This window comes from Oenanthe melanoleuca, chromosome 3 (assembly GCF_029582105.1).
Source record: "Oenanthe melanoleuca isolate GR-GAL-2019-014 chromosome 3, OMel1.0, whole genome shotgun sequence".
NCBI lineage: Eukaryota > Metazoa > Chordata > Aves > Passeriformes > Muscicapidae > Oenanthe > Oenanthe melanoleuca.
In genome coordinates, this window is record NC_079336.1 from 50,737,490 (window position 1) to 50,857,468 (window position 119,979).

General features: G+C 39.1%; 2 protein-coding genes across 5 annotated transcripts; one reads left to right on the forward strand and one right to left on the reverse strand.

The window, feature by feature from the left end:
- Window positions 1–14,704: 14,704 nt before the first annotated feature.
- C3H6orf58 (chromosome 3 C6orf58 homolog) lies at window positions 14,705–26,970 on the forward strand. The gene is made up of 6 exons (XM_056488801.1): window positions 14,705–15,049; window positions 19,190–19,276; window positions 22,155–22,339; window positions 23,397–23,530; window positions 23,983–24,221; window positions 26,526–26,970. The coding sequence occupies exons 1-6, from the start codon at window positions 14,728–14,730 to the stop codon at window positions 26,651–26,653; spliced, it is 1,095 nt and encodes a 364-aa protein (XP_056344776.1). The 5' UTR covers window positions 14,705–14,727; the 3' UTR covers window positions 26,654–26,970.
- A 6,099-nt stretch (window positions 26,971–33,069) lies between these two features.
- Window positions 33,070–109,169, reverse strand: THEMIS (thymocyte selection associated). 4 transcript variants are annotated; one of them, XM_056488277.1, is made up of 7 exons: window positions 109,017–109,169; window positions 95,316–95,474; window positions 87,056–87,514; window positions 83,362–84,404; window positions 48,159–48,309; window positions 38,354–38,498; window positions 33,070–34,227 (listed from the first exon to the last, which is right to left on the reverse strand). In XM_056488277.1, the coding sequence occupies exons 1-7, from the start codon at window positions 109,102–109,104 to the stop codon at window positions 34,218–34,220; spliced, it is 2,055 nt and encodes a 684-aa protein (XP_056344252.1). In that variant the 5' UTR covers window positions 109,105–109,169; the 3' UTR covers window positions 33,070–34,217. The 4 variants fall into 4 exon arrangements, with proteins under 4 accessions (XP_056344252.1, XP_056344253.1, XP_056344255.1 ...); XM_056488278.1 differs by lacking the exon at window positions 33,070–34,227 and having other exon boundaries at window positions 38,350–38,498; XM_056488280.1 differs by lacking the exons at window positions 33,070–34,227; window positions 48,159–48,309 and having other exon boundaries at window positions 38,418–38,498.
- Window positions 109,170–119,979: the final 10,810 nt, after the last annotated feature.

The window sequence follows — 119,979 nt, forward strand, 5'->3', positions numbered from 1 at the left end:
TCTTCAATATCTAGAATTATTTTGACTCAAATTAGAGTTGTGAACACCTTGTTTTCTAGTCCCCATTATTGCTTGCTTATGTAGAGAGACATTTTTGTGTTCAGCCTACAACTGCATTAAATTCTACACAGTTATGCAAGAAATGAAAGTAGAAGAAGAGAAAGGAGAGGAAGAGTTCCTCCTCCAAGCAGAGTTTTAGTCTAAGTCATGTAAGTTTCTCTTCCTAAGTTAGGAAGAGAATCCCTTTACATAACACCCTAAAAGTGTGACCAAAGCACGACCTCCTGGCTTTCAGTAGAGAATACTTTAATAATAGATTTCAGAAGTGGCTTGGAGAGGATGCTTTTCCAGGAAAATGCCTGGGTGGCTCACAATTGCTGTACTTTCACCACTTGCTTACTCACCTCCTCTGCCCTCTTGGGAATATGCTGGGTTATGCTGGTGCAGAAAAAGAAGCTTCTGGAGCATGCTGTGCTAATTCATGGTACTGGCACTGCCCCAGCTGGCCGAGGCTGAAGTTTATCTCCCTGCCCAGGAGGATATGCTGGACACAACTAATTATACCCCAGGCCAGGGCCCATTTTCTCTGTCCATTAAAAAAAAAAAAAAAAAAAGATAAATTTGAGACTTTAATTCACCAATTTCTAATATGTTGACTAAGCACCCCAAGAGATAATTTGAGAATAAACAATGAATACATTGCAGTTTTTCTCTTTTCTTATTTACTTGGAAATAGAAAAGCTTTCCAGATGTACTGTATAGCAGAATTGTACAGCACCAAATCATCATACTTAAGAAGAAACCTTGATGTTAGAAAAGGATAATATTTGGCTGAAAAACAAAACTAAACCCCAAATACTTTAAGTTCTTACAACTCAGTAGTACAGAAATAACAGCACAAAGTAATTTGTTAAAAGACACATAGTTTGGCACACCTGTTTAGCCAGATCATTATATAAAATCATGGTGGTCTGATTGGCATTTCTCCCTCTTTTTTCCTCCTCCTCCTCCTTAACAGCTGCTTCTCAGCCAGAGACAGCTATAGAGTGGCACACTGAGGCAGCACCTTCTGTTCATCAGCAGACCCTACCTAAAGGGGACAGGATGCCCCACCAAAGGCACAGCAATGCCACCTGCACCCTCCCTGGCAAGTCATTCCAATGGAAGTAGGTCAGGTTGCCTTTTACTGCTATGTAAAAGAAGCAGCTTCAGCATCCATACCTGTGAGGGATTGCCTGTACCCCAGTTTGGGAAGTCTGGATCTCATGCACTGTGTGTCTCTTGGTTTAACCCTTGCATTCAAACACCTCACTGAATTCTCAGACTCACAGGATTGTGAGAAGGCACAAAAAATTTAAATTGCAATGAAAATTAGAAGCATCTTCTGTTCCAACAGTGAATAAAACTAGGTGAAATTAGGTCTGTTGCTTTTAATAATAAAATTCTTTTAAATAAAGGCTTAGTTCTAATCTTGCTATTACACATTTCATTCAGCCTTTCCAAAGGCTTCAGGAAGTTTCATAACCCTGGTTTTTATTTCTACAGCAATCAATTGTACTTATTGTTCAGAGATAATGACAGAACTGAACATGCCCTGAAACAGCCCAGTTCCTTCCGCTCAACCATTTCTAACGATAAAAAAAATTCTGTCAATCTCTCTCTGTCTCTTCTGGAATTGCTATACCTTATGTTATTAGAATGATTTTTTTTTTTGAAGTATCAATTTTTAATTTAAGACACTGAAAAAGGTCTCTGTATTGCTGTGTTTGCTACCATTCTACTTTCTTGTACTGTCCTCTGAGGATAAGTTTACAACAAACTTGCATAAATGCTATCATGCATGCATATATCTGAATAGAGTACATATTGCATTAGTATCAAAACCTCATTGATTCTTTAATGAGGCTAATGGAAGAGAATGGAAGAGAAAATGATATACCTAAGACTGTGGGAATGAAAGCCAAAATACAGAATTCCTTCAGAGTAATCAGTCTTGTACTCTGTTTCATTGTGTTTCATATAGCATGCTCACTGGCTGATGAAGGTAAACAATATTCTTTTGGACACTGACACAGTACTGGTATGTTCAAACAGCTTTTCCTGGAAGAGATTTCAAATATAAAGTATTTTTGTTGCACATGATCAATTGCAGGTGATCTCAGAGTTAAAATGGGTGGTCTTACAAGAAATTAGTCAGCACAGGCTGTATTCTGGGGTCTGGCTGCTTCTTCCTTTCAGGGAGGCTGTGCCACAACAGTGCATGACTCTGAGATGTGGCCCACAACCAATGTGAAGGTCTTATTGTCTATCTAGGTCTTTAAAGTCCTCCTTGTGACTCTCTTGAGCAGACTGCAGTGCTTCTACCCTGTGGCGTTCCACCACAGCTTAAAGCAAGTTAAGACAGTAGTTCTAGCATCCTAGGGGGTTTGCAGACTTCTTCCTGTGCCTAAAGAGAGTTTGGGAGAAGCAGGAACATCCTGGTCTTATGACCAACAAAATGCAGTACCTTTTAGAAGTCTCCACATTGTGTGATTTTTCTGCATTTATTCGTAGGCACGAGAATGCCAAATTCCCTTTGAATGCTAGGGGACTTAGGTCCTTATCTTGGAAAGGCAGGGAAGAAATGAGGAAACAGGTGAATAATTGTCTGCATTTTGTTTGCTGAGACACTTGAGAGTGTTTTATGTTTTATTTATTCTTCATTTAATGTTAATTAGATTTTTATTTCCTCCCCTTAATTTGGTATGCTTGTTTTGATAACTTATTGATGTGTATAATTGTTTAGACTGGGACTGTCTGCCTTCTCTGACTTCCAGGTGGCATCACATCACCATATACATAAACTTCCAGATGAAAATACCACCTAGATTTTCCAAGATCTGATGTTAGATAATTAGCTGCTTTTTCACTTCTGGTTCCTCATGAATTATTCTCTGCCTTTTTGTCCTCTTCTTATGGATAATCTCTCTTTTTATTTTGCCTTTGGTTTCTCCTTTATTTTTTCACTATAACCTGCATTTTAGGATCAGTGGATTTTTGTACATATCATTTGTGAGCTTAATGCAATTCTCAGAGATAACTTTTGTATTAGGAACTTTTGTAAGTGTTGTCAAATTTATCTCTGGTTTTTTTTCTCCTAAACACCTGAGAGATCTCAATATAAGTATTTCTGAAAACAAATTTTTTTTTCATTTCTATGTCTCAATGGATTTTGTGTATGATGACTGGACATTTTATTTGTTAATTCACACTTACAAATCATGTTAAAAAAATCACTGTATTTAGGCCAGCTGCAAATTAATAAATCAACAGTGAATGAGATCCTTTGTTTAACAATTTTGCTGGGTTTTTTATCAGGCCTCTTATGCTGTTATCTACATCCTGGATCAAATCCAAGCTTCTTACATAATCCCTTAGTACTTTTAGAGAAATTAGAGGACTCTGGCACACATCAAAACAATAAAAATCAGGATATCAGGTTTCCCAGCTGGTGCATGTGCACAGGAAAAGCTCTGTAGGTGTATTGAGAACTACACACGACAGATTTGTTGCGAGGCTTTTGACTGAAGGACCAAATTTGATTCTGATTCAAAGAACAGGCGAGAAAATTATTTTCTCCAAATCTGCTGCCTTGTGCATGCTGATACTGCTTTAGATGGTTTTAAATGGCAGGCAGTGTGGATAAGCTGTGGCTGCAGCCAGCACAGGCTCTGTGGAATGAGGCCAGAGTCCCTGTTTCTATGGCGACCTTACCTGCTGTCACCCCATCCAGCAGCCCCTCTTCAATCCCGTGGAGCTGCTGCAGGGAGGGAGAGGCAAGGAGGAGCCTCGAAAATCGGTATTGGTGTGTTGTTGTGTCAGGGAATGGACAGGGGCAATGTCCAGGGAGATGCTGGGCTCCTCCACCCTAACCCCCTCCTGCACTCCTCGCATCTCACAGAAGGCACGGCAGGGACAAAGTGATGATGGCCTGATCTTGTTTGGAGTCCCTGTGGAGGAATGTTTTTCAGCACAACACATCTACTCTAGCGTAATTCTATTATGAGCAAAACAACAATCAAGCTTTGTGGAGTAAGGACAGTCCCAGTGACACTGGAGCCCTGCAGCAAGGCTCTGGGTCACATTGCCACAGCAATATGCAAACCCTGGGCAGCTGATGCTGCTGCCCACAGAGAATCAGGATGTTGCAGGACAGATCTGAGATAATCCTTTATTGATCTGAGGTTAAAGGGACCATAATTGAAGCATGATTGACCCTTAAGATTCAGGTAATGCCTGGTGTTGAAAAGGGTGCTGCAGAGTGAGTATTTCTGTTCCCTCTGTTCTCAGTCTGAATGTGAGGTTAACTTGGTATCTATCCCAGCAAAGTCAGCAATAAATCCAAGTGTTTCTGTTTGGCTGAGTTAATTGGTTATAAATAATATATGTATATAGGAGGGGATGCCCTCCAGGTTTCATTCATTATCAAGAGAGGAAGTCCAAGGAAGGCACATGAAATTACCCTGCCAGAGAGTTATACTTGCTCAAAAGAGCTGTGATCCACTAATTCCTAACCCACCCTCTTTTCCCACAATCCAAGCTGTCTTGTAATTGTAGAAGAGGCATGTATAGGAAGCAACAAATCCTCATTATACAGAAATATTCCTTTTAATCTTTTGGATCTAAATCTTGGCTCCATTAAGGTCAATAACTAATCTCACATTGTTGTCAAAATTACCATCCCCAATGTTATTATTCCTTGGACATTTTGCTCATTGTCTTCTCTAAGCTGGCACGGGATTCTTCGTACTGATTTGAGTACTGACAGATTTAATTTAGAAGCTTCACTAAACCAACTGCTATAAAGTAAACATATATTTTCAAATTGATTGTTTCTGCCATGATTAGAAAAAGACAGTGTTCTGTTCACTTGAAATACTTTATATAAGCTGAGAACTTCTGTGAATCATATAATAAATTGTAGTAATGGATTTTATTGAAACACCATTTGTCTTTGCACTTACAAAATTTTTGTATGACTTAAAAAATAGAAGGAAAATAAAAATCATTTAATGCAGAAAAGCAAATGTTCCCATTTTTGTAATGCAGTTTTTCTTTCCACAGGAAATCTGTAGTTACTGGAAATGAAGGCTCTCTCTTCTGAGCTGGAGCTGCAGATACTCAGGCACAGAGCCAAGCAGTGCATCCCATCTCCTGTTTGATGATGGCCATGCAGCTTACGACTTCCAGTTACAGTCCTCCAAAGTCATGGTAATATTTGCTGCCATGTCTTCCTCTCCTACCCTGCAGATCTAGCTCTGGGATGAGATATGAGTAACAGACTAACTCAGGGAAGTTAAGTTCTTTTTCTTGAAGATGACTGGGTTAATTTCTTTAAGGAAAATATCCTAAAACATTTTTACCCACTTTTCATTCACATGCACTTTCCATTAATCCATGATAATTTTAAAGATGTTTGACTGAGTTGAAGCAAAATATCAGCTTTCATTTTGTTTACTATACTTTTAATAGCTTGAATGCCAGAAATTCTAGTTCTGAAGGTTTCACTACCATTAAAGCCCACAAAAAGACACATGAGAAAACTTTCCTTGGGCCCACTTTATACAATAAATGTCTTCTTCAATGTCTGCTGTGGTGACACTCTCTCTCATGCAGGATGTTTAGTGAGCCACTGGGAGTCTGTGTGCATCTTGTAATTGCTATCAAAGCATTGGCAAAGGGTCAAACTACTTCTTCAAGCAGCTTTAAAGTGTAACTCAAGCCCATGTGCTCTCATCAACTACCCTTTCAAATAGCCTGATTCAACCATTGAGATAATGGTGACCTGCACCACTGATGAGAAATGAGCAGGACACAGAGTTATTTCCATGGCTGGCTGGTGAGCACATCAGTGCATGGGCACTGCCCCCTGACCAAGGAGTCCTGGAAACTATGTAGATCAAAACCTGCCTGGGCCAAGAGCAGCTGCTAGTCCACTTCCCAGACAGCAACATTTGAGATTCTCTCCTTCAATATTTCTGTAAATTATGAGAGACTCACCATGTCTGGACTGGGACTTGTTTGTATTTGTATCTGAGGCATGGATTCAGCACTCAGTGTTTGAACTGTGTCATAAGGACATCATACATGCAAAAGTCATTGAGATCAGAGGAGCTGTTTCTTTCAGGAAAGAGAGAAACTAGAATGGCTTCAAAGTATTTTCTCTGAACCAAAACACTTTTTTGTACACTAGTACATTACCTGGTGACAAAAGTTTCATCTGGACCAAAACCAAGCAAATTTAGTCCAAGTACAGCATGTGATGTTTATGCCAGTTTGAGGAATTATCCTGACTGCAGCAAAAGAGTTGATACCTGGTCCAGTATAAAAACTGCTAGGCAAAGGAGCTTTTTTGCCGATTTTTTTTTTTTTTTTTTTTTTTTTTTTTTTTTTTTTTTTTGGCAAAGCATTTGGAAAGCATTGTTGCCAATAAACATTTGTTTAAAATCATTCTGTAACACATTGCCACAATGTCTGGCACAAGGAGCCCTAAAATCAGATGTACCCTCTATTTGCATCACCTGAGATGGAGACAATTGACTGGGAGAAAAATGTACCCTACCAGTTACTCAGTAAGAATTTGTTCCTAAAGACATTGAAGCAGTGCTGGAAAAGACTGTAGGATATGACAGATGGTAATTTCAGGTCTGATATGTAATTATCAAGTTTCAAGAGAGAATGCTGCACTTTTCAAGCGAGCTACAGATTTTGCTTCAAGATAACTGCAGAAATGCTAATAAGCATCAAATAGATTAGTTGAGGTGACCACAAGAAGAAATGGCAGCCCTAAGCCCCCAGACCATAATGTTCCTTAGTCCTGACTGGATACACTGATTTTTTAATTCAGTGATACAATTGGGTGTATGTGCATACTTGCCAGTATATTGAAAACATGTTCTAGTCCAGTCTTCTGATTTTATATAATTTCTATTTCAGTTACATGTGAAAGTGATAGGGAGATTGAAAAGTTATATAGCATCATCTAGTGTTCATACACAAATCTACATGAGCCTGCAGTTTCACCACCCTCACTCATTTAGATTAACTGGCACCGGTGTTGACTCCAAAGAAAAATGTGAGATAAATTCTTTATTTTCAGCTGTTGGCCTGTGGATTCTAAAGAAAAAAAAAAAAAAAAAAAAAAAAAAAAAAAAAAAAAAAAAAAAAGCAAAGCTGTGCTATACTCATGCTGTTAGCATTCACAAGAGTGGGATAAGAATATTAGGTATTTCCTTGCAATTTTTTTTGCAGATAAGGCTAAGCCAAAGAATTTTGGTGTGTAATTTTAGTATAAGGATAGTAAAAGCCCAGGATCAGAGCCTGCTGTACTCACTGATTTGACAAAATAAATTAAAATGCTTTATTTTTAAGTATTTTTTTCAAGAAAAAGAGAATCAGAACAGGAAACCAAGTCTTCTGTCTCCAAAGCTGAGCACTTTTAATTAAATTACTTAGAAGGAAATGCAATAGAATCCAGGAGGACATCACAGAGTTCAGAAACCTGCCTTCTATAAAGCATGTCTGCTTATGTTCACTTTTCTGGAGGGGGGGTGTCTTCCTCTTAAACACTTAAGGTTTCAAAATTTTAAGATAGGTTTTTCTTAACTTTGTACTGTGTTTTTAAGTGTAGAATAGCCAGTAGAGAGGTCTATGCTAATGCAAAAAGAGAGGGAAGAAAAAAGGAAAAAAAGCACCCCTGGTATTTCATTTAAATCTAGGCTACAGTGTAAGAGTTTCTTGTATCTGTGTCAATGACACTCCTAAGCATCCCCAGCAGGTCTCATCACTCTGGAAAAGACAACCTTTGTTTCTAGGGAGTAAGCAGCTCCCTTCACCACCCAAACAGCAGAAAACATGCAGATCATGTCTCCCCAGGCTCTCTGCTGGATGGTGTCCCATGGCTTGCCATCCCCTATCAGTCAGCACCACACTGTGGCTCCCTGCAATGACCACAGAGAAGATCCAAGTGCTGGTGCAAGCAGGGAGGAGACAAAGACAGGTTAGACTGGAACACAATGCAGGAGCAGCACAGCCAGCTGCATGGGAGGCTGAAGGAGGCATACCTTTTCACCAAAAGAACTATTCCTGTCTTCTTGATGAGAATTAAATGGGACGATTAAGTATGACTCAAGATGAGTAAGGTCATGTGAAACACTCATTTGAGGAAATGGTGCTTCAGAACAGGCCAGGAATATTTGGGAAGCTGGACAATTTTTCTAGTGAAATCAGAGATTCTTGTTTGGTAGGACACCTGGGAGCTAAATGAATTCCTTTCAAACCTATTTCAAACTAAATATGTGTTTCACTTGCATCTTTTTGAGAATTCAAGGCCTAATTTTTTTATGATTTGGGACAATGGACTAGAAATTCCCATCCTTCAACAGCTGCCCAGCTGTGTGCCTCAGGGATTTTTTTTTTGTAGTCTCAAACTTGGTGGCCTTTGTGGAGCTTAGTCATATTTATGTTTTCTGTATAATATCAGCAGGTGGCTGTCAGATACAGAAAAATAATTTCACATGAATCTTTATGCATTGGACACTTGCATCATGGAATTGATATTGATTTGTATGAAATCATGTCATGTGAGAAATATCAGAAGCAGAGTTCTCAGGAGCACCCAGGTACTAAAGTTTGTGTGTGCTCTAAAATGAAATAAAAGTTAAGGGAAAGAAAAGCATGAAAAAATGGGCAATACAAATACTTACCATGTTTTCCAGAAAAAATATTCTGTTTTTCTGTCATCTCTCAACTTGGTGCCATGAATCTCTCCATATACTATTATTAGGTTTCATTTCAATGCTAGCTTTGTTGTCTGTGAATACCCAATCATTTCTGTCTCTTAGTACCTATCCATGCACGTGTTTGCTCCTTACACACCTTGTCTGGGTTTATACTACCGTAATTATATTTCAAAAATTACTGATTTGATTTAGGAATTGTTTCTTGAATATACATTTTAGTTTAATCAAACAGGTTTGGAATTCGTTTTTTGTGAGTCATTCAGATTTCTTGAAACTATACTGAAGTCTGTTTTTCTTGAAAATCTCCCTTATTTGCCCTCTCAATGCAAATGAGCAGCAGAACCCAAATACTGTTGTACACCAACACAGAATATCAATTAGAAACAACAAGAGTGTTATTCTTTCCCTTGACAGAAGCAAAATTGGGTAATAAATGTGCATCTTATTTATACCTCTTGTTTTATTTTACAATATTTCTTTCCAGCTGTCTTGTACTAAAATTTATTTTTCCTGCTTACAAAATGAAGACTAATCTATTTCTTTGAGAACTATTTTTATTAGCTCTCCTTTCCTTTCTTGCAAGAAAGCTTCTTCCCTCCCCCTTTCTTTTATTTTTCAGTCTAAGGAAAATGGCTGCAGCTGGAAGAAAACGGTTGATAGTCTTCTTAAAATTTTCTCTGCAGCATCTGAGTTTCAAGAGCTGATTTTAATTCCTGAATTAATTGTTTACTCCTTCTAAATGGGGAAAAAAAAAGCTGTTTTGGTCCAAGTTTCTAATTGATGCAGTCATTTTGCATACTTCACATCAGTAAATCTGGGCATTAGCATGTAGCCACAGATTTACTGCTTTGGATATTTGTGTCTTTCTTTCAATGAATCTTTTCCATTATGCTGATTTTTTCTAATTAGTTATTCTCATTTTCATCTAACTAAAATGTCAGGGTAAAATTATAAGTGAAGATTCAGTTTATTTGTCTTATAAATGGATGCATAATTAATGATAGATTGAAAAATAAACCAAACTCACATGATTCTAGTAAATTTTGCTGCAGTTTATTCTTTCCTGATGATATACAAACAAACAGTCAAAAGATTTCCTTGGCTTCATAATCAGTCTTAGGGCTGTATTTGACAACAATTTCTAAGAAAAAATAGACGTATTATATTAAAAATTTACTATTATATTCCTCCATCAAACAGGTGTTTACAACTCAGATGCTCTCAGGAATATATCTCTCTATTTTGGTTATATTAACTTTTAAGTACATGTTGCAGTGAGTGGAGGTTTTGTATAGTCTGACTCGAATGAATTCCATCACACTGTGAAAATAAGGCTGAAATACTTTATGGTAGGTCTTGAAGAGGTGATGCTGAGGACCATGTTGTAGGAGCTAAATTCTACAGATATCTGACTCCATGATCAGCTTCACCTTCAAGATGAAGATAAAAAAAGCAGTGAAGGTTATGCTATAATCTGACCTAATCTCTAAGCTAAATACACCTCCATAATACCATTATAGAAATGAAAAGTATAGATTAATTCAAATTCTCCTGCTTTGGGTCTGATAAATGTTCTTTTTTATTGTCTGGTTGCTATCATATCTATATCTATATCTATATCAATATCTCTATATCTATCTATATATCTATCTATATCAATATCTATATCTATATCTATATCTATATCTATATCTATATCTATATCTATAATCTATATCTATATATATCTATATCTAATATATCTATATCTATATCTATCTATATCTAATATATCTATATCTATCTATATCGTCTATCTATGTGTGTGTGTGCATGTATTTATTTATTTATTTATTTATTTATTTATTTATTTATTGGCCCTGCAAGCAAACCTGTTCAGGAAATTTGAATAAGATCTTGTCTCCTCTGGAGCACTGTGATCTGGAGAGTACATGTAGGACACCACCAGGTACCCATTACACATCTTATGTGTGGCTTGCTCCTCAATCCGTATTTTTACCTGGGTGGTAATGAATCTTCTTTTACTATTATGAGCTGGAGCTCTGGAAATGTTGGATTTACACTTTGTAGCCATTTGTCCAGCCAGACTTCCACCCAGCCAGCCTCATGGAAAGAATACTGCTTTGTCTGGGAAAGAAAACCTGCAAATGGTAAAATCCCACTACAGATATGAATCTAGTGTTTCTCTGGGTGCTGATTAATCACAATTTATGTTCTGAATTCTTTTTGGTGAGTCAAGATCAGTAGGGAGCACAGAAGGCTTTTGCAGAGGGGTGAATGGGATGAATAAGCAACACGAGAATGATGTTTTCCAAAAGAGAAGTGTTTGCTGCAAGGATGTAGGAAGGAGCCAGGATATGATGATGCAGCACCTCCTGCTAGATCCAGAGCATGCACAGTGTAATTTCCCCTCAGATGCCTGGTGCTCCTGCCACAAGGTGTCTTGCTGCATTAGTGGTTGGGTCCACTCGTGATCACAGTGTTTGGCTAATGACTTTTACTCACTACAATACCAGCAGCAATTTATAAACCCTTTTATAGCCCTGTTAAGGGGTTTTGCTGGAGGATACTGAAGCCAGAGAGATCCTCCCTGCCAAGTACTACAGGCCTGTGACAAAAAGAAATACACAGTCTGTTCAAGATAATAGCTGTGGACAATAATAACAGAGTAAGAAACCTAACTATATCCACTGCTTTAAACTTATTCAGTGAAATATATGAAAAATACTTTTAGCTACAGTGTAGTCGTTTTTCCCTGAGACAGACCACAGTCAAGGAGCACCCACAATTATTGATGGAAGTTTCAGGGTGTGAAAATAGGTGCCATGTTATATGGAGGCTCAAAGCAATATCCCATCTAAATGAAAACTCATTATTCTTCCTCTTAAGACTGTTACCCTAAAATGAAGTGGGTGTGTCCTTCCTTTCAGTGCTCTTTTGTGTAGCTGAAGGATAATGACACCCCCACCTAGAGGTTTCTCACCTGCAAAGCTCTGTGTCAGCTCTGAATTAATTCCACTGGGAGTACTGATGTCCCTTCCTTACTGGCTGTCCAGCTCCTTCCTCAGTGTATTCAGTCAGGACTAAGGAACCTTATGGTCTGGGGGCTTAGGGCTGCCACTTCTTCTTGTGGTCACCTCAACTATTTGATGCTTATTAGCATTTCTGCAGTTATCTTGAAGCAAAATCTGTAGCTCGCTTGAAAATTGCAGCATTCTCTCTTAAAATTTGATAATTACATATCAGACCTGAAATTACCATCTGTCGTATCCTACAGTCTTTTCCAGCACATGATTCTGCTTCAGTGTCTTTAGGAACACATTCTTGCTGAGTAACTGGTAGGGTACTTGCTAACAGAGTGGTGAATAGTGGCAGTGCCATTAGTAATAGTCTCCCTTAATCTCCTCCTTGCTTAAAATGCTGACATCCTTGGAGACTGCTATGACTCAACAGCAACACCAGTGTTATCATGTCCAACTGACATCACTTGTACCCTCCCCTCTCCCCCCTCAGGACAGCCAAACTAACTGGACTGGATTCCAAACTGGAAACACCAGCTGAGATAATTCTCAAAGGAAAACTGTTGTCCTTAAAGTCTTACAGAAACTTCAGCAACTTGTTTGTACACACAGGTAAGTACAAAAATGGAGTAAGATCTATGAACTGAATTATAATATTTTTCAGGAAGAATTTTTTATTATATTAATAAAAATATTATTGACTCTTTAAAGACTTACTGGGTTATTGAAGTCCTTTTATTACCATAATAAGGCAAGAGGCTGAAACTTCTAAAAGTGAAGGGGCTCAGCAGTCTAAGTAGATGTATTCTTGTTATGTACCATTTGGTATATAACACAATTTTTTTTCTATCAAATAGCTCAAAAATTGATATAAGGCAAGCATTATGTCATTAATTTATTTCAATCCTGCATTATGAGTCTTTTGAGAAAGTGTGTTTTTCCATTTACACTAGTGATTAATATTTTCATGCCTGCTCAGGTCAGTGTTAGTAGGGTTTGCCTTTCTAGATGGCAGAGCAGCAGAACAGCTTTTCATGCACAATAAAGTTTCACACAAACATGGAACTACCAGGTAATCTGCCACGAGGATGTAAATATATGGTATCTCTAAAAAAAAAAAAAAAAGAGTTTATTCACCTCTCTTTACCTTACGTACCTTAAGCAAAACCACTTAAGTAATACAAATGCCTGTTATTTTTTATTAGAAGAATTCAAACTCTCTCTTTTGACTCAAGAAAAACAGGAGTTTAGTTTCCCAGTTTGGATATATATATATATATATATATATATATATATATATATATAAAAAATCAGTACAGTTCTTGACATTTATCCTCAGGATTATTTAATAGAATGCCTTATTTCAAGAAAAAAAAGAGCATCTTTTGAAACATTTCTGAAATTATTATTTCAGAATATAAATCAGAAATTATTTCAGAAAAGAAGTAAAAATGATATTGATTTTATTTAATCTAAAAGTATTTTTTCTATGTCTAAGCTAAACTTGCAATTTCTACTCCCTCTACAGTCAGTCAGGAACAATACATCTCTGAGTGGTGTGCTTTAATGAGTTATATTCTGGATATGCCTGATTCTCTGATTTGGTTATCAAGGGAATCTACATAGCTAGGTTAATGTTAAAATGCCCACATTTGTATTACATAAATCCCATCCACAGAAATTAATGAAAGAACAACTTGATTTTTCAAAACTTCTTCAAGGTAGCATGATCTGTTGTTAATCTCCGTTCAACACTGTATTTCAAAATCTTTTGGATTTTTCTCTCAGTGGCAGACAAAAAAAATAAGTGATCATTGAAAAATTCTGCTGTTTACTAGAAAATCTCCTTAATAAATAGAGTAAATGGAAACATTTTAAATTGAAGTGATGCATTTGAATTTGCTATCAGAAGTTTGCAGACCAGCTTTGACTTGCTCCCACCCACTGGCTTAAGGTCCTTTAGGCACACAAAGCCCAACCAAAACTCACAGAACTACTTCAAAGAGAAACAGCATTTGCAATTTTTCTCATACAAATAAAAGACTACGGTGATAACAAACCATGTGCTTGTTTGCTGAGTATTCTTTCGCAACTGTCGTTTATCTGAGAAAAAGCAGCTGAAGACTATAAAGCCCTAGAATTCCCAGAAGTAGGTGAGATGAAGGCAGCTGGACAGTTTCACTTTTTTTGGAGTATAGCTTGGACACGAATTTTACCACTGGAGGCATGGCCTCTGTGCTCCCTTTGGAGCCTACAGGATCATGGAGGTTTAATAGGAGACCTTAGAACTTTATAATGATGACCAGTACCAAAAGTACAGCCAGGTGCTACTGGCCTGAAGCTCATCTGGCTGCTTCCAACACTCCTATGAACTGAAGGTTGCAGGCACTTGTCCCAAGGCCAGAAGACAAAGCTGACAATGGCTGCACCAGCAGCATGTCACTGCTGCTTTTCTGTCTGTCTTGTCTTTTCTGTGCCTGGAGCCCTCCTCAGAATACCTCAGCCACAGCCTGTGCTGTGTTGAGGTGAGGTCTCTGCCTCTGCTATCCCTTCTTTACCCAAAGAATTGGGCTGGGAAAGGGAAGCTGACAGTAGTAAGAAATGTGGACACAGAAAGTTTGATAGTGCAACTGTACAATCAGTATTGTAACACCTCAACCGTTTGCAAGTGTGCACATATGCCATGGACAGCACAGATTTGAACATTTTCTGACTAGATTAAATGTCTGCTGGTGCTCCCTAGATCCCACAGAGAGGACAGAGCATTGCTCACAGTTGCTAGCCTGGAAAAACCCATGTCAGGGTCATGGCTGGGGAGAGGGAAGGGAGACAAAGGCTTGTGAGTCTGAGTCAGCCTTTGTGCCCAGCCCTCACCTTTCCCGATAAAAGCCCTGCAGCCACAATCACCTGGGTCACAAACCTTCACCATGTGGCCCTGCTTTGGCATCTGTGCTCTTCTTGTAGTCACTGTTACCCTGAGTCCTGCCACTGCTGCGGGACGGAGTGGAAACGATGTCACTGGAGAAGATGTCTATCCCCCTCTGTGGGACCTGGCCCTTGAAAACCTGCTGGATTTCCCAGTAAAGGACAACAAAATTGTCATCAATGCTTGGAACTATCAAGATCGACTGGGAGTGTATAAGAGCTTACTAAAAGCTTCAGCCAAATATTTTGATGCCTTTGGACCCCAAAACAGTGGCAATATTCTCTGGGGATTACCTTTGCAGCATGGGTGGCAATTTCATACAGGTAAGAATTATTTCCTTAAGATGCTGGATTAGCAAAGTGTTTACCAGACCTGCTTAGAGGCTTCCTTTCCAAGGTTTCTGCCTCACAAGCCCAGTATAGCCTCAGAATATAAACTTTTTAAAGTTGTAAACTTTACAGTTTACTGTAAACTTCACTAAGTAAAGTTTACTAAGTAAACTTTAAAGTGGAAACTTTGACAGAGCTGCCAATTTGAAAAAGAAATGCTGGTGAACACCCTTACCTTGGTGAGCACTAGCTATTTAAATTCATTATAGGTCAGAATCCAGATTTGTGGTATAGGTGGGCAATATTTCAGCTAACTAAAAATCTTTGGAAAGGCATTCCCAATTTATGGGAGTTTATGTAGACAGATTTCAGGGCATTCTACAGTGCTGTTCCTAAATTGTTAACTAATAGGCTTATATTTTGTTAATGTTACAAGCTTCTAGAGGTGGTTTGAGGTTATTTTCTAAGACAGATATTTGAAAGTCCACATCGCCCTCTGAGAACTTATTTCCATTTATTCTTCATGATCAGTTTAGAACTAGCCTCCTTATTCTCTAAATATGTTTTTTTCTGTTTGTTGGGGGAGGGGTTTGTTTGCTTGTTTGTGGAGTTTGTTTGATTGTTTTTGTTTTGTATTAAATTCTGTCCAGGGTTTATCCCCTAAAAGCTGGTTGTTGGCTAGGGCAGTCATACTGCTTTGCTTGTTGTCCCTACCAGGAGAGCAGACACAGGAACACATGTGGAAGGTCCCCCAAGGCTAAGGCTGCAGTATCTTATCAGGGGCTTTATCAGAGAACCCATTCTCTCACACACAGACTGCTTCTCACACAGCAGTCTGTGCAGCTTTCCATTCAAAACCAGAGTTGACTTACTTTATTCTAGCAACCCTAAAAGGGGGAAGAAGGAAATAAGAGTCAATGAGGTTTTCTGAAACTTGTGCCTGGTGGTAAGAAGGGGTATCTGTCTGGCTGTTGTTTTCTTTATTGGATGTAACCTGTGTAGTTAATGTGGTGAAGGGTTGTGTGACACTGTAGATGTGTAGGTCTGAGAGAACACAGAGGTCCTGCAGCTGGCAGTGAAGGAAGACTGCCAGCATTTAATCACAACTAATGGAACATTTACTCCTAAGTCAAAATGAGGAAACAAAGATGGTGAGCAAAATCCAAGCAGGAAACTGCACAGCAAGCAAAAAGATTTTGGTCAGAGCTTAGGCAAGCTTTTTCCTCTTTCCCTTCTTCACGTATACAAAAAGAAGAACTGATGAAAAGGATGGCTGGTGCAGCAGGAGACTTGACCCATTGTGTGGCAGAGGCAAAGATGACTGGATACAGCCACTCCAGTTGAGTGGTGACCTGCTGGAAAGGAGGAGTTGTGGAGAATGGCCTCCTCCACAAACTAAGGATGTGCCTTGTTGCAGTGACAATGTCCAAGTAGAGACAAGGGACATAGTTTGTGAGAAGAAGATTTGCCCCTGGTTGCATAGACAGGTAAAGTTGTACTGTCACCTGCTAAAGAGTCATAGGACTGACACTTAGACAAAAGAGATATATTTTTAAATTTACATTACCAGAAGGTTAAAATATACTAAGGGGAGAAATATCACATAGCTGAAAGTAGTTTTACAGTAGAAAAAATGTGAAAAATTAAAGGATAAATGGATAAGGGACAAAGAATGACATAATTCTGGTGTATACAGTAGTGAGGTTAACAAAGGTCTAAACCTAATCCAGATAGGCTGTGGGATAGAGCAGTGAGGAATGGCTGAAGCATTTGTACATCAACATAATAAGCTCGGGCAAACAAAAGCAGGATTAGACTTCATGGTGCAAGACAACAGAACTTTGAAAATACTACAAAATTTGTTGAATAAACAGTTCTGTCTGGTGCTGAAAGTTATATTACTGAGGCAACATTTTTATGGATATGGTTCTTTATGAACCATAAAGAACAAGTGAAGCTGATACTTAATAAGAGTGGTACAAAGATTTGCCAAAATCCACTCAGGGACATAAAATGAAATCAGCAATTTGCCTAAATTTACAGCAGAGATGAAGATCTTGAGACAGCATGGCTGTTAGGAATCAGACTGTGGAAGCAGAAATTGTCACTTGGAAGGTGCAGCTAAGCTGACAGTCCTACCTACAGTGGCTGAGGAAATAGGATAGTCTCTGCCCCCCCTTCACATCCAGAAGTACAAATCCTGGAGTAAGATCTTTAAGAAAGATTCACGTGGTATTGCTTGTCTGAAGACAGGAAAAGTTAAGAAGAAAAAAGGAGATAAGGACACCTATATTTATTTGTCTTATCTCAGCAGTAAACAAGACATTAGAATAAGTACAGAGGAAAGAATATTTAATGACATGGAACTAGATAGAAAAAGGGATAAAGCACACCTTATGTGAATCAGGGGTAGATTGTGTCAGGCTAATCTAATATCTTCTTACATGATATAAATGGTTTTTTTTTTTCAAAGTTCAGAAATGCATTTACTCCCTTTGTAAAAGCAAAGCTTAGAATGAAAATTTTTAAATGATGCTTTATAGGGCAAGGGAACTGTGAATCTGGTAAAGGAACACCTGAAGGAGAATTTAGTGATAACTGTTGCTAAAGTCCACAGCTAAGTGGAGGATGTGCTAGAAGTTCTTCATCAGCAAGATGAGAATAACTACATTTAGCACTTTCAATAAAAGTGTTTCACCTCAAAAAAATAGTAGAGAAATCTTGCTGATGAGGTTGCACATAGTTTCCAACAACACAGCTGGGAGGCACTGTCAATACAGATGAGCTTGGATAGATCGGAAGACTGAAATAACAACCATGTTAAGCACAGGAAATAGGAGGAAGCAGAGACAGCAAAAATCATGTGCAGACCTGGAAGTACAGTTAATATTTCCAGCTCCAATTTCTACATAGCTTATAATTACTTATAATATTGCCTGGGAAATCTTCATTTTCCTGAAACACCAAGGCTAACAATATTTGGTAAACCTCATGTACAATTATTTTGCAATATCTTGTCCTCTTTTTCTTCTTAGCCTTTATCCTTCCCATTCATCCCCTTTGCACAGCAGTGATCCATTGCTGCCTGTTTTGTGAAAGTCTCTGTTGAAGTAAAATCTTGAAAAATTGAGTCTTTCTGTAAATATTAAAAAACATGTAACAACTCTTTAAAAAAATACTTTGAACTGCAATCCTTATCATTGCAAGTTCAGGTTCTCAGTGCTTGGCTACTGAAAGATACAGGTTTGAATATCTGTCATGCCTTAAAGCACAAGCTCTGCCCAGTCAGCTAGGGAAAATAATTAGGATAATTTGTATGCACATTGTTGATGATCGCCTCTTCTTCTTGAGTAAAAGTACCAGAAAATTTGGTTTGGTAATGAGGTTTGGTTCTAATCTGACAGAAATGACACTGCCATTATTCAGCTGACTTGTCAGAGAGCAAGTGCACTGCAGGGCAGAGCTTGGGAGCTCCTGGAATAGCTCAAGTCATTGCCCAAGCCCATGATAATTGCATGTCATGCACTTAAAGCAGACTTTCTGACCCTCTGCATGACAACAGTTAATGTACACATATGGTATTCTTTTAGGGCTTAGGCTATTTCTTCATGCCACGTGCTTGAAGTAAAATATTCTGTCATGAGTAATTGTGAAATGTCTTGCATGTTTTCTGCAGCACAGATGCTTGCAAACTTTGCTAATTAGTTACAGCAATGTTTGCATGCTTAGCTTCACAGTAAGGCCATGTTTGCATGATTAAACTGGAAGTAATTCTGTATCACACAACTCAATTAGGTGAGGCAATTACTAGCACTGTCTGTATGTGAATGTATATTTATATCTCAGTAAAAACACTGCCTTGTCCCATTTCAAACAGTTCAATAAGTTCACAGGATACATTTACAGTGAGAGATAACTCAAACTGTAAAACACAATCAAATTACTATGCACTGAGAAACTCAGCTACTGTAGGAACAGTAGCTTATGAAGCAAAACAATGGCAATTGTTTTGCTTCTCTAATCAAAAGTCTGCATGCTTTATTCCTTTATTTTTTTTTTTTTTCATCTCAGTGGGATTTCTTGTGTGAAAAGTTTGAGAAGTATTTGTTCTATTATTTCATTTGATTCATTCAGGTAGGTTAGCAGATCCTTCTGGTGTGACTTCCTGTGGCTATGAAAATGGAGAGCTCCTGTGCCAATCTGTAAGAAGCTGGTGGTCCTGTAAGTATATGCTGTCACACTGCTCTTCTCCAAAATAAGTTAGTGTCCTAGAAGAGAAGGCTATCTCAAAATATTTCCCCCCCTTGGACTTCTCTAACACATTATAATTCCAGTACTATGTAATTCTCCATCACAAGCTTGCAGCAAGACACCTAAGTGTGAGTGAGTAAATGGAAGTTAATTGATTTTGAATATTTAATGAGGAAGGAGAAAAAAAAACCAAACAAGTTTGCAGCCTCATAAAGTGTAAATATTTATGTGAAAATATGTGGTAAACACTATGACAGGTATGTATATTTGTAGATATTTGCAGTTTACAATCAGTCTAGAGCAGATTTCTTCAGTCTAGATGTTTGCACTTCAAACTAAAACTCTGTGAGAAAATGTCAAGCAGGAATTTTTGTGGTTCTTTTACCACCCTTGGTTCTTCTTTCCACAGCATGTTTTCCCTCCATCACTTCTGTCTCTTTCTCCCTCAGCTTCCCTGATGTCCTGTTGCAAGTTCCCCCTTTCCCCAGACCTGTCAAGTTTGAGCAAGCAGCTCTGTCCCTTTCCTGCCACAGGAATATTTTTCCTTCAGTGGCCATTTAGATTAAACTTCTGGCTATGAATCAGCATTTAAATATATATACCTTGAAGTGAACAAAGACATAAGCATAGATAAAATTTAAAATGTAAATCTAGGATAAAACTTACTGTGATTCTCACTCCAGCTTTGGCTTTCCCTCTGTGTGTTTGGATAGCACTATGTGCTCTGTGGGATGGTGTCCTACACAGTGTCAAATATCAAGAGTCACTTCAGAGCTCTTTGCAAGCAGGGGACTTTCCTGGAATAGAAGCCACCACCTTTACTTTCTAGGTGTTTGAATTGCTGTTCTTCATTTACTTCCAAATATTGCATGTTTGCTTGATACCCATTTTGTTGCTTCCAGAAAATGTATATACTCAGCTTTGATTTACCCTATTGCAGCAAGAACATGCAGAGTTTTTGAGACTGCATGTAAATGTCTCTTAATTTTCTGAGGATATGCATGCTTTCAGCTGGCACTTTTTCAGAGCAGCCCTCTCTGGCAAAAGCAGTCACATGAAACCAGGAATGAGTTTAAACCGGAAACTCACATTTAATACACCTCAAGTGTGTACTAGCTGCTCAAGAACATCAGTCTTTTTTTGCCTAGAATAATGTCCTGCATTGTTTTCTGTCCTCTAAGTCACCCAGGCAGGTGCAAATACATAATACAGGCAAGAGCACTTGCAAGAATGTAAGCACGTGATGTGCGATCAAGGTTTCAATACTTCTCAAGAAAAGAGTGAACAAGAAGCAAGAGCCATTTCAACAATGAGTCTCAGTGAAACACTGTTTTCTCATCACTTGAGGGTTTTCCTTTGCTCTTCTGACTGGCCATACATTTCCTCCTGAATTCCCAACCAGGTCCACATTCAGGAGGTGCGTCACACGACACAAGGGATTTATCTTTATACATAACCCTCTCTATTTGTCCAATCAGCACCCCCAGGGAAGTCAGAACCCTTGTGCCTGACCAGCCTGTCAGTGCCCCGTTATGGGGACCCCATTGAACAGTCCACTCTATCAGAGCATGGTTTGACCAACCTGTTTAGGGTCACACACCGACAATGTTCCCACTTAGAGTTGGTAGATATTTCCAGTTTTGTCAAGTATGTTAACTACTGCTGGCCACTCCTCCTTTAGTGCCCTTGAAGGACTCACAATAAATAGCCTACTGAATAACACACTTTATTAACAAACACACTGATAGTCGAACACTGTGACAAGTTAAGGTTCAGAGACTGCTTTTGATAGTAACCAATTGCAAAAATGAATTTGAAGCAATATATTGATCAATTCTAATCACCAGTTAAAGCTAGCTAGAGATAATAATTTAGCTTGCACAGAATGAGGTTGTTACCCAACATTCATTGCTATAGGGGAGAAGACAGGTTCAGCCCGTTGACTGATCCCAGAAGTTATGATGGAGTCTTCTCTGACCTCCCTTCCCACTTTAACTGTATTTGTATTACTTCCTTTGAGGGAAGAGAAAAGTCAAAGTTACAGTTGGTGACATTTCATATTGATGTGGTGCTTGAGTCATTAGTATATGTAGAGAATGAAAAGCAAGATGTATTTTTGAGCTGATGAAGCCAAGGCCAGCTTCTGGTTACTGTCTGGTTCATTCCTTTGGCTTAGTTCCTGCTAGCTGCTTGTTTTCAGTGGAGCACAGCCACTACACTGCTGTGCTGCCCATCCTTTGTTTCATATCTGCATCAGTTTTGACAGACCATGGCCACAGCACCTCCATGGTACTCCACCCTATTTTTTAACTCATGCTTAGAGCAATGCATCAAGTTACCTCAGTATTCCTGCTCCTAAGGTGTGCAGACCTGGTCCCTGCTGCACTATAGCCAACACACACATTCCTTCTTCGTGAGCTTTGTTTTGTGATCTTCTCCCATAAGGTGGAGCAATGGCTTCCCATTAGGAGGATATAGATACACGGTAGGTGTTCAGGTTCTGATGATTTTGGTCTTCACTGCTGGGATTTTGTTCTGTCCATGACAGCCTACAAAGATCTAACTTTTTTCCATTACTTTTTTTAGTTTCCTTCAAAGTAAAGCACAGTGTAAGCTCATGCAAGGCTCTTGAAGGACAATGCAAAAATGAACACTACAAATCATATCTAAATCAATATGAGTGTCATCATTATTACATTTCAGTACATATATTCCACTGCTGAGCACAGCTGTATTCATGGCAATTTGGAACAGTTGCATTTGCTGTGGGAGGGAGTTCACTTTCTTACTGTGGGAACTTTTCATTTGCTTGTGATTAACCCCTCCTAACTTTTAATTATTGTTGCAGGTATGAATTACTATCTGTCTATTATACCCTTCCTGGGGGCAGTGGAGGCTGGCCTCTTTGGGCAGCTGCCATATGAGATAGAAATATTACCACCAGAGGAGCAAAAAGATGATTTCTGTTACAGCGTTAAAGACTGCTGGTCTCGCATGCCCAAGCTCATGGATGACTGGAAGACCTTTTTTGAAGTAAATAATTTTTAAAAAAATATTTTTAGAAGTTACACCAAAATTTTAGCTTTAAAAACTATTATTACTGTCATCTTTTAAGATTCAGAGAGCTTAGTTTGTTTTCAATAGCAGCTTCAGATAAAAACAAGCAGAAGAAGAAATAGAAAGCATAACCTACAGTGGGTCACAGATAAGTAGGACAGGATTTTAAAAGTTATGGAATTTTTTCTTCCTTTGAGACAGTTCTGTATTTTGACCTCTGTTACAAGACACTGTTTTGTATTCACTTATTTGTATTCCTCCAATACTGCTTATGTTAGCAATGCAAAATAAGCCTGTGAGATGGAACACTGCCCTTAAGAAGTGGCCTTTGTGTGGTTTTATAGGGTTCATTTATTTCTCTAAGCATCTAAAAACTTGAAAATGCTGAAGCATCATTCAGAAGGACACCTATTTATGCAAGTAGATATTCTCTTTCCTCCTCACTCAGCTATTCTCTAATCCCAATGATGACAATATTTCTTACACCATAGACTTAACAGCTATTTTTTATAGCTAGACTATTGCAGTCAACATTTCTTATTGGTAGCCAAATGATTGATAATGAACAGAAATTTTAAACTGTAAGTCTCACTTGTGAGTGAAGGTAGATGATTTAAGAGGAAGACTGGATTTGTCTTCATGCTATCATTTTTCCCATGTATCATGTTTCAGAAGTTATTGTAAAATATCTATTTCTTAAATAACCATAGTGATAACAAGGATAATTTTCTTATTTTTCTGAAAATCTTCAGAAAGCTATGATCAAAAGAGTATAGACAAGTTTTCAAGGAGTCCCCTATTTCAGTACTGAATCTTCCATGACACTCAGATAAAGAAGTCCACTGAATTTTTGTAACCAAATACTGACATTTTGTGGATAAAACCCTTGCAATGTTGAAGTCAAAGAACAGCAAATACCACCACTATTCAAATATAATTTCCTTTAGCTGTCAAACTTTTGATTTTATGAAGCATGTGATTATATAAAAAAATAATAATTGTTCTCTGCCCTTTTTGCCTCCCATTGCTGCAGTATCTGTTATCTACAGAACACAAAGCTGTGAGCTCTACCAGCTTCTCCTCCTTCAAACTGGATGATGCCCTTGGCCTCATGTGGAAGGCACACACCACCTCCATTGCTTATGCACTACCCAAATTCCAGGACAGGTAATGGGAACAGAGCAGTGTCCATGGGGGATCTTTCCACCTCCATGCCTCTTTGGAAGGATGGTATCCTAACAAAGTCTGCATGAGCTTTTGTACCTTAGGCAGACACTTTAGGCTCTGCTCTTCCTTCCACTCTCTCAGATGTGGGATGATGTGAGAGTGAGAGATGGCTGCCCAAACTGTGATGACCCATCAGGCTCTGGGATTAAAAGGAGATGCTGGTTCCCCTCTGGGAGCCAGGGCCTGACTCAGGAGCTGTGTTTGATCTGGGCAGAGGCAAGGTTGCCAGGAGAAATTAGGTATAAAGTACTTAAGGAGGCTGTAAGTCCCTGTGGCACTGGGGCCACTCAGGACTTTATACTGAACAGAAACATTTGGAAAAAACTATCAACTAGTGTGTTCTACAGCAGAGTCTGGTTATCTGCCACATTTTTTGTTTTCTTCTCTTTCAGGTTAAAATATGTCTCTGGTCCAGAAGCAAATTTTAGTGAAGACTGGGCTAATGGTGTAGATTTCATTGCTGCCACACACTTCCTTACAGACTTACCAACCACAAACAACTTCCAGGCTTTCCTGCCCCAGAGGATGCTTGTTAAAGGGGATGTCATCCCATTCATTAGTGACTTCAGTCCAGAGCAAAATAAGATCCTGCTGGCACTGAGAGCTCTTCACAAGGCAAATAAATTAACAGGTATGAGCCTGACCTACAGACATCTGTTATCCATAGAAATTTAATACCTTGTTCTCCCTACACACCTTTCTCCATATGAATACAGTTGATATAAAGTAGTACAAAAACATCCTAGAGACTAACAGTAAAACAGTTAAAAATACAACCATAAGCAAACAACACCAGACAGCAAATGCTGGTGGGATAACTCTGACAATATGAGGGATTTCAGTGAGAAAAAAGCATTTTGGGAGCAGATGATCTTGCTCCTTCATTTCCCAGTTTTCACAGGCACTTTAAAAAAAGAGGCTTTTTTGTGTTTTACCAATTGAATCTGAAACCGTTAAAGTTATAAATTAAATTATTGGATCAGTTGAAAAAAAAAAAAAAAGGAAGCAAGAAAGAAAGAAAGAAAATTATCATGAGCAACAGTTTTGGTGTCCACAAGTGTTCTGGTTTCAGTTTTGGTTTTATCTCAGTCTTTAATTTAACTGAGATCTGTACAGCAAAACTGTATCCTTAGAAAACGCTGGCTTCAATGTATTCACAAAAAATAAGTCTTGCATCACCATCCAGTGGTGCAACACAGAATTACACTCTCCTAAGGATTCAGTTCTTTCATAGATACTGCTGGGTCGGCTATTTTTGTTTGACCTTTATGAAGCAAAGTTATTTTGAATCTTTAAATGAAAATAGAATGTAAAAATACACTGGAAAATTAGAATGCCTAGCTATGGCATTTGTGATGCTCTTCTTCAATCTGTACATTTCACTGAAAATTCTCTCACCATTTGTATTTAAAGCTGAAAAAGATGTGAAATAAAGCTCTTCAGTGCTACAAAAAAGCATCCTCCCATCACAGAATGCTTCCCTCACATTTTCACATAGCATTATTTTTTGGAATCTGAATAAGAGTGTGAACAGTCTATCTTCTGCCTGGTAGTCTATGACACACTTCAGTGTTTCTTGACACACCTTCAGGAAGGGAGAGGAGTGCAGCAAGGAGAAGCATGACCAGAAGGACAGGAAGGAGGGAGGAGAGCACTAGGGCAGCACATCAGGTGAGGACTGCACTCCAGGGAGAGGGCAAAGGATGTATGGATGTTGAACACCGTAAATGGAAGGAAAGAGAGAGATTTAGTTTAGTTATGGCTGCAGGTGCAACCATAACGAATTCCATAGCTGAAATCCCTTGCTTTGCAGGTGAGAGATTTCCCTAACTTTGCTCTAAGGGATGAGCTTTGAATTCAGCTGAGAATTAAATGCCAGATAATTCAGCCTGGTAACACATTTGCAGATCAGGAAAAGGAGCTTTAAAATAAATTTGATTGTGTCTAAATCCACAGCCTCTGCAGGGACCTGAAAAACCCTACCTTAGTGCTACAAAATATAGGTGACAAAACATACTGTTTTTGTAGATGTTTTAAAATATATCCTGTGAGATACAGGGCTCTCTACTGGTACTGCAAACTTCAACAGCAGATAGAGGGTCTTACTACCTCCTGGGATGGGACCCTGTCCAACCCAGAGTGAGACTTGATTTCTTCATTCAGAATTTGATTACTCTTAATTTTTGTTAAGTTGCCCCTGCTAGTCCAGCAGGAACTGTATTGAGAGGGTCTTGTGCTGCTTCTAAAGCTTTTCTATTCATGGACTGTCAGATCAACTTTTTATGCTGTGCCCTTCACTGATACCCAAAGGCAGAACAAGAGGAGAGTAAATTCTTTTCAGTTTTCCACCAGACTTTTTACCCTCAGATTTCCCCTCTATCCACTCTTTAGATGAGCACTGAGTGGAGTGAGGAGTGAGCAGTGACTGTGCTGCAAACTGGTGCTAATGTAGGCTGGATTGGCCAAGACACACTTCATAGAGAGCCAGTGCTTATCACCTGGACAAAAGTATTAGCATCATTTGCTTCTTTAGCTTGAGGTCTTAGCTGGCAGAAAGTGAACACTCTGTTTTGGAGTGAAAAGGAAGACAGACCTGATTATAACTCCCAGGCTACTACTCCATGAAACACAAAGCTGTGTGCTGGAGCAGACCAAGGCTTTCCCATAAATCTTCCATCATTTCAATCCTGGCACTCGTGACGAGGGAACAAGCCCTGTTGTCTGTCAATAGAAAGAATGCTGAGCTGAATGAATGGTCTGGGTCTCCCTGCACATTTGTAGGCAATTTTCAGCCATTGGCCAGCTCCAGCTTTATACATTTCACTGTCCCCAGGAGTGCCCAGTGCTTGCTGCCAGAGGCTTGCTTGGCCCCTGGTACCCTGTGATCCCCGTGTGCTCCGTGCCAATTTGACAACATGTTGTGTTTCTTTCCAAGGAGGATTGCTGCTGAAGCTCTGGCAAAAGGCTATGTCCACTGAAGCAGGAAGAGAAAAGGGCCGAAAACTGATGGAACTCTTGATCTCGAGCCAGAAGCTCCAACTACTTGACCTTGAAGGAATTTAGAATTATTTGGAAGGAGGTGATTTGGAAGTTCCCAGTTCCTTGAGAAAGAGCAGTTCCAATGAGGATTGGTTTAATCTTTTAGCAGACATGTATCTGGTAATCTGGTTTTGGTAATTTCTTACTGTAGGATTTCTTGAGTAGCCATGCGTGTCTCTCTCGCATATAGAATCAATATTTTTAGCCTTAATTTTCCTAATTTGTTTAGCTCAATTCTTTATAAATCAAAAGCCTCACAAAAAAAATCTTACTTTACTACTTTTTGTGACTTTATAAAATGTATCATAATTGGAGACAAAAGTAAAAACAAGCAAAATATATTCTGTTTCAGACTGGTTTTTTTTTTCCACTGTAGGCAGGTATTCCACTAGATATGTAATCACTCAGGTCCTTGATGGTCCAATAGATCATTGGAAACTTTCCTTTGAAGTTCTGATCCAAAAGCAATGCCTTGACTATTTCCCACCAAAGCTGTTATTTCTCAGAGCAGCTGCAATCAAACTGGAATCTGTCAGGCTTTTCAGATTAAACACCTGAGTACAGATAGATTCCTTTGCTATGCTGCTTTGCAACAAGTAAATGCTTCATGTGGTAGAGCAGAGCCAGTCCTGAAACAATTTACTCCATACCAGCATTTACATGATGGCAAAGATTTCTTGTATTTGATTCATTTCTCTTCAAGAAAACTTTGATCTTTTATCAATTTATGTAATTATGTACCCTATATAACCACAGGTTGCTTTTCCATTCCTCCATGTCTCATCCACTTGTTGCAGTGTGTCATATGTTGGATTTGATTACTGAGGAAGAGATATATTTGCAATGTTTGTACTCCCAGTGCCTGGAACACTCAGAGCCAGGTGTTGATCCCAGTCTTTGGGGTGATAACACACATCTGGAATCAGTTATAACTCAAAAACAGGTTGTGGGGAGGTGGGTCAGGGGTTCTGCTTGAAGCTTCTTAGGAAAGAAGGAAATGAATGAAAGACATCTTTGCCCGCAGCAGTGGGCTCAGAACTAGGTGACCTTTAGGGCCCCTTCCAATCCAAACCCTTCTGCAATTCTATGAAAAGAAAATAATTTCTTTCCATTCCATTTTCCTGGTTTGATTTGTCCTTTTTCCCCAAACTTGCATGATATTTGCACTGTAAATTAAGAAATAATTATCGTCACGATGAGCACTTAAACACCATTTTGTCCTTTAATGTCCCAGGACAAAGATGTTAATTATTCATTGTCATTTAATGGATAAACTCTTAATGTACCATCATTAGCTAGCAATTTTCAAAGGAAATACATTAATGAGGTATAAGAAAATGTGGGAGTTTTTACCTTAATTACCTGGTTCATAGATCACAGTAATTAGATTCCAGCAGACTTTAGATATAATCCAAAAGTAATCACTGCAGCTGTCAGCTGCTAAAATATTAAGTTAGTTGTGCTCCAGAAAAGTTTCAGTTTTGGTTTTTTTACTTTTTTCTGTGGTTAACTTAGATTTAACTTAAGGTGGACTTTGAGAAAACAAAAACAGCCATTAATACAAACTTCTAAACTGCAAACTGCTGCACTTGAGGGAGTATTTATAAAACACATTTTTAAAAAGCAAATTACTCCTTACCTGAATATATGAAACATTAGGAAATAGTTCTGAATTTTGAAAAAGAGTCATCTTTCTTAATAGAGAATTTATATATTTCCTACACTTTGTCCTAATCCAACAAGACAACCAGTTAGATCAAGACACTAGAAATTGGCCAGTGATTGCTCTTTGGAAGCTGAGGAATGTATAAAAGTTTAGACAAAATATGGAATAGGGGATTCCTACAAGTAGAGTTGAGCCAGTTATCTTGAGATAGAATAGATACATCCTGAGTACCAGAAACTAAACAGAAAGAAAAGCATCAAGAGAAAGCTGTAGAGGTGTGGTAGGATGTTTTTGGAGAGGAATGGGAGAGCACTGATGGAGCCCAATTGCTAATATGGGCTAGCAAAAGCTGCCAACTACCTAAGCAGGAGTTTGCCCAGCAAGAAGGGCTCAAAAAGCATCAGGGTTTTTTCCTGCTCAGCATTAGTCTGGGACTTGCTGCTCTGTTCTCATGCCTTTTACACATGTGGTCTCTCTGCTGAGGAGTGCCTGGCATTAAGGGGGGTTAGTTCCTGTTTGACAGAGGTGGAGTTCCAAAAAAGCAAAGGCACAGCTGGCTTCAGAAAGCCAGAGGGTTAAGCTAGGCATGAAGCTGCTGTGCCTTTCCAAATTCTGTCCTAAACTTACATCACAGAAATAAATGGGCTGACCTTTCCACCTATTCTGCCATAAGGGGAATGGGAACCTTGCCCTTCTCTAGGAAAAGTACCTGTGTCTTCACAGAACTGCAGACAGATGTCAGCAGCCATTTCTCCAGCTTTCTTAGACATCAAGACATGAAGCTTACAGGACCCAAGAAAGTCATTAGCAAAGATGCCAAAAACCTCTTTTTTTCTTTCAATTAGGAACTGGACTTCTAGGTTTTCCCTTCCCTATGATCCCTAATCTGTGGAGAATTGGGTGTTCCTTTCTAGCCCATGCTCTCTAATGAATAATTAACTGCCTTTTTTTTTTTTCTTTTTTTTTTTCTTTTTTTTTTTTTTTTCTTGGTGGGAAAAACGACACCTGGCAGGTGTGGAGGGAGGAGCAAAACATTCTTGCCCAAGGCAGCCTCTAATCTGGCAGATAGGAGGTTTAGCTGGGAAGCAGGTGTAGATTTGGACTCTGACAGATAGAAAACAAAATATAACTAAATATAAATACTCTAACTGTTGTACACAACATTAAACCCCCCTGCATTTCCCAAACCCAAATTGTTCATTTACTTTCTCTGACCAAGGCATTCTGCCTGCCCCACTCAGCAGGGTGTTGGAGGCTGTGGAGCTTCAGCTCCTGATAACAAAGGCAGTGAGATTCAGGATGATGGAGACCTGTTATAACATTTCCATCACCCTAACCTCAGTGATCCCAGGAGGAGCACGTTGCCTCTCTGGTTTTGATATAATTAAAAAATATGAATATGCTTGTAGCTCTGAGTCTAAGCTCATTTTGGATTTCATTCTCTTTTCACAATGAGACACAATGGCCATGAGGTGTTTTAAAAACAATGTGCATGGCATGAACTGCTGCAGGCAGGGGCTGTCAAGGATCCCTAGGAGGGTGTAGGGGAGCCTGGGGCTGCAGACCTGCCTGACTGCACCATCTGGAAAGGGCTGTTCTGTTGGGAAGCCTTGGCAGTGGCTTAAAATAGGGTTCAGAGAATGAGCAATGGAGGCAGAATCACGTAAAGATTTGTTGGAAGACATTTATACCTACTTAAAGCATGGCTAGAAAAACCATGATAATTTAAAAATGGTTTTTAATTGATTCATGCCTAATCAAACTCTCCAGGACAGAAAGAGCAGTACAATAAAATCCTTAATGTCTCTCACTTCCTTCTGTAAACTGTTTGTAGCTGTGGGAAAAATTGCATGAACTGTTTGTGTGTGTTTGCAGGAAAGGCTGCAGCAGGTTTGGTGGACAGATAGTGGCAGTATAAACCAGCCTTCTGGATTAGTAAAGCAGTTTCAGAAAGAAAGGTTCTTTCTACCTCTCCTTTTGTGTGACATTAGGTCCCAAAATACTAACAGATGTGATCACTGAACCTAAGAGAGCAGGCAAGTGAAATAAGAGAGAAACAGGAAAAGAGTTATTTTGCTGACAAAGTAAGTGCAGTGCCCCATGTTGGGGCAATCCTGAGCCCTGCTCAGACCCTTCCTCTGCACCATGAGGACCAGTGGAATTACAAAAGAGTGGTGTATTTGCAAGAAGGGAAGATCATAATGTCTGAGGCTTCCCTGGGAAGAATTACTGCTTTCTGAGGCTGGCCTGAGACTCTGGCTGCCAGCAGAGCCTCAGGGACAATGTCACAGAGGACATGGGGATAAGGCACATGGATGTACAGGCACTTCTTAGATCCTGATGGAATCAGCCCCTTGATACACCATGTAACTCTTTCCACTTATACCCAAATGTTAACAAAAATGAAGAATTTAAAGTTTCATGGGAAAATTAAAATGGCCAGACTGAGCTATCCATCCTGGTATCCCTGCTCTGGATGGAGCATGAGCATGAGCAGCAAATGCAAGGCAAAGGCAGGGTAATTTCCCTTCCTCCTCAGCCTGCCAGCAGCTGGCAGTCTGCACTTACATCAGGCCCACACAGTTTATCAGTCCCAGAGAAAGAGTGTGAAAGGTTATCTCAAAAATACAAAAACCCAAGAAAAAATACAGAGTAAGTTTATCAAAGAGATCTATTATTGCAAAGCACAAGAGCACTCCCAGCCCACAGATACATTAGGAAAACAAGGGAGGAAAATATAAAAAAAGCGAACAGCAAAACCTGTCACTAATACACTAATAGAAGCAAGAGAGCATTTCTTCAGACTATCAGTTTTAATATGGTGTCAGGAAGTTGAAAGTTTACATGGTAAAGGTCCATCAAAGTTTAAAATTGTAGAGAAAACACTTGGGCAGTCTTAGAAGGGGTAGGAAAGATATCATATGTGTTAAGTAAAGAGATAGCAAGAATAAACAGTGGCTGAATTCTTATTGGGAATGTTGTGGTAGATAAGTGTTCCTGTGACACATGTCATTTAAACAAAAGAGTTTTGGCATTCAAAGAAGAAGGGAGAAGATTGTTTTTATCTTCCCAGACACAAAGGCTGTGTATATTAAAAAATGTGCATGTTGATCATCCAGACAGAAAATGCTGTCTCACTAAGGGCTTATGCACACATGGAGTGCTGTGGAAGCAGCTGCTTCTGATCAGGCCCTCAGTGAGAACACTGGAAGTACTTCTTAGCATTAAAAGAGATAAGCCTTTAAGCTAACAAGTCTGTGCAAAGGCTTATGCCAATCTTTTTGCAAAGCAAATATCTTATTATTTAAATACACTTGTATTCTCTTCAGGCATAGCAATTGTGGCTGGTGTTCAGCTAAAAATGGCTTTCCCTTCCTGAATGCTGTCTCCTTGAGCATTAATGTCTGTGAGTGATAACTGTGTCCCTCAAGGATTGCCATGACATTATAGCTTTGTCAAACATGTATTAGCAAACAGTATGAAATCACTGTGGTCATCTGTATGCCATAAGGGAATCACAATACTTATCAAGTCTTTAATATCAAGCACAAACCTTTTATTAGGATCTTACTTCGTGTCTCCTTCCTTCCTTTCACTTTCCCCAGCAAGACTGGATGTCCTTTCTTCACAGCACAATACAGTGCTATATTCTCTCTTCCTTCCAGAACTGAATGCAAATGGCATTGTTCCACATTGTCATGTAAACTGAGCAGCAGCATAGTTGCCATTTCTGTCATAGGACATGATGCTGGCTCATGTGCCTGAGGAAAAGATGTGGGAGACATCTCTGCTACTAATATATTTACAGAGTTCATAAAACTGCCACTTTAGTCAGAAGAATGAAACTCATTCAACTCAGTGAGGCTGAATATACAAGATGGAATTGCATCACATGACAAGGGTGAGAGTACCAGGCTCCTCACATGAGAGGTTCTATGCAAAGAAGAGAAGATGCTTCTTTGGAAGGATTTTAAAGGAACAAATTTCCAGAAAGGGCTGATAAACCTTTGGGTTTTTTCACTAGGTCCCAAATGCTGATGTAGAATATCTGAAAGAAGCTCAGGTTTGTTGGGATAGTTACTGCATCTTGCTTTGTTCACACTATCCTAACACTTTTAGCAACTAGAGGACAGTTTGTTTTTTCCTAGGCTTTCCCAGCCTCTCCTTGTATGCCAGACTCACCATGGCCTCAACCATCCTCATGGGCTTTTGTAGGACTCACTGCAGTATGTCTGCACCTTTTTTGAACCAGGGAGCCCAGAACTGACACAGTAGTCCAGATGTGGCCTCGCCAGTGCTGAGCAGAGAGAAGAATCATCTCCCTCTACCTGCTAACACATCCTGCCACTGTAGCCCAGAAGGCTGTTGGGTTTCCTCTTCTCCTTTCTTCTATTGAAACCTGGTACTTTACCGAAGGAAATCATGGTAGTAACATCATACCTTTAAAAATCCAGCAGATGACAACATCAGATTCAGTAGTAAAGTAAAAAAAAAAAAAAGAGAAAAAAAAATCAGTAAAATACAAAAGACATTTCTTTTATTCAGATACTGCCAAAACAAATGGGGCTGTTTTGAGCTGCTAAAAGAGAGGTTTTTTAAAAAATGCTCAATATGTATTTAAAGCACCCACAAGAGATGTGGCAGCCACTTTTGTACACAAGCCATATTAACCAGCAGTATGCAAAACATTGTATGCTGCATATGCATGGAATCAAAGTACTCAGAGTGATATTCTCAATACTTAAATTGTAACTAATTTTAATGAGGACGAACATTTATCTTGAATAAATTAATGTGAGACAATATCAAGAAATCCTAAATTAATTTGCATTAGTGAAAATTAATCATTCAGTAGAATTTTAATAGACAAGTCTGAAGACACTGTCTGCTTGAAAAGACTTTTGCTGTAAAGTATACTAAGGCAATTTTTGGAGATTTTGCTTTTTTTAACTCCTCAATAGAACTAAAAATAGGGTATGTGCAGGCTTTCTAAACATATTCCCTTTCTCCACGCTGCTGGTTTCTGGATCTGCCACTCTGACCAAGCTGCTGTTGACTCTGGAAACCCCAGGCATACCAACAGTGTGTTTACACTTCCATTCTTGATAGTTTTCCCTGAAATTCCAGTCACTGCCAGAGGGTTATGCACCTATTCTAGGTGGATAGGGATGGCATAGACACTAATCCTTCAGATCCTGTCTACCGTTTGTGCCTGTATTTTCAGCAAACTGCTGAATAGAATAGCTTTAGTGTGATTCTAGATATTAGCAGGACAAGGGGTTATGGAGATGCCAATGCTACATAACATACATGCCTTGTGAGAGGAATGGCTTTGCCTTCCAGGCCAAATTACATGTTGTGCAATGGTACTACTTGTGCTTTGTTCATCATGTGAAAAGTGGCAGAATCTGTCCATTTCCAGTTTTGAGCCTTAACCTGAAGCACATAAGACTGGCTAAAGAAATTAATGTCAACCTTAGACAATCCTTTATTACCCTTTCCTTCTCAAAAAAAGGCCCCAAAACCAAAACCCAAAGGAAGCAGCCCTGCAGCTGTTTCAGTAAGGGATGTTCCTTTTGCATATGCCCTACAGAGGTTGAGGAAATAACCGGAATTTCAGGTGCAATAGGAATGAAGGATTAGACTTGGCATCGTTCTCTGAATTCACTAATAAATATGTACAGAAGAGCTTTGTCCCTTCAAAGGGTCATAAGACATTAGCTGGTTTGACTTCTTATTTAGGACAAGTAAGCAGTTTAGTTTTGCAGGGGATTATTATAGTTAAATTACAGCCTTGTATGCTCTTCATGAGTCAAGAAGGACATTTTCCTGAGCAGCTTTCTCTAACAGTTGTGGTCAATCTTGATGTGCAAAGGACACAGCTTCCTACTTCCTTCCAGTTAATTTCAGAATTATATTCCTTCAGATGTCTCTGAAAACAAACAAAAGAAAATGACAGGGTGAAATGGGAAATTTCATATTTGGATTTAAAAATTGCACAGGGAGTACAGGTGAATGAGCTCTTGAGTCAAATTAATGGATCTAAGTTAGGGCTTGTCTGTACCATAAAATGGTTTGTCAGTACAATTACACAGCAATTTGAAGACTACAACAAAAATAAAGCTAATATATGACTCCAACACAGCTATGCCAGCAACTTTGCTTAAGCATGTGAAATCCTTACCAGTAAATTTTTCTTTTACTTGTATAGGTTATGCAGTTTAGGGAAATATTTAACCTACACCAGGCAAAATAGCTCATTTTGCCAGTATAAACTGTGACTCCATCAAAAAGTTTTCCTAGTGCATCTCCCATGTGATTACAACCATGGTGCCTCCTGTGTCATATTCTGGTCTGGCAGACATCGTAGAAGAGCTACCATCCTCTTGGGGAGAGGCTTTCCAAAGGATGTACCCTGTGACTGATGCAACAGAGCTGCAGGCCTGGAGGGAAGCTAGATAATAATTTAATTAATATTTAATGGCAATATGCCAGTGTGCCAGACTTCACCAATGAGTTGTGTTCCCAGCACTGCCAACTATAAAAACATGTTTGAATCTGCCCTGTGGGGGAGTGGTAGGGCTTGTTTGGATAGGAAGAACATCTAGAACATCTAGAAAATCATGGTGGTCTTCCCTGCCCTAAGGATCTCTGAACATACAGCTGCTTTGAGACAGGTTCTTTGAAGTTCTGCCTGAGTCAAAGTTAAGATTTGCAGCTCTTAGGGCAGCACACTGCTTATTTGCCACCTCTTGACTCTTGTGACTTCTTTTTCTGTAGTCACCATTGATTGCAACCTCGAAAAAAGCTTCACTTCTCATATCAAAGAAAAGTGAAAACAGCAGGCATCTGAAAAATTATCTAACCATGAAAATTAACAAGGTAGATGATGCTCTCAAACCTGCATTGAATGTTACTTAGGAAGGGGACTTTCAAAACTGCCAACACACAGCTAGAGCCATGGATTTGGGTTCCTCACTCCAATATACCCAAGGCTCAAAATCTGCCTCAACCTTTCACCCAGAGGCTTTTCTATGAAAGAAACAGCTCACTCAGAGAGTCACTGGCATGACATGTCCAGAGAAATGTCCTAAAAAACAGTACAAAAGGATTAATGAAGATGCAGTGGGGTCAGAAAGGGTGATTTTCATTTGTAGCACTGTCTCTGGATTTCAAATATGAAGTAACCTGCATCTCAGCATAACCAAGGTAAAAAATAATAAAAAAAAAATTGCATCTTAATCTGTTTCATACAATTAGTTAAAAAAATTGGTACAAATTGAAAATTAAAAAACTATTTCGTTCAAACAAAACCACCTCAACTGTTGAGTTCATGAGAACAGGAAAACACAGCTGTGTAGATTTTTAATGCCGTATTGCATTTCTCTCTTTTCAACTTTTTTTTTTTTTTTTTTTTTTTTTTTTTTTTTTTTTTTTTTTTTCTGTCCTATTTAATAAGCACAGAAGCTTAGTCAGCTGGGACCATTCCTTTTCTGGCACTTGTGTGCAGTCAAGTCCAGAAAGCAACCTCCTGAAGCAGCCTGAAAACATACTCATTTTCAGCTCTCCAGGTGGCTGGACCGTGTTGTTTCTGCCCTTTTCCAACCATGAGTTAGCTACATGCAGCTATCAGCACTGGAGACAGACTCTGTTCTAGTTTTGCTGCTGAATTTTTTGTAATTGTTGCTGTTCCTGCATGCCTCCATCTCATTTTTGGTGTCAGGGACATAGAAGGAGACATTACAGCAACACCAGAGTTATTCCAGTTCTATCTTCCCATTTTCTCACACTGAGAAAAGCCACTGTTGATATTTATAATACCATCCAAAAGACTGTCAAGCTGAGGGCTTTCCTCATTAAAAAAGGAGAAGCAGCTCATGGCAGTAAAAGGAGAGAAACTTGTCATGCTGCAAAGAAAGACACACATTTTAAATGCTTCCAGGGTGATGTGGGTTTTTTCTTACTTTCTCTTGAATCTTTAATGAAAGGTTAAAGTATGTTAATGATGGTTGTTGCTATAGCAAGCTCAGGCATCTGTAGTGAAGTCCCTTGCTTAATTGCTTATTGTTCTGGAGTGATGAGGTCATGTTAACATCACTGACCCTCTGGGCACATTTATTCTATCAAAATTAACATAGTAATGACCTGAGGCAACTCTCTGTTCTTTCTTTCTCCCTCCTGCTTAGCTTTTTGCTAGTATCACCCTGGCATGCTTCTGCCCTGATCATGGAAAGACTGATGAAACACTGCAAACAACATATACTGGGTTTCTTTTAAGGTAGTCCTGACTACTGAGGCTTACTTCTGTATTTCATTAAAAATATTTTTCCTCCTAACAATTCTATTTACAAGTAATTTAGATCAATAGACTTAATTTTGATCAATTATATATATCAAATAATTAAAAGTAGATATTAATAAATGGCATAAATATCCTAAGGAAAGGAGGCACTGTGGGTGGAAAATGGTTAACTGATTAATTCTTCAAGAACTATCACAATCAGATATTAGATATTTGACATAGGTGAGACAACATATTTTTGTTCATTATTATCCTGTATATGAGCCTAAATCAGCTAATTTGGTTATCTGGCTACATATTTTATAAGATTTTTGCCTGTATCAAAGGCTAATTGCATATGCCCACATCAAACCCATATTTCCCAAAATGCTCACAAGTACAAGTGTGGAATCTCTATAGAAATTTTATGTGCTAGAAGAAAGCCATAGTGTAGATTTCTGATGGCTGGAGGAGCCACATGCTCCTTGGCTAACTAATTATTTCAGAAAGTGGATATATCTGTCAGCCACTAAGGACAAAAATTTATGGGATTGCTTTATAAACCAAAGACTATCCAAAGGGAGTGATCTCCCTCAAGGCAGCAAGGTCCTTTTCTTTCATGTTTTGCTAGTAACCTCAAAGAGGACAACTAATAAAGTGAAACCTTGCTTCCATTAACAGGGAATTTAAAGGGGATGGTGGATAAAGACTTAGATGAACTGATGCCACAACAGTAAGTGGTATAAACAGATGCTGATCCTCTAGGCTGGCATTGCTTCTTGAAAATATGCTTTCCCCTTAATGCCTATGATCAGAAGGGATATTTTAGTCAGAAGAGAGCTTAATTCTCTCTATCTGTTCTCTCTTCTCTATATCTATAGCATGTGGACTGTGTTATGTGAAACTTCCTACTTAGTTTCATTTTTAGTCTTTTCTGTTCCTTTGGAGTCTCTGTGTGTGTGAGCAGAAGACATGGCCACACACTGCCCTGGACATCATGTTTCTGAGAGTTTTGAGCATTGCAGAAAAAAGCCCACCTTATTTCCTATTCATTATGTTGCATAAATACAGTATGAATGTTGCACATAATTTAAAAATAAATACAAAGTACATTTTGAAATTAAATACTTCATAATAAAATATTTTTTAAATCTCTTAAACACAATATTTCCAATTTTTCCTGTGTTTTCAAGGGTTTTTTGTCACAAAAGAAGCAATTCAGCCAAAACAAGTGAAATTCATAGAAGGTTCAGCTATGAGTGAAAGGAACTGGGGCCACAGTTTCACTCACATCTAGAAAAATTCTCATTTGTGTTTAGCTGGAAATGACACCTGGACATTTTTAGAAACAAAGGCACTCTTCACTGGCACTTAAAGTCTCTGCAGACTGCCAGAGCAGAACCTTGCAGATTTAATGAAAACACAGATAATGCCTGAAAGCTTTTAAAGCATCAAAACAGTCAAGCACAACAAGGCATCCACTTCCAGAGAGAGGAAAAGGGCTGCATTCAGAGTGCTATAACTCCAGAGCAGATTGGCACAAACCAGAAAAAGGCCTGTGAGCTGCTATCCCCAGAGCAATGACAGGCACTCCTTTGCAAAGGTGACATGGCTGAGAGGTCACAGGTGGCAGCTGAGAGGAGCCTTTCCTGCCTGACTCACATTTGCAGAGGAAGTTCCCAGGGGAAAACTTCTCTTGTTTTGGAAGGTGAAGGTTACCAGCCAGACTGAAAAATCACTCTGCCTGCACTTGTTTGCATCCACAGCTTACACTCACCTTCTGCCTTTGGAGAGTGTATGCTCATTTCTAATGCTGGTGTCATGAAATACTTTTCTTATATTTTCAATGATGTTTTCATCAATATAGCTGTAGTCATGTTCTTCTTCCTCTGTCTCTTCTGCCTCATAGTTTCTTGCTAGGCCTGAAAAAATACCAAAAAATAACTCTAAGGAAATGGAAGACTCTGCCCTTGGCCTGGAGAAGAAAAATGGTGCAATTCCAAAAGACAACCATAAAAGCAAAGAAAACAATGTTCTCTTCACTTTTATATTTTTCAGAGATCCTAAATGACTTGCTCAAATTCCTGAACAGTATCTGTGACAGAACAAGAATGAAAATGGGCTGAGCACTTTATAAGAGGGTCTTCACTCAAAAATTCCTATTTCAGTATTTGCATAGGCTTGTACCTCTAAGTTTACCAATCCCCCCTATCTATGCATGAATATCTTTAAGTTTTATTGAAATGTTTAGCTGGTGTCATCACTGACAGCTTAAAAGCAGGCAGATAAAACTATCTGACCATACCAAGAGAAGAGCAGTCCACCTGCCGTGAGTTACCTGTTCCATCCTTACCACAGATGTGCTTCCATGTGCTTTTGTGTTTCATTGCCTGACAAGAGGAGCCCTGCAGGTGGGGAACCACAGTGCTAACTTGGGATTTCCTAGAGCCAGAACCCCCCAGCTGCCTCTTATTTAGAAGCTGATACAACAGAGATACAGAGTAGAGAATGGCATGAGGTTAAAATGAAAGGTTTTGAAGTGCATTTCTTTACATCCACCTAGACTGGCCTGAAGCAGCACTAAGGACAAACCTTTCAGAAAGCAGCAGTGCTTTCCCACAAGATCAGAGACCCCCATTGGAGGCTCCTTAGCAGCTCCAGTGCTGTGGTGGGCTTTACTCTGCATCTGGGTGCTGTAACATCTTCACTCTACAGCTCACAGGGGCTCAGGCTGCTGCCAGGAGGCCCCAGGGTCTCCTCCCCTGCTTGGGTGCTCCACCACTTCCCTGAGGCTAGAGGAAGCTCTGCAAGACACGGGGGACCACTTATGGAGCTAAACTCCATAAGGATAGGTCCATGAGTGCCCCCTCTCCCCTCTCAGCCACCCCATCCCTTAGCCCAGGCTGTGGTGGGCAAGAGCCAGGTGCCAATAGGACCAGCTGGAGTTGAGATGACGCTGGTGATATCATCACAGATCCCCTGTCAAGAGCAAATCACCCTTAGGGTTTACCAGGAAGTCTCACAGGTTATGGAACTGAGAGGATACTGAGATTTTAAAGCCAAACCTTTCACCTGAAATTGCAAATCAGTGTGAAACACTGTTGTGGATACAGCTGTTCCTGCTTGATAAATTTTCTAGGACACGACCTGAAACAACCTACCTTAGTGCACTATCTGACCTCCCAGCAAACCATGTTTGTCAAACAGGTTCTTCTTTATGAGACCAAATTTCTCAAATAAGAATCCTCCCAGTCTTACACTTTCAATCACTGTGTGCCCTTTCAACAAGAGAATAAATCTATGATTTCTCAGCAGTCTCCAAATCCCAGCTGTGTGTCTCCTGAGACTCTCCATAACTGAGGTGTCTCTCCCTGAAAACTGGGCAATAGTAATTTCTTTTTGAAGATGTGATCCTTTCCTTTGCAGGTTTTCTAAGGTTGGAAATAAATACAAGGTTTATCACAGACCTATATAGCCATAAGTCCCCCACTACTGAATTGGCAGAGTATTTCCAGATCTAGGCATCAAAAGGAAAAAACAAAACAAAACAACAAACCAAAAGAGAACCCCAAACATATGATTAGAAATACATGGAAGTTCTCACATGTGGCCACTGTCTTGTTAATAAACATTTCCTGGTTTGTAGCTCATTTGCAATTTGGCTGTGCTTCAGATCAGTAAAAGCAAACTAATGAATAAAACAGGCACTGAAAGAATAAGCTAATCCCTGTGATCCAGCAGGGGAAATATTGTTTGTGCACTTAGACTTGCTAATAGGGATATAAGGTGCAGATTGCTCATGGATGGCATAGCCAGGCTTTCTTCTTTCCCAAACACATGTAAACAGATTCATACACTTCTGAGCAAGACAGCTCAAGGAGAAAGATGATGTCATCAGGCCAGACTAAATTACAGTTATCCCCAGTCCCAAACCTGTTCTGAGTTCCTTTTGAAATGTATATATTTACACTTCAATAAAGCATTAAGCACTAAATGAGACAAACTGAACAATCCCAGGGGGGTTCTGAACATTTAAATCAATGACATTTTCTTCCCTGTTTGGGAAAAAATCTATTAGCCTCAACACTGAATTACTGAATCAGATAGGCCATCTCGATCTGCCAAGAAAACAAGGCTTATGTCATCATACTCTCCATCCATCCATCAATTTCTTCAGTACTTTTACAAGTTCATTTCTGCCAAATCCAGTCAGATTTGAAAAGGGGACAGAAGTCTCACCGTGGTTACAAAAGCTAGAGTTGAATTAGTTCCTCTATTGAAAGAGAAGCATGCAGAACACAGCTGTTACCCACTTCATTTGGCAGCAGACAGCAGGATAAATCAGTGTGTGCATATTGGCTGGTCACTCAACACACACATAGCTCCAGACCTGCTCTTTTCTTTTGATAGGAGCACTACAAGGAGAGTTTTGGTTATTATCAGGAAAGACAGAGAGGAACAGTAGGGGACAACAGTCCTGAATACTTATTAAACCAAATTTCATTAATTCTGCTCTTCCTGGAACAATTTGTATAATTATATTTGCCTTTATAGTGGAGGGCTAGTGCTCTGCAGACTAAAAATTTCCATTAATTTCACTTGTATCCTCGAGTGAGTAGGATATACTGGCTTTTTCTCAGAATACACTTGCTATTTTTCACAAATTTCAAGGTCAGAAATTGTTATCATGAGTCTCCATTTTGCCCTTGTTCAAAAGGAAATGGCCCAACTCATCAAGACCCTTGCTTGAATGAAACAAGTGCTAGAGGCCCCAATTCATGTACATGTACAACTCTGCACACCTAACTGCCTCTAGCTGTGTGACCATGACACAGTTTTATAGCTGTAGTAAATACTTCAGATCAGTTTTATCACTGCATAAATTAACACTCAGCAACACAGCATTTATTGTTTATTTGTGCCTAACTTGAAAAAAAGTAGTTGTGAAATATTCTGCATAATAATATTATGAACTAAACATGGTGGAACCACATCCTCATTTCTGCACATCACTTAAGTGAAAATGCACAGAACTGAAGATATATGCACAAGCCAAGAATTTTTATGAACAGCATTTTATTTGCTGTGGGCCTGGTTCTGATGCTCCTCAGTGCTAATGAGAACAAATTCCTTGGGGAGTGCTGCTGAAGGCTGATCAGTGATAGAAGAATCAGAGCCCATAAAACTAATGGACTGTTCCTTGAGCTGATATCCATCAACAATTACTTCATGTGATGATGTAGCATATCCTTAAAAACTGTTAAGTGCCACATCAAAATATTTCACATAAGCTGTAGGGTTGCATTTAATGTATGGGTAATATTTATCTCCCCCTGTAATCTCCTAAAGCAATGTTTGGAAAAGATTAGTCTTGATTTCATTTAGAAAATCTTCAATTGCCTGAAGAAGAAAATTATTGTCTTATTTCACTGGCCTTTTACTTTTAAATTTTTTCTTTGTCAGTTTTTTTTTCTAGTCTTGCTGGTTTTATTGAACTTTTTGAGACCTAGTTTCTACTGTTTCACTACTGCCTCATATAAAATAAATCCCCAGTGTAGCAACAATCTTGCAGATCAGAAATGGTTGCCACAAGTTTTAAACAATCTCATATTTCTTGCCTCATAAGTTCCTGCAAGAGGATGCAGAGCAGGGCTCAGGGCACCACCAGAGAGGTTCAAGTCTCTGCACAGGGCTGGGGGAGCAGAGCCAGGCAGCACTGCCAGAGTGGGAAAGGGCACTGACATGAAAAGCTCTTTGGTTTAACTGCAGAGAACAGTCACACGTCCTCCTTGCAACCACCTAAACTCCTGCCTGAAATCTCTGAATATTGCTGCAATTAAAATCAGTCACATCTAATAAACCAGTGAAATCAGGAAGATTCAGAGCCTGTGCTTTCTCCACTCTGCTGTAAAACAGTTAGACCCTGGTTAAGGGCAAAACTGATTGAAAACATTTCAATACAATTTACAAAAGTGTACTCACATCCTATGAAATGATATGATCTCCATATTCTAAGTAATTTTCTTGACTTTTTTTAAACTTATCTCAGAAGATGTGTCAGCCAAGATAAATTTTGTGTTTATAGATAAAAACATCTCTTTTTTTAAAAGAAAATTACAAGACAATGGGAGTCAAAGAATCTAATATAAGTTTTTCCCTAGTCAAGGACCAAGCTGAGTGGGGAAGCCAGAGGGAGTAGTCACACACACATACAGGAAACAATTCCTAATTCATGTTGCTTATTCCCATGCACCTAGTTCAGAACACTAATACAAAATCTCTGTGATGTCATAAAAAAAGAGCAGCTTTTCTTTTTTCCCAAAGTAATTCAGATTTCTACATTTTGCTTTAAGTTTTGGGGATTATTATGTTTACTTATTTTAATATTTGTTTTAGAGCACAGTTCCATAGTCAAATATATTGTCTTAATTAATGGGAGAGCAAGCTACAGAGGCAGAAATTTCTTAAACCACCTTTGAAAATTTGGTAGACATATGTGCATCCTAAAGCACAAAAAGAAGGCCCAATCCTCTTTTTCTTTCTCCAGCCCACTAGCTTCCTAAATCAAGTGCCTAAAGACAGAATATATAAATACCTTCCCAAAAATATCCTGACATCAGTGAACAAAATCAGCATAAACAGTTTTGTTGCAGACTGTAACTATTCCAGAAACCTATGCCATGAACAAGATGATGTAATGTTATAGAAGCTCCACTCAGAGGAAATTTCAAGGATAAAGAAAAACTGATGCAGCAGATTTCTAATGCGAGTTATTATCCTGCAGATATTGCTACAATTTTTAATTACTTCCAACTCAATCAAATATAAGTAAATAAGATAATATCTTTAGTGGCTTATTCAGGTTTAATTGCAACAGAGGAAAAAGATTCCATTTCTTAGAAACAAGGATAACAAGTCCTATCTTCATTAACATGAACTCTGTAAAAAATGACAATAGAGGCATTAAAACAGAGTAAAAAACATGTTGTTTTTCTTTTTGGAACTTTCTGGCCTTTGGTAAGAAATCACAATTGTCTCTGTAACTAGGGGAGTTTTGGAAAAAAACAGATTCAACATCCTTATTAGGAATTTGAAACAGGTTGATGCTTTGGAGGGCGGCTTAACACTCATCAGTAGAAGTTTAAAAATTAGTCAGTGAATGGTGCATTTCCTCCCACTCAAAACCCACAGGAGTGTGTCTGTGTTATTAGTCTTGACATATTTTCTAATCCATTATCTTTTGAATTAGCAGAACAGAGTACACCCTCTGGAACAGGCAAGCTTGCTGCACGCAGCAGTGGACTCATGGGGATTCCTTGGCTGGCCAGGAAGAGCTGTTCTATAATCTAATCCACTCTCCTGTATAATTCTGCAGTTATCTTTTAATCAAGGCAAATAATTTTGGACTATGCTAACATACAACTTTCAGAAAAAACTATCTTTGATTTGGATATGTTAGAGTACAATCCATCACTGTTCTTTGGACTGGGTTACATCTGCCTAGCTCAAACTCACACTATACTCCAATTTGGACAGAGTTGGTAAAGGGATACACTCCAAGACAATTAAAAAAGAAGCAATTTCCTAGTCTTGCAAAAGAAGTATCATTGTGATACTACTTTGTGATTTTCTGTGTGCACACTGGGAGAGGTATCAGGAGTTTTTTGGAATCCTCAGTAACAAAAACTATCCTTGAGTTCCATGAGTAGCCTAAGCCAAAAGAGTGAATAGGTTGAGCATCAAATTAACTAATTGCAATTTTCATGAGAAATGAGGCAGGAGACCTGTGGCTGATGAGCTTTTGAATCAGATACATGGCTAAGAACTCAGATAGATGGGAAGAATTAGTGTTGTAAATCTTTGGAGTACCAGAGTCACACAAGCCTTCAGCACTCCTAACACAATTTTTTTTCTCTGACACTTTTGGTCATACACCCAAAGCTATCTGCAAAGCACAGGTCTCCAACCATAAATTAGTGGAAATACATAGGAGAAAATAAGGCTGACTGATAGCTAAAGTTAAAAAAAAAAAATGTCTACTAGAAGCAGGAGCAGTTAAGTCATCAGTCTACCATGACTACTGATATGTGGGTCTCAACCACAACAAAAGTGAACTCTGCTTTCTCAGAAGGGATGTCACAGCAAATATTAGGATCTTGATGGAATGAGGGCCAAAGGAAATAGATCAAGAACAATCAAGAAAATACATTTTAAAACTTGAAAAAGGCCCTAGAAAAAGCACTCTTCTCAGTTAGATTGTTTCAGAATTAAGAACGAGTGAAGAATTGGCTGAGAAAAACAAGGCTGTGCTAGAGACTGAAAAATCACAATAAAAATCAAGTGCTTTTCGAGATTCTGGAAAAGGTTTATCAATGACATTTAAATAAGGTCTAATGGAGTGGACAAAAGACTAATGCTATTATCTCTGAATGAATAAAGAGATAAGGCAGACAGACTTCAAGCAGGGCAGATGGGACAGTCGGCAATATTGCATTGTTTCACCAAGGTGCTGAAATTTGTTCAGTAGAAGGTCCAAACCTGGAACTACTGCAAGAAATCCAACTTTGTGTTCTGCCCTCCAGAACCACAAACTGCATGAGCTAACAAGCAGCATAAAGGAGAGGGAAGGAATTTTGCTGGTACCATGGGTAACAGAGGCAGCCCTCTGCCTAGGGATAGCTGAAGAGCCTCCAAGAGTTTCTGGGCCAGGATTTAATGGAAAGACCAATATGAGGAATGTTGTGGGTGCCTGCTATAGACCCAGTGATTCATTAGTGGAACAGCTGATGGGAACAAGTTTCCTTAGTAAGTTTGCAGTGGGAGGAACAGCTGAGATGGTTGTGCTGCCATTCGAAGGGACTGAACAGGCTGGAGAACTGGGCAGAGAGGATTTTCATGAAGTTCAGTGAAAGAAAAATGCAAAGCCCTGTACCCAGGGAATAACTCCATGCCCCAACACAGGCTGGGTAAGAATGACTGGAAAGCAGCTTTGCCAAGGGAAACATTGGGGTCCTGGAAGACAAGCTCATCATGCTCCAGCAATGTGTCCTTGTGGCAAAGTGTTGCCAGCAGAGATCCTTGTCCCCCTGATCAACACTGGTGAGAGCACACCTGGAGTGTTGGGTCCAGATCTGGGCTCCCCTTACAAGAGGGACATGGATGTACTGAAGCAAGTCCAGCAGAGGGTCATGAAGGCAATCAAGTGCCTGAAGCATCTGAAATAGAAGGGCAGGCTGAGAGGGCTGAGGCTGTTCAGCGTGGTGGTGTCAGTACCTAATGGGAAGATAGGAAGAAGATGGAGACAGACACTTCTCAGTGGTGCCCAGTTACAAAAGCAACACAAGCAGTAACAAATACCCTCAAAGTAGGAAAATGGAAAGACCAAGTGACCTCCCAGTCTTGTTACTGAGCTGAAGCCTTAGTAACAGTGGCTCCATACTGCTTTTCTAAGCCAAGGGATCTCAGTTTAGAAATTGCTGTACAGTTCCCGTAACAGGCACAGGAAGTGATTCTGTGACTTCATTTTTTGCACAAACTTAGAAGCTGTGTTCAGAAAAATGTTTGAAGACTCTTCACCAACATGGCATTTTGAGACTTTAGCCTGTGTGATGTTTCCTGTCTGTGAGGAGTCTAGGCCACGTTCAGCATGTACTCAAGCATTGACTTTTGTGCTTGTGAATAAGCCAGTCCCCAGCATAAGTTTTATGTCTGCCTTCCTCAAAGAAGCACTGGTCACATTTTCTTCGGGTGTGCTCCCTCTTCTTCCTCTGTCTGCCTCACCCCACAGAGACTAACCCATGCAAGTGATCCAATTAATCCCTGTGACATGGACAATGGTTTTCAAAGTCAAGCCTCAGTGGTTTACAGGAAGTGCTCTTAACAAAAAATGAGTACCACGTTAACCTATATTGGTATTCCATTTTTGGTGGGGTTTAAACTGAGGACACTGTCCTTTGTAGCTTCTAACATTTAAGCTTCAACATTTACCCCTATAAAATCTAATCAAATCATTAAACAGTGACAAAACAGAGCCTGAAAAGAGACTTTTCAAAGCCACAAAATGACTAATCTGGAATTTTATTTCAAAGCTGCGAGATATGAAAATATCGTTCTGGGGCAGAATTAATTGTATTTACAGTGACTAGTACAGGGCTGTTTTGGATTTGTGCTGCAGTCAGGGTTGATAATATGGAGGGTTTTTTATGTGCAAGGGCTTTTTTTATGAGCAGGGCTTACACAGAACCAAGGGCTTTTCTGCTTCTCATACTGCCATTGCTGGCAAGGGAAGCTGGAGGTGAACTAGAGTTTGGGAGGAGACACAGTTGGCACAGGTGACCCAAATTGACCAAAGGGATAGAAGGAGGAAGAGGGGGGACATTTGGAGTAATGGAGTTTGTCTTCCCAAATCATTGTTACACGTGATGGGGCCCTGCTGTCCTGGAAATGGCTGAATACCTTCCTGCCCATGGGAAGCAGGGAATTAATTCTTTGTTTTTCTTGATTTGTGTGAGTGGCTTTTGCTCCATCTTTATCTCAACCCACAAGTTTTCTGGCTTTTGCCCTTCCAATTCTCCCCCCATCCTGCTGGCTGAGGTTAAATCACATCACTTTCAATAATCAGTCCCCAAATAATCAATTTCCACAGCAATAAGGATTAGTGAATATTTAACATGACACTCTAATTCTTCTCCAGAAAAGTGGTTTATGTAACTTTTAGAAGTTTCAATACACATAGTTGCAAATAGACAATTCTTTTAAGGGTCTTACACCCTGAATGACAAGAAAAAAAAGAGAAGATTTATAGGAAGTTCTTCTATTGAGATCAATTATCAGTAAACAAATGCTATGAGGATGAATATTCGTGCTTTAGTCTTCCAAATGTTCCAGTGTTGTAATTAATGTGATTTGTTCTTATTTCAAATATAACCTGTGACTAAGAGATTAATGAAATCAATTTTTTTTTGTATTAACTGCAAAGTTGAAATATATATAATAAATTTGGAATTGTCCTCTTATCATCTAGCTTTTCAACTTCAGTATGGTGCATTTCTGAAGAAGGAAAAACTTGAAAGATAAGTAGAAAAACTAGCAATCCATCAAAATTATAGGAAATACAAACAAATAGATACTATAAAAACTATCAAAACAAGTAATTTGCTCAGTAATATTTTGTTCTTCAAAATACAAAAATATGAGTTGAAGGCTTCTCCATATCTTTAATGCAAATGGCTTTCTCATCTTAAAACATTTTGGGATAGACATTTTTTTAATAACAGATTATGTGCAAGCATCACTCTAAAGCAAAAGGACAGCACATGTTTTCCAGTCGTCTGTTCCTAACAACCACTGAATATTCATGCTGCAGTGTCAAACAGAGTTTAATACCATGCTGCTGCTGAGAGCTGGGATGAATTTGCCTTACGGCATTTATGGAGGAAGAACAGAAAGGTTCACTTTTCATCCCTTTCTGACTAAGCCACAGATTCCAAGTGAAATCACAAAAGATATTCCTGTATGTCAAATTTTCATTAAGGCTGGGGTTAAGGTTATATTAATAGCTCAAACCATAAAGCTTTACTGACCTTCAGTCACAGTGGTATCCACTAGTCTAGCTTTCTCAGTCATGTCATTATTCTCACGATGCACCAAATCATTTTGACAACTAACTTGCAATTCCAAAACATCAGCAGCTTGATCTGAGCACAATTTCTTGGTGGTGTCTATGTAGAAATTCTGAAATTAGATAGAATAGCACATTAACTTTCCATGTAAATTGTTATTCCAAACTGATGTGACATGCAAGAGCAATGTTCTTTGGGTTATTTCTGTGAGTTTTAACTACAGATCTTTCTGTTTGTCAAAGTCATCAATGACATTTACCACAGAGCTTGTCTTTCAGGCATATACATCATGAATAACATGACCAGGAGACACTCTAGGTGAAGAGATTACCTCTAAAACACATCTCCAGTCTTTCTTTCCTTTTTATTTTTGGCTATATGGTGTCACACAAGCAAAAGGAGATTTATGTATCCCTCTTGGTTGATTCAGATTACTTTCTGATTAACTATTTTTATTGTATCGATTGTTCATTTAATGTGCTCTGTTACATATTACATTACAAACTCATATGAAGTCTGACATTTCAATTACATTTACCCAGTAGCATTCACAGCATAGTATAGTTAGATGATGGGAACATATAATTATAGTGTTATTAATTATAGTTTTATTACATTGGAAAAAGTAAGCTAGATGGCTGCAATATTTGCATCCCTTGAAATTCAAGCATCACACACACCTTTCCATAATTGTGTTGTTTTATTTTTAATTCTGTGGCATTTATGTCATAAATATTTTCAGTCAAATACATATTTTTAGCTGTGTAAGTAACAGTCAATTAAAAGTGTCAAAAATAAATCTTTGCTGAAGCTCTACAGTATCTGCAGTGTAGGTACAGACCAATTGCAACCACTATACCAGTGTATATATTTTAGGAAATAATAAATATAGATTTTCCATTCAAAATCAAATGCAGATCTTTTCCTTAGCAATGACAAAGCCCATCCTATTCAGAGAGATAAGGTCATGTTGGTAAATCTGACAGTAGCTACACAGTAATGGGATCTGATCTTTTCAGAATCAACCCACAATTTGGAAAGCGCAACACAAGCCCACATTTTACAACAACTTGCCCTTTTTGAAAAAAGATATCAGTTAGCAACAAAGGAAGTCACTGGTAATCAAAATAGAAAATTTGGAAGAGTATATAAAGAAAAACAGATGAGGAAGAAATCTATAAAACATAGGGATGATTTTGCCCAGTGGGTGGGTGGCTATACTGCACAGGTGGAAGACCCTGAATTTTCAATTAGAGGAATCTCTGGTACTTTTCTTCTTAAAAAAAACCCCAAAAACCTGCAAGATCGATCTACAGGGGTCAGCTGAGTTACAGTATTCAGTGCATGTTTGTGCTCTACAGGTCGGACAGCACTGGGTAGTGCTTGCCTTGGTTGCAAAAGAGCCTCTGGGGCCCAGGAAAGCTGTAAGCAGTGATGTAATCCACAAAACACTCAGAGACTTGTAAAAAAAAAAAATTCAGCTAAGAAATATTTTGCAAAGAGGACAGAAATGTCAGAAGAAATTCTTCACAGCAGAGAGTTAAAATAACCCAATGGAAAAGGCACTGTTCAAACTAGGACTGTGCTCAGTGTGTTGTGGAATAGGTTCACTGAGGCTAGAGGGTCTTTAACTTCCTCTCACCAGGAGGGCATGGCCTTTCTTTTATCTCCTTTTCTTGATCTTCTGCACCTAAACATGCCTGTACACCCCACCTGTTTGTTGCCAGACTGCCCCAATTATATGGACACTCATTTTATAGGCAGTTACTGAGAAATGCCCACCTTCTGCTTGGGGAAAAAAAAATGCTTAAATAACCATGTTTCAGAGCTGCCACTAAACTAGTCCCATCCTTGGTATCAGACATACCTATTTATCACAAATGAAAGGTCTTGAGAAGGGTAGGGTAACTATTTTTCATAGGCAGATTATTACTGTGTTCCAGTTTGGCATACTCAGCACACATAAAGCTTTCACTTAATGGTCAGCTTTCAGGGAAGAATGGAACCTTAATTTAAATTGTAGACATAAAAAAAGAAAGTTTGTTTTTTTGGGTTTTGTTTATTTATTTATTTATTTATTTTAAAGTGCGAATTCTCTTATTTTATAGTCAACTTCTTATTTACCCTATTAATACTAGCAATCACTGTGAGGTATGAGTATGTTGAATTTATTTATTTTGCATTGCCTTAACTAATTAAAAACAGGCCTTAGTATCAAAATAGAAAGATCCCCTCATTAAGAAAAATGCATCTGGAATTTGTGCTAATCTTATAATTCATCAGCAAAACCACATGCTGTGAAAAAATAGTTACCTGGGGCACCTTGTAAACAAATTAAAATATGCAAAACTCAAACATTCAGAAACAAATAGGATTACAGAAAATGAACTGTCACATCATTTTATGCTGAAATCTGATAGCATTTTAACACCCTTAATAGCTCTATAGATAATAATTATACTAGAGACCAACAAAGATGGGTTGCTTTTTAAAAACTGTCTAACAGAGAAGCCTTACAGTTGTCTTTCAAATACTTGGCAAATTTAACAGCACAGAATTTCTATCCAGGCAGAGTCATTGTTCCACTAATTTAAAGAAGTCAGGACATCAGCCATGATTTTCAACAGTTACTGCCAGAAGAAATATTAATTTAATTAAAAACTCATAATATGAGCTGCAGTAATTTGTTATTAGAGACTACTCATGAGAAAACCCCAAATCTCAGCATTTGGAAAATAAAACCAACATCTACAGGTGCATGAACTAAAAATTTTACAGCAATGGCTAAGAATTGCCCATTACATCTTGTGGTTTGTTTGTGGTCCAGGAGCAATTTAGGTATCAAAGCATAAAGCTGTAGAGGTAAATGAGTCTAAATATTCACAGTCCTTCTCAGGAAATAGGAGGTGTTATGTCAAACAGGATAAACACAAAAAAAATGTGAGAGCTAAGGTGAGAACTAAAGGGCTGGAGATGCATCACTTTAGTAAGAACAGAAGTGCCAAAATTCTGCAGAAGCTGTAAATGAGTGCAGTGTTTGTTGAAGGTGTGCAAAACAAAAACATTGCAGAAGCAAACTGAGTTTCAGAGTAAGGGGTTTAGATTTGTTTCCCTTGATCACCTGAAGAGTTTTATGTGTGTGTGTGTGTGTGTGTGTGCGCGTGTGTGTGTTTGTGTGTGTGTGTGTTTATGTACATGAGCTCTCTTCTGCAAGCAAGGCTTCCCTCTGCTTGTCTGCTCCAGAAGCCATGAAATGTGACAATAGTTCTTATGAGTGGCACTGAACAAATAGCAATGTTTTCTCTATCTACAGCCACAGTTGCACAAAACCTGTTCCCAAAATGCTGATTTCCCCTGCAACATAAGAGTCTGCTCTCATCTTCTCACAGCTCCAAGCTGTGTTCTCCTCTGGCTATTGACAATTGTAGAAATTTGGGCTATCAACAATTGCATCCATGTGACTATTTATTTTTCATTATTGTGTTTAATTGTTTTTTTAACTCATTTATATTTCTGTTATTAGTATCATGTGGCAATGAGTTCCAGAGTTTATTTCTGCACTGAAATTTAGTTTGGGTTGCAAGGTTTCTTTTTACTGCCCTAACTCATAATTTCATGCTGGTGTTGTAATTCTACTCTAATGATTTTCTCCCATCATTCAGATTTTTACTCTTTTTCTTGAGTCATCTCTTCTTCAGGTAGAAGAGTTTGTGGTCTTTAGTCTTTCCCCTTCCAGGAATCAAATTATAGCTCATGATGCACTGACTCTGGAAATCCTACTCCTTTGCAAACCCAAAAACACTGAAGGCAATCTCTATCCCACACATGCTTCAGACAGCAGTATTTGGTCACAACTACTCAATCAGCCCATAAAATAGCACAGAAGTTCTTACAAAAAAAACCCCAAAACCCCAACCAACCAACCAACCAACCAACCAAAAAAACCCACCAAAAACCCCTACAAAAACCAACAATAATAAAAACACAAAGCAAGCAAGCAAGAAAGCAAATGAACAACCCCCACCCTCCACCAACTCTGGAGGTGTCCAGCAAAATTATCATAACCACTGAGATAGAACAGAAGAAGGAGAAGCTCTTAGAGCAAGTAAGAAAAAAAGTCTTTAAAATCTTTTTGAAATCTTCAAAATCTTTTTCATTAAAAAAGAAAATAGTTCATGTTCATAACACACTTTATTGTTTGGTTGCTTTTTTGCAAAGGAAAACCACTCCTTAGCAGCATCTAGAATACTTAGAGTAAAGAAGGAAGCAACATTTGTTTAAAATACAGAGAAATGTGGAGGTAAATATGAAACCAACAACTGTCATAATCTCTGAAAATGTGGCAAGACATGTAGTGGCATAAGCCAGTCTGACAAAACTATGCTTGTCCAGACTGAAAGTCAAGCTGTTACATGATTACAGATGACTCTAGTGAAGAGGAGTACTCATTTGCTGGAGCAATCAGTGCTGGACATGACACTACACTTTTGGAGTACATTATTACAAGTCACCCATGCTAGTAGATACAGGACATAAACCTTTTACTGCAATCTTTAAAAACAACTTGGAGTGGCAGTATTTACAGCCATCAGAAAGCCAAGCCAAAGCTCCAGATACATATTTATTGCTTTGGCAAATACTGCATGGGCATATTTATCTCTAAAATGCTTAATTGCTGCATGCACCCTCCCACCAGAAGAAAAAGATACATAGAAGGAAAATGTAATGAATGATTTCACTTCCAAACACAGATGAAAGAGAGAATTTATCCCCACAAAAGACAGTTCTGCAAGAGAGTCACACAGCACTGTATTCACTGAGAAGCCCAAACCAGGCTGGATGAAGTTTTAGTTTAAAATATTTTGCAGAGTTTTCATGGAAATTGTGAGAAAGGGTGGTAGAGAGAGACATATCAGTATTCATAGTTACTGATTTATAAGGAAGGCTTCATGAAGTTCAGAATCTACAGAATTACAACCTACCTATAAAATTTTGCTTCCACAGTCATTATATCTGCATGACTTTCTGGAACTACAGTGGGTCAGAAAACAATCACAGATTTTGTTTCCCATGTAATACCACATATATAAGAGCCTTAGACCATCCTGAGTCACAGATCTGAATTATTTTTGGGTTGGAAGAGCAGATGTTGGAGTGCATTCTGGAGTAACTACACTGGTCAGATTTACACCACTGCTCATCATCAGGTGATCCCCCCTGCATTCCACTCTGGTGGAACCCCACCCAGAGTACTGCACCTAACTCTGGCAGCCCCAATTCACGAAGAACATTGATCTGATGGAATGGGTCCAGAGGAGAGCCACGAACATGAGCTGGAGCACTTTTTCTATGCAAATAGGATGAGAGAACTGGGGTTGTTCAGCCTGAAAAAGAGAAGGCTCTGGGGAGACCTTCTGGCAGCTTTCCAATACCTAAAGGGAGCCTACAATAAAGAAGAGGAGGGGCTCTTTATCTGTAGCATAGTGATAGGACAAGGGGAACTGAAAGTCAATAGTTTAGATTAGATTTTAGGAAGAAATTATTTTGAAGGTGATGATTTATTGACACAAGCTCTCCAGGGAAACTGTGGATGCCCCATCCCTGGAAGTGTTCAAGGCCAGGTTGGAATGGGGCTTTGAGCAACCTGGTCCAAGGGAAGATGTCCCAGCCCACGGCAGGGGGCTGGAACTAGATGACCCTTAAGGCCCCTTCCAACCCAAACCACTCTATGATTCTATAAAAATATATTTCACCTACTGTATGACTTGAAATCTGAGTGGGTGCTCTTACCTAACAGATGGGAAACAAATTTGAATAATGGGAATACACATATGGGAACTGCTGACATGTCTCAAAATCTGTATTATTATGGCAGACAATTAAGATTGATTTATTTCACTTGAAAAGAAACAATTACCTTTGGATTATTATTCACTTTTATCCCAAGGTAGCCTTCTTGTATGATCTATTGGCAAGCCAACTTACCTTGCACATCAAGGTAATTTTTGCAAGGGCACAGTGTACCCATAGCAAAGGGTACTGACAAGGGTCTATGATTTTGTAGCAAAGAATTTTAAGAGTCTTTCCCATTGCACTGATTCTAGTACATGATACCAAGTCTTCATTTTCCACAGTCCACTGGAGTGTGGAAAAGGAGAAGAGCTAGTTAGAAGATACTTCAGAAAGGCCATGGGCAATAAAGAGGATCCTCATTTAGCCTTATTAATATACAGGATGAGAGCACTTTGGAGAATTATTATTTGCCTGCAGGACTAATAAGGTACTATAAACTGCAGATTAACTATTTTGACAAAGAAGGGGTCAAGGTTATGTAGTTTCAAAGACAGAAACAAAATTGTATTAATTTGTGAGCTATTGTCTGCCTAAAAGAGACAAAAAACACAAGATCAAATTAAGTTTTGTGATCCATATTCAGGCACTTAATAAATTTCTTCCTCACAAAGTACTTTCTCTACATACCAACAATATCACAATTATTTTGACTTTCATTATTGTGGTCTGGGTTTTATCATAGAATCAGAGTGGTTTGGCCTGGAAAGGACCTTAGAGACCATTTAGTTCCATCCCCACTGCCATGGGAAGGGACACCTTCCACTAGACCAGGTTGATCCTGACTCTTTTCCCAAAGGTTAAAAAGGGGAAAACTATAAATAAAATCATGCTTGATTGTAGGTTAATGCTACTGCAGACACATTCTGAGGGTTCAAACACTATATTTAAACTCTTACATTTTCCTAATAGTAGGGACAGGATTATTAATCCCGGTTCAGAGTTTGAATAAGAATACTTGGATTTAAAACCAAAACAAACCAGAGCAGAAAGCCATGTTCCAGCCAGATCCATTTCGACAAAAATAAAAGAAAACAATGCACCAAGCCGATTGGTCTTGGAGAAACCAGCGGCGCCGCGTCCTGCCCGACGCGCAATTTGTCTGAGAGCGGGGACAGCCAGTGACATCCAGACAAAAAGGAATAAGCGGGGAAGCAGGCGGCGGGCACCGCTAGGGGTCTCCGCATCCCGGCTCATCCCGGCGCGTCCCGGCGCATCCCGGCGCATCCCGGCTCATCCCGGCGCATCCCGGCGCGTCCCGGCGCATCCCGGCTCATCCCGGCTCATCCCGGCGCGTCCCGGCGCATCCCGGCGCATCCCGGCGCTCCGCCGAGCGCTCCCGCGGAACGCGCTGCCGGGACCGCGGCTCGCGATGAAGGCGGAAAGCCTGGCATCCCAACTTTCCTCCAAGACTTCTCCTTCTGGTCCACCCCACTCCCCCCGTTTGAAACACAACTAATTTCGTGGTTATGTCTGGGAAAACAACACTTGATCAGATTTGATGATTTTTTGGGATGCAATGTGGAGAAAATATTAAGATCTTGTAATTTAAAAGGCTGAGGTTTAATAACTGCGGTGGGGTCAGAGGGGAATAACAAACAGAGCACAAAAAGGGATCCAGCTGATAGGATGACCTTTAAAAAAGGTTGTTGTACACTACATGCTTTCTTAGGAAATTTTGAAAGGGCCTTAAGGAGGTAAGGAAATTCTGCCACTCTTCCCTGACAGTTACCACAGTTCAGGTAAATTTTCTGCAGCTCATGGAAACAAAATAAGTTGTGTTATGTAATCAATACAAAACCACACAAGAGTGTATTCCTATTGCATTCTACTGAAATTTTTCTCCTGCCTTGGAAATTCAGAGACTTTAGTTCCTAATCCAATGACTTTCATGCGCTCCTTCACTGCTCACAGTATTCGTTTGATCATTTTTTGAATGAGATCTCTTTCTCCCCCCCATATTTTCCCAGAATAGCACCAATTATGTCTCAAGAGACTTCAGAATTAAGTTTTGCTACCAAGATCTTTTATATCTTTGGGTAACTGAAGCTGTCAGCCCCTTTTTCCCAGACACTTTTCCCCTGCTCTGTGTGCGAACAAGCAGAAGAGAAGAGAAAATTATGTTGGGCATCCTTGAGTGAGTGGCCTGGAATGAAACAATGCTGTATTGACCAGCACAAAATCCCCAGGCTTACACCTTCAGCTTAGTGTTACAAATAAAGAAAAGGCTATTTAAAAATCCTTTAGCAATAGTTCTGATGCAAAATACAGACCTGCATAATGACCTCCTAGTTCCATCGCTTTCCTCTTTCCTCCCTGCTAAATACATAAAGGGGGGAGTTCTTGATCCCCAATGCCTCAGAGAAAAGTTTTTTCACCTTTACTGTAATATGGATGATAATACATTTATTTGTGCAGTGATATCTTTATGCTAAGGTTTGGCTTTTTTTTTTTTTCCTGAGTACTTAGTCTTAAACAGCACTTTGTCTCTTCAACACACCATACTATGAAAGAAAAGTATTGTTTCTGCATTTTACATGCTGGCAAATCAAAATGTACTCTTTTCCACATTACAAAAAAAAAGTGGGTAGGAACTGGTGAGATGCCACCAGCTGTCAACCTTCTATACACCTTGAACTCTTCACCAGCCTGCCTTCCCTGCCATCAGGCACAGAAATTGCAGCCACACTTGTGAGCTCTCAGCTAAAGAAATTAGGCTTGTGCTGTTTCAGATTGGGCAGTGTCAGCTTGTGGAAACTCTGGTTTCCATGGCACTTACATCAGCCCTGAAGGGAGGCAAGAAGAGGATTCCATAGTTTCATAGTGGGTCTGATGCTTTACCCCAAGGCTGGCTTTGCTTTTCTCCTGAGCTACCCACCCACCAAACAGTGAAGTTCTTGGGAGTAAAAGAAAGTATACACCTGAAAACCTAAATTAATGAGGTCTACTTTTGTATTACAAATGCACCTCACCTTGGCAAATGGAACTGCTTGTTTGTTCAAAGGCTATGAAATGTATTTTGTGCTATCACCACTTAAGCAGAAGATGTGAATTCTTTTAATTTGTCTTTAATGGAACATTAACTGGAAATATAATTACAAGGGAGAGCTAATTACCTGCAGGTTTGCCAAACTGCAGATGGAATACACTCAACAGACTGAAATCTGAAGGCTGAAAATGATGTGAATGTAAGTGCAGTTTAGTGTGTGGAAAATCTGATTTGCAACTAAATGAAAAGAAGAATGAAATTTCCTGTAACTCCTGACACAGGATTCCAAAGGAGGCAGCCCTCACTGCACTGTTGTTCCATCTGGCTCTCTCTCAGTCATCAGATCTTCTCTACCCCCGAATATTTAAATAACATCCACACTGGTTCAGGTCAAAATGCATCTTACAGAGCATTTCTGCTTCACCATTGCCTTAAGCAGACACCAAGGAAGAGTAGGCACAGAGCAAGTCAGGATCTGTTACATCCAAATACGCTCTCAGCCTCTTACTATTTTCAGCTCAGGGAATTTCCTCAGTTTGACGTGGTTTGTCTATTAGTAACACTCAAAGAGAGTCTCTGCCAGGTATTTGTCCAGCCTACCCTTGAACTCCTGATCCGTTTTCAGACTTGTTCTGAGTTCCCTTAGCCTGAATGTATCCTGCCCCATTTCCTCTAATTGTGGTCCTGCAGAGACTGGGGGTGGGGTAGGGTTGGGGAGTGACATTTTTAAAATAAATTATTTTCAAGTTCTTACTGCAGTGCTGGCCTTCCTTGCATGAGTCTGTGAGTCCAGCTGCAGAACTCACCCTCCACTTCCTCTCACTGCTTGACAGAAAATGCTGTGCACAGCAGACATCAGCCTCAGGAAAGCAGCAGGACACTGAGTTGGTAGGAATTAAATACTTCAGACTGGATTCAGTCCTCAGACCCTGGGTGCAAATCTGCACTCACTCCCTGTAATTTGAAAGCATTATTCCGGATTTGCTCAGTCATGGCTGAATTCAACATCAGGCTTCTTGTTTTTCAAAATCATCTGGTTTCCAGGCCACAGCAGGGAATGTAACAGCAGGAGTGAAAGGAAAATGGGTTATTTTATTAGCAAAATGCATTGCTATTCTAACAGGTATTTCTGCAACGTTCAGTTCCTTCAAGAATTTTGCCTTCTCACACACATACACACATATAAATGTACACAGAGATATGAGAATATAAATATTTCAACTTGTCCACTAGAAGCTAGCCTGTTTTGTCAGAAAGAAACTATTCTGCCCTATTTTTCACTTCTCTTTCTTATTCTTTATTCTCTGACATAATTTCAAAATTCTGGCAATTAATTCCCTTGCAGCTGTGCTGAACTGCACACCGGTGGTTAACAAACCCAGCCAAGTCACAGTGGTCCTTGGTTTTTTGTCAACATTGAATCATGTCCTGTAAAGGGTCTGGATTTTTCCTCACCAGAAAGGATGTTCACATCCTGATACTTTTGGCAAATTGGGAAGTACCCACCCAACAGAAAAAAATTTCGCTTCTGATTACAAATACTTGCTGAAACTATTAAAAGGAGACTTTTTGGTCTGTCTCTGGCTTTTGGCATTTTAGATTTTGAATTTCCTCAATTCACTACAGGGAGCAAAAATTAAGGGAAAGAAAGGCTTTCAAGACCATTTACTCCTGGGTATCAAAATGAAACTGTGATACCATATGCCCACTTCTGCCTCCTGCTCCCACCCTGCCCTAAGCAGCCTCCCCTCTAGGCACTGACTCTACTGGAGGTCCAAGTTCTCTCCCAGAGAGAGGCTGTAGCCCAATCTACCCCAATCCCAAACAGTGAGAATGAGAATTAAACATCCCTCTATGTTTATAACTGTGTTCCATTGCTTTTGTTGCACCCCCTCCCTTTCCAGGTTCTCTCCTGAGAGCTGGCTTTGTAGGACAGCCCTGTATGCACTCCAACAGTGATCAGAGCTATGTCTCAGTGGCATTTAAAAGCCTTTTAAACCCACTTTTTTAAAAAGAGTCAGCTGAGAAGAGAGGATCTCTACAAATCTCAACCCATTATTTCCTGGCTTGCCAAAAAAAAAAAGCAACTGGGAAGTTATCCTAAGAAGCAGCCTGATGATGGTACTTTGCTCATATGCTAAGAAATGTCAAATAGCAGAAGAAGGTTCATATTCAGTAATTTTTCTTCATACTAAAGATATCCTGATAAAATTTTGGTTGCTAGTTCCACCATTCTGTAGATGACACTAAGGATTGCACAACCTTTAAAGTGGAGATTGCTCATCCCCAGTTCATATTCATTCATGTTCAGCATATGCCCAGCTTCATGAAATAGAGTCTGAACTTGTCAAGTAGTTCAATGTACTGAACCAGTCCTTTTAACCCCCCTGTTCAAAACTTTGCTGAAAGACTCTCGGTGCAGAAGACATTCTAAATTGTAAGTATCTGCATTTCCTAACCAAGTAATGAAATAATTAATTCTGATAATACATTTACACATTTACAGAACCCAAGAAGACATCCTGGTTGGTGGGGTTTTAAGCACTGTTGCAGCTGACTAAAGCATTAAATAGCTGTTGGCATGGAGAGTTCTACTCTGACCTGTTAGGGCACCCACAAACATTTTCAGAGGTCTTTTCCACAATGACCACATATAAACACTAGACAGAAAATTCTTTGAACAAATAAATAATTCCTTGGTGGACAATTCTTAAAACTACTGGCACAGGGCAAAGAGCTTTGTAACTCTCATGACTTTCATCAATAGGACTGCTTTGGTTTAATCAGTCCACTAAATTATCTTGGGGATTTAGGAAAGATTTTATTTCTGCAGCCTAAAATTTCCTCTCATTCAGTCTTTGAGCCAAGCTTAACTGTTCACTTGCTTTTCAGCTCAGCAGCAAGCCTCTAAAAACATAATGCTGTCTTCTCCTGATGTTTCTGTGCTCAACATTCAGATGCTCAGCTGGGTCTTTTTTTCTGATGTGAACATTTTCTTCTCAGGACTTGGAAACTGAGATGACTCTAAATGAGTTCACAGAAGGTTTTAAAAGATATTATTATTTCATCAATCTTATGCCTGTTTTGAGAGGTAATATTTGCAGTTCTGTTAATTGCACAGGGAAGATAATTTTCTCTCCCTCTCTCTACTCTTCCTAACAGTAAATAGTCCAAGCATGCAGGCTAGGCCTCCCCTCAATGATATGTGTTACATGTCATTTCACTAAATGAAAATGCCCCATATTGCAGAAAAGTTTGTAAGCAACATTGCAGGCTGCTCTCCCAGATCTACCAACTTGGCTCTGGGAGAAAAAAGGCAAACATGTCTGATCAAACTGGCAGCTTTGGCACTTTTTTCCTCAGCTGAAATGACTGCTGACCTCCAACCTTTTATAATTTCCTTTGTCTAGTTTGCAAAATGAGGGCAGGCAGGAGAGGAAGAGGCTGGGCTCTTGGTTGCAGTGGTGGGAGTTGGTCATTGCTGCTTCAGGAAACTGCCTGGCACTGCCAACCAGATAAAGAAAAGCCTTGGGAAAGTCTCACCAAGCCAGAGGTCAGAAGATATTTCTCTCTCCAGAGCTGTTCTTTTCTGTGATTTTACCAAAACCACAACTTGTGGAAGCAGAGTGCTGCATAGGGGCACAGCATTGAGCAGATGAAATGTTCCAGCTGTGGGAAAACAGGGCTGCCTCCCAGCTGTGCCTTCAGGCAGCCTCCACCAGCACATCAGGACTGCTGTGGATCATGCAAGCAAAGAGGCAGAGCTGAGATAACAAAATGGCAAACCTGTAATAAGCCTGGCCAAACTGCAAAGAGATGAGGTGGCTGGTGCTTGTTTCAAGCTGGTTGAAAAGTGGCTTGTTGAGAGTTTAGCGAAAGCAACACAAATCCTCAAAATCTTTTGGCTGATTTTGGCTGTAGGTGTCTTCTTGACCCAGTGAGAAACAGATTAATGCAATAAAAATATCTAGTCGGCTGAAGAAATCAGTCTATTAAAATGAGTGTGCCTCCTTGGGTGAGTACAGCTATGCACAGTTTTCATTGTTTGCAGGAGCAGAGCCTCAGAGACCCACACATTTACACATACTGAGGTTTTCTGTGGTGAACAATCCCCTTTGGGAAGTGGAAAATCTCGCTGTGGTCTTGTACAAGCCTAACATCTGGCAAAGTCAGGACCTTGGAAACAGTATTTTCTACAGCAGTGTGTGTTTTCTGGCACAAAGGAAGCTGAATAATCTATCAGACATATAAATCTTGTAAGCCTTAAACTATAGGGTATTCAGGGAACAAACTGTATGTTTCCACAGATGAGGACAGTGCTTAACATATTGTGGGTGCTACCAAATTTCAACTAAAATCAGAGAAAATAAATTGACATCATTTATTTATTTGCTTCTTTGTGAATATGTAAGAAGATTGACAAGAATAACAGAATATACAGTTTGTTGTCATTAATTCTTTGGTTTAATAGTATTTTATTTACTTAAGTGTAGAAAACTTCAGAACCAACAAATCCATCTATGTTTTCTGGGGGCCAGTGACATTTGAAATTTTATAAAAGCAATGCAGGTCTTAGATTAGTCTCACCCTCCAACACTTACTTCAGCTTCTTAGATAATGAATAGGATCAACAGCAGGTGACACTGCATGTGACAATGGCTCTAGGGAGAAAACTCTCAAATCTACCTGGGGCTGGACTGAAATCTCTCATTAATTTCACATGGATCATCAAAGAGCATCTGTGAGGTAGCAACAGTTTGTGGATGGCAGAGTCCTGCTTGCCAGCAGAATCCTTCCCTTCAGCATTACTCATTTCCAACTCCCAAATTATTCAATCCTACTGTGAATTAAAAAGCTGTGTCATAGTTAACCTGAGGGCACCCCCAACGCATCCTCTCAAGACAGAATTTATTGGGTCAGCAGCTTCTGACTCCTCCTAGCCCATTTGGCCACCTCCATATCCAGCCTGTTAGCAACAGGGAGACACACCTCATGTGACAATAACTGGCTCTCTTTTCAGCCCCATTTTGCACTGCCAACCTGAAAAGAAGCTTTAATGCAAGAGAGAGCTAGACCCAGGGAGGAGTAGGAAGCCACACTTACAGTGCAGAGCTTTTTGAAGTCAGTGAGTTTTACTGTGTTCTGGTTTTAGCAAACCTTTGCAGGAGGTGATCTGTGTGGTTTTCTGACCCAAAAGTTTCATTTTAAGTTTAGAGGGTTGGGTGAAATAAGACATTTGAGAAGAAACTGGGTGAAAGATTCACATATCTCTTTGAAAGCTTCATAAAGTTTTCTCTGAACTGCATGGTTTCTAGTCCAAAGTAGGATTTCTTTGGAATTTTCCTGTAAAATTTCTAAGAGCCTGAATTTTGATCCATCAAAAATAAAGCAGACATAAAAAAATCTTGTATTTTGAACCATCTTATTTCATTATTTTTAGTAGTCTAATTTTGAAGATTGTTTGTATCATAAATATTTTCTGATAAGAACTTACTATAAGTAAGACTGCAGTTACAAAGTTTCATACTTTCCTGCCCCAAAAAAAGGCTTTGCAGCATTCGTATAGTCAAAGGAGAAAAGCAGGGGCTATTAAATATTCTTCAGATAAAAGCAGTATTACTGATAGAAATTTCTAGGTTTGAATAGTCCTCATCACATTTCTCTTACAAACTTAAGAATATTCTTTATAGCAATTTCATAATGTAGCTATCTAAAACTTCTATATTAAGCCCTGGATTCAAGCAGGTATTCTTTTTTTTGTGACTTTACAGGTACAATTGGTACATTGCTCCTGGCAGACTGGCAAGATAGCACACAGGAATTATCTCATTTAACTGTAGATCAATGCCATGACTACAACGATAAAATTGTAGGAAAATTGTACAGTAACTACAAGGTTATTATCAATCACTTTTAGCTCTGTAGTGGCACAGGAGAGAGGACAGATGCTGTAATAGGCTCTCTACTGAGTACTTTTCATTAATATACTCTGTTTTCTTACAGTCTTGCACGTCTCTTACTCCCAATGGTTACTTTTGTCTTGCTTGTGATAAAAGTAGGGAAGTCAGCCCAGGTTCAAGTAAATATATCAGGGTGTATGTTGCTTTTCCTCTTATGGATCAAAAGGTTTATTTAGTTGTTTATTATTTTCTAGAAATCTATCACAGGGACATTTAAGAAAATCAAGATGTATCTTTCTTTCACTTGCTAATTATTAGGTCACACCCCTAAGTGGAAGACAAAGTTAAACCCAAGGTCCATAGCAGATTTTCAATGTAGGCAGGTGTTCCTTTACTGAACATGGTAGCTTTACAGAGGCACAAAAAGAAGAGGCCAAATCAAATCCCAACCTAAAACAGCTGATCAGGTTTTAACAGTTAATGAATCCATAGAGGCAGGAATGGAGCCACATGCTTTTTCACTTTTCATGTGAAAGGGGCTTTCTCAATGAAAATCAATTTATCAATGGTTGAAAAGTAGTTTAAAGGTTCAAAGCAGTAGTAGAGAAGAGTAGGTTTTACTCTCTGTTGAAACAGCTTCTTTTGCCAGTCTCAAATTTTTCCTTTCAAAATTATCTCTTTAAAAGCATTTATTTCACATCTGATCAAAATTCTTCTCTTCAAGCAGTCCTCTGATTTCAGATCTCACATGGTCATGGTAGAATTCAATGTTTTGGGCCAGGGAAACAATAAAACATTTTGGCACAAAAGAATGTCAAGGATTTTGTTCCAGAGGAGAGCTAACTACAGTAGTCAACTGCCATAGCATTTCTTCTTACCTGCATAAATTTCCTTTTTTCACTATAAAGGGAGGAGGAAGAGGAGGGACTTCCCAGAGAGTAAGGTGGCAAATTTATTCTGGTTGTCAGTACAAAAGTGGGTGTCATTCAAGAAAGATCCACCCAGTGATGATCCCAAACTACTTCAGAATTATTTTGCAATACTCATGCCTAACATTATTTCACAACTCTATTTTAACACAGATCTTCTTTCTAAGACTTGATGGAGATGTACAGCAACACTTACAAACTCATGACAACTACATCCTTAAAAAATACCGTGGTTGATGTGAATTCATTTTGTAGGCTGACTGTTTGACAAACTTTGTATCTGGGATCTCAGTCTATTTTTTTTTGGTCAAAAACTACAGAGAAAAAGTTCTGCCCAGAGATTTAGTTCAGGACAAAACAGGTCTGCTAGCCAAGAAACCTCACCACTAACCTGCTGAGTGACTGCAGGCAAGTCGTCTGCTGTCTATTCCCTCTGACATGCGCTCTCCTCCTATTTAGAGCATAAGGATATCTGCTGGGATTGCCACCCACCGTGTGTTTCTGCAGGGCTCAGAGACCGCAAGACCCTCATTCCACATGGCCCTGTAGGTGATGTGATGACTATAAATATCTGTGAAATGGATTTTTACCATCACACCATTTCCTAGTGGAATTTTATTTCATCCAAATATCCTACTCTTATTTTCCAGCGATCAGCCAAGGCAAGTCCCCAGGTGTAAGAAGCTCTCCAGCTGCCTAGAAACTGAAGATACAGAAAGCTACAAGTATTAAATACCTCCCCAGGATCCTTATAGCTAGCAGCAGCCTTTTGTTCCCATCTCTTTTCATATTACCCTTGTATAGTTCCCTTCTACAGCCGATAGCAACATGAAAAATGTGGAAAAAAATCAAGCTTGCCTTAGTCTTGATGAAACATGCACATGCACACATCATAAATATTGATATACTTATAAAATATATTTTGAACAAAGAATGATTTAACCATTCTAAATGAAGCAGAGATCTGAGGTCAGAAAATTTCCCTGAAATTTTGATTAAGGGTGCGAAGTTCAGTTGATTTGCATATAGTCGGCTGATAAAGAAAATCACCTCAAACAGCCAACTGTTTATCATAAGAAATGGCTTCCTTACATAAATGTGCTCATCAGAACCCCAATATCCTAAACCCATGGAAAAAATGTAGTCCTGATTCCTCAAAACAAAGAGCTGCCTTTTGTGAAGGTTCACCCTGTATTTGGGTCATCACAACAAAAATTATTATCAAGAAGCTCACAATGTTATCTGAAGCACCAAGGGACCTGCCTTGCACAAAATAGGAAGCAGAATGCAGTACAGTGTATTCCACAGGGCCACGAGCCAGGTAAGCATCGATGAATATTGAGATTAAATGACAGGCACAGAAACAAATGCTAGAAAGCAATAGGATCAGTTCATAGCTGGCCTCACTGCCCATAATGTTTTTTCAGGCTACATAAGCTTTCCATTTCAGTTACATCAACTATAACACCAGCCTTAACCTTGATATAGGCTATTTTTGCAGGTTTATTTTTTTCCTCCCCAGATGGCAAGCTCTTTCAGCAAGGTTCCTCTCTTCTTCACTGTTTGCAAACAAGGCAGCCCTTTCATGTTTAGAAACATTTCTGTATGTTCATGGCTGTCCTACTGACTTCAAAATAATTTTGTCACAAGGAAGGGCTAATGTGTGGCATCAGAGCTGGAGAAGAGCTACATGGAAGCATGCCTCAGGTACCATTAAGGCAAATACTTCAGCAATTAATGCAGAGAAAACTGACTGCTGAATACAGAACACAGCCTTTATGAAAGTACTAACAGGAGACTTGAAAAGTAGAAGCACATGAGCTGTCTTAATCTCATGGTTCCTCTGAAATTAAGTGCATCATTAATGGTTACATGTCCAGAGTGCAGGTGAGACTGTTATCAAATCCATCACTATTCAGACAAAAACCCCAGGGTGAAATTCTGTGCTGCGCAACAAAAAAATTACAGCTGAGGAAGAAGGAGCTTTGATGGCTTAAAACAGCCTTCTTATCATCCAACTTTTAGCTGTCCCAGGAGCTATAGCTGGCATCGACCTGTTTTATGCCCTACCACCTCATTTTTTACCAAGGCCTTTCAGGACAGAGGGAACATTGCAATGAAGTACAGGAGCTACTGTCCAAGGATGTATTTATTTCAGATGTAGTGAAGAAGGCATGCTCAATTGAGGAGAGATGGGAAATAGAAGAGAGAGCAAAATTAGGAAACTGAAGAGCAGCTGTTCAAATTAACTCATTGCATCTGTCTAAAGTCATACAAAAAGATATAATTTCACCCAAGAGCAAACCTTCCAAATGGCAATTTATTTTCTAGAAATAATTTAATGACACACAACTACTTGAGTGCTGGTACTTTACATACAAATAAAAATGGCAAGTCTTTGCACTTTAGTGTTGTCATCTAAATTAAACTTTTGAGACCAAGTCCTCTGTGGGTATAAATTAGCATAGCTCACTAATGCAAGAGGAATTATTTATGCACCAGAAGGGGAATAGTGTAGGGAAACGACATTTTTTGACTATAAAACACTAGCTCAGTCCTGATTGTTTTTACTTAAATTATTAATCCTCTCGGCATCTCCAGTGAATAGATTTTACAACATTTGTAGACCTGGAGAATGCATATATAGATTCATGAATTGATAGGACAAGCCTTTTAGCTCTCAAAAAGATGAAGCACAGGGCTGAACCATGTAGGACAAGGGAAATCTATAACCAAGGTTTCTAGGCAGCTTATGCAAAACTCCTGCAATTTTGGCTTTAAAGGCCACAATTGCCAACAGGGAAAAGGGTTGTAAAAAATAGGCATTCTCACATTTAGAGAAAAAAATTCCTTTACTCTTAATTATTTTCAGAGCCATTGTATTCTCAGAACTTTCAGCTCCCTTGGTGGAAAACTCAAACCTTTCTAAAGAGAAGGGACAAGCAGTGGAGGATGTTCCTCATGCTATTGGTATATGCCATTGGTATCCACATATGGGATGTAATCCTCTGCAAGAATGCATATTAGTCACAAAACAGCAGCAAAAATTATTTTTTTTTTTAATAATAGGATTTAAATCCTTGTCAAAAAAAAAAAAAAAAAAAAAAAAAAAAATGGAAATGCTGCAAGTTACAGGTGGAAGGAATCGCGCCTCTGAGCTCTCAGAGGAAAGAACCCAAGACACGACACATCAAGGTGGCTGGACTCAAACACATGGCTGCATCCAGCATTGCCTTGGAGTCAAAGCATTTGTACTTTATTGCAGCTGGCTGTGATCCCTTCAAACAGAGGGACTACCACTGGGCTATTCATCTTTCTGTGCTACATTGATGGCGCTTCAAAGGTGATACAATATTGTTTTGTAGGTTTAGGGGTTTTTTTCCTTTTCTTTTTCTCCTCATAGGACATTAGGTAATGGTATTTTTACCTGCTGATGTGCATCAAGACACTTCTGTTGTGAAAAGTTCCTTGAGAATTTTGGAAAGAGAACAATTGAGATCCTATTTCCTCTAGTTTCATTTATTTCAAAGTGGTGCTGATACATTCTGTCTCCTCAAAGACTAGGTCCAAGTGGACCTCCAAAATGCAAATAAAACAAACTAGAAGGTGGTGTTAAAAATACACATTAAACTCTTTAAAAAGCAAAAAGATTTGTGAGAGTAGGAGGCTAGGCTCCTACAGAGGCATTAGCAAGAGCTTTGTTCTCTGAACTTCTGCTGAATATGCTTTACTAGGAACATTTCACTCATCAGTTATGTTCTGCAAGTAGAATGACAGTGATATTTATCCAGGATGTTAAATTTATTAAATGGGGATTTTATAATACTCGTTGTATTATAAAGTGTAGAACATAACTTAAGTGGCTAGAAAAAATTTTACACATGAATAAGATTAATATGGCATTTATTGTTAGACTAGGAACTAGTAAACAAAATTCTAATGTGAAAAACTGTGCTTTTTATGGGTTTGCTTTCCTTCTTTGAAAGAGTAGGGATGGCATCTTCCCTTAACTGAACAAGCTTTTAAATGTAATGAACACAGATGCACAAAAATGCTCTTAGTGGTTGTATATCAGTAGATAGTTTTCTTAGATGTCAAAAAAAAAAATATCTTGTCCAAGATTATCTCTGTTTAAGCTATGACTATATTAGGTAAATTAATAGAAAAAAAACATTTACTATGTTTTGGGAAAGGGTTCCCAATATTGCTGTGGTGTATTTTAAAACATAATTCTCCATAAATTCAATCTATTCACATATATCTCCCAGATGAAAGAGAAATGATTGTGAACTAAAAATTAAAAAGTAAAATGAAAGAGAAATAAATTTACTTTATTTCACCTATTAATGAAAATATGAAACCTGTGAGACTAGTAGGTGGAGACACATTTATTGAATACTGATGATATAAAAAGAATTTCAGTATAAAATTCTTCTGTAGATGATTTCATTTATCTGCTATGCAAAGTTATCTAGGACAGAAGTTTAATACAATGAGATGCTTGTGTAATTTGTGTGAAAAAATGGATTCATAAAATTCAAAAAGAGGAGGAAAGCTAAAAAATTGTGTACTTCTTCCTTTATAAATATACAGTGAGGAGGGACAGGGAGAAGGAGAAGCAGAGGGACAGGGACAGGGAGAAGGAGAGAACCTATTTGATTTAGGCAACCTTGTGTGTGTGGGGTAGGATTTTAGCATATTTTTATAGTTTTTGTACCAGTAAGGAAAAGAAAGCCATGACACATGTTCTTTTACCTGAAATGGGAGCTGAACAGACATATGCATATGTGCAGTGTTTCCAGTCTATAGAAATCAAAATTTATGGCAGGACTACAAATCATATGTTTTTCTGCCAATATATGGATTTTCCACATGGAAATGTAACTAAAGTTTTCTTTTTCACAACAAAGGTATTAAATATTTACTGAAATTGTTTCTTGTTTTTAAATTTGTGCTGACACTTTACATCTTAATCAGCAGTAAAGATGAAGACTTCAGAAATCCCCATTATTCATCTTGTTGTAAGAAAGGCATGGGGCATTACACTCTGGAATTAGACTGTCAAAATAAAACAGTTTTCATTTTTGTGACTTATTGTGTGTGTGCATGTGTGCAGAGGGCAAAGGACAGTCTTCCACAATTTCAAGACATCTAACAAAGAAACAACCTCTAACCAAGCACAACCTGTTTTAAATAAGGGTTTGAAGAAAAAAAACAGCTGTGACTGTTGCCTTTGAGAGGTCAATGTTTCTTATGGATCTTCTCACCTCTGCCTCTGGTTCCTGTTACAAAAAATGCTACAAAAGCAAAATGGTGGATGAAAACAAGGCTCTGCTAGAGACCCCAGAATCCATTAACCCTTCAATTACTGGCATTCAAGAGCTATGGAAACAGGAGGACTAGCTCACATTTGAATTTTTACTTTGTCTCTTTGTCCAGGAAGAATTTGCATGGCAATATTGACTTTTAATAAGAGAAGAAAATTGGAGGAAAACAAAATTTCCCCAGCCATACAAAGTAATTCCATTAAATGTTTGCTTATACATTTTTTCCTGAACATATTTCTACTTCAGTAGCAATGAAATGTGCACAACAGAAAAGCATAGATCCTGAGATCTATGGGGATTGATTTGTAAATTAAATTTGTAAATTAAATTGTTTATGCCTCTTTCTATGAAGAAATTAACTTTATCCTTGATATGCATATGGCCAAACCTCCATACCCCATGAGATTTTTGAGAGACTGGCAATTGCTGCATACCTGGGGGACCCAAAAAGGCAAACACTAGAGCAGGTTGTAAGGTAGGGGTGAAAACAGTTGTCTGAGAATGTTGGTTTTCCTCTAGGCTGCAGGTTTCTGGATGACACCAAATCTCAGCCTTCCCTGCCAAAGCATTTCCTTCTGAACCAGGGCCATACCTTATCCCTCAGACCTTGTACCTGCACAACTTTGCAGAGTCCAGGTCAACATATCCATGGCCCAGGGTTTTCACTGGAGCTGCTGATGGGGGTTGTGTGTACTAGCAGCCATAACATGGTGACTCTTTCCCTACACAATGCACTAATCACAGCCTTATTGTGAAAAACATGTCTGTTGTTCACTTTGGGTTAATTGCTATGCCACTGGTGGAGTTCAGCTCCAGATCAAGGCAGGAGAATGTACATAACTACAATTATCTAGCTACATGTCCTTGCTCTGATTACAGCCAGGAAAACTCCACAATGCAGTTAAAAACTGCATCCAGCTAACCACAAAGTGTCTACTTGGCTCTCTAGGCAGCACTGAGAGCAGAGACCAGAGTGGAAACTTACACAGAGATGCAGCTCCCATCTCTAACATGTGGCTACCCAAGCAAAGACACCTCTCTCTGTGGTGAGAACCCATCCAGCCCATTCTTCACTGCAGCATGCTGGCCCAGCTTTGAAGAGACACTCGTGTTGTTTTGCTCTTCCCAAACAAATATTCCAAATTCGCATTTCTTGGAAGTAGTTTCAATTGCATTAAAGCAAATGGAGCTTTATTTCCTTAAATCGTGCCCACACATGTCCCACAATGTTAATCTGTACTAGTCCAGACATTTTAAGACAGGACACAGGCATCAAAATGTGTAACCAGCAGAGAAGCTGGGCAAACAACACAGTTCTTTTGACTAAAAGTGTGCTTATAGCATGGGTTTCAGAAAGGAAACTATTGGCTGAAGTCAGCTAGAAAAGCCAAATGCTGTCAGGAGTCTTCACACCTGAGAGGAGGTTTTGTGGTTACCTCTGAATGACACTACGTGTCAAAAGCCAAGCACGACATTTGGTTAGGTGTCATGCAATGTATATGCACATAAAACATTTGTAAAGTATTTTTTAAATCAACAAATTAGTGTCTCAGACTGTCATGTTATTGCAATTGTGCTGTACCTGCAAACAGGGTGAGAAGTTGCATTTACATTTGAAAATTGCAAATGTGAATTACATTTGTACATCTGAAAATGTATTTACATTTGATAAAGTTATGCAAAATATGATGGCAGCACTTGGCAATGTGTCTTTTGAAATAAGCTGGAAGAGCTCATTAATTTGAAGTTGTTAGCATAATGGTTTATGCCATTAGGTATCAAATCTCTTTTTGTAATTACAGAAGAGATCACAACCAACAAATAACGAAATTGTGTTTAGGTGCTCAGGAAAAACAAATTAGTTTAATCTACAGTCCACAGACGTTTGAGAGCCATATGTTACAGTTGCCTTTGTTATTCTTGAAAGCTGCTATGATTTATTACTCTAAACATATAGCGACAAATTGAAAACATGGATTAAAATGTCTCCTACTTGACCTTTTCAGAGCTTTCCCACAAATATAAATATTTATTTTATGGATTCAACAGCTGCTGATCAAGTTATATATTTTGAAAAGTATTATTTGAATTATTATTCCACCATTCAAATTACATAGTTCCATGATAAATATTGTAGGCATTTTATGCTAATAGGCACCTTACAAACCATTGCATAAACCCCCATGAGCTCACACTACACGAGTGATTGTAGAGGCATATGATCCTCTGTAACTTGGTGATCTTTCCACTATAATGATACAAGAAATCCCCTCTGGCATCAACTCTTCACCTGAAACAAATCTTAACTTCTATTTATTCATTCAGAGATAAGAAGTCAGTCAGCTATTGTGAATAAAATAGGAATGCATAGCAACAAAACCAAAACAAGCAGTTTCCACTTTCCCTTGGATTTTTATTCCTGTTCACATTTGTAGTATTTTCATTCTTAGCCTTGCCCTTATTTCTCTCAGGCACTGCAATCTCAGTGAGGACCTGAGTTGTCTTCCCTTGGCACAAAGCAAAGTAAAAGATAGTGCTAAGCTGCAGTGATTGAAGACAAATAATAGAAGAAGCATATTGTCCCAATGCAGCTACTAAATTCTGGTGTGGATTACAACTTATTCTCCCATCTGTGCCTCATTTGGTTGAGCCAGGGAAGGAAAAAAGGTTACTTACTTAATTGTTTTTCAGTGTGCATGTCTGCTGTAGCGTCAAGCACATAGCCAACAAGCCCTTACAGTCATGCAAAGAATCCCTGAGGTTATCAGATTTTTCATTCCTTATCCTGCAAAAAGGTGAAAGCAGTCTGTCACCAGTCTCTATGCTGGTGAGTATTATACTACTCATTAGAAAACTTCTCTAAATTCCCATTTATTGTAACTACATCAGTTTGCCAATGAACAAAAACACCTTCTGGGAGTTCTCATTTCAGCTGGCTTAGAAAAGGGATTTCTAGAAAACCTTTACTTTTAAAATTTGAGTCTAAGTTTTACTTACCCTGTGTTTTCTTGTGTCCTCAACTAGTTGTGATCTGCACAAAAGGCACCACCTCCCTCTGTTACTCCCACAAAATTGGGGCCTCCAATATGCAATTTACAGATTTAGCCCACAGAGTGTCTTCCAAATGACATTTATCCAAAATGCTTTTCCAAGTACTTTCAGTCTCAGCCTGAATACTCTACAGCTTTGATAACTACCTCAGATGCTTTTCCTTATTCTGTCTTTGGCCTTGTTTATAAAGATACTGTGCAGTAAGTTAGGGAATGAATTTACAGCTCCTTTCCACTAACTCTCTCTGTAAACACCCCTACAGCACACTAAATTGCCTTGGTTTGAAGCAACTTAATCTCCTCTCAATGCCACGTGAAATATCTAATATTTCTGCAAACTGGGTAACCACAAAAGAGGGCATGCAGGAAACCAAATTAGCTGTAAATTCACAGCTGAATACACTACTTTCTGTAGAAAAGCCATCTATTTCAGTTAATTCTTTGCAACTAGGTTGTGGTGATGATACACCAGCATCCCTGAGAAGTTTCATTTGCTCTTCCTGCTTTCACTTTCACTGTCATGACTGTAGAGCTGGTGTCTAGTCAGTGAGAGAATCTTATTATAGTAACATCCAAATGTGACACACAGCAAGGATTAAAGTGTTATCCAACTTGTAAATGCATAAGCAGGCTCCCTGGAAACAGAATTCAGACTGATATTTTCATTTTCAAACCTGTATTTTTCTCCATCTGAGCAGTCAATGGAGCATCTTCCTTTCTAAGTAAGATCCAATTATAATGAGAGCTTGGATTGACAGGAAACATAATTATAACTGAATGAGCTGTCAAATCCATGATTAATAAGATTTTTCATTTAGGTTCAACAATAGCAGCATTAGACTACTGCCATATTATTATTCAATAACTCATAACATTCATAAGAAGGTTTATTTTCTGTTTCAGAGGGTAGACCAAGATGTTTCACATTCAGCTATTCATATGGGCAGAAGTGGTTTCAATATTGCATGAGATGATTTTATCTCTATTTTTTTCTGAAGATGCAAACTAATGAAAAGCCTTGTGCAAAATCTAAGCCTGCTGTTTCAGGATTTAGTTTCTGTTTTCCTTCTAGCTCCCATGCTTTTGCATCCATATTCCTATTGCTCGAACCGTGAGAGCAGAGAAGGAGTATGAATGATCTAGGAGGTTGATAGCCTGGGTGTTCACTCCATCAAATGTTGGAGTAAAAGTAGGAGACAAACCAAGACACCTCTGGTCTGTGTGTTCAGCAAGGTGCAAAGAACAGATAAAGAGCAGATATTTCATGTTAGCCACCATGTATGTATGCATTCAGCTGGCTGAAACAGAGTAGATTTTTTTTACATGACTGCTTTTCACTTTTGTATGAGAGACAATGAGGGCAGGATGGTAATGAATTAAGATATGCACAAGGGGAAAAGAACATTTTTAGAAAGAGAAGTGCTCACCCTCAGCGTTTTTGCATCAAAAATGCAATTCCCTCCATCCTACATAAATTCTGCTTTCCCATCCCATTTCACAGTTTGATAGAATGTAACTGGATATTCTGTTTTTCTGTTTCACTATTTTTTAATTTCTCCTTCCTAGTTTAGCTTCTTAATCCTCTCTTCCACCCAAATGGAGGTGCTGCATCATTGCAAGTAGTATAAATGATATGTCAGGTTGACTTAAAAAAACACACCTTTTAGTCCAGCATTTATTTATACATCACCAGTTATGTCTGATTACTTTTTATACAAGTATGATGTATCAATATAAGATATATATATAGATGATATAGATATAGATATATATAGATGATATAAATATATATAGATGATATAGATATAGATGTAGATATAGATATAGATATAGATAGATATAGATATATAGATGATACAGATATAGATGACATAGATAAATATAGACATAGATATAGAAATATAGATATAGATGATATAGATATAGATATAGATATAGATATAGATATAGATATAGATATAGATATAGATAGATATAGATATAGATATAGATATAGATATAGATATAGATATAGATATAGATATAGATATAGATATAGATATAGATATAGATATAGATAGATAGATAGATATAGATAGATATAGATAGATATAGATAGACAGATAGATTGATTGATAGATAGATAGATAGATAGATAGATAGATATAGATATAGATAGACAGATAGATTGATTGATTGATAGATAGATAGATAGATAGATAGATAGATAGATAGATAGATAGATAGATAGATATAGATTAAATATACATATACAGAACTAGCCAGCTTGTAGCTAGATAGATGGATGTAACTTATATTGCAGCTATCTTTTTCCCCATTTTCTTCCCTTGCTGGCACCTTTTGTACCTGCACAAATTAACCTTTAACATACAACTCTCAGTTTAATATTATCGTCTGTCAAAGTCCCACAAGCTGGGGAAATTTATGGAGGCATTATAAGAAACACCTGACTTTCCATCCATAACTCTTTTTGTCTCGAAGGTGACTGCTGCCTTCTGTAAGACAACTGGTGAAGACAAGGCTAAAGACATAAGATGTACCACAGCAGATGCAGAAGACAAGCTCAAAGACCTGTGTCTATTATTAGAATAAATTATGAAGTGGTTAACAAAAGACTGAACCCTCAAAGGTGCTAGTGAGCCTCCCAGTTAACACCTTGCTATGGTATCAGTTCTCAAATAAGTTATTCTTTCTTGTTTCTTCCTCTTTTAAATACACACAAAATACACACACTTCAGAATCCACAACTGTCCTAGACAGCTGTCTCTTGGATTTTTCACCTCTTTTGTAGATAAACTTCCAGCTAAAAGCTTTAAACAGGGCTAAAATGTACTAATATTCAGTAATTTCATTGTTGATATTATTTTTATTATAATAGTGATGTTGCTATTGCAGTACCCAATGTACAAAATGCTGCATATATAGAAAAACCATTCTTGTCTATACAAATATCCCAGATGTGAAAATGAATATCATGTCCCATTTCACAGAGAGGAGACAGCTACATGAACAAGTTGCCACCTAGTAAATGAGCATGGATTTACAGCTCATTTAATACTCCATGGCAACTGTCTGTCTGTGCGGTTACTGCTCCAGAGTAAATGTGAGGTAGCTCTGACCCTTATTGAAAGTGAGGCAATGTATCCTGCTTTTACCTGAGCTTAAAGCATCTGTATAAAGCAACTAATGGGCTGTAAATCCACTATCCCTCTTCACACCTGGCAGTTTCTTCATGTATCTGGAGGCAATGATATTTATGTGATTTGCCTGTGGTCACTGAAGCAGCATTTACAGAAGTGGTGATGTAAACCAGACCTACTGAGCTCCTGTGAGCCCCTCTCCTCACACAGCCAGAATATTCTTGTAGAACTACTGTTCAATTGTTTGGCACTTTTCCCTTCAAATGACAGTAATTCACAAGCAAACTCAACCACTTTTTCCTTATTAATACTGAAGAACATGAATTTACCACTTATGCAAAACAGATGGATCCCTAAAAGTAGCTATGGTTTCTTCATTTCACACATAAAATATTATTTACTTTTTAAAGACTCTTAAATTTAAAGTTTAAAAGTGATGTTTTGGGAACAGTTTTATCCTGGTTTATTAATCAGATTTCAACTCTAGGTAATTGAAAGTCCAAACCAGAGCAGAGTCTGAGCAGAATTCATCACCAGTGTTGTCCATCAGAGTGGTCCATGGCATGCCACAAACTAGCTTTCTTTATTTTCCTTTTTTTTTCCTCCAGTGACTCCTATTGAGTGACCCTCTACTTAGACTGTCACACAAGTTCAGGTGGGCTATTGATACAAGCCACTGCCTACAGTCATTGCAAGCCTGGAATCACTGCTCTGGTTTTCCAGTGGCACCAACAGGAATCACAACAGGCTTGCTTTCATTACCTGAATGCTCAGCTAACAGTACTGCCAAAGCTTGAATTTCATAAAAGAATGCATAATTAATGGGCAATGTCAGTGTGTCCTTACACTGACCACATACAACACTTAAGTGGCTTTAGTGAAGCTCCTTCTTTTCCTTTTTCTTTTCCCCATAATTTTTTAGCAGTGGCTATATCAACACTAGTTGATTACACAGTGACTGGAAAATTTAATTTCAATCTGTGCCAGCTAGCCCTTTCCACATGGAGACCAAAGCAGGGACACCAGCCACCTTGCACCAGCTTTCTGGGCTTTTTTCAGAGAAGGTGCTTGAGCAGAGATGGAGTCAGAGAGCCTGGGAGCTGCCCAGAGCTCTGGCAGCATCCAGAGCATCCTTGGGAGCAGCCTGGCAGGTCACTGCCACTGCTGCAGATGGGCACTGCAGGAGTATGGGGACTGTGCTTCCTGCTGGAAATTTGCTGTGCTTTAGATTATCTCTGGCCATTTTACACTGGAAAACCCTTTGGTGATTTTTCCAAACAGAAGTCCAAAATACAGTCCATAACAGGTTAGCTGTCCACAAACATAATTTTCCAATTTTCTTGCTGTAAAGAGAAGGGCAAACTTGGAACCCCAATGGAAAAAAAAGACATTTCTGTGCCACCACTCCCCAAATTCTATTTTTGGAGAGTTATTCTGCTGCAGTGGTTCCTTGAATCTTAGATTTATTCTTCTACTTTTTCTGTCCTACTTCATAATTATGCATAATTATATGGTTTTGTTATGTGTTGTAATATGTTATGCGCTTTCTGTGAGACAGGAAAAAAAAAAGTGCCAGCCAGTTCTTTCCTTACTGACATCAATGGCTTTTGGCTCACACACTCTGTTCAGGGTTTTCCTTCTTATCAAGGGTTCCATATTTTCATGAGGTTAAATTTTTTTATTTCTTCTGGGCATCCTTTTTATTTTTATATTTCTTTTCTCTTTGTTCTGCAAGTAATTCATTTTAGCTCTAAATTAAGCAATTTGCTTTTAACCAGTTGGCATTTTCATCAGTCAGCATATCCAAATGTTCATCTGTACCTTCCTTAATTCCATGTACTATATCAGCATTTCCTGTATCACTAATGCCTTTCTGCAATGAGACTTACACCTCAGATTGCCCTGCTGTTTCTTCAGGCAATTATGTACTGCCTGTCCTTCTGGCAGGCACATTGATATCTTCCCCACTCTATTTCGGTTTTGAGAGTAACATCAAAGCACAGTCAGTGCCTACTGCAGACTTGATGATTCTCTGTGGAAATTTTAAGCTTCTGGTATTTTTTAAAAGAAAAAGAGGATGCTGAGAGTACCAGGAAAAGGCAAATCCTTTATTAGCTTGGGCTTCAGGGTTTCTAGTTCCTCTAACTCCTTTCTGTTGGTTCATTCAGAGTCCATACTGCACCCAGCAATCCTGGTCTCCAGCCAGCATTTCTTGGTTTCTTCTGCATAAAACCCCAGGATGTAAAGTGGGATGGTACATGTGTAGTCTTCAGCCCAGCACAATAAAAGGATGTGGATAGGTTTTCCAGAAAATGGTCACAGGCCCCCAGATCCACACACAGCTATAAGAATCTCTGCAGCAATGTCAGTACAAAATCCTTCAGCTTGCACTGTCCAGCCAACAAGAAAATCAAACTGCTTGACACTTGTCAGCACCTACACCCTGCTCCAGTTTTCCCCGAGATCATAGCAGGAGACTGATCCTGTGCTGAGGTTTGGAATACATGCTGCTGGGGAAGGCAACAAAAGCCTGTGATAACTCGAGGTGTCCCTGCACCTCCCACTCCTGTGACCTTGGCTTCAGCTCACTGCATGAAAGAGGAGCAGGAAGTGGAGATGTGTTGGGAAGAAGCAAGGCACAGGAAAAGGCAAGCCTGTTGAAAGCAGTACAAAGGACTGGGAACCAATATCATACAGGTTAGGAGTGAAAAGTGCAGCATGAGGGGACCTAAACACCTGGGGCTGTGGGAAATCAGGCATGTGTGTCACAGGATGGGCTTTAGGAGGGAAAGGAACCCATGGCACAGTGTGGACATGGTTCTTGGCAAAGTGGGAAGCTGCAGCACAAGGACTTGGAGGGAACACACACCTGATTGACCAGGTGAGGCTGTGGTAGGGATGGGATTTTGAGACACTTTAGGAAATTGGCACCAATGACAGCATGGGGTGGTCCTCAGCTTGTATAGCTGTACTTCCAGACTTCCCATGTTATTTATTAGGGACCTACAAAACTACTGGAAAATTACAGGGAGAAACAATAGATAGGATGTGGGGAAGGAGGGGGAAAGAGAGGGTGGAAGGTGAGATTCCAGGGAGTGGGAAATATCCTCTTCTGTGGGGACAGGAAAAAAGGGAGGAAGAGGAGGCACAGGTGCAGCATCAGCAACCATAATGCCACAGCTGTGAGAGAGAAATCCTCCTCTTTATGTTTGCATATGCACATTTCTGCATCTGCTAATGAATCTTTTTTCTTGCTCATTTCTAGAGCCAGAAGATTGTTAATTCATGAAGTCTGTTCTTACCTATTCTTTCCTGGATGTCCAGTGTGCATTTTCTAATATGCTTTTGTTTAGGAAGTTTAGTTTCTTGCTACACAGCAGAAATATTTGTGTTAAATCTACTCTATAAAGAAGACAAAAATGTGAAAAATGCTCCAGAAGCAGAAAAGAAATAGTTATGAGGAAGGAAAGGAGGCACTACAGGAAAACTCATTTGCTGAGAAACGCAGCTTATGTCTTATCAACTTAATTCCAGATAAGTCTTCATTCTGCTGTGAAGACAGATGCGATAAATATGTTAATGGCAGATTTTGATAGCTCAGTTTGTAGAACTGCAAAGCCAGATGGAAGTGATAATTTTTCTTTCATTTTAATTTTGAAATAAAAAGCAAGAAAGCAAGAAAGTTCTCGGTATCTTAACACTGTAATGACTTTTGAAAGGATAATGGACCTTAGCACAAAATGACGATTAACTATCATGCCCTGATTCTCCTGTTTTATTAAATTACAGTTTCCTTGGCTGGAATTGTCTCAACTTTCTTGCCAGAGATGAGCAGATTACTGCTTGTGACTGACTCTCCCAGTTCCACATTCATAAAGTTATTTAGCAGCAATCCAGCTGATGGATATTTTACTCATTCTACTGTTGTTCAGGTTAGGTAGATGAAACTAAACAGACCATTGATGATAGCACTGGATGGAACTAACTTCTCTTACTCCTTATCAGGAGTGAAATACTGTCCCTTAAGCAGCACCCTTATGGTCTTAGGAGTGCAAGGCTAAAATGCATTTCCATGCATTGATTAAGATTGCACTTACCAATTTTTGGTGCAGACCCTTTTTTTTCAATTTAATACAAAACCATTGAAGGACATAGATTAATACTTTCTTAAATGTGTAGGATATTTACTGCTTGAACTCATAGGCAAAAAGAAAGTTAGAAAAGTTTTCCTGCTTGAATCTTCTTGAAAGGGAGGAAACAGTAGGCTTCCAAGCAGGTGAAAAAGGAATTTTAGAAAATTATTTTCAAGGAAATTACTAAGTGAAAACTTGGTTTGTCATATTTGCAGTGGTGTTTCTAATGTGTGGAAAAGACAGACACATCTGGATTGTTCCCCTTATATGAATTTTCATTTCAAGAAGGTGAGGTCCTGAATGAATACTCCTACAGGGACTTCTCTCCAGGAACAACTTAGCAAGTCAGTGAGATGATCCATGCTGAAATCAGTAGCATTAACTTCTAGGGTTTTATTAGGTCATTCTCACTTTCTAGATAAACTCACAAATCAGAAACTGGATGACTATTTAATTCTACATGTCAGTTAACACCCTCTCTGAAATTCATTCCAATGACTCTAGCAAAGAGAATGTAGATTTCTGGTAAATTTTAGAATATATTTTACCACAAGACAAAGGATACAAGTTGTTATGTCATTCCTGTCCTCAGCTGGGGGTGCTTGTGAGTAGAGGTATTGGCTACTGGATAAATATATGCTATTGGTTCATAATATTAGATAGATATTTGCTGTATGAAGTATAAGATTATTTTCATCACTCAATACAAGTTCTTTTTTTCATTTGTTTAGTTTACATGCATTTTCTTGGGGCTTGTCTTTTTTAATTCAATTAGCAAGTAATATGAAATTGCAAAGATATGTGGTCTGGATGTTACGCAAACAAAATTGTCATATGAGAGGGAAAGGGAAAGTCTGTGCTGTGCTGTGGAGGGGAGAGGAGAGATCCCAGGTTCTGGAAAAGAAAGCTGGATCAGCAGGAGCTGAGCCAACTTAATTAGCCCTATGAAGAGACCGGTCAGAGTGCTTGGTTAATGCAGCTGCATCACGTTTGAGAACTCATCTGGTGTCTCTGGACTTAGCTGAACTGTGCAGACATGCATGTCCCTGCAGCACTGCACCTTGCACACACACAGAGGCAGCTCTCACACTCCTGTGCAGACATCCATGTCCCTGCAGCACTGCACCTTGCACACACACAGAGGCAGCTCTCACACTCCTCTGGGGTTCCACTCCACGCTGGATGCCAATCTCATACAATCCAGGGACTCGCATGACCAGAAGTGCACAGTGAAGCATGCTGCCCTGCTCCTGGGCCCAGGGTTTCCTTAGCAAGGTCAGAGAACAGCAGGAAGAGACAGCTGGAGCCTCTCTGCCCTCACAGCTTGCTGAGAGCTGAGGCAATCAAAGCACAAGCTGTAGGTAAAGGTGACCCACGCTTGCAGAGGATCCTCAGCTCTTGCGAAAAACAGACAGATCTTAGTCTTCTGTGGACCCATGCAGCAGCAGCATTTTATCCTGCAGCTCCAAACCAAGCAGAGCTTCCCAAATGGTGTGCAAGCAAACCATTCCCCACTCTCCAGCCAGCAGCCAGAGCTCCCCAAGCACCAGGCAGGGAGCTGCCTGCAGGAGGAGCGTGGCAGCTCATGCAGCACTAAAGCTTATCCCAGGCTGCCACCTTGTCAGGCTTGAGTTCAGCTCATTAGGACACTCATCTGTTATTTATGCAAATAAGCCTATGCATAGTCAGAAAATATGCAAAGATGGCTATTTATCAGTTTGGCACAGTTTCTGACTTTCTGAACCCTCAGACATTCCTGATACGTTTAAAAAGAAAACACAATCTCCCCTAGCGCTGCAGAGGGGACAAGGCAGAGCCTAGCTGCCACCATCCACGTCTTCTCAGAGGACTCATGGTGCTCAGCATAGAAAAGATAATGCATTCTGCATACTTTAAACACAATATGTTACAGCTCAGGATGTTTAATCTAGTGAATAAGGGATCTCTACTTGTTTCACCTTCCCAGGGGAGGAAATTTGCAATATGCATAACTCCAAGCATTCTGACTACAGGTTATTATTTATTTATAACAGGCACCTGCCCCCAAAAAATTAAAAAGGGTCTTTTGAAACAGTGTTTAAATTATGTCCTTTCTCTGGACAGCTGCAGTCTAAGGTTGCTCTCACTCTTGAACATGCAGAAGAACCTGAGCTCATCCCTCTTCAACCCTTATGAAAATACCGTCTTTTCACTTTATAAAATATTATCTTCTGCATCATCTGGAGTCAGCATCCACCTGCTTTTCTGCACACATAGCCATCAGTAACTGCAGGAGCTTTGAATCCTACTGACAAGGGTACAGGTTGACCAGAATCACAGCTCTAGGGAATTTTCCCCCAATTCTTTACCCCTGGCCAGTACCAGGGTGATTGCCTGTTAGCACCATGGACAAGTTGCTCATGTATCCTTCCTTGCACAGCAGGATGTCTTATTTAGGCTGCTCAATGTTCATTGTAAAAATTAGAAGAAAAGACGTTTCTGTAGTACAGGCAGGTAAAAATGACACCCCAGGGAGCCACCTTACCCATTCAGCTCTCATATAGACTGCTGTAACCATCTCCCAGGATCTATCTGGAGATTTGGACACACATGTGGTCTTGGAATCAGGGAATGAGAGGAGGAACACCTCCAGCAGGCAAAGAGAAGTACTCACAAACACTGACCTTTCAGAGAGGCTACAATTCAACTTCAGTTTCATACCAACACACAAAAAAAGAACTTCCCCAAAATACAATTACATGAGTTACACTGCATTTAAAGCATAGTAATCACAACACAGGGCACTCAGTCCACCCTGACATCATGATGATGATCTCATCAGGAGAGAGAATAGTAAGAGCAAAAGCAAGAAAACTCTTGGTTTCAGATAAAGACAGATAATAAATGAAAGAAAGAGGGGAAAAAAACCCCGAAACCAAAGTGGTCACTCACCACCTCCCACAAGCAGACTGCTGACCAGTCTCTGAGTTATGGATGTCTTCCTAGGCAAATCACCCCCTCAGTTTTTATTGCTGAACATGGTATTACATGTCATGAAATATCCCTTTGGTAGCTCCTCCATCTGTGTCCTCCCCAACTTCTTGCCCAACCCCAGACAACTTTCTTGGGAAAGACTGGGAAATCAAGAAGGCCTCCATGCTGTGGGTGCATGGCTATAAAATAGCCAGAAGATTGGTGTGTTATCAACCCTAATTAAATAAAAAATACAAAAAATACTTTACAGACTGGTGTGAAGAAAATCAGCTCCACCTCAGTCAGACCCAACACAAAGATTAATGAAGAAATTGTCTTAGTTAGTTAAACATGAAGAAAATTGTCCTAGAATGGGCACTTCTTTTTTAACATCAAGTTCTATTTTAAAAGAACTGCTTTATTTTTTTCCTTTTTAATTCCAGACCTATTTCCCACTCAGATGAGTGCAAAACAATGAATTCAAAAATTTCAATACAACCTGTCTCTCTGTGAACTTAATTCTGCAATTTCCAGCTGAGCAAAATTATCTTTACATCATGAAAACATATGCCTCCCCTTAATAAAGATTTAAATACAGGCACTTCAAATCTCTCCCTTCACTTTTACAATGGTGCAGTAAAGGATTATCCATGCAAAATTATACAGCCAAGATTTCTGCTGTGAGTCCGCATGGTTCCGTTGTTTTTCATGGATCAATTAACACACACTGGAGATTTTAGCCTTTCCTGGCTGTAATGGCTAATTTGCCTATTACAGGCAGCTGAGAGCCATCTGTGTACATGCCATAAGGATACAACAGTGAAATGAAGACTTTAAACCCGCAGAACATGACCTGTGGTTGTAAGGCATTCAAAGACAAGAGGGAAACCTCACCTCTGGAGCCTGTAGCACATCACACACACCTGGCTTAGGCAGTGCAAAAGTAGGTGGAGGTGCTGTTGTTGGCTTTTTGGGAGGCCTGGGTGGTGGATGAAGGGTTAGGTTTTCATATCTTCTCAGCATATAGTATTCCTCTTGGCTGACCTCTTCCACTGCTGTCCGAGTCACAGGCGGCTCAGTGGTCTGGACACCTTTGTTGAGCAAGTGGACCAGCATGTTTGAGCGATACACAGGAATCTCCCAGCTCTCCACTGGACTGCTGGCACTACTGATCAGCAAGTAAGAGTCTGTGATTTCTTCTTCAAACTGCAGACCAGGGGCAGCAGCCAAGATGTCTTTCTCGATGGAAAGGTCCCTCACGGACACTTTGACATTAAAAGGCAAATGGAATTCTTTGCAAATCTCAGAAAGGTGGTACTGTTTCTTGTCATGAATCACTTCCACAAAGCCACCTTCCATGTACATAGGGAGGAGCACTTTTTTATATGAATCACTCAGTATTTGCTCACAGGCTAAAACATCTATGAGTCTCTTTCTTCCCTCATAGAGAACTTCACTGGTCTGACGTTGCTGAACTAGAAACTGATCTCCAACTGAAACAGAAAAAAGCTCTTTATGAGGGGAAGTAAAGGCTTTGGTTGCTACAACATGAAGATGTTCTTTTTCACTTCTTGCTATTTCTAAGTCATAGGCAGTTGGAAACTCTCGAGGTCTTCTCTTGAACTTTCCTTTGTAGCTCATAGGGATTAAATAACGTCTTTTGGAGGAATCACTTCTCATCTCAGAGGCTAGGACTCTTGCTGCCTGGTACTTTTTGTATATGACAATCTTTTTCCCTTTAGACAATAAGTTATAAGGTTTTTGGCTTCCTGAAGGCCCTTCCATTATCTCAGCAACCATAGGAAATTCTTTGCTTGTTCTCTCAAATATATCTTCCAAAGAAAATGGCTGAAGGAAGGAGCTAGTATCATAACAGTCTGTTACATCCTTGACCTCAACATCCAGATCTGAAAGGATATGAACTATGTCCTTTCGAACTGAAAAGAAAAAGAAATATATTGGGTTTTTTTTTCAAACAAATTGAAATAAAATACACATCCTGTTGGCCAGATATTAAAAGTACCTTTTATGAGGTGTGTGTGTCCATGTTCACACCACTAACAGGGCTAGCTACAGTCAAATTGTTGTAATTTAAGAGATATGGTTATCAGATATGCATAGGACCACACAAATAGGGTGTGCAAGTGAGCACAAAGTTTAAGAAAAAGACCAGTTCACTATTTTCCCCACAGCACCACCAAGTTTAACCAGTTTTTTATCTTCTCAAACTCTTGGGTGAAAGTTTTCTTTTTATTATTTTATTTCATAGCAGCTTAGGGTTTCTAAGAAATGAATGAGTAACATCTTTAATAAATAAATAGCACTTGGATCCATGTTGCTGCTATGGCCAGACTGGGAGAAAGAGGTATTTTGATATTTATAAGAATGATTAAAACATCTGAAATTATTAGGAAATCCTATCACTTAGCAAAATGGCATAGCCTTTGTATAACTAAGAATAAGTTATTCTTATGAATTAAGATATTTTAAGATTATATTCCTCTCTGGAACTGTTGCATCTTTTTCTGCATCACTTGGTTTTATTCACTGTCAGAACTGTGCCAGTGAATTTAACAACCTGATAGGGAACAACAGCTCTTTTATCACAACTGAACTTGCAAAATTTTGAATGCAAAACTTCCAAGAACAAAGCTGACTATGTAATTAAGGCTTGTTTAAGAATTTGGCTCCAGGCCAGTGACAGCACAGGTTGCTGACCAAGGCAGTAAAATTTAGCAAGCAAATAAAATTTAATGACTCTCTTCAATAAGACTTATTCTGCATAGACCTACACAAAGGGATAGTATATTCTGGATTCACACTTCCTTCTAGCAGGACATAGCAATATTTTATACTGAAAGCTGGTATCAGATTTATTTAATATCACAGAATTCTATGACAGTGATTCAAGGTGTTTGTTCCAACTCTGTTTTTGTCACATTGTCACCTTGAGGTGATAAACATCCCAAGCACCACAAGGGAAAGACAAAAAAGGAAAATAATTGGTGAAAATGAAACTTTCTGTGAGCTTTTGTGAGAATTCCACACACATAACTTGTTCATTATTAATAACAAGAAGTATAGAGAATTCCTGCTCACAGTCTGTGAAAATGTAATCAGTTATCAGGAATCTTTTTTATAGTGGATAATATTTCTCATACTTTATCTTGTGTCTATTTATAGTTCTACTAAAAATTGTGAAAATCCATTTTTCATGGTCCACATAAAAGTAGTTATTCATGCACCATGAAGCCTACTTTTCAAGTTTGTATTAAATAGTTATTTAGGACATATGCAATGTTTCTCAAATGTTGAAACACCGTGAAACTTAAAATAAAAACAACAAATACAGTCCTTACTAGAATAACTGATTGGAAGACAAGTGAATACCACATATTTCTGAATCTTCTGAAGGTTTTCAGGGACATTAAATTCCTATTGATATATAAGATTCCTATTGATATTCCTGTAAATGTATCTAAGTGGATATAGCAATACACCTGAGTTAATCAAGCTTCAGGAGATGAGCTAGATCCCTGAATCTAGTCAGAGTTACAGCAAGCAGGTGCTTTATCATTTGAGGTTATATTTTTCAAACTTGCACATTTAATCACATAGCAAGCACAGCTGAATGTCTTATGATAAGCATATAACTATAATATATTGTGTTAACAGTCTCTGTCCACTTTTATTTCTTTCTCTTTTCTCCACTTGATTACATAATTCAACAGAGAAATGCTAAATTGTGAAAAGATTTCCTTTTTAATATCCTCATGAATGGCACATATCTTAGAACTCAATTTCTATGGAACTCATTGGTTAGCTTCTAGTAAATGCAACAAGCAGCAAAACCTTCTCAAAAGCTAAGCTACTATCCTGCAATCAGAACCCAGCTGTATCAATGTTTAGGTGGAACAACTAGAACAACTAGTGCCATAGGTATTTTGGAGTTTTTAAAAATAAAATCTCAGAGCAAAAACTTTTAAAGGCATTGATTTTCTAATCTTTTTGTTTCCTTAAACCTACAGGTTTCAGAAATTGTCCATGAGTTTTTTTTTATTTAGATTCTGTTGATATTTGTTCCTGCAAAAGAATAAAATAATATGTTTTTCCCTTCTCTGACATCCTCATTCTGAAAAATAAATGATAATTAAGTGTATTGCAATACTTATGTCCCTATTCTTTTTCTACCTCCTAGACATAGCCATGAATTATCAAGTGGCTTCTCCATGGTCAAAGTCTAAGACACAAAGAAAGAGAATCTTGGAACTGAACAGAATTCCTAAGCTCAAACTTTTTATTGTGCAGTGTATTTTCAATGAGGATTTAATAGTAGTAATCAACAAAATGGCAACAGAAAGAAATCCTAGGTAATGATCTGAACTAACAGTTGATAAAGAAATATTAAAAGAAATATTATTTTTATCTTTCTTTCTCTTGAAACTAACATTAGTGGCAAACATGGATAAGGAATTTTTAACAAATTGAATCTTCCATGGCTATTTTAAGACAATGTTGTGTATTTAAGGGTCCTATTCTACTTTGCTATACCAAGTTTAACAGAACACTAATTTTAATTCCTACTTACATTTCATTACTGCCTGCACTTCGTAGACAGGCATGAGAATCAAGCAGCCATCAAAATTCTCAGGAAGTGGACTAGAGGAGTCCCACAAAGGTAAAGTGTTGGAAAGTTTAACTATCCGGTTTCTACACTTAGGGATTTTCCATTCTGCAATCTCTTTTAGGGTGTATATCTGGTCGTCTTCACACTCGTAGAATTCTCCTTCTTGCGAAAGGGGCAATGCAAAGGAGTGAGACTGGTTATTTCTGACCACGACACAGCTCACAGCCATTGTTCCATGGATCTCTTCCACTGAGTTAAAGGTGATCTGCTCACCGTGTTTGATAGTGAAGTTTGCCAGTTTTATATCCTTGGCGCTGTAGAAACAAGGATGGCCAAACCTTGTTGGCCCAATAGAGACTTTTGTTGCAATTTCTTCAATGCTGACATATGGAGTCTTATCTGCCACAACCTTATAAAGACCTAAGAACAGAAAACTTGCATTATAAAAAGGGAAATAGGCAAAGCAAGTCATGCCAAATACTAGACTGTGAATGTTATAAAAATGGGGAACAAAGCACATAATTCATAGATGATAGCTCAATAATTCTAGATGATTGCTAGAAATACAACTCTATAAAGGTAGTATCAGCTGCATGTGTATAGGCAGCTGGGATGAACCCTTTCTGCTGTTTATCTAATTCTAACATCCAGCATTCTTCGTCCACAGTAAAATTTTTCTTTCCCACAGAAAAAAGAAAAATTATCCTAAATTCCTGTCTTTTCAGCAAATCAGCCTTTGAGAGTTAAATGCAGTTGTGGTGTGAGGAAATACAACATTAATGTGATCAGTTCATGCAGGATAAGTTTCTTGTCTAAACATCAGTACTACATAACTTTCCACACACAGACTAGGAATTCCTAGACCAAGTGTGTTTAAATGAAAGAATAGCACCTACAGATAAGAAAAAGCAAATAGATTTTATTGTATCTGCTAGCCCAGTCCACCTGCTGGATTAAATCAAAGTCAGGGTGTTGTAGCACTCCGGCCATCACGAGGCAATTAAAATGCTGAAGTTCTGCAAGGCAGAAGCTGTAGCTGAGCTTCCCTATCTCCTAGGGACATTATTACTTCATGTTAATCATGCCCTTTGGATCTGTCTCATTAGGAGTTTCCATTGCAAGAAAAATGTGTACATTTCTATATCTGCGTGAGGGTTTTCATAAAAGGAGAAGAACTGGAGGGTTGAGAGGACTAAAAAAGCAGGTCTTAGCTGAACTGTGTGATTCAGCTGTCTTCCTCACAAGGCATGGCAGCATTGTAAATGCTGCCTTGTGGAATTGCAGTGCAGCTTCCTGAGACAGACATTGACAAAGACTTGCTTTCAAGTGAATATAACCGAGAATAGAGGTTATTTCTAGGCCAAGTTTGCTAGTCACAAATAAACCAATAGCTACAGCTACAGCGACAAAGAAGCCCAGCTCCCTGGGAGATACTGTGCCTTTTCTCCCCTTGTCTGCCAAAACCAACCAGCAAAATTCCTATGGCCTCACTCATCCACGCTATTGACTCCTCTGGACCAGAGAGAGGACACTTTGTGGAAAAGGTGTACTCCCATTTTAGCTGGAGGATGAAGCATGGGATTGGGAATCAAGGAGCCTGGTTGGTACTGCTAAATACATTTTTATGGCAGCTTCAAACCCCATGAGTAGTTTAAGTCATGTTTTAAATGGTTTTTAAGCAAGGTTTTAAATGTTCTACCCACCTGTCCGCAGCCAAGGGCAGGATGTCCCAGCAGACACCTAGATTTCAGTGAGGCAGGGGTCTGCCAGAACACACAGTTGCTGTAGGAACTTGGGAAGACACTAATTTCCTTTGCTAGACCACCCCCAATTGTGGAATTGTTTAACAAATTGGATCAGGGGATATTGCTTCCCTTAAAAATAAGTAAGGTGCTTATTTTCTTCCAAACTTTTTCCCTTACTGACTTTCATTACTCACCATAATTCAACCCAACTGAGGGCTCTGCATGGTATCAGGGTGTCCCTAAGATTGTATGTCTTTAAAAGGATGTATCAAATAATTACTTCTATCAGAACAAACTTTCTTGATTTTTTTTTTTTTTTTTTTTTCCTGGAGAGGTGTATGGTTCTGGCTACAGGATTGCTGTGATTCTGGCTTTACAGTAGCAAAATCCTGTAATTTAATTTGTAACCTTAGCACCACTCATGTTAAAGGATGCATAATTAAGATTCTGTCTGTGGAGCAGCTTTTAACTGAATTCATCTCCAGACTGGGCATGTTTGGTTCTGGGTGTCCCCTGTGGCCACTAGTAACTCTGGGAACTCACATCTCTGAGGGTCTGTCAGCAGCCTAAGCAGTAATAGCCTATTTGATCTGCTGCAGAAAGTCACCAGTTGTGCCAGTGTCACTTCTTTCTGCAGTTGTGTGCCTTCACAATGGTCTGTAGGACAGCCAGCTTTTTCCTGTGTGAAATCAGCATGCATCCTCTACATATATGGAAAGGAAAACCTGCAGGAAATCCTCCAGGCTTTTTCTTGGGCTGCAAGGAAGGCATGTATGTGTATGAATGTATAAAGTACAGCTTGAACACATTTTTCTTTCCCACTCATATTTGTAATGTTTCTCACTGCCATTTTTAGCACAATTATTAGTGAGGAAGTTATCTACCACAGTCCCAATCACCACTGGACCATGCCAGTGCAGATCAACACAAACAGGTTCATCAGCATTAAGAAAATATGTGACAAAGCACCAGTGACAAACTGAAATTGTGGAAAAGACAAACAGTGTTCTAATATTGTGTTTTGCAAGCATAAGAAGGGTATCATTTCCCAGCAGTGCTGTGAGAAAGCAAATAGTATATTCATTAAAAAGGATATTCAAAATACTTACAATATGTCTCAAAGGCAGTAACTATGCTTACACATCTGTGATACAGGAGCAAGTGTATGCACCCCGCAAATTTCACTGAAAAACTTCCATGAATTGTGCTAAAAAACCACTTCCAGTTGAAAATATTTGCCAACATACAGGTATGAAGAATATTATTCTCTTCTATGAGTTTGACAATAGTCTCAGGCTACTAGTTTTGCTGTGCCTACAAAGTTATTTGGAAGGCAACTATTTCAGCAACAAATCAATGAACATCCCAGATTGGAAAGCAGGTGTCATATGGAAGCATAATTATCAGATTTCATACAAAACTAGACACCTGATTATTCCCTTGGCCCAGACAGATTGGCTTTGTCAAGGATGGGAGCAAAAAAATGTTTGCCTTCTGCTCTGCTGGTTTTCTTAATTTTGGTGACAGAATGCTTGCTTAGGCAAGAGAAGAGCCATGTGGCCTTGCACACTTAGCTTCTGTATAGATAAGACTTCTGACATGAAGGCACCTGACAGCCACCTTACATATAAACATGTAAAGGTCCATATGTTTGTCTCTATATAGAACATAGGTAAATATATAAAAAGTTATTTTAGTACATTGGGTGGAAGTCATTGCCAAATTCTGCCATGGTATCCTCTCATAAATAGTCTCCTTGATATGTATATGTGTAAAAACCAAAATAAAACCACAGAAACCACCAAACAATATTATCTGGAACATTTCAGAGCCTTATTAAAATCACTGTGAATCAAATTGCAAAAACAAATGTTTTCCAGATCTAAGATAACAAGAAAACCTCCAGGAGGAGGAGACATATGGCAAGTTTGAGATGCTAAAATTTGGACATTTTGAGGTCAAGCAAAAATATTTTTGTACTTTTTCATAAAGCATAAAATGACTGAATGAAATTCACTTAGACTTTCCCGAGAGAGCTTGGTTGACTGTAATGGGGAAAGACAGATGGAAATAACAAAATTGTAAGAAAGTCCATCTGGTTTAGCAAGATCTGGTATTATTGCTCCTATAGATACACTTTCTAAATGCAGTCTGGTCTACAACCAAACTGTACTGATGTCCAATGGTTTGGGGGAAAATAAAACAATCATACAAGAAGAACTACGTGCATGTACAATAATATCACAGGAAAATATAACCATTCCACTCCATGCAGCCTCTGTACCTAGTGACATTTCACTAGGTGAAGTGTCTGCCTAGACATAATACCATGATTAGACAGCTCCAAACATCATCAGCCCATCTTTTCAAGAAGTTTTACTAATTGGTGTGCAAGTTGAGACAGAGAAAGTTTGAGAATCTGAGAAAATTATTTCACTGGTATGGGAGGGAAAACATAGCCAAGGATCACAAGACTGAATGTGCTATGGAAAAATATGTTTTGATAGAAGGATATTTTTACCACCTTCTTACAGAACAGTACATGCAGCTCTCTTTTATTGGTTGTAGTGTAAAATGTACCACCATGGAGTTTTATAGTCTTCCTATTTTCAGCCTTAATCACAGTCCTGAAGGAAAGGAGTATTTTACTCTTTCCCCCACAGAAATCTGAAAAAACTGATAGTTAGGCTTGTCTAGTAGAGTAGCAAGCAGCCTTCAAGAAAAAAGAAGAGCAGAACAAATCATCTGTTCCAGAGTAGCAGTTTCTGTTCCCCAGGTAAAGCAAGAGATTGGGAAGAGCACAGTTTCTACCTTCTGTGGAGATGACTTAATTGTTATTCCTCTTTCCCCCCACCTCCAATACTCACTCTCTGCCTCTTCTGCTGCAGCATCCTTCTCCCCTCATCCTGTCCCAAAGGACAGCTTTCCCTCATCTAATACTGAGATGAGCCTTTTAATGCCTAACCCATATTCTTCCATGGATGTGTTGTGTGGTCACTGACAAGTCTCCTGTCTTTTGATTTGCAGATGTACTCAAAGGAGCAGTCATGCCTAGCTACATGTCTGTCAGGTAGGAATAAGCAGCAGCAGCAATCAGGGACCTCATGAGAACAGGGCAGTCCAGTAATGTTTTTTTTGCAGAAGAAGGAATAAAACAGAATGAAATGTAGTCATTTGTTCTGACAAATAGAATTTAGCTGTTGTGCAAATTACCTGTCTGTTAATTTGCCAGTGGTGAAAATTGTAGTTCAAAATGTGGTTAGATGTAGCCATTGAAGTGTCTAGAGTAACAGCAGACTTCTATTTTTTTACCCAGTGTATGAGCACAGAAGGAATAGCCTGGCCCTCCGAGGCATGCAAAAGAACAAATTAGAATGAGGATAAAATGAAGTAACACAGATAGTGAACTTGCGGTTGCAGCGGTTTCTCTAATGCAAACGGCAGATTAGGCCTGTATCAAGGATCTGATTTGCCAGAGCAGAAAAAAAGGAGTTCTGAAGACTGCAAATATGCTCAGAAGGACAGAGAGTAAGGCTTGTTTAAAGCCAATGAGCCCAGTTGCTCACTCTCCGAGCTGCTATCCCCAGAGTAACCTAAATAGGGGCATTGCTCATTTGTGCCATATGCACGCAGGGAAAGGATGCACGAGCCCATGGCACGCACAAGAACTCATGGCAAAGGAAATGGAAAGGAGCATCAAAGAAAAAGATTTCTTTGCATCAACACTGGCAAGAGAGCACTGTACATAAAATGTAAATACAGGGTCAGCCTCCTGGAGACCTGCAGATATTTTTATTGAATTAAGTCAAAGGCAGCGTGAAAAAGATCACCTACAATTCAGTCCTGTGCTTTGTTCAGGAGATGGGGGCAAGCCATGTTTCATGTACAACATCTCAGTTAGAGCTTAGCATGTGTATGTAATAAAGTGAAAAGGAAAAAGGTCAAGAAAGAGCAAGAGACTGGAAAATCTTGACTCTGCAGAGCGGAATCATTCGTCAGCTAAGAATTAAATTAGAGAAATGACAAATTTACATCTTACCAGATAGCTCTTGAATGCATAAGAATACATATACAGTGAAAAACAGGAAAGAGGTGCTCCCTGTTGGGCTAATAAGAAGTATCATTATGCCCCTCTTCAGTGCTGCTTTTCAGTAATACCCATCATGTGGAGGATAATAATGATAAATTTCCACAAAATGAACTCTGAATTCATTTTTCAAGTGAAATAACCCAGTTTTCTAGAACACTGGCTAGGAGAGTTCATAACTATGCATGAAAATTGTAGTGATTAAATCGAATTTGAAAATGTGCTCAGTAGGGCAACAGCATCCAAATGCCAAGTTGTAAAACTGATCACTTGAATGCAAGTAAATCCCGATTCACCAGGTTCAAGCATTTGAAATCATAACTTTCTGTTCCAACAATCAGGACTTTCAACATTAATAAATTTAGGATTACTTTTATCACTCTGTTGTGTTGGGTATTTTAAGATTCAGATGTTCAACCTCACCTGCCAATCAAGATTTAGAATATATTTCTATTGGTGTATGTATTTTAGAGATAGAAGAAATTTTAATAATATCAGAGAAACATGGATTACAAGGAAAATGCCAGGTATCTTGAGAGTTCAGAGGAAAGTCATGTTTCAATATCTCTAGATAGCCATAGATAATTAAAAGGTCTTTGATCTCTACATCTAGGTCCTACTAGTGCTTGAAAATGGCATTCCAAAAAAAAAGTCTTTTAATAAGTGGTCATAGAAACCATTCTGATTCACAGGATAAGAAAATCGTGAAGATAAATTGAGCATCTACTGGGGGTGGGGGGAGTTATATATACACAACTATTTCAGAGAGAAATCTGTATTTTAGAGATGGCAAATAAAGGCATAGCACAAGACATTTTTCTGTAGAATTCAGATGAAACTTTTCATCCCCATGGACTTTTACATTTTATTTGTTTCAAGAAGTGTGTCTCTGCAGAAAAAGCACCTATCAGCTTGCATCCTGGCATTTCCTAAACCCCATATGTGCACATGCACACACTTTGGCATACTCAGCAAGACTTTAGAAGAGCACCAATGGGGTCATTAAGTCAAGCACTCAAACACTAGGAAACACTCATATTATGTTCCTCATGCAGCATCAATTTAATTTCCCATGTTCTTTCAGTATAATACAGTGTTAATTAAATATTTAGGTGTTTGGTTTTGTTTTTTATTTTTTGTCCAAAACTGTAGACTCATTCAGTCCATTAGAGCTACACTGACAGCCAAAGTGAGTCCTGGGCACGATCTCAGACTCTTGAAGTCTGTTGTGTTCTGTGTGTCCTTGTACCAGTGTCTCCCTTATGCAGGTGTCCCCAGACGCCCTCTCACTCCCACTGCCCTCCTCATGCAGTTTTCCAGCCTGCTCATCTCCTCTCCCCGAGGGGCTCCCATTACCTCTGCTGCCTGCAAGACTCCCAGGAGAGGAAATGCCCTACTTCGAAACGTGTGGGTGGGTGGAGTGTTTCTCTGCTGCTGAAACCACCTGCACCTGCCTCCTGATCTTTGTTTCTGATCTTTGCAAGAAAAGTCTTCATCCCTCTGTCCTGCTCTGAGGTCAAAAACCATTTTCCTAATATAGTTTGCCTCCTCCTCTTCCCACACATGGGATATTCACAAGGGATATCTACTTCTCCCTCTGTGCTTTATTCACTTCCCTGTTCAATGCTGCTGGGCCCTAACAGCAGAGGAACTGAGATGAGAGCAAAATTCAAAAATTAACAAATATGCAACATGATGAACTAGGACTGGGTTCAATACTTGTCCAGCTCTCCTTAACAAGGCAACATGAAGAGAGGAAGATATGGTTCAAGTAGCAAGCCACTACCACATACCAAATTTCAAGTCCATCCTCCAAAATATGAACATATCTTGATTTCTATAAAACAGTGAAAGAGGCTTTTTAAGCAGAAAAAAACATCCATTCCCCACTAATCCTGTTTCCAAGCATGGAGCAGTCACTCTAGCCACCACAGTTAAAATAAATTACTGAAATAAAAGCAGTATTGAAAACAAAGTATTGAAAACATTTTGTACCCAAAATAATAAAATACAGATGTAGTAATGGTAAATAAATTATAGTTTGAGAACACAGCAAGGGATATTTCAGCTCAGAAGAGGTTTGGCAAAGTCATAAGTATATGAAAAAATTTTTTTTGTTGTAATTATTACACCAAGGGACTCCAAGTGTAGAAAACATTGCCACAAAGCTTTATAATATTAATAATTTCTATCCAGGTTTGGGAAAGGACTGTAAGAGTTGAAATTTAAAAATTAGCTGACTATGTCTTGTATCATCTGATAAAACTGTGTTCTTGACAGCTGAGTTGTAACCTCAAATATCAATCAAGACAACAAATCAATAAAATGAACAAAGGTGATTACTCAGGGCTATAATTCCTCAAAAACATGTATGCATGAAATACTATACCAGGAAAATTTAGTGGTAATTCCACTTTGGCTGAAAACTGGCTGACTTCATTATTCTCACAGATACTTGCTATGAGCTTATTAATTTTGAAGCCAATAACTTTAATGACTTCTTCTGTTGACAGGGAGCATTCATTTCCAAACATCCCATAGTCAGAGCCTGAAAAGAAACACAAAATAAAAGAATTATTCAGCTTTTTCTCACTTTGTCAAATGTCTTTACCTCTTTGACTGAAAAAAAAATTACTTAAACTATAAGAAATAATACTTGTGATAACCTCAACTTCTTTTACTTCCTCAGGGTCATCTTGTGACTTCAGGGACCAGTCAGCTCTATGTGTACATGGTTCTTAAATGCCTGCAAGGAGAACAAGGTCTGAAGAATCTACATTCCCAGATTATTAGACCAAAATAGGTAGAAGTAGAGCATAGGATTACCTGGGTTGTCAGGAGCTGTCTCCTGAAACCAGCAGGCAGTGGAGCTCAGCACTAAAGGGGCACAGAGCACAGCATGTCCCATAGGAAACAACAGGCTAGAGCAGGACACAAAAACCCAAAAACCCTGAAGGTGCCCAGGAGACATTCAAGTGCAGCCAGCATTTGAGCTACCTGAGGTAACAGAAGACCTGAAGAAAGTACAAGAAATTGGAAAACTGGCAAATTAACAATGGCAATCCCTGTCCCATGTTGAAATGAGCATACTGATTCTGACCTGTCAGCAAAAATTTCCATTTCTGTCTGTCATGTTCAGAACTTTGAGAAAAGGAACAAAGCAATCCAGCCAAGTGCTTCAGCACTTCCTCAGCAAAACCTGGAACTGTATCTTGTCCTGCCAAAGCCAGTCCTCCCTGCTCCATTCTAGTTGTGGTCAGCCTTTACTGTTTGAGAAGCAGGTACACAGAGATCAGAATAAATCCAAAAAGCTCAAAAGACAATTTATGCAGAAGAAGGAAAATTCCTCCTGGTCTCTGCAGGAATTAGCAGAAGCTTTGGGGCATGGGATCAATTAACTATGTGTAAAGGCAATGCAGCGAACGCATGGTGTTCCATTTGTAGATAGAATTGCACTGAAGACAGAACATCAGAAATGTTGACTTTAATACTAGATTCCATTCTTCTGTGCATTTCCTCTCAAGAACTAACCAAGATCTGTCCTGAAGTGATGTGGATGTACCCTTTCTGAAACCTCATTTCAAAGTTTCATTTTCCTTGTGGTGAGAAACATTGTTCTCATTTCCACTCCCAATGCAGTGGTGAGTGTATTTATTTGCTCTCCTACTAAAATTCTTTGACTTCTTGAAATTCTTTCTCATTTCCATTTTTCCCTTCCCCAAAGGGTTTTCAGGGTTAATTTTGCCCTTTGCTTTATCTCCTCTGAGAAGACATTTTCCTTCACACAATTACTCTAAGGCCTTACTTATATCTTGTTCAGTTTCAAGTATTTTTTTTTCCTAACCTATGTGAGTAGAGTGGTATCAGACAATGAGAAATATTTAAAACATGACCTTTGGCTACATATTTGCAATCAATAATTGAGAAGTCCTGTACTGAAATATCACCATTGCTGGCTGAGCTCCTTTCCCTTGAAGAGCAACACTCTTTACAGCTCTCCCTGTTGTTGGTGGGGACTATGGGGAGAAAAGAAAAAAAAACAGCTTAGCTTTTTTTTTTTTTTGTTTTCCACTCAGGTGTTAAATCAAAAAAACCCAGCCATTAGCTAACTAATCTTTCTAGTGTTCATTCAAGAGCAATTTCAGTCTTGAATATAGCCTGGGCTGATTAACATCTCTTACTGAGTCTGTGATCTATTTATTAACTCTGCTGCAGCACTTGTGAAGGACAAGCACTTGACTATCTCCTAGATCTCAAGAGAAGCTACTGGGAGCCCAGCCTAAGCATAACTTACTGTTGTTTTAGCCTAAACTTACCCAAAGCCTCAAGAGAGCACCACAAAACAACAGGAGAATGATGGAGAGTAATGCTGAGAAGTGGTTACATTGTGAATACTTGTCCAGACAAAGCTATTGGTTGCTTGTGCAATGCTCTCAACAATTGAGATGTACACATGAAAATCCTCAGCTTCTCTGAAGAAGATGTAGGTTTTTAACTCTCTGGAGAAGTAATCTTGATTGAAAAAATAAAGTAAAAACCCATCTGGAAGATGCTTTCCACAGGCTGGATGGGACAACACCCCCTGCTTTCCCTTGCTGAAGATCCTATGCAGGCTTAAGGTCTGTGCTGTACTCGGATTCCAGACTCACCCAGCAGGCTTTCTGCTGCACACCAGGATGATGACTATATCAGAGATACTCTGGATTATAGTGCCACACAAGTATCAACCAGTGCCAGGTGAAGAAACATGGTGGTTAAGCATGCTTTCAACAATTCTGGTACTGAGCAGAAGACCAAGAGAGTTGCTACTCTAACAAAAAAGTACAATCTGGTTTTCTTGTTGTAAAAATAGTGCATAATTGTTTGCTCTCTTCAGTCCCTTAGCAATTCAACACAGACTAACTCAGCTGTCTCTATGGAAATTGCTACAGCACCCATCAGGAGGGCTGGCTGCTGCTAGTACAGATCATGAAGTGCCATGTCTACTCACTTTTTAAATATTTCCAGATATAGTGACTCCACCATTTCCCTGGGCAGCTTGTTCCAGTGCTTAACCACTCTTTCAGTGAACATTTTTTTCCCAATATTCGAGATGAGCCTCCCCTGGCACAACTTGAAGCCATTTTCCCTTGTTATGTCACTGGTTGCTTGGGGGAAGAGAATGACCCTCACCTCACCACAGCTTCCTTTTAGGTAGTTTTAGAGAGAAGTAAAGTGTCCCCTTAGCCTTGTTTTCTCCAGGCTTAAATTCCCCAGCTCCCTCAGCTGTTCCTCATGGGATTTAAGTTCAATCCCCTTCACCAGCTCTGTTTTACTTCTCTGGGCTTACTCCAACACCTTTATGTCTTTCTTGCCATTCTTTCACTGCCACTCTCTGGTCTTGGCCATCCAGCCAGTTTTCTATCCAGGGATGGGCACACTTGTCCAAGCTGTGGGCTACCAGCTTTCCCAAGAGAATGCTGTGGGAGACTGTGCCAAAGGCTTTCTTAAGTCTGGGTAGGCAACATCCACAGCCTTTCCCTCATCCACTAAATGGAGCAGGTGAGAGGCTAAAGCTCTCAAAAAACTGTTATTAAAGAATATTTAATGACAATTTCAGTCTATATCTGCAAAAGAATGATACCACAAAACCCCCCAAGAAAATTGAAATCAAGGGATTTCATTGTCCTACCATCAAAGAAATTAACATGAGTATATGATCCAAACAAAATACTTTGTAATACCACCAGTGAAGAGCATAGGATAGAACTTTTCATTTGAAGAAAAGTTGAATAGATAGATCATATAACCATGGAATAATGGAGGTATGCCACCACATTTTCCATCCAATTAAAGACATCAGAGAACAGTTTATCATTTGTAAAACATACATTACCAGATTTATTTGAAATAGGCTAAGAGGTTGAAACACTATGAGGGTGAGAGGTTGGATGGATTATTGCTAACTGACTGAGACCAGATTGCAGAAGCCTCATTTTTATCAATACTAGGATTAAAAAAAAAATAAAAATTAAAAATTAAAATCTGCCAGCCACATTTTTGGGAGTGCAATTGCACATACAGTATTGATTTTAATTACATATTTGTCTGCAACTAGATTGCTTTGGCCCTGATTTTAGCCCTTGCTTGGCAGTTTGCCTGGAATAATACAATGAAGATTGCATTCAGACAAGAAAAATGTTACCTAGGCACTTGCAGCAAATATTTGTGCTGGTAAAAGGGAGCCAGGGAAACTGCACAGCTTTCAAAAAGGATAATAAAAGTTCTTTTTCCTTTAGAAGTCATGATAATTAATCTTAAAACATTTTGAATATTCCCACTTTGTGACAATGTGACCCTGAGAGATTTTACTTCAGCTGTGTAATGCAGACCCCTTTCACACAATAGATTGAAAAATGAAATTAAAATTAAAATGCACTTTTTTAACACTTATTTGTTGTTGCACAACAATAACTTTGTTTTTCCCACTCAAGTCACAAAGAAAATATAACTCTTTGAAAATGTAAATCAAGTAACCTTGAGAACAGAATCTTTTGATTTGAGAAAATGTATGCGATATAATGCAAAAACCCACCCCTAACTAACATTTTAGCAAACTCAGAATAAAGCAACTTATTTACAGTGATCAAACAATGCCCCTGAAGGCTGTAATTAAATAGCTTGTTGCCTTTGAAAGAATCTTTTCTGGAATGTTACTTTGACCAATAAAAAACCCATTTATATCCTTTTGTAAGCTCATCTCTAGTTTGACAATCTGCGTTATCAACCACCATGATCAGATCAAAGCAAACACCACAATTGGTTCAATATCTTTTCCCCCCATCTTTCCTAAAATGTTAAGCAGCCACACCACCATCCTCCCTAACATAAGGCCTTTATTGGATTTATTTCTCATTATAGGTACAAGAAGAGTATTTTTGTATTAAAAACACCGATATAAAATATAAATACAGTGAACACCTGAGATGGAGGATATCATTCTTCATGTCAGGGCATCTGACACTACCACTGAGATAAATATTTCATAATACAACATGAAAAAAAAAAAAATCTCAGTAATAGGTCCCTTTTTTTTCCCACTGGGTGACTGAGGTGAACGCCCCAGTGATGCTGATAGAAAGCACTGCTCACAGTCAGGCCCCTGGGTAAACAGCAGTAACACCTCACTGGGATGGAACTCCCTTTGCCAAATGCCTCCGGGCAGTTTAGCACGGAGAGCCAGGGAGAGCAGTGCAGAGACAAAAGGCTAGGGTGGCACAGAGGATTATTCAGCAGGGGTGAAGCTCAAGCCCAGGCTGGCTGACTCCCAGTCTCACAGCCTGCCTGCTACAGGGTGCTGCTAAGCACTTTCAAGTATCCCCCATTCTTTTTTTTTTTTTTTTTCCTTTTTTTTTTTTTTAAACTAAGAACAAACCTTTTTCCTAACAAAACCAAATTACTTTGGAGGCCAAACACTAGGCATTGACTCCCTAGTCCCATGGGTTTGAATCCTTGAAGGCAAATACTCTCTCTTTCATGTCTCAGTAACACTCACTGAATTCATTACAGCTGGCAGGCTGAGCAGTCTTTGAAAGGAGATCCAAAGAACCGGGAACCTGGCTGCTTAGCTGGGAGATGAAAGATCTCCCTGCATCTCCTGAAAGGGTAGAACTTTGTCCCAATGTCCTTTTCCCAGTGCTCCTTTCTCCACTATTAAGTTGTCATCAGTTGCCCATATGGGTGCCGAGTTCACCATCAGAGGTGACTCTGTTTCAGGGGGTGGCAAAATGGTTCTGCTTGCACGTAAAGCTCCATCCCCTGGTGCAGCCATTCAGCCAGAATTACAATAGCCCATTCTCCCCTACAACATAGCTCAGCTGAAATCACAGTTTTATTAAGGCTGCTGCAGGCTCTCAAAGTAATATGAAGGGCATAATGGATCTATAATTAGTGTCAATAAAAAAAGATATAATTCTTTATGGACATTATTTGAGGGCTAGCCAATTGTTCAGAGTTTATGCTCTTTGGCAAGAAAAGAGACCTATTTTAAAGTTTTAAGGAGGAGAGTTTTGCTTAATCATTTTTATCATTCTATACTCTAATTAAGCAGAAGGAAAAGCAAACAATTTCTGATGGGGAGACATTAGGTGCCTTTTTTTTCCATTCAAATACCTCCTGAGCATCAAAGATGCTCAGCAGCCAGCTGGATTTTCCCCACTAAACTCAAATAATCTAATGGTTTGTAGTGAAGAGGCTGGAAGTCATACACAGTGATAGGCAAAGAAGGAAACATGCCCCAGCATCTGTCTCTAACCCCAGGCTGTGAGAGTGGCTGCAAACAGGATAAAACACCTGTATGGCTTTTATCCACCCCTCCCTTCCTACCCCCAGAAGGTGCCCCCACTGAGAGCAAGTGAGCCCAGCTCCCCAGTGGCCACACAGTGCTCCAGATGCCCGAGGATAACAGGTCATGAGTGTGGTGTGCATTTGAGTGGGAGAGACTTTGTCAAGTGACAGAGCAACTTTTTGGGCTTTCAAAAACCTCTTCTCTCTTTAACATGTCCTAAGCAACAAAAATATTTAGGCTTGATCAGTTTGGGACACAAATCTTCCAAAAGACTCTAAACAAAGGTGCATCTTATCTAGATCATACCTACTTAGGCTGTGAAGGGTCTGATATTTCCCAGCACAAAACCATCAAAAAACAAAAGCCGTTAAGATTTATCTTTTGTCATATAAAGTCAAACTTTAAATGTCAAGTGCTTTAAGCCATTTCAATCATAATGTACTTTTAAAAAAAAAATTACCTCTGGGGTTTCTGATTTATTCCCTTCCTGATATGTTTATGGCCCTTTTTTTTAATAAATGCATTCTTCTGATTCTCATCTATCCAGAGGCTCACACACTGCATGTGGCAGCAGAGCTTTATGTGTGCAGCACCCACTATAGTGGAAAGAGCAAGTGAAACCACAGCTCCCAATGAAACACCTTTGACCTTTTATTGGGGTTTACCCAAATGAGTCAGAATTACTACAGCAGTGAAGACAATGCCCAAACCTGATTTTGAACAGCATTAGTCACTGTTAGAGCTGTTAATGATTTATTTAGTTTTATCCATTTTCTTTACAGTATTAATTACTTTAAATTTAATATATTTATTCACTTATATGTTCAACAGAAAAACTACATTTTGTTGGACAAGGTTTAGGAAGGCTGCTCAAACTGAGTTACAAGATCAGGTCAGAGTATTGAACGCTTCACAGTGCAGTCCAGAACTGGAAACATGTTTAAGCATCTTCCCCTACAGAGATCAGAGCATGATGCCCCTTGTGTCATTACTGAGTATCCAAGGGAGCTAACCAGAAACAGTGGAACTGGACAAATGCCATTTTCCTTTATGAACAGATCACCAGGTAATTGAAGAAAAAGTTTTGTCACAAAAGCCCTGTAGGTCAGAAACAGTGTGTGGTCATGGACTTGTGTACCATGGGATGTTTATCCCAGGATCTTCCCTCCTGTGTAATTTAACATAGTTGTCATCTTTCCAGAGCCTGAGTTTGTGAAAATGATCTTGGTACTTTTATAGGCTTTTTATAGGTTCATGGGAAGGGAAACAGGGCCCCTCCTTCTGCAGACGTCCTCCTCACATCCCTGGAGCCCATGAGCAATGACAGCTGGGGAGCTCTCTGCTACAGGACACCAGCACATTGAGGGAGCTCCAGCAAGCCAAGACAAGGAGTTGAGCCCTGCATTGGGACAAACCAGGAAATTTGGGTATTCTGCCTACCTCCTGTGCCATCCACAGGGTGGCCCAAAAGTGAAAGAAAACCCCCTTAAAGGAGATCCTCATACCAGCTTCACCCTGAGTGCCAGCTACCCAGTGTCAGATTTTTCTCACTGTGTCTGGATGAGTCATTCCATTGAGAGCAGCAGTATGAATAAAATGAGCAATATTTGACCCATAAAAGTAAGGGTTTGTTCTCACATCCACTAAAGAGCACTTTCTTTCTTGTTTAGAATAAAACAGGCATTTGAAGAAGCTTGAACAAGGGCAGGAGAGTTTCAGTGGTTGGTATTAATAGAGAAAATTTACCAATGTGCTCTAACAACTGACCACAAAAGAGAATCCTATCTATCTGTTACTCTGGCTGTACTTAAGGCTTTTGCTCTTACTTGCTTAATCAAAGGGAAGAGAAACAACTGTATTCAAAGGAAACCACCCTTCAACTTTTTGATAGGTTTGGCTTCTTTATCTTTAAAAAAAACAAAAAGACAAAAAATAGTAAGAGAAAGCACTGTACCACAAGTTTCACTAATTTCTTGTGTCATTCTCTCTTGGCATGCACTCCACCAAGACTCTACCCAGCAAATTTAGAGAACACTTAAATGATATTTCACCTCTAAGAAATACAGACCTAATTATCTTCATCAAAGCTGTCTATGCTTGGCCTCTGTTTAAATTATTTGTTGCCTTTCGTTTGAAAAAGTAGCTTTATCAATCCTGAAGAGGCAGTTTGCTTGTTTTATTCATACGTATTACAGACTGCATATCCTAGCCTTCATCAACTCATTGGCTTATCACACTTGATAAGGGAGGAGGATTTGTCCTCTCTAGGTTGGCTCAGAAACTGTAAAAAAAATCTACCCTATGTGATCATTTTTGAACTGTCAGAGTTGAGAGATATTTCTTGTCAAAATTAGGACTCGAGACAGCTGAGACTGGATAGATAAGAATTCCTTTTATGTTCAGTTTGCCTAGCTACAGTAAGAGGGTTAACAAGACCTTTTGAACTCTGTTGATGGTCAGCAGACCCCATCATTTCCCTGAAATTCTTGCAGAAATGCATGCTGGAAAGATGCCATTTTCCAGTCGGAAAGCAGAGAGAGTGAAACTGAAACTGCAGATACAGTGAGCATAGCCAGTACATAGCCAGCAAGAGGAACCATGAGTCATGTTTACAATTCACCAAAATGAGTTTTGAAACGGAACTATTCATCCAAAGGGTTTTGTGTGGCATTGCCTCTCATGCAGCTGTCAGAGAGCACCAAACATCTGCCCAGAGGAGAAATCACAACCTGTCAGTTTTAAGAATCTTTAGATCCCTTAGGTCTGGAAAGACATTAACAAAACATGTACTTGTTGCCTCTTCCCAATATTTTCTCCCTGCACAGACCTGGCACTTTCCTGGACCCCAGAGACTGGAGAACCACAGCTACAGCATGCTGCTTCACTACATACCCAGCCTGTAGAGATGGCAGCTGCTGGCTTTGGGCTCCCTTCTCCTCAGAGAAGGAGCTCAGAGCTTCCTAATGTGTTTCACAGGTCTGTTGTAAAAGAGGGTATGTCCTGGAACTGCAATTTACACAACACACATGCTGTTTTCAAATAACTCAACCACAGAGCAGAGCTACAAACTCTACCCACATTCTGGCAAGTCCCAACCCCTGAAGAAATGGGGGAATACCATTCATGCACTGATGCATGTGTTTAAGTGGGGCAAGAATGAGAAGACTGTGGGTAGGCTAATGAAAACAAACACCAACAGAAGAGGTGCCTTGAACAGTTCTTCATTTTTCATGATTAAAGTTGTCATTTTTTACTGTTCTGCCAGTGGTTAAATTAAGCCTGCAAAATATTAAATTCAATTACCCATAAAATAATTATATTAGTATTAAAACAGACATAATTTTTGCAACATAAAGATGAAAGCCCACACTTGCATGCTATCTGTAAAAATCAGTGGTCAGAGAGTACTTTCCTCACCCACTAAGTATCAATATTTACTAAAATGTTCAAAGAAAGATATTTGATCAATCAAATCTAGTTCCCAATGGAGTTTCAGCAATTTAATTTTTATAATAACATATTTTAATGAGCTATTAAATTGTCATGTACTTCAGCCTGCACTGTAGTTCCTTTCTAATCAGTACTGATTACAAAGTTATTTGTATCTGGCAGACTTGCTTTCATTTTATAATCATCCTTCCAATTCCCTTCAGAGATTTAACAGTACAGTCCAGTTTCTGTAGCAAGGACTGTCCTGCCAAAGGAACTGCCCTGAGAGGCATCCCTGGCATTTGCAGAACTACCATCTCCTTTTATCGGTGTTGCTGTTTTCAAGCCAGAGATAACAGCAGTTTCTCTGCTTCTGTATAGACTTTGAATATGATGATGGAAAGCATTTTGGAAGAGCTCAGGACTCTTATAACACCCCACATTTCTGACTCTGCAAAGTGTCAGACAGCAGGAGGAGATGGCTGCAGGTTGGGTCTCTGACTATGCAGCCCCACACAGCTGGAGCCAAAGCAGAATAGGAACATGGGAGTGTGAACAAGCACCTCAAACCTTGACTATTCTGTCTAGGGGCAAACTGGTAAGGCTTCAACCAACTCCAAAGTCCAAGTGTAGCATGAAAATCACTGATATCATTCAAGGAAAATGGTTTCCTCTTCTTCATGCCAGGAACAGAGAGATAAACAGGAGCAGAACTTCCTGAGAAAGGTGTCCAAAGCATAGTATTCACTACCAAGGCAAAAGTTCAATTGCCCATGGCTTTACTAGCTGAAAGTATTCCACGTGGAAGCAGGGTCTATAAAGTCATGTCCATTTGCAGTTTGGGGAACTATAGTTAAATACATCACATTCCACCAATATCAGCAGGAACATTTTTTTTATAGGCCAGTAGAGAGACTAATGATAGAATGAGTGCACACAGCATATGTTTTCTACTTACTTTCCACTGGGAACAGTAGCAGGCAGGCTTAGGTCTGAAAAGAGAGACCTAGATTGTATTTGGTGTAACATGGATATAGAGGCAGAATGGATTCTTTCTGAGATGTTACCTTGCCAAAGGCAAGTTAATTCCAGCTCTCTCCCTGGAGCTTAACTTTGCAGCTTCTAATAAAAATACCTCACCACATGGTAAATATCCATCTTCAAAAAATAATACACTTTCCTTATGCTTCCAGAGGTACTGGAAATCTGTCAGGACCTGTAAGGCTAGTTTGCAAGTCCTATATTTGAAAAACCACTAGACCTAAATGCAGTGTGTGGAAAATGCTGCTTCCAATAGAGTAAACAGAGAGTTTCATCCCCGCAGCACACAGAGCACCAGAGAGCAGTGAATCAATTACACTGTGTTGTCTTATTATCACGTATTTTGCTGCAGCCTTCTTTGGTTGGCTGCTGCAGCTTTGATGTGACGGCTCTGATGGATGCAGTAGGCCATTATTTACTCCCTTAGCTAGTCTATGGACCTGGCTGAGCTATGTTAAGAAACCTTGCCCTTTTTGGGAGGTGCTGTGAAGAACATCCATTAACATTTACGTATATAAAAATTCTTCCTATTTGAAATTCTAACACAGGAAAATTAAATATCCCTGGTGATTGATCAGTTTCAAACAATCACAAGTAATGCTTTAACAATTGATCCTCTCCCTTACTATCTGCAGGTTGTGCTGAGAATGGTTACAGATTCCTATGAAATCCCACTCCACAAAACCACTTAGCTGACCAGACTGGCTGTGTACCATTTGGGAGCTATTACAATCAGTGCACAAATGCTCAGATTTGGTCCCAGCAGCCACAGCAATAAACCCATATTCCCTGCTGACAGACCTGCCATTACCCACACTGTGATTGCTGGTGTACTGCATGGGGTAAGAGAGATCAAAAAGGTTGGTGCAGGGGCAGAGGGATCTGCCTGAGGAAGTACTAAAGAGTGGTTGTCCTAATGGAAACTTGAAGTGCTCAAAGTGGCCCATTCTCCTGTTTAGCAATATAACAGGAGTTACTTCAGACTCTCTCTGAAGCACTAGTCTTGCAACAGAAAATGTAACATAAATCATAATGCAATCACAGAACCATGTGTTCACCCCAGCCTCCAGGTGCAGAAGGGAGGAAAATATTCAGGAAAGATCTGACACAGACAGAGAGCTCAGGGAAGGAGGGAGAGAAAGGGAGCAAGGACCTGGCCTGAGAAGACCTTTTGTAGCCCTAGATTCTGCAAACCTATCAGGCACTGAGCGCCTTGAGCATCTCAATCTTCCTCTGAAGCAAGGAAGAAGGGGAACCCACAGAAGCCTACTACAGGACATTGGTGTTTCTGGGTCTTGCAAGTATTTTTGGGATATCTTGGCTGTGAGGACAAGGAGCCAAGCAGAGTATATCAGTCTTGCTTGTTGTATAAACAAGAGACTCACATGTGGTTGTTGGTGCTGCAGCTGCTGTGCTGGTAGAACACCTATGAGAACAGCTGAGAAGCCACCAGGAGCAGAGGACAGGAAGATGTGGTGCTGCTGAAGACCAAAAATGCATTGGAGCAGCACGAGGGCTATCACTTTACTGCTAATATTCTGAGGTCTCTAAAGTACCTCCCTCTCCCAAGGCTAGTCAACAATTACTAGCCTTTTTCATTTCACATGTGAGGAATTGCTGCAAACACCAGTGTTTTTCTCCTCATGTGGAAGGGTTTAGAGGGTAAATAGAATCACAAACTGAAATACTCTGGCTACAAGTATAAGTTTTACCATCCATGAATAGCAGGATGCAGACTGTGGGAACTCAGAAACCTGCAGAGAGCTGGGCTACCATCATTTTATCATAGCATTTTGTATATACGTACATATATACACACATCTCACAGCATTTTGTGTACACATAAGTATATGTGTATGTATATATATGTATATATATATATATATATATATATATATATTTATGCATACCTACTTGTACAAATGCATACAACTTGTTTTCATATCACTTCTGCTTCCTAGCTGTGTGAAAAGAGATGAATACAGTGGCTACTCCAGCTTAGGGAGATGAGCTTCCCTTTTTTAGTTTTAATTCTACTCTTCATCACTTAGCTGGTAATTTTCTTATCAAAAATTTACTTGCCACTGCTGCCAGACCACTGTAAGAGATACAACTTGAACAGGCCACATAGCAAAGTTCAGAAAAAGAGTATTTTTAAAAGTTTCTAGTAATTTTAGCTAAGTTTATTTCCCAGAACATTTTTTTCTATATATTAGTACTATTCATAGCATAGTTTTCAGAGCAGCCAGGATGGGCAATTGGGAGCACATGGGCAGGGCACTACCTTCACAGATTCAGTGTGCCCTTTCCCATTTCCTTTCTGCCTAAACAGGCTGTTGTCATGGAGGGAAAAATCGCCCAATCTGGCCACAGCTACTGGTTGCCAATCAGACTTTCCATGGCCACCTCCTCTCTCCTTCTGCTAGGGACCAGTATGGAATATTCATATTGATGTAAAGATAGATATTGTGGATCCTGAAATGGGTGTTTGGCTGAAGCTGAAGACCTCAGCTCACTTCATGAAACCTTCTCTGTTTGATAGTTGAACCCAAATTTTTCCCTTTCAGTGGCATGGTGATAACTGTCTTTTTCTAGACTGATACATGGGCTTGACATGATATCTTCACAATCACTGAATAAAATCCATTCCTAAACCAAGAGCAGATTTTTCCATCTAATGCAATCCTCTTTGTCGCCTTTTGAATGTGTTTTGAGCACTAAAAACATAATAAAAATAGATCTGCAGCAGGAAAACCCAGTAAAGTATTACCCCTGTGTTGCTCCTGTCCAGCTCATACCAGCCCCTTTGCATTGTTGCACACTTGAAGTGCCCCCAAATCCAGGACAGATTTTTCAGGAAAATCTTATAGTCCTTCAAGGTCACCTTCCAGACTCCCTGGTTCTTTATTTCTGAGACAGAAGGCACTTCTCCATGGCAGCCCCAGAAGTCCAAGATGAGTTAAATCAATTAACCTCTGTGAGGTGATTTGATTGATGCTCTGTTTAAGCTCAAAGCAAATTCGTGTCTTATTCCAGTACTCTTTCCAGAATATAATAAGGACTAACTACAGTTTCTTTTTCATTGCCAGTGAGAAGACCAAATGCACACTGCACCAAAGACATTTCCAAAGCCATTGATAAAACACTCAGCACTCAGCTGGTGGGAAACTGCTAGGAGACAACTCCATGAGCATCCTTCGTGTGCCTCCCCCATGATCCACGTTCCAGTGTGAAGGGGGCCCTGATGTCAAATACAGGCTTGCAAAGCCCTGCCAGAAAACACTCAGTGCTCACCTTGGCTGTAGATGCCTGACTGGATTTGGAGGACCCTGGGGAGGGCTCTGAGGTCCAGAGAATGAATGAACTTCTCCAGGGAGGCCATGCTCCGCAGCACTGCAGCATGTGGCTTTGGCACGTAGCACCCAGAGAAAGCTCCCAGGGCTCAGCTCTCAGCCTGGTGCTTGCTGTGCTCTGCTGCAGAGGAGAGGAGTGGCGTGGGGAGGTACTTCTGCTTCCTTCCCTCCCTGGCTGCTCCCTCCCACGCGTGCAGCTGGAGTGGGGCAGGCAGCTGCGGCCCCATAGCTGGCTCTGGCACCCACAGCCACCAGGGGTCTGTGCCAGCCTGGAAATGTGGGCATGGCCCCCGTGGGTACTGGGCTCCAAAGGGGAAAAACACAAAGCTCCACTGCCACAAAACTCCATTTCATCAGCGAGAGTTATTGACCCTGTGAAAGGAACGCTGTGAATACCAGCCCTGCCCAGGGTGGAAAGAAAACCCCACCATATCTGTATGGGGTGTTGTTGGTTTTGCTGGGTTTTCTTTCCCCTTTTGGAACACAGCAACACAGCCTGGTGTTTGCTCACTTCAAAACCATAAATAACCTTTGAAGAAAAGAAATGAAGCACTTTGCTGTCGAATATTTTATCTGGATTTAAGATATACAAATAGAATATAAAATAATTCATCCTCTAAATGGACTTTTATACACAATATTGTTATGCAAAATGGCCAACATTTTCTTATGCCACCAATGATAATTGGAAATTTGATTTTGAAGCAAACCCACAGCACTGTTTTCAGCTTAGTCATTCTGAGCTCTATCAAGCACTGTTTTTTCAGCAGAACTCTTCTGAAGAGCAAGGCCATAGCAAATAAGCAGCAGACTCAGATCATGAGGAAAACTGAAGTGACTGATTTCGTGTTTGTTTACACTGCTCTCCTGCCTCCCTGAAGGGTCAGGGAAAGTAGATAGCATGACATTGTGACAAAACAGTGACCAAGATAATCAACTATTTATTTTCAAAAAGCTTGCTAACTTCATTTCCTCTAAATGTAATATTTTGCAGGAGACAATATTACTCACACATTAAAAACTTTACAATTAAAACCCTCAAATTCTTAGAGTAGGTGCACTGCCCTTTGAGCAGCCAGGCTACCTACAGAGTCTGAAAAGTTTGTTAACTTGGTTCTAACAAGTACTTCAGAGAATGTGAAGTACATTTTATGAGTGGGGAGTGTCCAGGTGCAGAACTCACTATTGCCAGTCATTAATGCTGCAGGTGCTACAGGGAGGAGGAGTAACTGGACTTTGGATCTGGAGGTCACAGTTATTTGTAAAACCTGAACTAGAGAACATGCACAGCCAACAACTCATCTACTATTTTAATGCAATATATTACTTATTCTCTCCTCCCAAGAAAACATATTTTGAATTATGCAAATGTAATTGATTTGAGAGAGAGCTGGGGTAATCACATGTATTCAGTGGCAAACAAAAGACCCATATGGTAAAAAGCTGGTTCATACAAGCACAAAGCAGTGAAGTGTGTGAGTGGTTTCAGTTATTTCAGTGGGACATCTTTGTATTTTTTAAGATTTTGTGTGCAACTCCAGCAATTCAAAGCCAATTTTCTTGGTACCTGCTCCCAAGGCTGTCAGGTATTGTGCCAATGCCAGCAGCTGGGCTTTACCTGTACACATTGTTTTGATCAATGAATAAAGAGCCCCTAAGGCCATTTCTATGGCTCCTCAATTCACTTGTATTTGGCTCTTCACTTTGGCAAGGCTGCCAGGAACACCACAAAAGAACATTTAACATGAATGGCAAACACACACACACAAAAATTAATAAATGTTTTCAATGTTGCTTGACTCCAACAAAGCAAATGCACAAACAGACATGGATTTCACACAAGAAAAATTCACAACAAAACCTGGTTTATGTTGCTGAATCCAGCAGCCAACAACATGGAGAAGGCAGCTGCAGCTCTGTGCTCCCATGGCCAACAAGCAGCATGCATTTCCAATAAGCACAGACACACAGATAAGCACAGCAGTCATAAATACACTGCCAGACTCACAAATCAACCTATGTAGAAACCCCAGCAAGCCTCAATGGCCTCATTCTTTTCCCCCTTCTGATTGATTGATATATTAGTGGGAAATAAGCACATATGTATTTGTGCATTGGGGATCCCTCCAGCAGCTGAACTTAGGCACAGTCTACCCAGTGGCCTCTGATCCTGATGCCACTGGGGCATGCAAGCAGCTCTGGAGGCCCAGAGCCTCTGTGATGTGCCTGGGAATACCCTGGGAATACCTCTGGGGTTCCCCTATCCACTGTTCTTCCCCTGTGCTTCTCTGTGTGTGTGTGTTTGTGTGTGTGTGTGTGTGTGTGTGTGTGTGTGTAGAAACCAGCCTTTTATCACACAATATAACAAAACCAATCATTTTAGCTACTATGAGAAGAACTAGAAATGCACTTTGAAATTGGAGTTTAAATCAGGAATGTTACTCACTGGTCATATGTTATCAGAATAGTCCCCAGATCTGCTAACACAGAGACTGATACATGAGAATCACTACCTGCTCTTCCAAATGCTCTGCAGGAAATTTTGATGTGTTAGGCCAAGTGCAGAGGAAAATAATTTGCCATCTCCAAACTATACTTGATCTCTGTGTGAGAGATCTCAGATTGTCATCATGGACTGTTGGTAATAAGGGATCCTTTGGGGAGATTTTCATATTGCAGACTAAATTCTTAGGAGGATCTTGACTAAGAAAAATTCCTTTTGTTTTGTTCAAGTTTCAATATTGAAGATTAGGACAAGTTTCTGACAAAAATATATCTATGCTGTACTGAGAGGAGGTAATTTCTGACCCTGTTCTTCCCATACAGAAAGAACAGAGATCACAAACCTTTCCATACCCCATCTTCAGTTCTGAGTCATGACATTCATCACAAAGAGCCTGTCAGGACATTTTCCAATGGGGTGGCCAATAACCAACTGTAAGGGAATGTGGCTGAAAAGTATCAGTCAGCTAATTCAGAAGGTTGGACACATAGGCAAAACACAGAATTTTGAAAACTACATCCAGAAATATTTTTCTACCTTGCTGATTGTTTTGATTATTGTTTTTCAGAAAGTCTGTAAAATGTTCCAAGTTTCCAAAGAAAATCAGTTCTAAACCTGTAAAGGTTTGCAATATTTTTTGAGCTCAGATCATTTGTTAGATAAATGTGGCCATTAGTTGAGCTGTTTGAAGAGAAACCTTAAAACAGTTCCATAAATATGAAACTAGGCATTATGTCTACAGAAATATATGCATCATTTATTGAAGTTAAAAACATAAGGGAAATGTATTTGATATAGCTGACAGAACAGTAATTTAAAAGAGGAAAATGCTTTAGGGAAACGCTGAACAGTCAGGACCTGGGAGACAGGTGTGAGTGAGGCTCATATGGAATGGTTACACCATCTTGTGAATCAAATTCCAGATACTGCAGGAAGTTCAGTACACTTGCATATTTTTTTTCCAGTGTTAAGGTTGTCATGGTTTAGGAATGATATTTTCCAATTTAGTACTCCCAGTAAAAAATCATGTGATGTTTCCACCCTTGCCTTCCAATTGGAGGCGAAGAAAGCAAAGATCACAAGTTGAGATAAGAACAATATACTGGAAACAGCAATGAGATAAGAAAATGAACAGTAAAAAAAAAAAAATAAATAATAAAAGTACACAAAATAGACTTGTGATTTATGTGTAAAAATGCTCACAAAGGAGTCTGCAACAATAAACAATACCAGAGGGCTCCCCACCATGATATTTTGAGTAGAAGGAACCTCTTCTCCTTGGAAGCAGAGGTCTCTTTTCCCCTCCCCTGGCAGTGATGTGAGGTGATATAGAATAACCTCAGTGTCCTAGCCATGGCCCTTACTGGCTGCTGTAAAACAATTAACCCTGTCCTGGTCGAAACCAGGAAAAAGGTGGACACTCCATCTGCCATTAAAAATAGAGTCAGACTAAGCTGTAAGGAATCCTCCATGACACAGGTGAATTGAGCTGTGAAATAATCTCTCAAGGGAACAGTGGACTGGAATGTTTAAGCCTTGAATAAATACAGGACTCTATGACACCATCAAGAATTATTCTGATAAAGAAAGGGAGAAAGGTCATCTATGAGTGGTTAGCTCTAATGCCACCCTTAATTTATAGGAATCTACTGTCTCAATACCTAATTCAAGTGAACAGTATTATATTTAACCGTTCCAGAGGTGAACTGAGCATTAAAGGAAGCTGCAGAGACTTTCAGGAGCTGTGATCTTCCTCTGCTAACCTACACTTGTTCTGGTAATATCAATCAGGTCTCATAAAAACCACCCACGAAGCACAACATTGAACAGACAGCTGTAGACAGCTGTAGCCTTCCAATGGCCCTTGTAATGTAAAATGATGGTTTTGGCTTGAACAAACTGTCCCCAAGGTGAGAAAAAAATCTAATCCCTACAATGGCACACTGAGAGACAGAGGCTGAATTGGCTGGAACAGGAATTCTTTTAACACAAGTTACAACATGATGGGTGGGTCTTTGTGTAAAAGCATTATGTGTAAAGGCCACTTCAGTATGTACAGGTGGATAGGATTTATTGCCCAATAAAGCCAAAGGTGATCAGCTCATAAGCACTGAAATCATTCTATCCAAAGAAACCTAACATTTTTAGCCTAACATTTAGGTTACTTATCCTCCAGCACCTGCAACAATTGCTTCTAACTTTACCTGAAAATATAAAGACTCATTGCTCAGAATATTTAACTGTCCCCAGAAAGCTGTTTTGGTTTTTTTATTTTTTTATTTTTTTTTTACCGTTCTTTCTTCCATGGGCAGCTGCTGCTCACACTCCCCCTAGGATGAGTCAATTCAGGTAGAGGACTTTTCAAATCTGCAGACAGAGGCAGATCTTGCTGGAAATTAAAATTAAGAGCCATGTTAAAAAGCAAGGATCATTACCCATAGAATTTTATACTTCTTCACCATCAGTTGAAGTCCACAGATAGAGATAAAATCTGCCTTTCTAAAACTATAATCTTGCTCTCCTCCAAGTTTTTGCACTTGGTATAAAAATGACTGTGTTGAAAACCCTAACGCCCTCACAAAGCAGGTGATAACCCTTGTGAATTGTGGGCTCCTGGCTCTAAAATCTTGGAACATTTTAGTGCCCTGTGATTTTATTTTGAGCTTTCCTTTACATTTTCAGGAACTATGTTTTGGGTTCTTTGATATTTCTTTACAGTTTGACAGAGAGATCTTAGACATGCTCTTCGTATGAAATTTAAATGGCTTAGCAGGTATGAACAAAAGGCTATTAGTAAAAGGTCTTGAGCCCACAGGGTTATTTGCCAATGTTTGACTCCAGTGAACAGTCTATTGAAGAACCAGGATCCCCCAGTGGTTTTGAAAGAATTGAAGCACAGGTACACACATTACGTTGTGAAAAAGAGTAAGTTTTTGGCTGACTTTTTACGGACTGAACAATAATATCCTGTGGGCATTTTCAACATTTTATTGAGCAATTCTGTACCTGCCAGAGTCAGAAAGATCTTTTCATTGATTTTAATAGAAGTTGGAGTAAATTCTTAATAAGAAAGAGTTATGGCTTTCACCTGGTTGTGGCTTCGCATAGAAACACCTTGCTGATAACGGCATTTCGAGTTACAGTCTCGCGAAAAATATTGACAGGAAGTCTTCCAAAGTTTCTTCAACAAAGAGTAATAGCTCTGTGTACACCAGTAAATTATAGAAAATATATCTCCAGAAATCTCTTCCCAGTGTGATAAGAATTATGGTCCTCATGAATGGATTTGAAGTGTTAGAACCGCGTGTGTATTGAACGCTCAACTCCCTGAAAGGTTGGAGCGCTGTGAAGGAAAGGAAGGCAGCTCTGCCAATGCTTTGTTCAACCACAGAGAAAAAGGACACTATTTTGAGATTTCCAAGCTCTGTGCTAGTATAGACTCAAAGCTAAAAATAGCCTTGAGATTATAGAGTCTCAAGCCAAAAATTCTCCCTTCTATTGACAGGTATTAATGCTACCTGTCTTCATAAATGTATGAAGATGATTGATACTGAAGTGTTTATAAAGCATTTTGAAGATAAAGCAGAATGCAAATGTTTAATACAGTAGGAGTTCCAATACAAAGAGGCACCTGCAAAAGGACTGCTTATACAAAATGAGCTATCCAGGGGATCCTCAGCCAGTGTACCATTTTTCATTTGACAGCACAGAACATGAACTCACTCTTCCAGTGGAAATATTTATTGAGCTATGCATGGCATCACACTACAAAATCTATTCAGGCAGCCTCAGTGTTCCTATGGCTAAGCAGATCTTATATATATTTGGGTTCTATCTTCCCCCAGTTTAGGGGTACCATTTTGCTTGAGTAGTCCTGATCCCTAAAGCCAAGCCTAATTCCTCTCACTACAGTAAGAATTTTTATTCTTTCTAAGAGATAAAACATTTTACTCACTGAAAAAAACAAACAACCAAAAAACAAACAAAACCAACAAAACAAAACAAAATAAAACAAAGAAAAAAGTCAAACCCAAACTCCAAACTCAGCACCCAAATTGTGCAAATTTCATCATTATCTTTCTGGTTTTTTATTTAGCTTTTTTTTTTTTTTTTTTTTTTTTTTTTTTTTTTTTTTTTGGTGGGTGGGGGGGTAAAGAAAAATAAAGGGAGGGACCTAAATAAAGAAATATCCTACAGCTTTAGGAAAAAGTATGGGCCCATTAAAGACAGAGTAAAGATTTTGGCAGTAAAAATTACTTGAGAAATCTTCAAGTTACAGAAAGTGTTTTGAAATATGTTTGGCATATCTTCAATTCGTTTTTGACAGCTGGAAACATGCTGGAGAAATTTTTGAATTAATTTCAAATATCACTCTCTCCCTTTGTGATTTTGTGAGTAGAGTGGGCTGTAATTTATTTTTAAAGAGGCAATGTAGATTTCTAGATGCTGTTAAAGGAATCCAAAATAATCTTTTTGCACCCTGTCACTGTTCAAAGAAAAGGACACTGTATTAATTTAAATATATTTGTTAAAGATTGATTCCCCCAATGGAATTTACATAGCTACTTTCACTAATTATTCCTGAAGTTTCACCTATCAGCTGTCAATTTTCTGCAGAAGGGAAGCAAAACAGTTTGACTTTTTCTGACAGGAAAGAGCTTTAACAGAACTGTAATGAAAACTGGCATCTCACACTCCTTGCCTCCCCAATGTCTATACTACCAGAAGAAAGAGCATTGATAACTCCCCTTTATGGGAGTATTAAAAACCACAGTTTAGTCTAAACAAACAGTAAAAGAAATCAACAAAACATTTCATTTAATAAACCTTCATTTAAAAAACCTTGAAGGTTTTTTCATCTTTAATATTTAAGTGACAGACTTGTCTAACTTTCAAGTTAATGATTAATTGGTGGCACTGAAGGTATTTGCTTATTTTTATTGAAACTGAAATGCTAGCTGTCATTTTAACATGCATACAAACCCATGCTGGCTCTTGTCCTTCCTTCCTTCCTTCCTTCCTTCCTTCCTTCCTTCCTTCCTTCCTTCCTTCCTTCCTTCCTTCCTTCCTTCCTTCCTTCCTTCCTTCCTTCCTTTCTTCCTTTTCCATTTTTATTTTTATTTATTTTTATTTTTATTTTTATTTTTATTTTTATTTTTATTTTTATTTTTATTTTTATTTTTATTTTTATTTTTATTTTTATTTTTAATTCATCATTAGTGGGAGCCTTTCTAAAAGGTCCACAGAAAGATAATCTGTCAAGCACACAATTTTATTCATCCAGTTTTAGAAACAGCTTTAAAAAGCTGAAGAACAAGCTTAAATGTAATTACTTGCATTCTGTGTATGAAGTTGAATCTAAAAGCAAATTGTTTCTGCAGGAAAAATGTGTTTCATTAAAGAATAAAGGCTTCATATAAAATGCAGTTAACACTTGCCAACATATCAGTGAAATTGATTATAATTTCCTACCTGTTTCAAGGTATTGATATTACTCTGCTGCAAGACATTTTGGTTGTTATTATAATTTACCATATGAAAACTCAGATGTATTTGCTGCCTCGATTTCTTCATCTATGCTCTTGTTCCAGGTGTCCCTAATTCTTTCTTAAGGAGAAGCAGTATAAAGGTATCAGTGATTGGTGGACTTCTTTCTTGGAGGCTTGTTTGGATTTTCTTTTTTGTTTGATGATTTTTTTATTGTGGGTCTTTTTTTTTTTTTTTTTTTTTTTTAAACTAAATACACAGGCAAATTGAACATAGGTGAAGGAATTTAGAAAAGTCTAAGAAAGCTGTGGGAAAACTAAGATCTGACATAAAGAGTTTAAGGGTTCCATTTATTTGAAGAAGCAGCTGGACTCTTGGGCTGGCACCTGCCAGAGTTTCAGCCTGTGAGAGAAGAGAGCGCCCAGGATGTTCTCAGTGACTCCTTATCCCTAGGGATGGGGGGCTGAAGGCTGCATTTGGTCCAGCTGAGATGAGGTTCATCTGCATTTCTTCACAAGCACTAATACCAAAAGTTCTTTATTTCATATTCATGTCGTATGTTTTATTGTTTACTTATCAGCCACAAAGTTTTGTTGTTTCAGGGGTCTCAGTATAATTCTACAGATTACTTTCTAAATTAATAAAGAATCTGGTACATTTGGCCATAAAAAAGTCTGAGAGCACCACAAGCAATGTACATTTACTTCATCACAAGCAAACATAAGCATCCCTTTCTTTTTCTCTTCCAGTCCTGTTTCTCCCTCTCCAAAAGCAGAATGCTGCTTTTTCTGCCCTTCCTGATATTATTAACATAAATGGAGTTGTGACCAAAACCCCTCTAATGCCCTCAGTGGAGGCACAGGTTCCATCCTCTGCCTCACCCAAGGGATAGCTGCTGGCCAACACCTTTTCCAGCCCTAGAGTCATCATTCTTGTGGTGGCCTGGGGCAAGCATGTCACACACACTGTGAGAAGCTAAGCCCTCATGAGAGACTCACTTGGGAAAACTGCTGGAACACAATGTGCTCCCTTATGAAATTGGTCAATAAGCCTGTTTTCCATGCCTGGGGAGGATGAAAGAGCACAGGAGTTCTTCTCCAAAACAACCTATACAAAGACCACAAAAAGCCTTTTTTTTTTTTTCTTGAAGAACCCATAGGTAGCATTTATTTTAACATTTTTTGTATGTGTGTATTTTAGCTCTCTTGTATTAAAATACTCAGTCCAATAGGTTCTCAGTGCTAAATAAATCTTATTACTTCTCATGTAAAATGATAACTTACTGGGTAGTACACACTGCATCCATTTCTTCTTGTAGGCAGCCTTGCTTTGCAGTATGAAACATATGTTGTGATGCAGGCAAGGCCCTTTCACCTTGCCCTTCTCCACAAACTTCATGTAAATTATCTAAGATTTCAAACAGTCTGTAAGAAAACATCCTGGGGCTCTCACTTTGGAGTATAAGTCCTTCTGCCAGCCTTTCATCTTGATTTCAGTTTGTTGCATGTACATTTATTTGACATCCAAGAGCATTTGTGACCCTTGGGCATCTCCTCCAATGTGTTCCTAGCACATGTTCTCCTGCATGAAGCATGCAGGACAGCAGTTGGACCCTTCTCATCTCCTCCTTTCTTCCCTTTGCCACACTGCCAGAGACCCCTGAGCCAGGACATGATGAGAGACTGGAACACTTCATTATTCTGGACCTCTTGGTCCTGATGTGACATTTAGCACACAGACAGCATGAATAGATAGATGCATTTTGAAAAATAAAAGTCTGGGTCTCCCTCCACATCTCACTGCGCAAATATCTGTAAGTGTTCTTGCAGAATTATGTCAACAAATTAATTCAGGCTTGCCAAGGCTAGAGGATGAAATCTACAAAGCTATCCCACTAAAGTCCATTTTGCAAACAATGCATTTTGTTACTTTCTTGTTCTGAATTCTGTTCTCTGCTCACCTAAGAAATCCACCTATGCAATATGGCTGAAGATGAGCTTGCCAAGGAAGATTTAATATACCATATGAGAGAAGGTACTTTGAAAAGGGGAAAAAAACATCCAATCCAAAAACTTAAACTCTTCCTAGAAGAGATAATAACATGAAATGTATGTAAGCAGAGTCACAGCAAAACAAAAAACCAAACCAATAAACAATAGCAAGCCCAAAGGCCAGCCCCAAGATTTAAAAAAAAAAAAAAAAAATCTAAAAAGAATTTGCTGATTTAGGTTTTAATACACAGCTGAATGTGCTTTCTAAAACTAGCAGGTAACCAGGGCCACTTGCCCATCCAAGCATCCAAGCCTGCCCTATGATAGGCACTTATCATAAGCTATTCCCTGGAATCACCCTCTCTCCTGGCTTGCACAGGAGGAAAAAGAGCAATCAACTCAAAAGATGCTTGTGACTTGGGGTGCATCACCCCGTTTTGGGCAGTTGTGATTTTCCCAGAACACTGTATTTCTGAATACTAAAATAAATTTGAATACATAAAACGTTATTTTCTGTCCCCAGATTGTGTGTTCTAACCCAGTCCCATGGCAAAGAGACATGAGCACTTCTCCCAGCTTCCATGGGGACACTAGCAACAGTAATGCTGTTGGAAGGTGGGTGTGGGAAAGTTATTTTTGCCATACCCCTTTGACTAGTTAATTTTAAAGTTTCTTTTAAAAAATCTCTTGACAGTAGCACATTTCAGGAGCTGCCATGACAGAAAGTCACTTCCACATACACTCTGGAGAACATGCATCCAGATATTCCTGTTTCCTTTCCCTTAAGATCTAGGATCTTCTGTGGAGTTAACCAACCTGTCCCCATACATTGCTGGGTGAATTTTTTAAATTAAACACACATAAATATATCACCTACCAAAACTCTTCCTGCTTTGTTTAATATTCTTTTAAAACTGACTGAC

Excerpts from the sequence above, each read along its gene's own strand:
- THEMIS (XM_056488277.1), bottom strand. The coding sequence starts at position 109,104 with ATGGCCTCCCTGGAGAAGTTCATTCATTCTCTGGACCTCAGAGCCCTC. Across the intron at positions 87,515-95,315 it reads ATTACCACTAAATTTTCCTG|GTCTTTATAAGGTTGTGGCA; the intron begins GTATAGTATTTC and ends TTCTGTTCTTAG. Across the intron at positions 38,499-48,158 it reads GGATACCACTGTGACTGAAG|GCCTAGCAAGAAACTATGAG; the intron begins GTCAGTAAAGCT and ends GTATTTTTTCAG.
- C3H6orf58 (XM_056488801.1), top strand. The coding sequence starts at position 14,728 with ATGTGGCCCTGCTTTGGCATCTGTGCTCTTCTTGTAGTCACTGTTACC. Across the intron at positions 19,277-22,154 it reads TGTAAGAAGCTGGTGGTCCT|GTATGAATTACTATCTGTCT; the intron begins GTAAGTATATGC and ends TTATTGTTGCAG. Across the intron at positions 22,340-23,396 it reads ACTGGAAGACCTTTTTTGAA|TATCTGTTATCTACAGAACA; the intron begins GTAAATAATTTT and ends CCATTGCTGCAG.